Genomic DNA, 144,179 nt, shown 5'->3' on the forward strand with positions numbered 1-144,179 from the left:
CTTGTTACTGTAAAGATAACATAATTTTTTTTGCAAATTGTGGTAGCTATTTGGTGCAGGAACATCGGCGGTGACATTTGGTCATAAAGTCAGAGTTGAATTTTACACTGATTGCCAACACAGTGCAAATATCTTTTGGAAATTGTATTAATACTTCGAACGCTAGACAACAGTAACGGCTCTTCTTGCTGCTCCGTTCGCATTAACGACGAAAAATACCCAAGAATACAGTTGCCTAAGAAAAATGCTAGCTCGAGTTAGGAAAGAGGTATCGTAATGAAATTTGGATTGGACTAAATTAGACGTCTGAAACTAGTTACAACAATTTTTTCCCGTCATGTTTTGTGGAATAATTGGATTACCAAAAGTCTGCAATTTTTTATATTCCAAAAACCAAACGAAAAAATTTCTCAAATTCTTAGGAATGTAATCTGGCCGTTTTAACGTCTTGTTGCATTTGATGGTTTCTATAAAAAAAAAAATAATTTTATGTCAATAATCCTACTTCTTTTGACAGCAGGTTCTATTTTATGCCAAAATCATTAAATCCAGCTTTCTTCGGTAATGGTTATGAAATATTAAGAAAATAATTTTGTTGTTGTAGGGAAATAAAATGATTTTTTATACCCTCCACCATAGGATGGGGGTATACTAAATTCGTCATTCTGTTTGTAACTCCTCGAAATATTCGTCTAAGACCACATCTTATATATAACAAGTAAAAGCGTGCTAAGTTCGGCCGGGCCGAATCTTATATACCCTCCATCATGGATCGCATTTATCGAGTTCTTTTCCCGGCATCTCTTAGACAAAAAAGGATATAAGAAAAGATTTGGTGTGCTATTAGAGCGATATCAAGATATGGTCCAGTTTGGACCACAATTAAATTATATTTTGGAGACCTGTGTAAAATGTCAGCCAATTCGAATAAGAATTGCACCCTTTAGGGGCTCAAGAAGTAAAATAGAGAGATCGATTTATATGAGAGCTGTATCGAGCTAAAGACCGATTCAAACGATAATAAACACGTATGTTGATGGTCATGAGAGGATCCGTCGTACATATTTTCAGGCAAATCGGATAATAATTGCGACCTCTAGAGGCTCAAGAAGTCAAGATCCCAGATCGGTTTATATGGCAGCTATATTAGGTTATGAACCGATTTGAACCTTATTTGACACAGTTGTTGGAAGTCAGAATAAAATACGTCATGCAAAATTTCATCCCAATCGGATAAGAATTGCGCCCTCTAGAAGCTCAAGAAGTCAAGTCCCCAGATATGTTTATATGACAGCTATATCAGGTTATGAACCGATTTGAGCCATACTTGGCACAGTTGTTGGATATCATAACAAAATACTTCGTGCAAAATTTCTTTCAAATCGGAAAAGAATTGCATCCTCTAGAGGCTCAAGAAGTCAAGACCCAAGGTCGGTTTATATGGCAGCTATATCGGGTTATGGACCGATTTGAACGCTACTTGGCACAGTTTTTGGATATCATAACAAAACACGTTGTGCAAAATTTCATTCTAATCGGATAAGAATTGCGCACTCTAGAGACTCAAGAAGATCGGTTTATTTGGCAGCTATATCAAAACATGGACCGATATGGCCCATTTTCAATACCAACCGACCTACACTAATAAGAAGTATTTGTGCAAAATTTCAAGCGGCTAGCTTTACTCCTTCGGAAGTTAGCTTGCTTTCGACAGACAGACGGACGGACAGACGGACGGCCATGGCTAGATCGACGAATATTTCGAGTAGTTACAAACAGAATGACGAAATTAGTATACCCCCCATCCTTCTCTGGGTTAACATATGCAAGACCCTTTCGGCCCTTCTGCATAGCTCGTGTGGAACCTTACCCCTTAGAAGTATTATAACATCGTCTGCGTATCAGACGGATTCAGTTCCCTCCTCAGTCAGCATCCGTAAAAGGTCATTTATGGTGGTCATCCATAGGAGTAGCGATAAAATGACCCCCTGTGGCTTGCCCTGTGCCGCTTGCTCCCTTATATTTATGCCATGAGACACACAATTTATCCACCCGTTCCTTATCATATGGTTTATCCAGTCTCTAAGCAACGGGTCCACCCGGTACTGGTCCAAGGATTGGATCAGAGTGTCGCCCCGCACATTGTTTAAAGCCCCCTCGATGTCAGTGCATACCACCAGTGTGTACGTTTTGGCATCGAAGGATTCTTCTATTTTATGCACAATCTCGTGCAGGGCAGTCTCCACCGACCTTCCCTTGTCATAGGCATGCTGTTTTATTTGAGCTATTCGCTGGATGTCCTATTCTTTATCATGATGTCCACAATACGTTTCATGGTTTTGAGTAGAAAGGTTTTGAGTAAGGGTCTGTAGGCCTTTGGTGTCGCATAACTTGCCTTGCCGGGCTTGGGTATAAACACCACCCTTGCCTTCTGCCAGGCTTTCGGAGTATATGCAAGTCCCAGGCACGCTCTGAAAATTTTGGTCAGACGAGGCGCCAGATAGCCTGCCTCTTTCGGTAATAACGCCGGAAATATTCCATCGGCTCCGGGTTACTTAAATGGTTTGAAGCTCCGCAAGGATTCCTTCACCATAAATTCCATAATTACAAACCTTTGATCAATGTCTTTATTCCAAGATTCCGGTGTCCCCGTGAGTCCCTTCGTATCCCGTGGAAAATGGGGTTTCATTAAAATCCTCAACATGTCCTTCGTTGTTTCTGCTCTAATTCCCATGTCGTTTACTAAAGTTTCAGTTTGGACATGGGTTTTGAGAGAAACTTTTTTATCTTGGCGGCGTCATTAACGCTATCGATCTGTTCGCAGAAAAGCTTCCAGGAGGCACGTTTTGCCGCTCTGGTAATCTTATTGTAGTCCTTGAGCCATGTGTAATACACATCCCAATAAACTTTCGCTTTTTTACGACGTGCACTGTTAAAAAGTCTACGGACCTCTTTCCGAATATTGTGAATCTCCCCGGTCATCCGAAGGACCCCACCACTGCAGTCGTAATCCTGTTGACATTTTCGTCAATGTCTTCTATGCTTGGACAATCGAAACTTTCTTGCCCACGTCTTCTTCTGAGTAGCCTTCCGAATTTTGTCCAGTTGGATTTCAACTTATTCCGGAAGCTTATCGGATTCGGCGCTGGCCGTGCTATTCTAAACCTAATGTAGCGATGGTCAGAGAAAGAGTGTTCCATGGAAACCCTCCAACCCTGAACCTCATCGATTAGATTTTCCGAACATATCGTCACATCTAATACCTCCTGCTTAATCCTATTAACAAAAGAAGCGTTGTTACCAATACTAAGTGTTATTAGATCGTTAGTATTCAAGAACTCTGCCACGGCTTGACCCCGCTTATTAGTGTTGGTACTACCCCACGAAATGTGGTGAGAGTTCGCATCGCACCCTATTAGTACCTCGTTTCCTGTCTGTTATGCTTTCCTCACCAGCCGTTGCAGCTCCGACGTGGGTGGCGGTATATATAGAGATAAAATTTCATCAAAATCGGACAACAGAATCGAGGGTCAGGCGTAATAGGTAAAAATTTAAAAATACTTATCGAAATTTGCTACAGAAAATTTTTTAGAAAAATGTTATTTGGGACAGATAAAAATCGCGTTCCGTTAATTCTTGCACGACAGCCAATTTATAGCATTTATAGATACATTTACAGGTAGTGCCAAGTTTCCAACAACAAAATATTGAGTGCACTATCTGTCAAAATCAATGATTAGTGCAACTCTGATTTTGAGTATGTTACTATTGTAGTTCCCGCCAATTTTCGTTGTTTGTGTAATGGTTCTTAACTATACTACACACGCACACACACAACCAAAACTTGTTGACAGATAGTGCACTTCGCGAGAAAAAATGTTACTCAGCTGTTAACGGTATACTACCTGGTAATTATTTCATGATTTATAGAGATGAAATTTAAGGTCTTGATGATGTGACGTTTTCGCCCATTGTGATACCACAGGATCAGAAGAAGGAAGATGCCTTCTAGTTCCTCCCGTTGAACCATCCAGATTGCTTTAAAAAGCCTAATAACTTGCGAATGTTCACATCCGCTAAATCAGACAGGTTCTCAAAAAAATTAGAACCTAAAGTGGAACTCCTTTTGACTGCCAGTGCGGGACACACATAAAGAAGGTGTTCTATAGTCTCTTCTTCCTCAATGTCCCTATAGCTTTTGCAAAAGTCGTTGCTGGCAACCTTCAGTCTGTCAGCATGTTTTCCGATTAGACAGTGACCTGTCATGACGGACACAATGACTGAGACGACGCACAACTCCTTCTAAAATGGAAGGCCGACGAACAATTGGCAATGAGACCGATTTGATATGGGACTTTCTGGAATGCTTGGGAGGAAACGAAGGCTAAGGAAGGTCTCGGAATACTTGACAACGAGATCGATTCATTATAGGATCTTCGAAATTATATTTCCGAGATGGAAGATTGTGCGACCAATACTGTGTTTGCGACCAGTATTACCTCGGTCTACATTAATGGCTCCACGATGGAGACAGGGACAGAACCGCGAATCAACTTGAAAATTTTCGAGAACTTCCCACAATTTGGATTCGGGCATTCCAATATACCACCCCCAAAACTCAAGGCTCAAATTTGTTAATGTATGAAGGAATTCCAGGACGTTTAGACCTACCATTGACCAAAAAATGATGAACGACCTGCTGAAGGAATCAGATTGAGCGACAGATACTGTGTTCGAGGACGTTGAAACTTCGACATTTTGCCATTGTAACTAGCGAAACTGAAATCATGAAGTGACATACCGCCCTCGAAACTTAAGGTTACAAATTGTTAATACTTAAGCAATTAGGCAAGATTGTGCGAAGGATGCTGTGCTCGGTTTTCACTGGATGAAGATAGGAATGATATTGCAGATCTTCTCCAAACTATTCGATAACAGCAAGTGGTGGAGTGTCCCAAACGTGGGTACTTTTTTCAGGCAAATAGCAGTGCCATTATAATTGCTGGAATCGAAATTCTGGGAACGGATATACCATCCCCGAAACTCAACGTTGAAATTTGTTGATATTTGGTGGATTTATAGGACTCTCTGAGCTGCCATCGATCGATAATTATAAACGAACTTGGTCTATGAAAATTCTCTTGCCTTTACAGCCATATCGTCTGCCCTTCCGATTCATTTATTGCCCAGGAATAAACAATGTGGATTGTGCCATACCAAGCTTATCGTCTGCCTTTTCGACCATGCGTGTTGGATTTTGGATTGTCTCATTGCTTGTCAAGTTCCGTCAATCCAAGACTGTGCCGCTGCTCACTTTGTCTCCCATTTGACCATCTTAGGTATTCGCTCTGAAACCTCTTTCAATCCAGCCAGGTTTTCTATCATTGCTTTTATAATCCCGCGATAGTATGATCCTATTTTCTATCCATCCTCTCATCACCTCCGTTTCGTCGCCTGCCCGATGACAACACCAGAAACACCTTCAAACCGACACTCGACTTCTAATATCAGCTACCCGATCCGAAACCTCTTGCAATCCGACCAGGCTCCCTATCGCCATCTCAATTATCCCGCGATGATATGTCTTAAGATTTATAGCGGCAGTGGCTGCCTCATATTTCACCTGTCTATAGATCTGACATTACAACTTTTTCCTACCTACCCATTCACAGAGGGGTAGGAATACCATAATCGAATTTAGACTCCATTTGAACCCAACGACCTTTTCGTTAGTTGTTGTTGTAGCAATGTGTTGTACACTAAGGCTGCAACCCTTGCTGATGAAGGAATACATCAGGTCAATCCGTTACGTTCAACCGGCTGCCATGGGATTAACCTTCTTACATAGTTCCCAGCACATGTGAGAATTCGTTTTTGAGTGTAGAACTGACAGTTCAGTATACAATCCGAGGTCACACGGAAGTATTATTGTAAATGGTATTTAATGAAATCAGTTTGCTATGGAATCGTTGCGCCAGAAATCGGCCAATCGTCGAATTACCCATTCCCACAGGACTCACCGATCTCCGAATTCTAAAGGCCTGGTTATTCTCTCGTAAATGTACCTTAAATGTAGAAAAAACGTTTCGTAATTGTAAAGAGGCAATTATTCTTGTTTTAAAACGTAAAACTGAAGCGAAGGGAAGAACTGACGCCAAAGAACTGAATGCACATCTCATGGGCACAACAGGCAGGCTGTAGGAGACGGCCCTCCACGAAGTGGTGCGACAAGTCGAGACATCTCTCCTACTAATGGCGGCCGTCCTGAATATTGAAGGGACATTTAACAATGTGGATATGGGTTGGGATAGTTATCGCCCTGAATCACAACCCACCCAGGATTTCAACGCATACTTCGGAGATAGTTTGGTCAGAAGGAGGGTGACAAAAGGAACGGCTCTGGGAACGATATCGGCAAATTTTTTTTACTTTTTGTTTTATATTCGTATTCTGCAAAAAAAAAATCATATTCGTGTTCCTGGGGTCAATTAAGGGGGTGTGCAAACAATTGAATTTTTATTTTTTTGCGAATTTCCCCGTAAACTGCACTTTTGCCCGGTATTGCAGTTTTCTGAATATACATTAACTTCAAATTTTATCAGCTGACATGGGAAGCGTTTTTATTGTGATTAGCATTTTTATTGTGTTCAGCATATACATTGCCGTCAGCTATTAATTTTGTGAAACTATTTTTTAAATTACTTTTATTTATTTATTAAATTACTACCAAATTTTATTTTTTTTTTTTTGGACTTTAATCGAAATGGCAGAGTACGACTCTATATGCCAGGTTGTACTTCCGAAGTTGGTGTCCCCACCAACTGTAAATTAAAACACGTGTATTAACAATACAGAATTAAAACCAATGTACAGTTATAACTGTACTGTGTATAACGATGACTAAGCATCGAATCCCGAAGCGTCCGCTTCAGACGAATTCTAAATGCAAAGTGACCAAATTTTATAATTTCAATAAGAAATTGTCAGATGTTAAGTAAAAGTGCTGCCAAAAAATCCCAATAATAACCGGTATTCTATGCAAACGCAGTGTTGCATTTGAATTTGGAAGGAGTTTTGCTCACATTGAAAATATATGGAAAACCTCGTTGCAAAACACGAGATTTCCGAAATCTCGTAAATCTTGCTCCAAGTGGAAATATTGTTTAAATATCAAATGCTTGTTAACATAGATGTGATTTTTTTAAGATTTTTTAAACGATCTTTTTTTTGATCCGATATTCCACACATAAGCAACAAAACAGTGTTATAATGATGAATATATAACTTCATAAAACATTTCAATATAAAATGTAAAACAGCGTTTATTTCTGAAACCAAAGAAGAGAGAAGATGCGAGAAAGAAGATAACAACAAAGAGAATTCAAACCATAATCTGTCATCTTAATAACGTCGAAACTGGCCGGCTGCTAACAGCTGTTCGCGTGAGATCACCTTTTTTAATCCGCCTTGGTTGTGTGTTTGTGTTCTGACAAAGAAAGAGTCGGTCGGATTTCGTAATAATTTAATTGGCATTTTCACTATTAATGAAATCAGTACTTGGCTTTCGTTTCGTTTGTGTCACACGACATGTACAACTCAACAAGTTCTAAATTTGACATGTGATGAGACAACTATATGCCGTCTAATAGAGCCTTAACCAATGCTGCAATTCTGTCAAAGACCTAGAATACAATTAGATTCGATTAGTGATAATTTAGAACGAATAGATGGCATTGTATTTAATGAGATTGGACTACTATTACATATTCTATAACAAGTGCATATATACTAGCACAGTGCATGTGCTATCACACAAATATGTAGCCATAAAAAATCAGCTTTTGCTCACATTTTTAGGTTATGTCATACAAGACAAAAACATGTAGTATGATAGAGCCTTTAGCGAAAAAAGCTAATTTTTAAGATTATCATTGAGAGTGGCTAGTAATTACCAAATTCCTTAACTTTTCTGGTAAAGCTTTTAAACTAATCGAATTATGTTAAAAAAAAAAACTTTACAGGATTCCACCACAGGCTCTGAACCCCGTCTACACTACTCATTAAATCCGGATTAAGATTCTCGTCAGCTGATTTTATAAAGTGAAAAAATATGATTGGGCCATTAAATCGGATTTAAAGAGCAGTGTAAACGGGGTTTTAATTATTGGATTCGTGCCAACTCCAATCTTTGTGCTAAGGTCCCTTAAAGATAATGCCGCTATTTATACCACCCTACGATACGTTAAACCTTACGTGCGTTAGTCTTTTGTCTTATTTGCAAGCATAATAAGAAGAAGACCTAGTTTACGCTAGGGATCTTTAAATGGATGAAATAGTGAAACAACCGATTATTCAACTTCTTCTGAATGTAGGAAAGTCGACTTTTTGGACTTTACGACTTCTTGGCTCGTCTAAAAATCGACTTTTCCTGTTTTTAAGCCCAAGATTGCGATTTTTACCTTGCTTGCATATGTGTGAGTCACACACATATGCCTTGCTTTGGATGGGTAAGTTGCGCTCTGATTGGTCGATTTAGAGTTTGTTTTTGTGACGGGAAGACTGATGGTTGACAAGGGTTTACATGTTTTTCCCGCAGAATAAGAAGAAGAAAACCACCAAAACTATAGAAGGCAGAAAGTCGAAATCTGTGATTAATAACCAAAAATAGAAAAAAAGAAACTGAAAGTGGTGGACCTTTACCGAGCAGTGTCATTCACATAGTGCTGTGCCATCGTCGGTCAAGCGCAGCCCACTTTTAACCAAATTTGACGAAGTAGTGGTTTCAACTGCGATCTACCAAAATTTTCCATGTGCAAAAATTCTACATATTTCGATAGATTTTAATTAGAAGTAAGTTTGTAGGGCACTGATTAAAGTTTTGGCAATTGCAGTAGTAAAATAATGTTAAATAAAACCCGTAAACCACTATTGAAAGAAGTAATACTCAGCAAGAAATTGTCTTGGCTGTTAAGACATGGCGCCGCAAAAGAGGGCATAAACATACAAGCCGATGGGTTTATAAAAGTATCCGATATATTACAACATCCCAACTACAGAAGAGATTTTAATATGAACATCTTGAGGCAGATTGTTGATAATGATGCCAAACAACGCTACACATTGAGAAAACATCCGGTAGAAGGGCACTTTGAAATACGGGCCAATCAGGGGCATTCGTTGCTAGAAGTCAAAGCAGATGAATGCCTGCAACCAATTACTAAAGCCAGTGAAGTTCCTTTGGCTGTACATGGAACTTATTATCGCCATTGGCCTGGTATTAAGGCAGAGGGTTTGAAGCGTTTTACTCGCAATCATATACACTTTGCCACCAGCGATGACGCCTCGGACAACATAAGTGGTTTTCGCTCCAATTGCCAAATACTGATTTACTTAGATACAAAAAAGCTGCTAGATGAAGGCTGTTTGAAACTCTTTCGATCTGACAATAGTGTCATATTGTGTTCTGGTCTACCGCACGATGGTTCCATACCCAGTAAATATTTTCTCAAAGTTGTGGATCGCAAAACTGGTCAACTTTTGGAACTCTAAACCATTTCCTCTGTAAACTGTATTACTAGTCATTTTTTCATCCTATTTGTTTTATCAATAAAGTTGTATTTTTGTTTTTAATCAACACTATTTTTGTTTGTTTTCCTTTGCAGAATATGGCAAATGATGTGGAGAATCCCACAGCTCCTGCTGTTGCTGCAGCCACGCCTGTAGAAGAGAAAATGCCCGAAAGTTTAAACACAAAGTGCAGTGTATGTCGTCTCAATTTTAAAAGCGTACAAGAATGTCTGAAACATGAATTGTTGGCCCATAGTCTACAAAAGAAAATCGCTGCCAAGTCAGGGGGTGGTGTGGAAAGTCGCATAAAAGCCACCAACAAATTTCTCAACTCCAAGGATAAACAGGAGGAACGCACCAAACTTCACAATGCTATGGCCAAATGTCACAAAGGTCAAGAACTATCGGGCATTTTAAATTTACTATGTATGAATGACGACAGTTTAGGCTTGATATTTACCCGCATTCAAACATGTCTCGAAAAGGAACTCAGTGTGCTGGGTGTAGTGAAAATATTTCCCTTTGGTTCAATAGCAAGCCGATTGGCATTGAGAGGTAAGTAAAAGTTAATTTTCATAACAAATTGGTTTTGGTTTTTTATTTGAATTAGTAAACAAGAGTATTTGTTTAGCTCCTAAAAGTATGCTTCAAAAATTTAAATATGTTACGGTTCAAATGGGAATACAAAGGTTAATCTGATCACTATTTAATGCAATCCTATGGCAGCCGGTTGTATGTACCGGATTGGCCCGATGAAGTCTTTCATCCGCAAGGGCTGCTGCCTCAGTATACAACACACTGCTACAACAACAATCCCATGGCAGCCGGTACTGCCGAGATAGAGCTATACAACGTGTACATACCGCCGGCTGAAAGCTGTGTTCCGATTAATGGCCAAGCTTACAACCCCGACATTAGTGGGTTACTATATGGCCATAATCGTCTGGTTCTAGGGGACTTTAATGCGCATCAGACTTCATGGCATTCTCCCCTAGTTAACGCCCAGCGTGGCAGAGCAGATTGAAAGCTCCACGTTTTGTACGGTGAATGAGGATGCCCCCACTAGGATTACGAGGTGGTGCTGCAGCTTGCCAGTCATTTCCATTGCATCCCCTGATCTCCTGAGTGACGTATCCTGGCAAGCCGTCATCTCTTTGGGGTCAGACGACCTCCCCATAACCTTCCTACCCGACCCAATTTCCCGGCGCAGGCAGTGGTACTCGGAAACGAGCGTGATGGGATTCTTGGTATGGACCCCACTAACCCCAGAATCAGCGAACTGAATCTGCAAATAAACAGGGTAGTCAACGAACATAAGCGGAATTTGTGGCTGGAACACTTGGAGCAATATAACTTAGGCACCGGTGTAGGAAAACTGTGGGCCACTGTTAAGTCACTGTCGAACCCCGGTAGACGGGATGACAGGACCTCAGTTACTTTTGGCGAAAAAACCGTGACTAATCCGAAGAGATGCGCCAGGCTGTTCAGCCGTCTATTTATTGTGCATCCCGAGAGTGGCAGGGCACGGAGTAGAAGAGCCATTCGCCGTATTCGTGGTCTCCGAGCCGATGAACAGCCGTGGGCGAAGTTACGAATGTCATCCGTGGCGCCAAATCATCTAAGGCTTTGGGCCCCGACGGAATCTCTACATTGACGTTGAAGAATCTGGATTCACCTGGAGTTGAGTACCGTACTACTGTCCTCAACCTGTCTTTGAACTCTCTTATAGTTCCCGATGTCTGGAAAATGGGCAGAGTGATCCCGCTACTGAAGCCTGGAAAGGACCCGAGTTTGGGGGAGTCGTACAGACCGATCTCCCTTCTCTCACCAGTGGCAAAGACGCTTGGGCCATTACTCCCCCGAGCCTCGTAGGAGAACTTCCATTCGCCGAGCATCAACATGGATTTCGCTTTGCTTTGCATGCCATCACCGCACACATTTGCCGTGGCTTCAATCAGCCCAGGCCATGTGATAGGACGGTCCTCGTGGCACTGGACCTATCGAAGGCATTCTACACCAACACGTCCCTCCAGCCAGGCTTGAAACGCTGGGTCGCGAATTATCTGTGTGGTCGCCAGTCATTTGTGGTATTTACGGATAGGAAGTCCAAGCACCGTAGAGTGAAACAGGGAGTTCCCCAAGGTGGGGTGATATCTGCGGCACTGTTCAACCTCTACCTATGCTCCATTTCACCCCCTTCAGACGGTATAGAGATCGTATCATATCGAGACGATTGCACGATCATGGCATCAGGTCCCCGCACTCATTTTTGACATCTGCGACAGGTTGAACGTCTACCTCAACGAACTTGTCTCATATTTCGCTGCAAGAAATCTGAAGATATCTGCCACATTCTTCACTACAGCCTTCAGCCACATTCTTCACTACAAATACGGGTGAGGTGAATACTGAGCTGTCTGTGATGGTAGACGGAGAAATGATTCCGACCATCAAGTGTCCCAAAATACTTGGCGTCACATTTGACAGCTCTTACACATGCCAAAGCAATTTGCGATAAAGTCAAAATTAGAGAAAAACTTGGGGTGCAGACAAAGAAACCTTGTTGACCACGTACAAAGCGATTGACCGGTCTGTGGTGAGTTATGTAGCGCCAGTGTGGTCTCGTCAACTTTGTGACACACAGTGGAATAATATTCAGATCCGTCAGAATGCCGCTATCCGAACTTCGACGGGCTGTCTCCTGTCTCAGATGCAGGTGCGGTATATAGCTACCGGGTGAATGTAGTCCTTAGAGAACGACCGCCTCTCTTAGCACCTGAAGAAATTAACCTCCCCCGGCAAACCAGAGTGGTTCTGGCTCAATTACGTTCCGGCAGATGCAGCCTATTGCTTCTCTTGAACATCGTCGGTATGTGGGTTGCGTTGTAGTGCTCTATCGTTATTTTCATGTCGACTTGCCAGGAACCAACACCCGTTTGTAATTGATTGGTAAGTCGACCAGACCATGCATTATCGAGAAATCGATCGATCGATTACCAATCGATCTGTCCCAATCGTGATTTAAAATGTTCACCGAACTCGCCTCAATAAGTCCATTGCTACGCGTGCTGTGTGGCATGTGGCACCGTCTTGTTGAAACCACTTGTCATGCAAGTCAAGCTCTTGCATTTTGGGCCAAAGAAAGTTGGATATTATCTCACGATAGCGCTCACCATACACAGTTACATTACGATTTGCATCATCTTTGAAGAAGTACGTACCAATGATGCCACCAGCCCATAAACCGCACCAAACTGTGACTTTTCCTTAATGCATTTGTAGCTCTGGCAATGCTTTTGGCTGATCTTCACTCCAAAACTGTAAATTGTGTTTATTTACGTACCCATTGAGCCGACAATGAGCTTCGTCGCTGAACGCATGACAGAACAAATCGGCGCTCGATGAACTTTCTTAACAGAGCACGCATTTTGATAAAAATATTCAATAATTCGCAAGCGTTCTTCGTTTGTAAGACGATTCATGGTTTAATTATAGACCAAACCGAAGATGTTTGACAGTGAAACAAAACACGAAACGTGCGTGAGGTGTTCAAACCAGTGCTGCCAAAAAGATAATAGCTCAAAAATCACCCTTTAGATGCAGCGCGCCTTCATAGCCCTGAAGATGATGTCGATAACGAAGCGACTGCCCGATCGGACTGTCGCAACACGTGTACAGCCAGGCGTCGCTAAAGGCTCTAGCTTCGTACATTGAGTTTTTTAGAATTTGGGAACCATAAAGGCTTCTGGCAGGGTCGTAGGCTAGGCCTAATCCGCGCCTCTCGACTTCAATTTTTATTTCCTGTTCTTTCGAAACTGAACCGATTTTGATAAAATTCTGCACACATATTGGAACTTTGGTAAAGATCGGACCAAAATATGGCTACTAGAGCCTACAAATTTCATATCGGATGAAAGATATATATGGAAGCTATATCTAAAACCGAACCGATTTTGATAGAATTACGCACAAATGCTAGAACATTAAATAGAACGCCATGTGCAAAGTTTTGTAAAGATCGAAACAAAATTATGGCCACTAAGGCCTAAAAATGTCATATCGGATGAAAGATATATATGGGGGCTATATCTAAAACTGAACCGATTTTGATAAAATTATACACACATATTGGGACATTAAACACAACGTCTTGTGCAGAATTTGGTAAAGATCGGACTAAAATTATGGCTACTAGAGCCTAAAAATGTCATATCGGATGAAATGTATATATGGGAGCTATATCTAAAACTGAACCGATTTTTATAAAATTATACACACATATTGGAACATTAAATAGAACGTCTTGTGCAAAATTTGGTAAAGATCGGACTAAAACTATGGCTACTAGAGCCTAAAAATGCCATATCGGATGAAAGATGTATATGGGAGCTATATCTAAATCTGAACCGATTTTGCCTAAAATCAATAGCGTTCATCCTTGGACCAAGAAAATGACTTGTGCAAAATTTTACGATAATCGAACAACAAATAAGACCTGTACCTTGATCCCAAAAATATCATATATCGAACATCGAAAAAAAAGGGGAAAACAATGTTGAAGTCGAGAGGCGCGGATTAGGGTTTTATTTTAGATACATGGTTTCGTCGGGGAAACTTCTTAGAATTGTATGTAGTTCATGTTTTTGCTATACGCTTAAAACAAAACAAAATCGACCCGGGTCTTTCAGGTCTTGGCTTTAGCGATTCTAAAGGCACTGGTGAAGAGGTCGATACGGAAGCGGCTGTTCAAGCGAAGATTCACGATAAACGTGGACAGTCAGGCGGCGGGTCATATGAAGTAAATACAGTTTAGGAGCTTGAACCAATGGGCTTTCTTGTTGGCGGACTGATGCCATTTCCCCGATCTTTTGTCTTGAAAAAATCCCTGTTTCCAGGAACTTTTGTATAGACGAATTGGTCACAATTGAAGGGCACACCGTTGGAGGAGCCTAATTTGAGCCTTTTATAATTAGGTATCCGTTAAGGCTTCTGGCCGAGTGTATCGTCTTTAATGGGGCGCCCTACAAGATCCTGAGACTATGTGGATGCGGAACCGCCTGCTCTATCGGGCTGTAAGAATATATGTTACATTTCCAGACGGAATATATGTTACACTTTCACTGGCGCTGGCCCATCTGAGGTCGAGTGCTTAGAACCATGGGAAGGCTATTAGGTTCTTGTGGCTGCCGGGTCATCAAGGAATAGGAGGAGATGAGGCGGTCCACTTGTTAAACAGATATGAATCGCTGGTTGTGCTACCGAATAAGCTCAGGGTGTCCCATGCCGTGTTTTAATGGAACAGGACGACCTTGATCCTAGAGACCCCAATGGTTATTGCAACGTCAGGTTTTTGGCGGCGTCTCGTGGACTTCTGCAAAGTCTGCGGTGATGAGGAGGAGGACTTTAAGTCCTCTCATCTTCGTAGATTATCCTTAAATAGACGACCGAAGTAGCTGACCAGACATAGTTCTCATCTATGAGAGCTCCTTTTGGCTCACCTTGCCTTGCCGTACTGTGTAGAATCTCTATCTGTATTCTTCGTTTTTTTTTTCTTTTCTTCTCCCTTTTAGGACGAACACAATGGTCCAACCTTTTAAATAATTTCGACAATTTTCTATGAATATCAAATTTTGAAAAAATTTTATAGCTAAAGCAAATTTGAGGAAAATTTCCCTTGTCGAAGTTCGCAACAAAAAATCAAATTAAAATGAGTCCATCTCGGATAAATTTTCACGAAAATCAAATGCTAAAAAATCAAATTTCAGATGAAATTAGTTTGAAAAATAATTTTTTGCCAATATTTTGTATAAAAACCAAATTTCGACACAATTCAAATTAAATTCCCCGATGTTTGGCTACTCCTTTACAGATAGTGACATTGACATTTTCTTGGATGCTTCACAAATACCAGCTAGAGATCTAGGCCAATCACCCAAGCATCGTCGTCTAAATCCAGAGGCCATGGCAACATCGCAACAGCGTGGTGCCTTCAATCGCATCAATGCAGTTCTACATCGTAGCCCTCTGTTTGTTGATGTTTTCGCCATACGTGCTGCCCGTGTGCCCATTATCAAGTGTAAACATCGCGACACTGGTTTCAGTATTGACATCAATATCTCGTGTCCCAGCAGCCGTGAGAATACCCAGTTCATAAGTGAATTGGTAAAATCAGATCGACGCATACATGAGCTGCTGGTCTTTCTAAAGTTGTGGGCCAAAAATATGCAAATAATCGGAAGGGCCAATATGACGAGTTATTGCTTGATAACCATGGTTATTTTCTATCTGCAACAGGAGAATATACTCAAATCCCTGCAGGCTCTGCAACAAAGATGCCCAATACGTATGGTTCAAGGCGTAAACTATACCTTTAATTTACAATCTAAGGTAAATAGACCGAAAATACCCCAGGGCCGCTCCACGGTGGATCTTATCAAAAGATTTTTCCAATTCTATAGAGGCTATAACTTTGAGGACAATATGATTTCTCCGTTCTATGGCAAAACCATACCCAAGAAAGACTTTACCGTGCAAAAGTACAAGGACTATTACATCCAAATGCTGACAATCACTCAATATGAGGAAGGCAAACCTGCGGAGCCCATACAACTGGATCGTTGTATGTGTGTACAGGACTCGTTTGTTTTGAATCATAATGTTGCCCGTACCATGCTGCCACCTAATAAGAAATATTTTGTTATATGCCTGGAGAGTGCTGCCAATATATGCGGCAACATGACAAAGAAAACAGGTATTGGAGAAACTCTAGAGAGGCTATTGTATGAGACCATTGGCATGCCAAATCCCACATTGGAGAAAGAAGTCGCTTTGGTGCTAAAACCTATAGGTTCGAATCCAGAAAGCAATTCGGCGAATGGCAATTACGACAGCAGCCAGAGTCTAAGCCACTATTTGTCACCGTCAAAGGCAGATTTAAATTCTATTGCCACTGCCCATCCCACAGTTACCGATCCTACTGCCATTTTGCGCCTTTGGTGTGAACATTACGAGAGCGCAATTCAAAAGATGCTTTGTGAGTTCTATCACATGGATCTACAGACCAAAGATACTCCGCAAAAGCAAAAGCGTTTGGATAACGAAGAATTGGGTCACAGTTGGCAAATTTCTGCCAGTGTCGATCTCTGGTCCAATCGTTTCTTTCAAAGGACACTGCAACAGACTTATTGGGAATATCAATTGGGACAAACCGAACGTTTGCTGGCATTGCGTAGACAGGATTCTAATTTTGCTGTTCAGCTTAATGCCGTCCTAAGTGTAAAAATTAAATCGGATTATACCAGTATTTCGATCAACGTTAGCCTGCCAGATGGTGCGCCCATATCAAGCTTAACCAAAAAGGATCCGTTGAGAAAATTCTTCAATGTTTTCCGCAATACCATACAAAACTATTGTCTGAAAGAGGAAATTTTGCCAGCAGAGAACACAGATAAATCGTTTAAAACGCAAACTTAGCTGAGCAAAATAGGAATTGATGTGGAGGAAGAAATTTGGAAGTTACACCAAATGGAGCTAGTATTGGATTCGTATTTGCTAAGTGAGTCTGATACGTAGAAATTAAGATATTTTCGTTTTATTTCGGATTTACTTTTCTCATATAACTACAATATTATATGTAAGATCATTTGACATTTATACTTAATTTTTTTTTATTTCTTTAGAATTTTTATTTTAAAACAGAATAACAAAAGAAATATGCATTTAGGTTAAACTGGAGCCTATACTGGGGTCTGGGTCCAAAATACGAACGGTGGGAAGCATACATAAGTAAATCGGAAAAACAAGAAAAGAATCAATTTCTGTTCTCAATAAATTTTTGTTTGTTTTGGTGGGCCGAAGCCGAACTCAGAAATGATTTTAAGCGTCTCGGTCTTCTATGTCCAGTATCGAGATGCCCACATAACTACACAGACAGTTGTTGTTGTGTTCTATCTTTCGTCTGCTCTGCGACTAAGATGAGGTGCGTCAACAGGGATCTGGGTCTGAGTCGAGTGGGTCTGGCTGGGCAGTTAAACAGGTGACGTGTATCGTGCAGTCCCTGGTTACAATCGGGACATACATCTTGCACGTCGCCATCAATTTTTGCTCTGTAGGAGTTGAGGTTCGTTATATTGTTAGAACGGTGCCGAGGTGGATAAAGTTGCTGACTATCTTAAAGGTGTAGTTAACAACATTTTCCATTTTTTTACAGGGCTTTGTGGAAGTTGATATCATCCACTTCGTCTTATCTCCGTTTACAGCCAAACCCACTTTCGTCGATTCTTATTCGATACTTTCAAAAGCTGCAATTGCTTCTTTCGGTGACCGACCTATAATATCGATGTCGTCGGCATAGGCGAGTAGCTATGTTCTTTTGTGATTAGTGTGCCATTCCTATTCACACCTGCATTTTGTATAATCAGCAGGATATAAAAGAGATCACACGATAGGCTCACTCCTTGTCTGAAACCTCGCATTCTATACCATCATCAGGGATTCATTGCGTAGAAAACTCATGGTCACCATCATGGATACCAGTAGCTGGGAAAAGTGTTCTTTCCATATCCTCATCACACCATCTGTATCAGTTGACAGATTTTCTTCTCTGTCTCTGCGGGAGGATGTGCCTGTACCAAAGCCATCGGTTTGATGTTTAAGTCTTTGGTAGAATTTTCGGACTTCATTGTGGCTCCAGAAATTTTCGATTCGCTTACACTCACGTCTTTCCATTTCCTTCTTCTTTTTGTGGAAGAGACGTGTCTTCTCTCTCTTTTCCCCACAATACCTATCCTGCATCTGGCGCATTGCTGCTGTAACTGTAACGTTACGCTGTATGCCGCATTCTTGGCTTCTGTAGCTTTTTGGCACTCCTGGTCGTAACATGATTGGGCCGCACTTGTGGTATTCGACCGGCTGGTATAAAGCGAGCGGCTGCTGTCTCGGAATTTCCTCTTGGCAATAAGCACATTCGAGGGAGGGTGTCAGTTCCCTGAAGCGGCGATTTGTGTACTCTCTGAAGCCAGCCCAATCGGCCTTCTTCTGATTGATAAACGTCCGGCGCTCGGAGGTTATTAAGTCGGGTGGTCGGTCGATGGTGAGAATTATGGGGAGATGGTCTGAACCCAAAGAAATGGTGGCTTGCCTGCATACGTCATTCAGGGGATACAATGGAAATGTCTGGCGCGTCTGCAGAGGCGAAGTCTGTCAACGTGCAAAACGTGGAACCTTCAATCTGCTCTGCCAAAGCAATGTCCCGCCTGGTTCTTACCTAGGGGAGAATGTCATGAAATGTGATGCGCATTAAAGTTGCACAGCACCTTGCAACATATTCAGTGTGACTATACCCCACTTCATGCACCGGTTACACCTCACCAACACCGACCGATGATGAAGGCGATTCTGGCAAACCGAAGAAAACTAGTAAAAAATGTGCCGCGTGAGAACGGATTGGAATATCTCTTTGAAAATTGAATTGATAAGAGCTGAGGTGTTAACGAGATTGCGTGCAAAATTTCAAAGTCCTTGTTTGTCCGGGCGCCTTTTGGTAGGCCCCTAAATTTGGTAACCAAGTTATTTCGAAAAATTGTTCACACTGCCAAATCTTCATTTATGGTCTGATTTTCAAATTTTTTTTACTGTATAGTGAAAATCCCTTCAAAAAAGTCCGCTAGAGGTCTACAATATCTCCACTGGTTTCGGAGATATTCGACTTTATTTTTCTTTTGTACAATTTTCACTAAGATCTGCATCGCATTTTGCAATTTGCGAAGGCATTTGCGGTTCGATTTTCATTTTTAGGCACGACTTGGATTCGCAACAAAATTTACAATGACTTTGCCACATATAGTGCTCGAAAATCCACCTAACAATATTTGTGGCCACTACAGTAAATTTAGTGAAAAATGCCGATTTTGAAACCATCTTTGTAACACCTCGAAATATGCGTCAAACAGCCCATAAGGTACATATATTCTTCATGTATCGTCTTGTGATTTTAAGTCGATATAGCCCTGTCCGTTCGTCTGTCCGTCCGTCCGTCTCTCTGTCGAAAGCACGCAAACTTTCGAAGGAGTAAAGCTAGCCGCTTGAAATTTTGCAGGAATACTTCATATTAGTGTAGGTCGGTTGGGATTGTAAGTGGGCCATATCGGTCCATGTTTTGATATAGCTGTCCTATAAACCGATCTTGGGTCTTAACTTCTTGAGACGCTGGAGGGCGCAATTCTCAACCGATTTGGCTGAAATTTTGCACGAGGTGTTTTGTCATGACTTCCAACAACTAATTTAAGTATGGCGCAAATCGGTTCATAACCTGGTATAGCTGCCATATAAACCGATCTGGGATATTGATTTCTTGAGCCATTAAAGGGCGCAATTCTCATCCGATTTGGCACAAATGTTGTACAACGGCTTCTCTCATGACCTTCAACATACGTGTCTAATATGGTCTGAATTCATCAATAACTTGATACAGCTCCCATATAAACCGATCTCCCAATTTCGCTTCTTGGGCCCCTACAAGGAGCAATTCTTATCCAAGTGGACTGAAATATTACACAATGACATCTGCAATGTTCAGCATTCAATTCATTTATGGTCCGAATCGGACTGTAACTTGATATAGCCCCAATAACATAACAGTTCTTATTCATTATTTTTTTATTTGCCTAAAAAGAGAGAGATACCGATACAGAGATACATGGTGGAGGGTATATAAGATTCGGCCCGGCCGAACTTAGGCCGAACTTAGCTCGCTCTTACTTGTTTTTTACTATTTAGTTTTTTTCGATTTTCTCCCATTGTGCGGCGTGCCACAGAGCGACACCTCTTTGGGGAGAAGTTTTTACGTGGCAAAGTACCTCACAAATATCGCCAGCATTAGCAGGGGATAGATAACCACAACTGAAAAATGTTGTTTCTGATGTTCTCGCCAAAATTCGAACTCAGGCTTTCAACGTCATAGTTGGACATGCTAACCTCTGCTCTACAGCGGCCTCCAGTGGTCAAGTGGACGGTGCTCAAAATATGCATATACTGTTCAGTACTCAGCCGTATCCAAAGACATCATAGCCGCATTGAGGACGACACCGTCGATGCGATGAATTTGAAGATACGTAGATTTTTATACGCATGGTTTCAGACTGTATGACCATGTGGGTTTCGGGGTGTAGTCTGAAGAACTGGTACTGGGTATAATGAAATTGTAGAGTTTACACGACTATGAACTACCTTATCAATTCCAGAGGACCTGAAGTTTGTGGGTATCGCCATGTAAGCTAATTCTTCAAGGCAAGGACCAAATGTCATCGGATGACAGATGGCCACGAACTGGAGGCTGTAAACGTGGGCACGATTATCTAAACTTGACGAGGTTTACTGCTTTGCTGTCTTTGGATGGGATAGGAAGTTTTATTCAAAGCATCTTACCTTTTCTGTTTTGGTAGCATAATAGTGGACTAAAATGTCTAAGGGAATCGCAGAATATACCCGATTATGAATATGCCTTCTCCTTTTTTGACCACCCCTTGAAATTAGAAATTAGAATTTAGTATAAAAAATATTTTTATTTTATGGTGAATATCTTGTTCGCTTAGGTATAGGAAAATAAAGCTCTTACATAATATATTTATACAATTTCAATTGGCTAAAGTTCTAACGTTTTAATCTAATATCATTTCAATAAAGGGTAAAGTCTATGCAAGAAGGAACTAATTGAGTTGTATATCATACATAGCATACATTTTTCCAAGAAAATATTTATTATAATGCTTAAATTTGTTGAATTCATAAACGCTTATTCTCACATTATCTGTATTCCAAACTTATGTGGACTTTAAAAAGAAAACAACTATACATTAGTTCGAAAAAGTAGCTGCAATTTAATAAGATGGTCAAAGACCTTAAGAAAATGGTGTTGGATATGGTATCAGATATGGGGTCCAATGCTTAAAAATGGCCGTTGGTTTAAAACCAAATTATTGGGTTGCCCAAAAAGTAATTGCGGATTTTTTATAAGAAATAAAGCTTGGAATGAACTATAAGCAAATATATAATTGTCATTTTGTTCGATAACCTTTTACCATCTTCGTGTCAAATTTAGTATTCCACGCTCATAGAACTTCTGGCCTTTATCTGCAAAAAACTGAACCAAGTGCGATTTTATAGCCTCATCATTGCCGAAAGTTTTACCATTTAAGGAGTTCTGCAAAGATCGAAATAAATGGTAGTCTGATGGTGCAAGGTCAGGGCTATATGGTGGATGCATCAAAAGTTCCCAGCCAAGCTCACTCAGTTTTTGGCGAGTGACCAAAGATGTGTGCGGTCTAGCGTTGTCCTGGTGGAATATGACACCTTTACGATTGACCAATTCTGGTCGCTTCTCCTTGATGGCTGTATTCAATTTGTCCAATTGTTGACAGTAAACATCCGAATTAATCGTTTGGTTCCTTGGAAGCAGCTCAAAATATACCACACCCTTTCAATCCCACCAACCAGACAGTGGATATCAGCCTTTGAAGTGGTTTGAGCTGGTTCACCATGCTTGGACCATGATCGTTTTCGACTAACGTTGTTGTAAACAATCCATTTTTCATCTCCAGTTATGATTCGTTTTAAAAACGGATCGAATTCATTGCGTTTAAGGTGCATATCACAAGCGTTGATTCTTCGGTTTGTTAAATGAATTTCTTTCAATACATGTGGTACCCAGGATTCACTGAATAAGGTTAAGCCAAGCGATCAGCCGATATACTTTTTTTTAATATTTGGCAGTACTTGGCATTGAGGATGTCAACTTGTTCTCTTTTTACATTCATTCTTTGTTTACGTTTTCTCCTATATGATGACATTTTCAATCGTCAGATTTGACATCCTTAATGATGTTTATGGGGCCTATCCACTTTGTGTTTTTGCATATGACCTAACCTTCTATTAAGTGAATCCTGTGTGGTACCCAAATATCAAGCTTTTCCACCAGTCCAAGACTTTTTATGTGATAATGAACGGTTGATTTTGGTATATTTAATTTCTCTCCTATCTCACGCTCAGTTACATGACGATCCAATTCGATTATTGCTTAAAATTTGTCAACGCCGACTATATGAAAAATCCGCAATTACTTTTTGGGCAACCCAATAATTAATGCTGACTTCAAAGAAGGACTGGACCTAGGTATTATTTGTTCGGCATAATTTAAATGTTCTTTTTAAGCGTAAAATAATAAAATTTTATATGTACAGAGCTTGAGGAAGCAGATATATTGGTCATTGATACAATTTTCGAAAAGAAACTGATTGTCTTCATTTATAAAAAAGGCAAGCTGTAAATAACATAACATTACTCCAAAATGTTATAACATTTACTTAAAATTGTTCCAATTTTTAAGAACTTATATTTTAGCTATATTTGACTTCAGACCAGTATTTTTCTCATGAAAAGTTTATGCTGAGATCCCATCGCTAATTATTGAATTGCAAATTTCTTTCTAAAAAGACAAAACTGCAAATTTTGCCCATGAACATTCCACTAAGGAACAGGGGCAAACTTCTGACATATCAATGAGTGCAGTCCGATTCAAGTTTAAGCTTGCCCCAATGCGACACCTCTTTGGAGAGAAGTTTTACATGGCATAGTACCTAACAAATGTTCCCAGCATTAGAAGGGGGAAACCACCGCTGAAAATGTTCATGATGTTTTTGCCAGGATTCGAACCCAAGCGTTTAGCTTCATGGGCGGACATGCTAACCTCTGCGCTACGGTGGTTATGAACTCAGGTTATGAACTCATTTAGACCATACTTTGCATAACTGTTGGAAGTTATAACAAAACGCTTCATAAAAAATTTCAATCGAATCGGATAAGAATTGTGTCCTCTAGAAGCGCAAGTAGTCAAGATCCAAGATCCGTTTATATGGCAGCTATATCAAAAAACCGATTTGGCCCATTTACAATATACAAGTCAATGTTCAATTTTGTAGAGCTAAATACTGGTTTTTTGGCAGCTATATTAAAATATAGATTGATATAGGACAAGGATGTCGAAAAGCCTAACTCAAGTCGCTGTCCCAAATTTCGGCGACATCGGACAATAAATATGCGCCTTTTATTGGCTTAAGACCTTAAATCAAGAGAGATCGGTGTATATGGCAGCTATATTCAAATCTGGACCGATCTGTGTCATAATGCAGAATAATGTCGATAGGCTTAATTTAACTCACTGTCCCAAATTTCGGCGACATGGGACAATAAATGCGCCTTTTATGGGCCCAAGACCTTAAATCGCGAGATCGGTGTATATGATACCTATAATCAAAACTGGACCGATCTGTGCCATATTGCAGAAGAATGTCGAGGGGCCTAATTTATCTCACTGTCCCAAATTTCGGCGACATCGGACAATAAATGCACCTTTTATTGGCTTAAGACTTAAAATCGAGAGATCGGAGTGTATGACAGCTATATGCAAATCTGGACCGATCTGTGCTATATTGCAGAAGAATGTCGTGGGGCTTAATTTAACTCTCGGACACTAAATGCGCCTTTTATTGCCCCAAATCCTTAAATCGAGAGATCGGTCTATATGACAGCTATATGCAAATCTGGACCGATCTGTGCAATATTGCAGAAGAATGTCGTGGGGCTTAATTTAACTCTGGGACAATAAATGCGCCTTTTATTGACCCAAATCCTTAAATCTAGAGATCGGTCTATATGGCAGCTTTATCCAAATCTGGGCCAATCTGTGCCATATTGCAGAAGAATGTCGATAGGCTTAATTTAACTCACTGTCCCAAATTTCGGCGACATTGGACAATAAATGCGCCTTCTTATGGGCCCATAACCTTTAATCCAGAAATCGGTCTATATGGCAGCTATATTCAAATCTGGACCGATCAGGGCCAAATTGAAGAAGGATTTCGAAGGGCCTATCACAAGTCACTATCCCAAATTTCAGCAAAATGTGGTTTTTGTAGGCCAAAGACCTTAAATCGGCAGATCGGTCTATATGGGGGTTATATCAAGATAGCCCGATATAGCCCATCTTCGAACTTAACCTGCCTATGGATAAAAAAATAATCAATTTCTCTATTTTTATACCCATAGGATGGGGGTATACTAATCTAGTCATTCCATATGTAACACCTCGTAACAAAAGCGGTTGAACGCGTAAAGCTAGCCGCTTGAAATTTTGCACATATACTTAATATTGATGTAGGTCGTTGAAGGTTGCAAATGGGCCATATCGGTTCATATTTAGATATGGCTCCCATACATACCTATATCCCGATTTCACTTCTTGAGCTCTTTGGAAGTCGCAATTTTTGTCGGATTTGGCTTAAATTTTGCATGTAGTGTTCTGTTACGACTATCAACAACTCTGTCAAGTACCGTCCGAATCGGTCTTAAACCTGAAATAGGTCACATAAACTGATCGACCGATTTGACTTTTTGTGTCCTTACAAGTCGCAATTTTTGTAATATATGGCATTAATTTTGCATGTACGACTTTCAAGAACTTTGCAAAGAACCATCCGAATCGGTCTATAACCTAAAATAGCTCACATATAAACCGATCTACCGATTTAAGTTTTTGTGTTCTTACAAGCCGCAATTTTTTCCGATTTGGCAGAAATTTTGCATGTAGTGTTCTGTTAAGACATCCAACAACTGTGCCAATTATGGCCTAAAACTGTTTACAACCTGATATAACACCCATATAAACCGGTCTCTCGATCATCCTTGTCGGGTTCCTAGAAGCTTTAAATTTTGCTGGTTTGACAAAAGTTTGTTATGTAGATTAAATTATGCCCTTCAACTCAAATTTATTTTGTATAAAGATTCGGCCCGGCCAAACTTAACGCGCTTTTACTTGTTAAAGACTGTAGCGTGATTTCAACTGACAGACGGACGGACATGGCTAGATCGTCTTGATTGTTACGACGATCAGGAATATGTATATATATATACTATATAGGATCGGAAATGGATATATCGGTGTGTTGTGCCCATCCTTCGGTGGTGGGTATAAAAAAGTGGAGTATGGTCCAAATCGGTCTATAACCTGATATAGCTCCCATATAGGCCGATCTCCCGATTTCATTTCTTGACCCTTCAGAGGTCGCAATTATTACTTGATTTGTATGCAATTTAGCATTTTGACATCTGTAAAAGAGTCACAACAATTGACACAAGTTTGGTTCAAATCGGTCTATAAGCTTATATAGCTCCTATATAAACCGATCTCCCGATTTAACATCTCGAGCCTCCAGAGGATGCAATTATTTATTTACCGATTTGGCTGAAAAACTGCGCCAAGTATGGTGCAAAGTGGTGTATAACCATATCCCATATAAATCAGTTTCTTGGTTTGAGTTCTTAAGTCCATAGAAGGAAGAATTTTGTCCCTGTTCCTTAATGAAATGTTCATGGGCAAATAGAAGTCGTTTTCTTTAACTTACGACTCTATCCTGAATTGTGTTTTCCGTTGTTTATGTTAAGTTTTGGGTTTTGGTGTATTCAGGGCACTGTAGAAAACTTTGCCGGCGAACATTTTTGAAGAATATTTTGATATGCCACAATCCCAATTTAAAGGAGTTTTCAACCCTGTTTCCAAAAAGGGGCCGAAAAATATTTTTTTTACAAAATAATCGAAAATATTGAAATTTTATTTTACTGGAATTTTGCCTTTTTGATACCAGACTTTGTACCAGACTACCACTGAAGAACAAGGAAAAAGAATGAGGGCGGTCCATGTTGGTCTATTTTAGATCCACTAAAATAGACCAATAATGGGCTTTCACTATCAGTTTCACTCTGGGAACTTAGGTCTAATGTGTCGCCTGACATTGCAACGGCTTTTCAGGACATTCAGTAGTGAGAGCGGCAGCTTCATCACATCTAGGAGAGGTCCCCTGAACATACCAACTATATGCACTCTGGACGGCCATACACCATGATGACAACGTCATCCTCGTAGCCAACAAACTTTAACTGTCCTTTTCAAATGACCTGAAAATCCCACAGATATCCAAGAGCCAAAACGGGGTACACAGCCCCTCCTGTGGTGATTGAGCTCTAATCACAATCTTCTTTTTGAGCCATTTGTTGGAATTCACTTGGTAGCTATCTACGGATTATGGAAACTATTTAAACCTGTCATCTTGGAGGTTTTGTGGATTGTTGGTGTTGTTGTTGTAGCCGCATTTTCATGTGGAGGTGGCGCTCCTCGTCAGGCTCGGAAAGCTCCTTCGCCGATGGGGCCACCTTATTAAATACGCCTTGGGTACCCCAATTAAAAAAAATCCATTTTGCTTACATAAACAAAAATATAAATTTTTGGGAAAAAACTTGAATTAGTTGAATCGGGTACCTGAAATATAATTTTTTTTTTTTCAAAATTTATTTTTTGAAGGGATTTTTTAAAGGATTAGTAAACAATTTCATAACAATTTGCATTTTCGATTTTTGCATTTTTGTCCTCCGGGACAACACTGTGCGGCGATAACCACCTTTTAAAAAGTGTTGGCGTTCGGCGCCACCGGCGGGCCTGACAACAAGTGCGCTATGACTACAATTGATAAAATCATCAATGTCGATATAGTCCACCATATCCGATATAATTGACAAAATCGTGAATTGATCGATATAATTCACCATAAGCGACTATATATCATACAATCTACAACAGACGATATAATTATAAGTAATCGTCCACAATCGATGAAATCGAAGACAGTATGTAATATCGACATAAAGTCAAAGTAGTCGACACAAAGTCACCAACTTTGCACTGAATGTCGATATATTCGAATTAAATTCGATATAATCGACATAATGTCGATATATATCGACATAATGTCGATGTAATATGATCGGCCAAAAGCGATATAATCGCCATAAAGTCGGCTATAGAAAATAATCAACTTTGGTCGATAAGATCGAGTTTAGTCGTAAAGATCGTATTTGGTCTATATACCAACCTGTGTCGATTATATCGACTATAGTCAATTATTTCGACTTGTCGATTAAAACAATTTAAAATGTCGACATTAGGTCGATTTTGTCGGATCTTCCATTATATCAGCTTTCTGACGATTATTTCGACTTTGGTCGATTTTATCGACACTATGGGATTATATCATTCTGACAATTGTTTCGACGTCGAATGTAGTCGACCAAAGTCGATATTATGTTTATATCGACTTTATGACGATTACATATACTTTTGTTGATAATATCGACAATCGCCTTGGTCGCTTAAATCAGTTATATCGACTTTATATCGATTATAATAATTTTATGTCTATTATTTCGACTTTGTCTATTATATCGACTTACTAGCTGGACAGGGCCCGCTCCGCTTTGCCTTCTTTCACTCTCTTATTTTATCAGAGTCCTATACGGTCACGTCAGGAAATAAGTCCTGTTTGGGGGTGCTGGTACGGCCTTTCAGATATTTCGTACCAATGTGGATATTATATTGGTGCTCTTCTCCCAAATACCTTTCATTGTAAATAGCCTAGTATTGCTATGGTCGGTAAATATGTCCGGTATGGCGGTGTTTGTGGGGTTGAGGTGGATCCCCATATATCAGATTCATGCTGTGGTCTCAAATACCTTTCATTTGAGTCCCATATTGTCATTATTGGTTTATATTCCATTAGGCTTGCTTTGGAGGTGGGGCGATCCCCTGGATATCCCATCTTAAATAAGGGTACAAATTTCTGCTTTCAAATTTCGCTTAAATCGCCCCACCCAACTCCAAGAACTGTCGTTTTTGAAAATAGGGTAAGGGGAGGATCCGCCCATTAAAGTTTGGATGTTAAATGTACTTGATTCTCTTGGTTATGGTGGTGGATTAGAGTAGTCAAAGTCTTTGCCCCGAAAATGGATATCAGATGTATACTCCAATGCCAAAAACCACATTGGAACTACATATTCCTATAGTCGGTATATGTGTGTGGTTTAGGGGGAGGTTATGAGGTGAGGCGCTGAGGTGACACTTGGCCATGAAACAGATACAGATTTGAGCCCCTTTTTTGCCATAATCCACAAATATGTCCACTTCAAGGGGTAAGCAGGCCTGAAAAAATATCAGCATCGTGCTTTACTCTCGATTTTTTTTATTTGAGCCCCAATTGCCATTGGTTTAGGGGGAGTTTATGAGGTGGCACGATCCCCAAACATTTGGTCTAAAAAATTGGATATCAAATTCGTTTTCTAATATCAAATAACTATTATTTATCACCATAGGCAATCATGACCGGTTTGAAGGGAGTTTAGAGACGGACCCTGAAGTAATTCAGCATTGTGCTAGATCATGATTTTGTTTGAGCCCCACAATATCAAGCATTTCGTAGGTGTCTAACAAGATATTTAGGGCTACGGGTCCTCCTTTGTCCAACCCAATTTGAGGGTAAACATTGTACTCTACTACCAAAAACCTTTTATTTCTGTTCAATTCTATCCTGATCGGCCTTCATATTTTATTTTTAATTCCTTTTTTTTTGGGTAGGATAGGGGGAGGTGGATTGCCCTCTGACACGTCCTTTCATTTGAGTACAATATATTCTTGGTTATCCTACATGACAGTTTGGCGTTGTATTTATTGGGAGGAAAGGGTCGGTGCCACCGACGCCAAGAGACAAACGACAAGTTATTTGAGTCTTTTATTCTCGCGATCTACTTGGGTAGGACGTGACCCAGATACTTGAGTCCTTATACCAACATTAGATTCGAAACCTTATTATTAAACCATATTATCCCGATCGAACTTCACGTCCTATTGAAGGGTATTTGGTGGGTGGGCCGGTTCCAGTCTCTGTCCTAAATGTGTATTCCAGATTCGTAGTCAACTCCCAAAGACCTTTCATTCGATACCCGTTTTGTGACGTTGGACATTTTCTCCGGTTTTGGAGGTTCTTGGGTTTGGGGAGGCCCCTTGGACACTTGGACCAACTTCTTATAACAGATTTGTACTCAGCTACCAAATATCTTTCGTTTGATATCCATATTGTTCCAATCGGTAAATATGTCCACAAATGGACTCTACCTTTAAATAGCTTTCATTTGATATCCATATTATCCCAATCAGAAAAATTTGTCTTGCTGGGGGGTTTTTGGCGGTTAGAAAGACCCTCAGACACCGAAAAATAAATTTTTGTGTCAGATATGTATTCTACTTTTGAATACCCTTCATTTGATACCCATATTGTCCAAAGGGGTTAAAGTGTTCTGTTGGGTGGTGCCAAGTTCGTACTCTACTCTTAAATACCTTTCATTTGATACCCATATTGCCCAAAGCGGTGAAAATGTCCTCTTGTGGCTTTTTTAAGGTAGGGGAGCCCCCCCCCCCCCCACAAAATTAAGAGTGAAATTTGTATTCCAAATTCGTACTCTACTCTTAAATACCTTTCATTTGATACCCATATTTTCCCATTCGGTACACATGTCCGTTCGGGTTGGTTTTGGGATGGGGCGTCCCCCCTGGTTATTTGACCCCCAAATTTTATACCAATTTTGTGTTTTGGGGTACCATAAGGTGGTATATAAAATTTTGCTTAAATCGGTTCACCCGTCTCCGAGATCTGGTGTTTTTGAATATTGGGGTAAGGGGGAGGATGCGCCCCCGAAAGTCGATATTATCGACCGTAGTCGCGTAGATCGACAGTAGAGACAAAATCAATAATAAACGATATATTCGATAAAATGTGAATATAGTCGGCATAAAGTCAGTATACTCGTAATCGATATTAATTGGACATAATCGATATTAAGTCGATTTTATCGACCAAAGTTGAAATAATAGGCCTTAGTCGAGATGATCGACCAAAATCGATGTAATCGATCAATGTTTGGTGTGTTTTATTTTATTCCTATCCAATGTAAGTCAGATATTGAGATAAAAATCAGATGTGGATAAGATATCAGATAAGATATCATTGAGCCCCACAATATCAAGCATTTCGTAGGTGTCTAACAAGATATTTAGGGCTACGGGTCCTCCTTTGTCCAACCCAATTTGAGGGTAAACATTGTACTCTACTACCAAAAACCTTTTATTTCTGTTCAATTCTATCCTGATCGGCCTTCATATTTTATTTTTAATTCCTTTTTTTTTTGGGTAGGATAGGGGGAGGTGGATTGCCCTCTGACACGTCCTTTCATTTGAGTACAATATATTCTCGGTTATCCTACATGACAGTTTGGCGTTGTATTTATTGGGAGGAAAGGGTCGGTGCCATCGACGCCAAGAGACAAACGACAAGTTATTTGAGTCTTTTATTCTCGCGATCTACTTGGGTAGGACGTGACCCAGATACTTGAGTCCTTATACCAACATTAGATTCGAAACCTTATTATTAAACCATATTATCCCGATCGAACTTCACGTCCTATTGAAGGGTATTTGGTGGGTGGGCCGATTCCAGTCTCTGTCCTAAATGTGTATTCCAGATTCGTAGTCAACTCCCAAAGACCTTTCATTCGATACCCATTTTGTGACGTTGGACATTTTCTCCGGTTTTGGGGGTTCTTGGGGTTAGGGAGGCCCCTTGGACTCTTGGACCAACTTCTTATAACAGATTTGTACTCAGCTAAAAAATATCTTTCGTTTGATATCCATATTGTCCCAATCGGTAAATATGTCCACAAATGGACTCTACCTTTAAATAGCTTTCATTTGATATCCATATTATCCCAATCAGAAAAATTTGTCTTGCTGGGGGGTTTTTGGCGGTTAGAAAGACCCTCAGACACCGAAAAATAAATTTTTGTGTCAGATATGTATTCTACTTTTGAATACCCTTCATTTGATACCCATATTGTCCAAAGGGGTTAAAGTGTTCTGTTGGGTGGTGCCAAGTTCGTACTCTACTCTTAAATACCTTTCATTTTATACCCATATTGCCCAAAGCGGTGAAAATGTCCTCTTGTGGCTTTTTTAAGGTAGGGGAGCCCCCCCCCCCCCACAAAATTAAGAGTGAAATTTGTATTCCAAATTCGTACTCTACTCTTAAATACCTTTCATTTGATACCCATATTTTCCCATTCGGTACACATGTCCGTTCGGGTTGGTTTTGGGATGGGGCGTCCCCCCTGGTTATTTGACCCCCAAATTTTATACCAATTTTGTGTTTTGGGGTACCATAAGGTGGTATATAAAATTTTGCTTAAATCGGTTCACCCGTCTCCGAGATCTGGTGTTTTTGAATATTGGGGTAAGGGGGAGGATGCGCCCCCGAAAGTCGATATTATCGACCGTAGTCGCGTAGATCGACAGTAGAGACAAAATCAATAATAAACGATATATTCGATAAAATGTGAATATAGTCGGCATAAAGTCAGTATACTCGTAATCGATATTAATTGGACATAATCGATATTAAGTCGATTTTATCGACCAAAGTTGAAATAATAGGCCTTAGTCGAGATGATCGACCAAAATCGATGTAATCGATCAATGTTTGGTGTGTTTTATTTTATTCCTATCCAATGTAAGTCAGATATTGAGATAAAAATCAGATGTGGATAAGATATCAGTGCAAAGTTGTACTAGTAAATTATCGATTACATTTAATCGATTTAAATCGATGTACTAGACCAAGGTAGATATAATTGACTTCAATTCGATATAATCGATATTAAGTTGAATAAAGTCGATAAAATGGAACCTGGTTAATATAATTGACCTTAGTCAGTATAATCGAACTCGGTCGCCTTATCGACTTTTTATCGACTACTTTTTGACATGGATTTGTTAGGGTTTTCCTTTTTTCATTAGTCATCCGGTTTTGCAGTTACCAATGCTTATTTGCTGGCCTGAAGTCTCGAATCCATTATTTTTCCATCTGCTTCTCTTAAATTGAAGAATTTTCCTACACTACTCTCTTCCTCATTTTTATACCCTCCACCATAAGATGGGGGGTATACTAATTTCGTCATTCTGTTTGTAACTACTCGAAATATTCGTCTGAGACCCCATAAAGTATATATATTCTTGATCGTCGTGAAATTTTATGTCGATCTAGCCATGTCCGTCCGTCTGTCCGTCCGTCCGTCCGTCTGTCTGTCGAAAGCACGCTAACTTCCGAAGGAGTAAAGCTAGCCGCTTGAAATTTTGCACAAATACTTCTTATTAGTGTAGGTCGGTTGGTATTGTAAATGGGCCATATCGGTCCATGTTTTGATATAGCTGCCATATAAACCGATCTTGGGTCTTGATTTCTTGAGCCTCTAGAGTGCGCAATTCTTATCCGATTGGAATGAAATTTTGCACGACGTATTCTGTTATAATATCCAACAACTGTGCCAAGTATGGTTCAAATCGGTCCATAACCTGATATAGCTGCCATATAAACCGATCTTGGGTCTTGATTTCTTGAGCCTCTAGAGGGTGCAATTCTTATCCGATCAGAATGAAATTTTGCACGACGTGTTTTGTTATGATATCCAACAACTGTGCCAAGTATGGTTTAAATCGGTCCATAATCTGATATAGCTGCCATATAAATCGATCTTGGGTCTTGACTTCTTGAGCCTCTAGAGGGCGCAATTCCTATCCGATTTGGCTGAAATTTTGCATGACGTATTTTATTTTTACTTTCAACAACTGTGTCAAATAAGGTTCAAATCGGTTCATAACCTGATATAGCTGCCATATAAACCGATCTGGGATCTTGACTTCTTGACCCGTAGAAGTCGCAATTATTATCCGATATGCCTGAAATTTTGTACGACGGATCCTCTCATGACCATCAACAAACGTGTTTATTATGGTCTGAATCGGTCTATAGCCCGATACAGATCCCATATAAATCGTTCTCTCTATTTTATTTCGTGAGCCCCAATGGGCGCAATTCTTATACGAATTGGCTGAAATTTTACACAGGTCTCCAACATATAATTTAATTGTGGTCCGAACCGGACCATATCTTGATATCGTTTTAATAGCAGAGTAACTCTTTTCTTATATCCTTTTTTGCCTTAGAAGAGATGCCGGGAAAAGAACTCGACAAATGCGATCCATGGTGGAGGGTATATAAGATTCGGCCCGGCCGAAATTAGCACGCTTTTACTTGTTATAAAATAATTTATATATACAACATTAGATACAAACCTAGTTTTTTTTGTACAATTATTACAATTATTTTGTTAAGTTAGAAAAAGAAAAAATAAGATCTAGTGTGAAAAAAAATAATCTAAACTTGTTGTCTATATCTTACGTTTTGGTGTTTTTAGCAGTTTTTCTTTGTTTGCCCAGTCGCACTAGGACTTTGTGCAATTGCGTTTTGTGCTAGAAAATCTTTTTGCGACAGGAGCAGTACTTTTTCGCCCCACCATCGGTAACACAGTCAGAATCTCCACTGTAGGTATTAAGGCGACTTATTTCGCCCGTAACCTCCATGCGAGATGTTTCTGGATCATAGATTGCTGTAGCTTCAAACAGACCCTTATTGGGCTTGGTATAGAAGGTCACGCGATAGATATCAACGGTTTTCACCCTGCCCTCGCTATCAGTCTCCAGTTGTGTTGTTCGATAGGCACTATCCACACTATCGAATTTAAGCGGCACACACAATTTGGCAAAGGTCCTATTGCGAAAGGTGGCCACAAAATCATTGATATAGTCGATGAGCAAGTGTGTGAGATTCAAAACAGTTTTGGAATTTTTATAGATATTCTCATAGGGCAGGCAGGTGCACCAATGCGCTTCAATGGCAGCATCCTGGCAGGAGCGATTTTGAGGCATTGGCTTAAGCAGAGATTGACACTTGGGACAAGCATCCGAGTTGGCCAATTTATTATCATCTTTGACGCGTCTGGTCAACTCCAAGATGTGCTTCAGTGTCATGTGCGTATCATAGGGATTGGTTAGACGATTCTTGTTGACATTCAGAGCATTAACGAAATTTGGATATTTTTGCCTTAACCTAGTTGGCAGCCAGAGAAATACAAATGGCAGTCTTTCTTCCAAATGGCCGGAATATGTTTTACGTATGGGCCCAAAGCGCATGCCATGATCACTGAAGAATATCACTATGGTATTCTCCATAGTGCCCATATCTTTGAACTTCTTTAGATATTGCATTATATGCTCATCCATGCCGGTGCAATCGCTGATGTCATTATGGCTAAAAGTATTGGCCCAGAAGAGGCCAAAAAAGGTATCGTTTTTATAGCGTCTGGCCAATTCCACCGCATAATCATAAATGAAATCGGCGGCATGTTTATAGCCGAGACAACTTATTAATCCCGACTTCAAACGTGTCTCCAAATGCTTTTCAGCTCCCAAGAGGAAAGGCCTTAGATAATAATCAACTGGTGGCTCTACAAACCCCACTTTCATGTAATTGAAGGTGTTTATGAAGGCCTCATCTTCGGCATAAGCTGTCACATAGCCATGTTCGCGATATGTGCGCCATATAAAATCACAATTGTCCAATGCATGTAGCTTATAGGGAGAGCACTTGTCCATAACTCGGGAGCGATTCATTCCTGTGAGAACGGCCATTAGATTGGGGAAGGTGTTGTCATCGATCTGGAAAGGGAGAGAGTGAGTGAGATAAATTTTGTTTTTTTTTTTATTGAAAATTGGTCTTTGCAGAAAATGTTACTAAAATGTTGTCTTAAATTTAGTACATAAGAAAAAATTAACTTAAATCTAGTTCTTAGAGAAAAAGTAACTAAAAACATTAATTTAACGTTGGAGGAAAGTTTGTTTATGGAAAAAATTGTGTTTGAAGAAAATTTTATTAAAAATTTACACTTTGGAGAGAATTTTGCTTAAATTAAGTTTTAGAGAAAATTTCTCTCGAATTTTACGTTTGAGAACATTTTAACTGTGATTTTGTCCTTATAGAAATTTCATTGAAATTAGGTCTTTCGCTGAAATTAGGTATAAACAGAAAATTTTACTTAAATTATGTTTATAATGAAAATTCACTGAAATTTTGTTTTTGGGAAAGTTTTAATGAAATTTGTTTTTTTTTTTTAGAGAATTTGGTTTTTACTTGAATCTTTGACTTTAGTTAAATTTTTATTTATATTTAGTCTTTAGAGAAAATTTTACAGAATTTTGTTTTTAGAGAAAATTTTACAGAAACTTTGTCTTTAGAGAACAATTTATTGGTGAAAAAATTCACTGAAATTTTGTAATTGGAGAAAATTTGACTGAAATTTAGTCTTCTAAGATAATTTTACTAAAATTTGTTTTTAGAGAAAAGTTCACTGACATATTTGTCTTTAAATAAATTTTGTTTTTGGAAAAGATTTTATTGTCTTTATTGAAATTTGTCTTTGAAGATAAATTTATTTAAATTTAGTCTTTGGAGAAAAATTTACTTAAATTTTCATGGAAATTTTATCTCAAAATTCTATTTTACTTACTCTTTGGAGAAAATTTTACTTAAAGTTGCTCGTCAGAGAAAATCATCACTAAAATTTAGTTTCAAGAGAAAAATTTACTACAATTTAGCTAAAATTTAACTGAAATTATCTATTTTGAGAAGAAAACTTTACTACAATTTAGTTCTTAGAGAAAACTTAACTGAAATTTTGTATTTTGAGAAGAAAAATGTACTTAAAATTAGAGCTTGGAGAAAATTTTTTCTTAATTTAGTTTTTGGACATTTTTTATTGAAATTTTATCTTTGAAGAAAATTTTATTATAAATTAAGTTTTTGAAGAGAATTTTGCTTAAATTAAGTTTAAGAGAAAATTAACTGCAATTTAGTCTTAAGAGCAAATTCTACTTAAATTATGTTTTTGGGAAAAATTTCCCTAACATTTTTTTTGGTGAGTGCAAATTTCACTGAAATGTGGATTTTAAAGAAAAATTACTTAAATTTAGTTTTAAAAAAATTTTTAGAGAAAATTTTTATTGAAATTTAGTTTAAAAGAAATTTAACTACAAAAATTTACTAGAATTTTGTCTTTTGAGAATAGTTTTATTGATATTTTATGATAAGAGTAAATTGCACTAATATTTTGACTTAGGAGAAAATTTTACTTAAATTTAGTCTTTAGAGAAAATTCCACTGAGATTTTGTGTTGGGAGAATATTTAACCGGAATTTTGCCTGTCTTTTGAAATATTTGCAAATATTTGAAAAATTTCCTCACATTTTTAATTAAAAAAAAAAAAATTACTTAAACTTAGTTTAAAAAGAAAATTTTACTAAAATTTGGTCTTTCGATTTTAATTTTTGATTTTAGAGAAAATTGTACTGAAATTTGGTTTTAAAGAAATAAAATTGAACTGGCAAAAATTTTGTCTCAGAGAGATTTTGGGATTTTGTCTTAAAAAATTTCACTGCCATTTTTACTTAAATTTAGTCTTCAAGAAAAATTTTACTAAAATTAGTTTTTGGAGAATATTTCACTTTAATATTGTCTTTAGAGAAATATTCAATAAAATTTTTGTTTTAAGAAAATTTTTTTCTTTCCAAAAGATTTTATTGATTGCCTTTAAAGAAAATTTTATTTATATATAGTTTGGAGAAAAATTTACTTGAATTACGTCTTAAATGAGGGGGGGGGGGGGGGGGGGGGGGTGCAGCCCATCAGACATTCCGCCCCGAATGTGGATATAAAATTCGTGCTTTGTTCCCAAATACTTTTCATTTGAGCTCCATATTGCCATGGTGCCGTGGTTAAATACGCGCTGTTTGGGTGTTGTTTTGGGGGTGATGCGGCCACCCGGATAATGAAATATGAAAATAGATATCACATTCATGCTCTACTCTGATATTGCTATGATCAGTAAATAAGTGCAATTTGAGGGTGTTGTGGGGGCGGGGCGGCCTTGGTCCCGAATGTCGTTTTCCACTCATTAATATCTTTCATTTGAGCCCCATAATCCCATAGTTGTTTTTTCCCCACAAATATCAGGCCGGTTTTGTCGGCAAGGCGACCCCCAGCTCCCCCATCTAAATTTTGGAATCAAATTTTTGTTTTTAGGTAGCCATAAGGTACCACAAAAAAAACGCTTAAATCACCCTACCTTTCTCCGAGACCTCCTCACCTACCTGCCTCACATCGAAATATAAATTTCCGTCGTTGCAAAGTATATATATTTCGGATGGTCGTAAAATTCTAAAACGATTAAACGATGTCCGTATGTCTGTCCGTCCGTCTGTTGTAATCACTCTACAGCCTTCAAAAATTAAGATATTGAGCTGAAATTTGGTACAGATACGTTTTTTTTGATACACGCAAATTAAGTTCTTGAACGGTGACTTATATTTATTAGATCACTAAATGTCCGTGCCGAATTTGGGTGCTTAAGTTATCCAATTTTTACCCGATTGTGACGAAAGGGGGTTTACGTATATAGCCGAGTAGGTGGGTGTCCTTGTTTATTTAATAGTACAATAATTTTTCGAAGTTTTTTAAAAGTTTGCCCTAGTCCAACTTAACACTCGTTTAGTTGGTTTTTATTGGTTTTGTTTCTTCTCTTACCTTATTGAATCCGCTCATTTCGTACCACTCATTCTCATACAAATAGCGCGCTGTCTTAGGCATAGCTCGTATTAGATTCACCCTTGATATGCTGTCAATGCCAATCATAAGGACACTGGGCGTTTTATCGGTTGCTCCCAAATCATCGTCGTATTTCTTCCACATATTTAAGCGTTCACGTATTTCCTTACGTTCTGGCATTAAAGGATAACCATTGGCATAAACCTGTTTATTGCCAGCTCGACATTTTACCAGAATATTATCTATGGAAGGATCAAGGGAGGTTTGACCAACAAAGCTCATGCACTTGGAAAAACTGCAAGAGACAAAATCTTAGTGAAGATGTGGCAACAAAACCGAAAACTTAACTAAGCTTAGGGAAAATTTACAAATAAAATATAACAGAAAAACTAAACCCCTTACCTTACCTCACATGATCATCGGGTTTATCGCCGGTTCCATTTCTAGTTATGGTCTGATAACAACAATCGACTTTTCCCGTCTTACTGAAGCCAGGCAGAACATCTTCAACTATGCTTAGCGTATAACGTTGAGTGATGGCGTTGAAGTCAACCCGGGTCAAGGGATCCAAAAGCTTGCATGGCTTGTATTTTTCCCTATGAAAGTTTTTCATAACTTCCGGCAGATACGGATCCAAATTTGGCATTTTACAGAACTCACTCCACACCAGATAGCCTTTGGGCGGTAGGATGATATTGTCATCCAATAAGGTTCCATTCAGGGAAGAGTCCAAGTCGAGGTCAGCAGCAGCCATGGCATTTAAGGGGTTGGAAGATAAAGATACAGATGCATTTATTATGGGCTTAGTTTCACTAGTAAAAACTTTGTCTTTCTTGCTCTTTGCATTTGCTTTAAAAATTTTGTATTTTGCCTTATTTTTTAACGATTTTTGCTTCAGCAGCAGCGGCATCTTGGAAGTTTTCCATTCTTTTAGAGATAATTTGGTGGTTTTAGGTGTGGTTGCTTTAGCTGGCAGTGGTGACTTGTTGAACAGTGACGTTTTTAAAAGTGATGTTAAATTCGAAATAACTTTTGCAACAGGACGCAAACAAAATGAGAACGTAAACACGGCAGTGGCCAATGATGGGAACACAAACACAAACACAAAGGCAAATCAACAAAAATTAAACGAAAATTCATAACATATCAAATTTTGAATTGTGGCAGGCATATTTATACACGAGATAGACATATGGACGGACAACGATGAAATTGCAGGTGTAAATAAAAGAAGAAAATAAGATACATAAAAATCGTAAGTCAAAATAAAAACTATATTAACCTTAACTATAATTCAGTGTTTAGTGATTTAGAGCTTAAATGGAAATGTTACAAATAAGTGCTTTGTAGTGGGTGGTTTTCGGTGGAATCATAGACATAAAACACAAAATTGATTTGCGTTATGAATTCATTATGGTGCTGAGGTATGAAAATTTCAAAATTTCAGCCAAATTGGATAAGAATTGCGCCCTCAAGAAGCTCAAGAAGTCAAGACCCAAGGTCGGTTTATATGGCAGCTATATCACGTTGTTAACCGATTTCGACCATACTTGGCATAGTTGTTGAAAACACCCCGTGCAAAGTTTTAGCCAAGTCAAGAAATCAAGACCCAAGATCTGTTTATATGGCAGCTGTACCAAAACATGGACCGATTTGGCCCATTTCCAATCCCAACCGACCTACACTAATAAGAAGTATTTGTGCAAAAATTCAAGCGCCCAGCTTTACTCCATCGAAAGTTAGCATGCTTTCGACAGACGGACGGACATGGTTAGTTCGAGTTGAAATGTCATGACGATCAAGAATATATATACTTTATGGGGTCTTAGACGCATATTTCGAGGTGTTCTAAACGGAATGACGAAATTGGTATCCTATTGTGGGAGGTATAATAATTTTGAAAAACAACAAATTTTGTTGAAAAAAGACGACGAAATTTGTTAATTTTCCTACAACAATTTATTTTTAATTTCTGCAACCGAAAGCACAAATTTGTTGTTTAAAGACACTCTTGGCAAGCCAACATATAACACCAACAGCAATATATCCATGAGCAAGACAAAAAACCATTTAACTAGTCATAAGAGAACACAAGTCATAACAGAATACAATGTGCAAATGCAGCATTTAAACTAAATCGGACAAAAATTGCGGCTTCCAGGGACTAAAGATGTCAAATCGGGAGATCGATTTATATCGCAGCTATATTAGGTTTTAGACCCATTTGAACCGAACTTGACAAAGTTGATGGAAGTCATAACAGAATACTATCTGAAAAATTTTAGCCAAATCGGCTCAAGAAGCTCAATCGAGAGATCGGTTTATATGGGAGCTATATCAGGTTATAGACCGATTCGGACCGTACTTGGCACCGTTGTTGGAAGTCGTAACAGAACACCGCATGTGAAATTTCAGCCAAAATCGAACAAAATAAAAATTTGAGCTTGTAAAGGCTCAAGAAGTCAAACCGAGAGATCGGTTTATATGGGAGCTATATCAGGTTAGAGACCGATTGGGATAGTGCTTGGAATAGTTGTTGGAAGTCATAACATAACACTACATGCCAAATTTCAGCCAAATCGGACAAAAATTACGGCTTGTAAGGGCTCAAGAAGACAAATCGGGAGATCGGTTTATTTCCAATCCCAACGACCTACATCAAAATTAAGTATCTGTACAAAATTTCAAGCGTGATTTTGACAGACGGACGGACGGACATGGCTAAATCGACTCAGAACGTCGAGACGCTTAAGAATATATATACATTAGACGAATATTTCTTTTCGCTATGGCTTCCAACATTTGTGTTGAGTATGATCTAAATCAGTTCATATCCTGGTATAGCTGTCATATGAACCGATCTCCCGACTAGGCTTCTTGAGCCTCTAGAGGGCGCATTTGTTATCCAATTTGGTTGAAGTTTTGCACATGTCGTTTAGCTAAGTAAACTAAGATTAATAATCTGAAATAGCTGCCATATAAACCGAGCACCCAATTTGGCTTTCTGAGGGCGCTATTATTATCATCCAATTAGCCTGAATTTGGTGATATTTTTCTATGACTTGTATGGTTATATCGGTTAATAACGTGATGTAGCTCATATATATTTGAAAAAGTAATTCAAAGAACTTGACAAATGCGATCAATGGTGGAGGGTATATAAGATTCGGTCCGGTCGATCTTAGTACGCTTTTACTTGTTTTAAGTTTTCGCTAGGTTTCGAGTATGACGCGTTCAGCGTCATACTCCTGCGCTACGGTGGCCTCCATTTAGAGTGAAATTTCCAATTTTACTCTTTATACCCCGCATCATGCATACTCATCTTGTTATTCCGTGTGTAACACCTCGAAATATTGATCTGGGACCCCATAAAGTATATATATTCTGGATCGGCTTGACATTCTGATTCCATCTAGCCATGTCCGTCTGTCGAAATCACGATAGTGGTCGAATGCGTTAAGCTAGCCATTTGCAATTTTGAACATATACTTAGTAATGATATAGGTCGTTAGGGATTGCAAATGGGCCATATCGATTCAGATTTAGATATAGCTCCCATATAAACCCATCTCCCGATTTGACTGCTTGAGCCCTTACAAGCTGCAATTTGTGTTCGATTGAGCTGAAATTGTGCATGTGGTGTTCTATTATGACGTCCAACAACTGTGCCAAGTACGGTCCAAATCGATCTATAACCGGATATAGCTCCCATATAAACCGATCTCCCGATTTTGCTGCTTGAGCCCTTACAAGCCGCAATTTTTGTCCGATTTGGCTGAAATTTTGCTTGTGGTGTTCTGTTACGACTTCCAAAATCTGTGTCAACTACGGTCCAAATCGGTCTATAACCGGATATAGCTCCCATAAAAACGCATTTCTAGATTTGACTGCTTGAGCCTCACAAGCCGCAATTTATGTCCGATTGAGCGGAAATTCTGCTTGTGGTATCCTATTGCGATTTCCAACAACTGTGCCAATTACGGTCCAAATTGGTCAATAACCGAATATAGCTCCCATATAAACCGATCTCCTGATTTTACTGCTTGAGCCCTTACAAGCCGAAATTTTTGTCCGATTTGGCTGAAATTTTGCATGTGGTGTTCTGTTACCACTTTCAACATCTGTGTCAAGTACGGTCCAAATCGGTCTATAACCGGATATAGCTCCCATATAAACCGATTTCCTGATTTGACTGCTTAAGCCCTTACAGGCCGCAATTTTTGTCCGATTTGGCTGAAATTTTGCATGTGGTGTTCTGTTACGACTTCCAATATCTGTGTCAAGTACGGTCCAAATCGGTCAATAACCGGATATAGCTCCCATATAAACCGATCTCCCGATTTTGCTGCTTGAGCCCTTACAAGCTGCAATTTTTGTCCCAATGAGCTGAAATTTTGCGTGTAGTGTTCTGTTATGACATCCAACAAGTGTGCCAAGTACGGTCCAAATCGGTCTATAACCGGATATAGCTCCCATATAAACCGATCTCCCGATTTTGCTGCTTGAGCCCTTACAAGCCGCAATTTTTGTCCGATTGAGCTGAAATTGTGCTTGTGATGTTCTATTATGACTTCCAACAAGTGTGCCAAGTACGGTCCAAATTGGTCTATAACCGGATATAGCTCCCATATAAACCGTTCTCCCGATTTTACTGCTTGAGCCCTTACAAGCCGAAATTTTTGTCCGATTTGACTGACATTTTGCATGTGGTGTTCTGTTACCACTTTCAACATCTGTATCAAGTACGGTCCAAATCGGTCTATAAGCTGATACAGCTCCCATATAAACCGGTTTTCCGATTTGATTTTTTTTAGCCCTTACAAGCCGCAATTTTTGTCCGATTTGACTGAAATTGTGCATATGGTGTTCTGTTATGACATAGCTTCCATGTAAACCGGTCTCTCATTCATCCTTGTTCGGTTCCCTGAAGTATATATGGAATAAAATAAAATTATGCCCTTCAACTTAAATTTATAGCAGAATCCATGGTGGTGGGTTCCCAAGATTCGGTCCGGCACGCTTTTACATGTTCAGTTTATGAACCATAGAGAGACCGGACGGACCTGACTAAATCGAATTACATACATACTCTTTAGGGGCACCGATCAATATTACAAGGTGATACATACGAAATGGCGACAATGATATACTCGTACTCTCATTCTATGGAGGTTGTTATTAAAAACGTTTCCAATCCATTGAAGGCCCTAGGGGTTTCCATAGGTGCCAAAACAACCTTTGTTGCAGAGATTGCCAAGTGATGATATGACATGCATTTAATGAAATGAATTTATACTTGACATGCAAACTGCAATTAGTAAATATATATACACATATATACACAGACACAGACACACACATACATGCATAAACAATCATTCCAACTCTCCGCTCGCTTCCTAATTTGTATATATATTTACCACATTTATACTCAATGGATGGTTGTTCTCAATGTTCTGTCTAATAACAAAACCATAAGCGATGGTAGCAGTAGTGTTGGTGTTTTGCTTCTTACCTCTCATTCCGGGCACATGCGAATGCACATGGCTGAGAAAATTGACATCATCCTCGCTGGGCAGGAGATTGTCATCGCCCATATTCCGATTAAAGGTTGCATTAATTACCAGCATTAGTATGCCAATTGCTAAGAGATAAAGCAATGGTTTCCGTTTCCATATATAACGGAATTTATGAGATTTCCTTGTAAAGGATAATTTACGCTGTTGTTGTGCCACCTCATTGCGATTGATGTCCTTGCGGGTTTTGTTTTTGTTGATTGTATTGTTGTTATTATTGTGATTGGTGTCGCCATTTCCGTTTGTCTCATCATCCACATTGTCTGCTAAAAGCGGTTGTAGATCAGATTCGGATGCGTCTGTCATGTTGGCAGCATTATCATCATTTACAGGAGTTTTACTGAGCAAATTCGATATGGAGTTTTAAGGATCTGTTAATAAGAGATGAAAAATTAAGAGACATTATATTTTTGTGTACTTGAAAGTAATGCACATCTCATAAAGGGCGAATTCAGCAAAACAACTACCACTCTGAGCACTTTGAGAGCGACTTGAAGAGATGGGTCTGATTACTTTAGGTGTTAAATCAAGATCTTGGTATTAATACGAGAGGCTACATCTAAAAATCCCTTTAAGGTTTAAGTAGTAAAGTTCAAAGTTTGGTCTAAATGAGTAACAGCGTGCAAAGTTTGGTCGGACCGAATCTTATATACCTTCCACCATGGATCGCATTTGTCGAGTTCTTTCCCGGTATCTCTTTTAAGACAAACAAAGGCTAAGGGAAAAGAATTGCTATGCTAATTGAATTGAATGTTGGAGATCACAGTAGAAGTCTATGTGTAAAAATTCATCCAAATCGAATAATAATTGGGCCTTTTAGGGGCTCAAGAAGTAAAATAGGGGGTTCGGTTTATAGGGGAACTGCATCAGACTCAAGATCGGTCCAGACCATATTCAGACACGTATGTTGGAGGTCATGGGAGAAGACGTTGTACAAAATGTCCACCAAATCGGAAAATAATAACGCCCTCTTGAGGCTCAAGATGTCAAGATCCCTGATCGGTTTGTATGGCAGCTTTATCGGGTTATGCACCGATTTAAATCATATTTGGCACAGTTGTTGGAAGTCATAACAAAAGACCTCACGCAAAACTTCAGCCAAGTCGGATAGGAATGAAGTCAAGATTCAAGATCGATTTCTATGGCGGCTATATCAGGTTATTGACCGATTTAAACCATACTTAACACAGTTCTTGGAAGTCATATGGAAACACGTCCAAAATTTCAACCAAATCGCATAGGAACTGCGCCCTCTAGAGGCTCAAGAATTCAAGACCCCAGATCGGTTTATATGACACTTATATTAGGTTATGGACCAATTCGAACCATTATTGGCAGAGTTGTTGGAAATCATAACACAACACTTTGTGCCAAATTTCAGCCAAATTGGAAAAGAATTGCGCCCTCTAGTGGCTCAAGAAGTCAAGATCCCAGATCAGTTTATATGGCAGCTATATCAAAACATGAACCGATTTAGCCCATTTACATCCATTTACAAGTCATATGGAAACACGTCATGCAAAATTTCAACCAAATCGCATAGGAACTGCGTCCTCTAGAGGCTCAAGAAGTCATGACCTCAGTTCGGTTTATATGACAGCTATATAAGGTTATGGACCAATTTGAAAAATTGCGTCCTCTAGGGGCTCAAGAAGTCAAGGTCCCAGATCGGTTTATATGGCAGCTATATCAAAACATGAACCGATATAGCCCATTTACAATCCCAACCGACCTGCATTAACAGGAAGTACTTGTGCAAAATTTCAAGCGAATAGCTCTACTCCTTCGAAGCAAGCGTGTTTTCGACAGACAGACGGACGGACAAGGGTAGATTGACTTTAAATTGTCATGACGATCAAGAATATATATACTTTATGGGGTCTTAGACGAATATTTCGAGGAGTTACAAACTGAATGACGAAATTAGTATACCCCCATCCTATGGTGGGGGTATACTTTATCAAAATTTTGAAACGCGATAATATTGGGTTGCCCAAAAAGTAATTGCGGATTTTTCATATAGTCGGCGTTGACAAATTATTTCAAGCTTGTGACTGTGTAATTGCATTCTTTCTTCTGTCAGTTATCAGCTTTTACTTTTAGCTTGCTTTAGAAAAAATGTGTAAAAAAGTATATTTGATTAAAGTTCATTCTAAGTTTTATTAAAAATGCATTTACTTTCTTTTAAAAAATCCGCAATTACTTTTTGGGCAACCCAATATTATACTCACCACCATAGGATGGGGGGTATACTAGTCTAGTCATTCCGTTTGTAACACCTCGAAATATTCATCTAAGACCCCATAATGTGTTTATATTCTTGAATCGATCTAGCCATCTAGTCGAAATCACGACAGAGGTCGAACGCGTAAGGCTAGCCGCTTGCAATTTTACACAGATACTTAATATCGATATATATCGTTGGGGATTGCAAATGGGCCATATCGATTCAAATTTAGATATAGCTCCCATGTAAACCGATCTCCAAATTAGACTTTTTGAGCCCCTGGAAGCTGCAATTTTTATCCAAATCGGTCTGATATAAGCTCCCATATAACCTGATCTCCCGATTTGACTTCTTGGGCACCTGGAAACAGCCATTTTTGTCCTGAAACTTTGCATGTGGTGTTTCGTTATGACTTCCAACAATTGTTTTAGGTACGGTCCAAATCGGTCTATAACTTGATATAGCTCCCATATAAACCGATCTCCCGATTTGATTTTGTGAGCCCCCGAAAGCCGCAATTTTCATCCGATTTGGCTAAAATTTTGCATGTGGTGTTTTGCTATGACTTCCAATAACTGTGCTAAGTACGGTCCAAATCGGTCTATAACCTGATATAGCTTCCATATAAACCGATCTCCCGATATGACTTCTTGAGCCCCTTGAAGCCGCAATTTTCATCTGATTTGGCTAAAATTTTGCATGTGGTGTTTTGCTATGATTTCCAATAACTGCGCTAAGTACATTTCAAATCGGTCTATAACCTGATATAGCTTCCATATAAACCGATTTGCAGATTTGACTTCTTGAGTCTCTGGAAGCCGCAATTTTCATCCGATTTGGCTAAAATTTAGCATGTGGTGTTTTGTTATGACTTCCAACAATTGTTTTAGGTACGGTCCAAATCGGTCTATAACTTGATATAGCTCCCATATAAACCGATCTACCGATTTGATTTCGTGAGCCCCCGGAAGCCGAAATTTTCATCCGATTTGGCTGAAATTTTGCATGTGGTGTTTTGCTATGACTTCCAAAAACTGTGCTAAGTACGGTCTAAATCGGTCTATAACCTCTATATAAACCGATCTCCCGATATGACTTCTTGAGCCCCCGGGAGTCGCAATTTTTGCCCGTTTTGGCTGAATATTTCCGAGTGGTGTTTCCTCATGACTTTCAACAACTGTGCTAAGTACGGTCTAAATTGGTCTATAACCTGATATAGCTCCCATGTAAATCGGTCTCTCGATCATCCTTGTTCGGTTCCTAGAAGCTTTTCTTTTGCTGGTTTGACAGAAGTTTGGTATGTTGAATAAAAAAATTTGCAGAATCCATTGTGGTGGGTTCCCAAGATTCGGCCCGGCCGAACTTAGCACGCGATTACTGGTTTTGCAAATACCGTTCGATTCTAGTCTGCCCACTTTCTGATTATAAACTCAGTTAACTGTTTTTGAGGGAATTGAAATCTTGCGGTTTCCGTAACATGGGATAGAGATTCTTATGAAAAATGATTCTATTCACTGAAAAGTTGAATTAGAGGGAACCACATTCATTGTGGTTAGCAAACGGAATGTCCAATGGAATGTTGAATATCATCGATTGTTCGATCTTAATTGAAATGAAGGCCATTATTGACAGTCGTTGCTGTATAACCACCAACATCGAAAAGGAGGGGGTATATTTATTCAGTCATTCCGTTTGCCATACATTTCGATGTATCCATTTCCGACCCTACAAAATATATATATTTCGGATCGTCGCATCCTAATACCCACCCGAACGGACATGTTTACCGAATGAGACAATATGGCTATCAAATGAAAGATATTTAAGAAATGAGTACAAACTTGGTATTAAAATGACACCATAAGTGTCGAGGAGTCCCCCACCCCCAGAAACACCACCCAACAGGAGGCTTTTACCGCTCTGGGCGATATGGGTATCCAATGAGAGGTATTTAAGAGTAGAGTACGAACTTGGCATGAAAATGTCACATTTTCACCACCCAATAGGACTCGTTTAGGAGTGTATAGTGTAGGAGTGCGTTCAAAAATTAAATTCAAAATTTTCTAGTCGCTATCGGAAAACCCTTTCTATACCCACCACCGAAGGATGGGGTATATTCATTTTGTCATTCCATTTGCAACACATCGAAATATCCATTTCCGACCCTATAAAGTATATATATTCTTGATCAGCCTAAAAATCTAAGACGATCTAGCCATGTCCGTCCGTCTGTCCGTCTGTCTGTTGAAATGACCCTACAGCCTTTAAAAATAGAGATATTGAGTTGAAACTTTGCACAGATTCTTTTTTTTTTTGTCCATAGACAGGTTAAGTTCAAAGATGGGCTCTATCGGACTATATCTTCATATAGCCCCCAATAGACCGATCCGCCGATTTAGGTTCTTAGGACCATAAATGCCACATTTATAATCCGATTTTGCTGAAATTGGGGATAGTGATTTGCCTTAGGAACTTTGACATCTTTCTCCAATTTGCCCTTGATCGGTCCAGATTTGAATATAGATGCCATATAGACCGATCCGCCGATTTAGGGCCTTAGGCCCATTAAAGGCGCATTTATTATCCGATTTTGATGAAATTTAGGACAGTGAGTTGTGCTAGGCTCTTCGACATTCTTCTTCAATTTGGTCCAGATCGGTCCAGATTTGAATATAGATGCCATATAGACCGATCCTCCGATTTAGGCCTTAGGCCCATAAAAGGCGCATTTATCGTCCGATTTTGCCAAAATTGGGGACATTGAGTTGCGTTAAGGCTTTTAACATCCTTCTGCAATTTGCCCCAGATCGGTCCAGATTTGGATATAGCTGTCATATAGACCGATCTCCCGATTTAAGGCTTTGGGCCCATAAAAGGCGCATTTATTGTCCGATGTCGCCGAAATTTTGGGACAGTGAGTTAAGTAAGGCCTTCGACATCCTTCTTCAATTTGCCCCAGATCGGTCCATATTTGTATATAGCTGCCATATTGACCGATCTCCCGATTTAAGGTTATGGGCCCATAAAAGGCGCGTTTATTATCCGATGTCGCCGAAATTTTGGGACAGTGTGTTAAGTAAAGCCCCTCGATATCTTTCTGCAACTTGGCCCAGATCGGTTCAGATTTGGATATAGCTGCCATATAGGCCGATATCTCGATTTAATGTTTTGGCCCCGTAAAAGGCGCATTTATTATCCGATTTTTCTGAAATTTAGGACAGTGGGTTGTGCTAGGCTCTTCGACATTTTTCTTTAATTTGGCTCAGGTTTAGATATAGCTGCCATATTGCCGATCTCTCGATTTAAGGTTTTTGACCCATAAAAGGCGCATTTATTGTCCGATTTCGCCTAAATTTGGGGCAGTGAGTTGTATTAGGCTCTTCGACATCCATCTGCAATTTGGCTCAGATCGGTCCAGATTTAGATATAGCTGCCAATAGACCGATCTCTCGATTTAAGGTTTTTGACCCATAAAAGGCGCATTTATTGTCCGATGGCGCCGAAATTTTGGGACAGAGAGTTGTGTTAGGCTCTTCGACATTTTTCTGAAATTTGGCCCAAATCGGTTCAGATTTAGATATAGCTGCCGTATAGACCGATCTCTCGAATTAAAATATTTGGGCCCATAATAGGCGCATTTATTGTCCGATTTTACCGGAATTTGGAACAGTAAGTTTTGTTGGGTTCCTCGACATTTTTCTGTTACTTGGCGGTAGCTGCCCTACCAATCTCTCGATTAAAAGTCTTGGCCCCATAAAAGGCTCATTCATAATCTGATTTCGCTCTGGGATACAGAGACTTATGTTAGGCTTTTCGACATCGGTGTCGTATGTGGTTCAGATCGGTCTATATTTGGATATGGCTATCAAAAAGGCCAATATTTTGCTGTACAAAATTGAACAATGTGACTTGTACTTATTAGACCTGTCGATATCCGTGTCAAATTTGGCCCAAATTGGACCATATTTCGATAAAGCTGCTATGTGGGCATAAATTATGAATTTTTCACCGTATTATGAAGAAAGGTGGTTTAAATATATACTCGAGATGTTGGGTATCCAAAGTTAGGCCCGGCCGAACTTAACGCCTTTTTACTTGTTTTAAGTTTTTATTGTAAAATTGCTATTTATGCGCCATCACAGAACTACGGAGCTTGGTGCAATTGTTTGTTGTATCCAATAGGAGAAGAGTTGGATCCATTGATATGTTTATCAATCGACTCAGTTTCATTTTCTGATTTAGCAGCTTTGTCCGACTGTTCATGTTAATTTGTGAACAAAGTGTAGATTGCAGTTTTCGATCGGATTGACATCCAAATTGGCACAGGTGACTTTTTCGACCTAGATATATGTTTGTGCAATGTACTTCCGTCGATAATTCTTATAAGACCGCATTCACTAAAACTTTGCAACTAGTTTAGATGTTTGTTTGGGTTCATGTAATAATACCGCCCAATTAATACTTATGATGTGGGTGTAGGGTATTATACGAGTATAGTTGCCACCGCCCACCTTATGCCTTCCCTTACTTGTATAAATTCCTTATAACTTGGTCTGATTTGAAGATTTTAAATAAATCTAGATATATTTATTGTACAATTCATCGTAATTCAGTGACTAAGGTTTCCTCAATTTTCAGGAAACTATAACTCAGTGGGTTCTCGAACATGTGAACCATTATGAACAATGCATACGTAGATACTTGCCGACGTGGTTTGTTTTCATTGAAATAATTGCTTGGTCTTTCTTTTGAATAGCTACAGTGTAGAATTGAGGGCGAACCAATGATTATTGTTTAAAACAAAAGAAAAACAATTTTAATGATAAGGAAAATATGATTTTTGTATACATTTTGTTTACACTTTGGATATATGATTATCAATTCTATTTATCGTTTTACAATTGCCTTAATATTGGGTTGCCCAAAAAGTAATTGCGGATTTTTTAAAAGAAAGTAAATTCATTTTTAATAAAACTTAGAATGAACTTTAATCAAATATACTTTTTTTACACTTTTTTTCTAAAGCAAGCTAAAAGTAACAGCTGATAACTGACAGAAGAAAGAATGCAATTACAGAGTCACAAGCTGTGAAAAAATTTGTCAACGCCGACTATATGAAAAATCCGCAATTACTTTTTGGGCAACCCAATAGTTCGTACATATATGGTATGCTTTTGTATGTGCGCTATTACGATATCTTAGTTGTGTGCCAAAGTCCGCAATGTTTGCCCTTGGCAGTTGTTAAAATTTTTTTTTTTTAGAGATTTTGAATGAACCAGTAAGGAAAGGCAAAGGTTGGGCGGACTATATAATACCCTACACCACTATATAATACCCTACACATTTTAATACAAAGAACCTATGTCGAAATATATTCAGACATAATTTCGCCTACCTATTGACAGATCGAATAGAAGTTTGCAAGATTTTCTCTTTGTAAGCTATATCTAAAGCTGAACTGATTTGGTTGAAATTGCGTTGAAAGTCGTCAAAAGAAACACCTCACGCCAAAACATGTTAAGATACGACCAAAATTGTGGCTTCAGCCATATAGGATAAAAAATATATATGGGAGCTATATCTTAATCTGAACCGATTTTGTATGAAATTTCGTACACAAATAGGGAAGTTAAATAAAACACTTCGTGCTAAATTTTGTCAGGATTGGAAGAACATTGTAGCTACTACAGCCTAAAAGCGCTATATCGGATGAAAGATATATTGGGTTGCCCAAAAAGTAATTGCGGATTTTTCATATAGTCGGCGTTGACAAATTTTTTCACAGCTTGTGACTCTGTAATTGCATTCTTTCTTCTGTCAGTTATCAGCTGTTACTTTTAGCTTGCTTTAGAAAAAAAGTGTAAAAAATGTATATTTGATTAAAGTTCATTTAAGCTTTATTAAAAATGCATTTACTTTCTTTAAAAAATCCGCAATTACTTTTTGGGCAACCCAATATATAGGAGTTATATCTAAATCTGAAACGATTTCGATAAAATTTTGAACACAAATTGGAACGTTGAATAAAATGTCCCCTGTAAGATTTTGTAAATATCGGACCCAAATTGTGGCCAATACGGTCTTAGAAGGCCATATCAGATGAAAGTGTATATGGGAGCTATATCTAAATCTGATCTGATTTTGATGAAATTTCGCACACGTATTGGAACGATAAATAGAACATCTTGTGCTAAATTTAGTGAAGATTGAACCAAAATAGTGGCTTCTACAGCCTAAAATCTGATGAAGGATATATATGGGAGCCAGGGACGTAGCAGGCCCCCCCCAAAAAAAAATAGTTTTTTCATAGGCAACATTTCAATAAATACCCTGTAAAGGGAAAATTTCAATGAAATAATCTGTATAGACATAATTTGGCTCTACATATTATTTTATTTCTAAAGATAAAACTTCAAAGAAATTATTCAGGAACCTATCAACTAACTGGGGGGGCCGCCTCAACCCCAAAACACCCTAAAATAGATTTATTGAACGATCATGACAATATGGTACTCAAATGAAAGGTATTCGGGAGTAGATTATGAATATAGTCAGGAAGAAGGAATAGGCTTTATAATTTGTTGACATTGGAAGGGGGGCGGAACCTCCCCCGTTACACCATAACACACCACTCAAAATCAAAAGCGGACCGATCGGTACAATATGGATATCAAATGAAAGGTATTGAATAGTAGAATACGAATATGGTATTAAAAATTAGGTCTAAGTACCCTGGAAATCGCCCTAACTCCAAAACTGCTAAAATCAGACAAATTGATCGTCCATATAAATGTGGGGCCTTAAATGAAAGGTATTCGGGAGTAGATTACGAATCTGGCATAACAATCAGATCGAAGTGTAGGGAGTCACCCCACACCCTAAAAACGCCTCAAATGGCCATATGACCCATCATGACTATATGAGACTCGGTTTATTTATTTTAGGCTGAACCGATTTTCTTCAAATTTTCACAGATTGTGTAGGTTTTTATGGAAGGTTTCGGACCCTCCCCTTTACCCCAAAAATGCCAACAATAACCAAAAGTAGACTTATAGGCATAATGTGGGTATCAAATGGAAGGTATTGGACACTAGAAAAGTTATATCGCATTAAATTTTGGATCCAAGTACTCAGCGGGCAGCCGCAATCCACAAACTCTTCTAAACAGATATATTTGACGTTACTATCAACATGGGACACAAATGAAAAGTATTCGACAGTAGATTACAAATATGCCATACAAAAATAGGTCAAAGTAATGGAAGGTCGCCCCACCCCCAAATGGACCTATCAAAATGAAATTTTCTCCAAAGAAGAACAATTTTAATGAAATTTTCGCTTAAGAGATGGTACTATGATCGTTTTTACATCCTTGACACCCCACGTTTTTCGGGACTCCTTTTTTGATACACTACACAAATTTCAATGATAAGCTTAAAATTTTATTCAAATTTTACCATAGGTATTGAGATAACGTTCTACTGAACGAAATCACAGAGTTTATTTTGTTTTTAAATTTATTGAGTTGCCCAAAAAGTAATTGCGGATTTTTTAAAAGAAAGTAAATGCATTTTTAATAAATCTTAGAATGAACTTTAATCAAATATACTCTTTTTACACTTTTTTTCTAAAGCAAGCTAAAAGTCACAGCTGATAACTGACAGAAGAAAGAATGCAATTACAGAGTCACAAGCTGTGAAAAATTTTCTCAACGCCGACTATATGAAAAATCCGCAATTACTTTTTGGGCAACCCAATATTATCTAAAAAATATCGCTAAAAGCGAACGTAATAACTTCAAAATGACTTAAAATCAGTGAAAAATTTTCTAACTTGGAATAAAAATTTAATTAACACAATATTTCAATAAAATTTTTTAAGATCAACTTTCAATTTTCAATGAATTTTTTTAAAGCCAACATTGTTATAAAACATTTCTAAAACAACATTTTTTTCTAAACTCACTAAAAATTAAATTTCAATAATTTTTCTCATGACAAAAAATTATAAGGAAAAAATTTCAGACACAATTTCAACAAAATTTTCTGCAAACACAAAATTTGGCCCAGGTGGTCCCTCGAAATTATTTTTTTTTTAGACAAAGTTATAATAAACATTTTTTATACTAAACCAAATTTGTTATTCAAAACGAAAAATGTTTTCTAAAACAGCAGTTTTTGTCTGCTGAAAATGGGAAAGCAGACATTACTGCTGATTTAGCAAACATAGGGCTGCTGTATTAGCAAACATTTCGGTCAGGGAAATCAGCAAACAAAAGCTGCTCTTTAAAGTACAAAAATCTGCTGAAAAAAAACGTTTATGCTATTTTTTATATTTGCCTGTTAGTTGATTTGATTAATTTAGGCATTTTTATACCCACCACCGTAGGATAGGGGGTCTATTCATTTAGTCATTCCGTTTGCAACACATCGAAATATCAATTTCCGACCCTACAAAGTGTACATATTTCGGATCGTTGTAAAATTCTAAGACGATTTAACGATGTCCATGTGTCTGTTCGTCCGTCTGTTGTAATCACTGTAGCCTTCAAAAATTGAGATATTGTGCTAAAATTTGGCACAGACGCACGTTGGCTAAGTTCTTGAACGGGCCAAATCGGACCATATTTGGATATAGCAGCTATATGCCCATAAAAATTTTATTTTTCATCCGACTTTGCTGCAATTTTAAACAGTGAGTAGTTTAAGGCTTCCCGACAACTGACCCAAATATGGTCCAGATCGGACTATATTTAGACATAGGTACCATATAGACCGATCTCCCGATAAAGGATCTGAAGACCATAAATGCTTTATTTATTACCCAATTTCGCTTTATTTATTACCCAATTTGAAACAGTGAGTTATGTTAAGCTTTTAACATCTGACCCAAAAATATGGTTCAGATCGGATTACATTTAGATATAGCTGCCATATAGACCGATCTCCCGATAAGGGGTCTGCAGCCCATAAAAGCTTTATTTATTGCCCGATTTCGCTGAAATGAAGGTTAGTGCGCACTTTTAAGCCTCCCAATATCTGACTCAAATATGGTACAGATCGGACTATATTTAGATATAGCTCCCAGATAGACCGATCTGCCGATAAAGGGTCTGAAGCCAATAAAAGCTTTATTTATTCCCCTATTTCGCTGGCATTTGAAACACTGAGTAGGTTAAGACCTCCCAACATCCGACCGAAATATGGTTCTGATCGGACTATATTTAGATATAGCTGCCATATAGACTGATCTGCCGATAAAGGGTCTGAAGCCAATAAAAGCTTTATTTATTACCCAATTTCGTTGAAATTTAAAACAGTAGGTTATTTTAAGCCTCCCGATATCTGACCCAACTATGGTTCAGATCGGACTATATTTAGATATAGCTGCCATATAGATCGATCTGCCGATAAAGGGTCTGAAGCCCATAAAAGCTTTTTTTAATCCGATTTCGCTGAAATGAAGGTTAGTGCGCACTTTTAACCCTTCCAACATCTGACCCAAAAATATGGTTCAGATCGGATTACATTTAGATATAGCTGCCATATAGACCGATCTCCCGATAAGGGGTCTGCAGCCCATAAAAGCTTTATTTATTCCCCTATTTCGCTGGCATTTGAAACAGTGAGTAGGTTAAGACCTCCCAACATCCGACCGAAATATGGTTCTGATCGGACTATATTTAGATATAGCTGCCATATAGAACGATCTGCCGATAAAGGGTCTAAAGCCCATAAAAGCTTTATTTTTTAACCGATTTCGCTAAAATTTGCAACAGTGAGTTATTTTTAGCTTCCTGACACCCGACCTAAATATGGTTCAGATCGGATATAGCTTCTATATAGAGCAATCTGCCGATAAGGGGTCTGAAGCCCGTAACAGCTTTAGTTATTACCCGATTTCGCTGAAATTTGAAACAGTGAGTTTTTGTGAGTGAGTGAGTGAGTACGGTCCAAATCGGTCGATAACCTCATATGGCTCCCATATAGACCGATCTCCCGATTTGACTTTTTGGGCCCCTGGAGGCAGAAATATTTGTCCGAATTGGCTTAAATTTTGCAGATGGTGTTCGATTATGACTTCCAACAACTGTGCCAACTACGCTTCAAATCGGTCTATAAACTGATATTGCTCCTAGATAAACCGATATCCCGATTTGACTTTTTGGGCTTCTAAAAGCTACACCGATCTGCCAATTAGACTCTTGAGCCCCTGGAAGCCGAAATGTTTGTCCGAATTAGTTTACATTTTGTAGATGGTGTTCTTTTATGACTTTCAATAACTTTGCCAAGTACGGTCCAAGTCGGTCTATAACGGTTTATAGCTCCCATGTAAACCGATCTCCCGATTTGACGAATTGAGACCCTGGAAGCCGCAATGTTTGTTCGATTGGACTAAAATTTTGCAGATGGTGTTCTGTTATGACTTTCGATAACTATGTCAAGTACGGTCCAAACTGGTATATAACCTGATATTGCTCTCATATAAACTAATCTCCCGGTTTGACTTCTTCAGCACCTGGAATCCGTAATTTGTGTCCGACTTGGCTGAAATTTTGCATCTGTTACGACTTCCAACAACTGTGCCTACTACGGTCCGAATCGGTCGATAACCTGATATAGCTCGCATATAAATCCCTGGATTTGACTTGACTTGAGCCTCTGGAAGCCGCAATGTATGTCCGAATTGGCTCAAATTTTGCATGTAGTGTTCTGTTATGACTTTTAACAACTGTGCTAAGTACGATCCAAATCGGTCTCTGGCCTGATATAGCTCCCATGTGAACCGATCACCTGATGTGACTTCCTGAATCCCTAGAATCCTAAAATTTCACCTGATTAAGCTGAAACTTTGCACAATGACTTCTGTTCTGACTTCCAAAATCCGTGCAAACTGACTTAATATTGGTAAATTCTCATCGGTATTCTTGTTGGTGGGCATGCAAAACTCGTCCCGGCCGAACTTAGCACGTTTTTACTTGTTCTATGGGTTGCCCAAAAAGTAATTGCGGATTTTTCATATAGTCGGCGTTGACAAATTTTTTCACAGCTTGTGACTCTGTAATTGCATTCTTTCTTCTGTCAGTTATCAGCTGTTACTTTTAGCTTGCTTTAGAAAAAAAGTATAAAAAAAGTATATTTGATTAAAGTTCATTCTAAGCTTTATTAAAAATGTATTTACTTTCTTTTAAAAAATCCGCAATTACTTTTTGGGCAACCCAATATAACAATGTTTAACTTTTACTTTTAGTCTTACTTTTAAATTTGAATTGCTCAACTTCTTGGTCAACTGATGTGATACGAGTATTTGTTCTATAAAATGCTTTAATTATTGCTTTCAACTGAATGTGCTTTTATATACAATACTTGTTTTATTTTTCATCATCCATGTACAACAATTTTTGGTTTTTTGCATTTTTGGCATTCATCATACGCAACCCGTTCTCCTCCCAGTGTCATCACATTGTGTCTTAAGTCTTAAGAATTTGTGGCACTCTTGCAATGATTTGCTATTCACATCAAATCAAACGGACTGGTTGAAATAGATAATAGACATGGGCAAAGAGGGAGGATAGGGGGGTTAGGGAGAGGCAACTTATTGTGGCCACAATGAAATTCAACTGAGAATATGATCATGACGTTTTTCTTTATGTTTTCAAATTAAAATCACTTGCACTAATAACATGAAGAGACCAACAGACGGACAGACAGACAGACACATAGAGACTAACCTTCAGATTTAATTTGTATTTAATTGTTGAAAAAAATAAGACCAAACGAAAACACGCTCTTCTATCGTTAATTTTTCGGGGGCATGGAGACTCGGAACCAAGTTGGCGCGAATTTTAGTTTTGCGGAAATCAAACAAAATGTGTTACACCACCAAAAACCACCAGTATTCATGACTTCATCTAACACAGGCTGAGATAAACACAACATGTTTCACTTGAATTTGATAATGAGCAGCTGCAGCTTCAGTTTCAGCTTCAGCAGTACCTTTACCAAGTACGCTTGCTGCAAACTTGTTTTTGTAGAGCTGTGTGGTTTTGCTATGATTGTTGTTGTTTTTTCTTTTGATGTATCAAATGATAGTTTTTGGCTTTTTTTTAATATTTTTTCGCAATAAGAATCATAGTGGATTTTTTTTTTAATTTTTTTCCATATTTTATTCTTCACAGTTTAATTAAATATTTTATTTAATTTTTTATGTTTTGCTTTTTAACTCGCGCTCTCTGTTGTTTATCTTAAAGCATTGCAATTAAGACTAACTGCAGAGTTTGAAAAATCCCCCATCAAACTAGCCCTAGTGACAGAAACTTTTGTTTATTTATCTCCCCAAAAGTCTAGGCGTTTTATGCAAGCATGCTTTCAGTGGCTGTCCATCGTCTCATGGGTTTGTTTTGTCCCACTGCTTATGGCACTTATCGGAATTTCGTCTCTTTGGCCATAGTGCTCATAGTCTTTGACTTCTCACATACGTATTGAGTTTGTTGTTTCAATTTCATTTGAATTGATACAGTGGGGTGAAAATCAATAGAAATGTTCGAAAATCAACGGAATCTTCAGTCTCGATTTTTTTGAAAATTTTTATACCCACCGCCATAGGATGGGGATATATTGGGTTGCCCAAAAAGTAATTGCGGATTTTTCATATAGTCGGCGTTGACAAATTTTTTCACAGCTTGTGACTCTGTCATTGCATTCTTTCTTCTGTCAGTTATCAGCTGTTACTTTTAGCTTGCTTTAGAAAAAAATTTTGAAAAAAGTATATTTGATTAAAGTTCATTCTTAGTTTTATTAAAAATGCATTTACTTTCTTTTAAAAAATCCGCAATTACTTTTTGGGCAACCCAATACTAATCTAGTCATTCCGTTTGTAACACCTCGAAATATTGATCTGTCCGTCTGTCGAAATCGCACAGATACTAATATTGTTGTAGGTCTTTGGGGAATCGCAAATGGGCCATATCGGTTCAGATTTGGATATAGCTCCCATATAAACCGATCTCCTGATTTGACTTCTTGAGCATCCGGAAGCCACAGTTTGTATCCAATTTGGCTGAAATTTTGCTCATAGTGTTCTATTATGTCTTGCAAAAACTGCGCCTAGTGCGGTCCAAATCGGTATATACCCTGACATAGCACGATCTCCCGATTTGACTTCTTGAGCCCCTGGAAGCCGCAATTTTTGTCTAATTTGGCTGAAGGTTTCCAAATAGTGTTCTATTATGATTCCCAACAACTGTGCTAAGTAAAGTCCGAATCCGACAAGAACCTAATATAGCTTCCGTATAAACCGATCTCCCGATATGATTTCTGGAGCCCCTGGAAGCCTCAATTGTTTTCCGATTTGGCTGAAATTTTGCATCTCTCGATCATCCTTGTTCGATTCGTACAGGCTTTAATTTTTACTGGTTTGACAGAAGGTTGGTATGTAGAATAAAATTATGCCCTTCAAATAAATTTATTTTGTATAAATATTTGGCAGACTCCATGGTGGTGGTTTCCCAAGATTCGGCCTGGCCGAACTTAGCACGCTTTTTTTGTTAAGGCTCCCTGGGTGGCGGTTTGTGGGTTTAGAGGGTGGTGTGGACCCCCAGAAACGTGGTCTCGCAAGTGGGTATGAATTTCGTGATCTACTCCCAAATACTTTTCATTTGAGTCCCATATTGACCCATATCCCTTGACTCGTAATGGGTGTTTTCGGGGTGAGTTGCTCCCCAGACACTTGGCCCTGAAAAAATATCTCTAATACCATTTACCTTAACCCCACATTGCCATTGGTTAGAGGGAAGTTTATGGGATGAGGCGTTCCCCAATCACTTGAACCCAAAATTGGTTATCATATTTGTTTTCTAATCTCAAATACCTTTCATTTGGTGAGTAAATTTGTACTCTTGGGGAAGGGGCGGTGCCCCAAATACATTGTCCCACATTTGGATATCAGATTCGTATTCTACACCTAAATACCTTTACTTGGGCCCCATATTACGAAGGTCAATAAATAATTGCTGTTTGTGGGGTGATTTTGGGAAGTGGTAGACCGAAAATGGGTATCAATTTCGTGCTCTACTCCCCAATAATTTTCATTGGGGCCCCACATTGACCTGGTCGTTAAATATGCCCGATTTAGTTGTGTTTTGGGGAGTGGAGTTGTCCCCCACACACTTAGCCCTGAAAATAAATCAGCATTGTGCTCTACTCTCTCAATATCATTTATTTGAACCCCATATAGCCAATGGACTCAAAGTTGGATATCAAATTCGTTTTCTAATCTCAAATAACTTTCATTTAAACCCCTTATTGCAAAAGTCACCAAATATGTGCGCTTTGTGGAGAGCTCCACTCTCTTTAAGAGCCAAATTGCCATGGTGAGCAAATACGTCCTATTTGGGGGTCCCCCAGAGAGTTGGTCCCGAATGTTGACATCAGATTTGTGGTCTACTCCAAAATAACTTTCATTTGCGCCCAATATTTGCATAGTCGGCAAACATGTCCGGTTTGGGGGGTATTCTGGGTGATGGGGCGGCCATTCATATATATCAATTTCGTATTCTACTCTAAAGTACCTCTTATTGGAGCCCCATATTGCAATGTTCAGCAAAATAGAATTGGGTGGTAGGTAGGGTAGGTTGCGCCCATAGAAACTTTTTCCCGAATATTGATATTAGATTCGTAGCGTACTTCCAAAGACCTTTCATTTGAGCCTCATATTGCTATGCTCGTAAATTTGTGCTCTTTGGGGAGGGGCGGCCCCCAAAACACTTAGTTCCACATTTGGATATCATATCCGTATTCTACCCTAAAATACCTTCTATTTGAGCCTCATATTGCGATGGTCAGTAAATAAGTCCTGTTTGGGGTTGTTTTTAGGGAGGGGCGCCCCACCCCCCAACAATTGGTCCCACATTTCGATATCAGATTCGTATTCTACTCGTAAACACCTTTCATTAGAGTCTCATATTGCCATGGTCGGTAAATATGTCCGATTTAGGGGTGTTTTGGCGGTTGGGGTGGTCCCTCAAACACTTATCCGACAATTGGATATGAGATACGTTTTCTAATATTAAATACCTTTCATTTGAGTTCCATATTGTCGTGGTTGGTCTATATATATATATATTTGGTAAGTATTGGGAGTGGGGCGGCCCCCCTAGGTACCCAATTCGAAATTTGGATATTAAATTTTTGTGTTTAGGTTACTATAAGAGAACACACAAAATTTGGCTTAAATCGCACCAACCATTTTCGGGATCTGGGTATGGGGGGAGCGTCCGCCCCCCCCCCCTTCAAATATGAAATATGCACTATCTGTAAAAATTTCAAGAAAATCGATTAAGCCGTTTTTGAGTCTATAAGGAACACACAAACAAACAACCACAAATTGATTTTTATATATTAGAAGATCTGGCCCATTTATTATCCCAACCGACCTGCACTAATAAGAAGAATTTATGAAAAATTTCATAGCTTTACTCCTTCGAATGTTATCTTTCGAAAGACGGATGGATATGGCTAAATCGACTTAGAATGTCAGGCTGATCAAGAATATATATACTTCGTTGTATCTTAGATCAACATCTCGATATGCTACCAACGGAATGACGAAATTAGTATACCCCCATCGCATGGTGGAGGTTGTAAAAATTTCTTTATAATTATACACAAAAACCATTTACAAATATTGCAAACTTCCTTTTCATATCTATTATTCATTTGTTTTCATTATTTGTTTCGTTTGACCCACTGTGAGATTTTTGCATTTTACTCTCGCTAAACTATAACAATTTGCTATGCTATGATGCTATGTTTGTTGATGGTAATCGAATTAAATGAAAACAAAAGTTTGTTTTTATTAATTTGATTTTGTCTTTTCCCCTCTCTCTCTCTCTCTCTCTCTCTCTCTCTTTCTCTCTGTGAGAGGCTATACCGAATATCAACAACATTGTCTGCGTCAACACAAGCATCAGCTTGCTAGTTATAGCTACTATAAATCAAACGAAAACCTGAATCTAAAGCTTTTTTAGTTTATTTACTAGTGAGAGATGAAAGAGAGTGCGAGGGGTATTAAATAGCAGCAAGGCACCCCATCAGAGATGGCAATTTGTTTCTATGGCTAAGACAAGACGATCGAGACAAGAGTTTTATGTATTCGCTTGTGTCAACATTGAAATGGGGGTGTTAATTATGAAAGTGACCATTGAGAGTGACACATTTGTAGTGCGATTGATTTACTTTTCATTTCTTTCGGGATTTGTGATCTCTTCAAAGTAATATTCGTATGCATAGAGGCATGGTATTTAATCAAGGATTTCAAAACTTTTTGATGCCATAAAATAATTGGCACTACCAAAGTATAACCCAACCTTATTAGAGATGGTCATGTACCAAATAAATATCCACATATTGGGTATTTATAGGGAATTAACCCAATGTGTGGATGGTTATTGGGTAGTTGCCCATCTCCTAATACAATGTATATAAAAATTATAATTTGGCTGATTTCGTACGCAATCGTCCAAACCAATTAGGTAGGTCGCCCTCTCTAAATTTTACACAAATGAGTAGGGTTATCGTATTTCCTCTTTGAATTAATGACATTTGCTTCTAAGCCTAGTATGTTTTTTTAAATGCAACCGGCTTAAAAACAATCTCTCAAATGGATTTTTTATTAATTTTACCGCGAGACAACAACGTAATGCTTCTGTCTTGGCTATGCAATCGGAAAAAAAACCAAATAAAATTAGCATCAATTTAATTATGCATTTTAGAAATTTTATTTTGCCTGTGTTCCAAATAAATGGCACCATACAAACATAACAAAAAACCAGTAAGGAAAGACAAAAGTCGGGCGGAGCCGACTATGTAATACCCTACACCACCGAGTCTACGTAGTACTTTTATTATAAAGCACTTATGTCCCAATTTAGTCAGACTTTAATTTTGCATACCTAATTGAAATATCGAATAGAACCTTCTATGATTTTCTTACGATGGTTCGAAAATTGTGGCTTCAAAGTCGAAACGGGAGTTTTATCTAAATCTTATTCGATTTTGATGAAATTTTTTGGATTAAGTGCGACGTCAAATAAAACATTTCCTGCAAAATTTTGTAAGGATGGGACTAAAATCATATCGGATGAAAGATATTAAAGGAGCAATATATTAATCCGATCCGATTCTGATGAAATTTTGCACACATACTAGGACGTCAAAAAAGCACTTCATGGCAAATTTGGTAAAGATCGGGCCAAAATTGTGCCTTCTACAGTCTTAAAAGATAATATCGCATGAAAGATATATATGGGAGCTATATGAATTTGATCCGATTCTCGTGAAATTTTGCACACATATTGGGACGTCACAAAAAGCACTTCGTGCCAAATTTAGTAAAGATTGGACAAAAATTTTGCCTTCCACAGCCTTAAAAGATAATATCGCATGAAAGATATATATATGGGAGCTATATATAAATCTGATCTGATTCTGATGAAATTTGGCAAGCCACAAAAGGCACTTCGTGCCAAATTTGGTAAATATCGGACCAAAATTGTGCCTTCCACAGTCTTAATAGGTCAAATCGGATGAAAGTTATATATGGGAGCTATATGTAAATCCGAACCGATTTAGATGAAATTTTGCACACGTATTAAGACGTCACACGAAACAAATCATGCTAAATTTGGCAAAGATCGGAACAAAATTGTGGCTCCTACAGCTTTAAAAGGTCATATCGGATGAAAGATATATATGGGAGCTATATCTAAATCTGAACCGATTTCAATGAAATTTTACACAGATATTGGGACGTCAAAAAAAAAACACTTTGTGTCCGATTATGTAAGGATCGGACCAAAATTGTGGCTTCTACAGCTTTAAAAGGGCACATCGGATGAAAGATATATATATATATTATATGAGAGCTATATCTAAATCTGGACCGATCTATATCTAAAATCAACAGCGTTCGTCTTTGGACCAAAAAAGAGACTTATGCTAAATTTTGTGAAAATCGGACAACAAATGAGATCTGTACCTTGATTACAAGAATACATGGACAGACAGACAGACGGACAGCGACTAAATCGAATCAGGTAGTGATTCTAAGCCGATCCGTATACTTATCGATGGGTCTAGCTCTTCTCCTTGTTAGGGTTGCAAACAAATGCACAAATCTATAAATCCCTGTAACACAGTGTACAGTGTATGAAAACAAGTAAAAACGTGTTAAGTTCGGCACGGAATACCCACCACCTCGGATATGTATGTAAACCACCTTTCGTCATAGTCCGGTGAAAAATGCATTATTTATGCTCCCATAGCAGCTTTATCGAAATATGGTCCGATTTGGAACAAATTCGACTCGGATATTGAGAGGTCTACTAAGTACAAGTCATTGTTCGATTTTGTAGAACAAAATATTGGTCATTTTGGTAGCCAAATCCAAATAGAGATCCATCTGAACTTAAATCGAAAGATCGGTCTATATGGCAGCTATATTCAAATCTGAACCGATCTGGGCCAAATTGCAGAAAGTTGTTAAAGAGCCTAACGCAACACACTGTCCCCTATTTCGGCGACGTCGGACAATAAATGCGGCTCTTATGGGAGCAAGACCTTAAATCGAGAGATCCGTCTATATGGCAGCTATATTCAAATCTAAACCGATCTGGGTCAAATTGCAGAAAATTGTTAAAGAGTCTAACACAACTTCCTCTCCCAAATTTCGTAGAAATCGGACAATAAATGCGCCTTTTATGGGCGCAAGACCTTAAATCGAGAGATCGGTCTATATGACAGCTATATTCAAATCTGGACTGATCTGGGCCAAATTGCAGAAAGTTGTTAAAGAGCCTAACGCAACACACTGTCCCCAATTTCGGCGACATCGGACAATAAATGTGCCTTTTATGGGCGCAAGACCTTAAATCGAGAGATCGGTCTATATGGCAGCTATATCCAAATCTGGACTGATCTGTGCCATATTGTAGAAAGATGTCGAGAGGCCTTACTTAACTCACTTTCACTAATTTTGGTAAAATCGAACAAAAGATGCGCATTTTATGGGCCCAAGACTTTTAATCGCGAGATCGGTCTAAATGGCAGCTATATCTAAATCTGGACCGGTCTGGACCAAATTGAAGTGGAATGTCGGCTGGCCTAACACAACTCACTGTCCCAAATTTCAACAAAATCGGATAATAAATGTGGCTTTTATGGGCCTAAGACCCTAAATCGGCAGATCGGTCTATATGGGGGCTATATCAAGATACAGTCCGATATAACCCATCTTCGAACTAACCCTGCTTATGGACAAAAAACGAATCTGTGCAAAGTTTCAGCTCAATATCTCTATTTTCAAAGGCTGTAGCGTTTCAACCGGATGACGGGAGGCTTAATACAAGTCTCGGTGCCAAATTCCAGTGAAATCGGGTAACAAATGCGGCTTTTATGGGCTTAAGACCCTTAATCGGCAGATCCGCGTATATGGCAGCTATATCGAAATATAATCCGATCTGAACCATATTTGAGTGGGATGACAAGAGACTTTATTCAATTCACTGATTCAAATGTCAGCGAAATCGGGTAATAAATGCAGCTTTTATGGGCTTAAGAACCTCAGTCGGCGGATCGGTCTACGTGGCAGCTATATCAAAATATACTCTGATCTGGACCATATTTGGTTTGGATGTCGGGAGTCTTTAAACAACTCACTGTTTTAAATTTCAGCGAAATGGGATAATAATTGAGGCATTTAAGGGTATCAGACCTTTAATCGACAGATCGGTCTATATGGCAGCTGTATCTGAATATAGTCCGATCTGAACCATATTTGAGTCGGATGTCGAGAGGCTTGGAACAACTCATTTATAGGCTTAAGAGCCTAAATTGGTAGATCGGTCTATATGACAGCTATATACAAATATAGTCCGATTTGGCCCATTCAAGAATTTAACTTATGGAAGAAATACGAGTCTTTGCAAAATTTCAGCTCAATATCTCAATTTTTAAAGACTGTAGCGTGAATACAACTGACGTACATGGACATCGTTAAATTGTCTTAGAATTCTACAACGATCACAAATATATATACTTTGTAAGTCGGAAATGGATATTTCGATGTGTTGCAAACGGAATGACTAAATGAATATACCCCTCCCCCTATGATGGTGGGTATAAAAATATAACACCCAAAGTCATAATACCAGAGAGCTAGTGTTTATTGGGTTTGAAAGCTCTTCTGTTTATTTGTAGCAATGCAGTTTATAGTAGTGATTAAGAAATTATGCTTTTGTGTAAGCACGACTTTGGGAAAGAGTTACAGGGAGAAAGAGAGAGGCACACACACACACACAACATAAAGAAATTAAATTAGAAGCTACCCTGCAAACATTTTTCATTATTTTGGAAGAGTGTTCGTCCCCGCGATGAATAAAACAATCTTCTAAAACACAACATAAAGAAATTAAATTAGATGCTACCCTGCAAACATTTTTCATTATTTTGGAAGAGTGTTCGTCCCCGCGATGAATAAAACAATCTTCTGAAAGATATTTACGCAATTGTTCTTCCATATGAGTCGGGAAACACTCTTCTTGGTTATAATTAGACAATCCATTGCATGTGTTTGGAATTTTAGCAACTCTTCGTGGCGATTTTTTTTCAACCCATTGCGTTATAATCTTCCATTGGACTCGTGTAACACTCTATTAGGTTACCATTGAGCAGTCCATTGCGTGTGCGGAAGTTTTAGCAACTCTTCGCGATGATTCTTTGTCAACCCATTGCGTTATAATCTTCCGTAGGACTCGTGAAACACTCTTCTAGGTTACCATTGAGCATGCGGAAGTTTTAGCAACTCTTCCCGACGATTCTCCTACAACCCATTGCGTTGTAATTTTCCGTAAGACTCGTGAAACACTCTTCTAGATTAGCATTGACCAGAAGGAGTTCTTCATCGGCAAGGGCTGCCGCCACAGTGTATAGCACACTGCTACAACAACAACCATTGAGCAATATATTGCATGTGCGGAAGTTTAAGCAACTCTTCGCGACGATTATTACGCAACCCCATACGTTATAATCGTCCAGAAGATTTGTTTATTAATCACTTGCGTTAGGTTAGTTTGAAAAGAGGGTGGGTTAAGGGTTAACCCGTCCCATGCCACTATGGACATACACTTAAGCCAGTAATTGGCTTGTTGTGCGCTCTATAAACTAAAAAGTAACTTCGAAAAAGAAAATTTTAAGTTAGGAATTCTGTGTTAAGTTGGTTCATGTCTGGTATTGTGTCTCCATCTAAGTACCGGTGTCTTTTAGCCAAGAAAGCCGGGCAATGCCATAGGAATTGCTCCAACGCCTGATCACCTTCCCCACATGCTATCACTTGCCGCTCCGATTTTGCATAAGTGAGCACGTAGTCCTATGAGTAAACTTTTCGCGATTGTTGTTATTTTCAAACCTGGTGCGTATAGGACTTGTATTGAATTATGTTATTCGATGTTTGGTTTCGAGTGGGCAACTTCTACAACACGAAACAGATATCTCACTTGGCTTATATAATGATTGGTACTTATGTGACAAGTTATACAATTTTTTTTTGAGTTTTTTGTAGTTGTTGTTACGTTTTTGATGAACAACTAATCTTGATATGGGTTTTTGGATTAGCGAATAACGCTTAGAAAGTCTAAAAACGCGAATAACCCATAAAAAATTTTTTAGCCAAATCGGACAACCGCCCTTTTAGAGCAGTTGTCCGATTTGGCTGAAATTTTGCATGTAGTATTCTGTTATGACTTCCAACAACTGGCCAAGAACGGTCCAAATCGGTCAATAACCTGATATAGCTCCCATACAAACCGATCTCCCGATTTGACTTCTTGAGGCCTTACAAGCAGCAACTTTTGTCCGATTTGGCTAAAATTTTGCATGTGGTGTTCTGTTATGACTTCCAACAACTGTGCCAAGAACGGTCCAAATCGGTCAATAACCCGATATAGCCCCCATACAAACCGATCTCCCGATTTGACTTCTTGAGGCCTTACAAGCAGCAACTTTTGTCCGGTTTGGCTAAAATTTTGCATGTGGTGTTCTTTTATGACTTCCAACAACTGTGCCAAGAACGGTTCAAAACGGTCAATAACCTGATATAGCTCCCATATGAACCGGTCTCTTGATCATCCTTGTTCAAATCCTAGAAGCATTAATTTTAGCTGGTTTTGTCTGGAGTTTGGTATGTAGAATAAAATTACGCCCTTCAACTAAATTTATTTTTTACTAGCTGAGCCTGGCCCGATCCGCTGCGCTCGAAAATGCTATGTTGGAGAGGAGTACTCTAAATTTGGAAATTTCTGCCGATTTTCAGTTAAAAATGTATTCCAATTTTGCTGTGTATTTTTCTACTCTCAATACCTCTTGTTTAGACCCCACGGTGTAATGGTCAGTAGAAGTTCTGTTTAGGGGTGTGGTGGACACCCAGAGACTTGGTCCTAAAAGTGAAAGTCAATTTTGAGCTCTACTCCCAAAAACCTTTCATTAAAGATCCATATTGTCATAGTCGGTAAATATGTCCAATTTGAGGCGTTTTTGTTGGGGGTGGGGTGATCCACAAAACAGTCCCACAATAGGATATCAGATTCGTTTTCTACTCTCAAATACCTTTAATTTAATACCCATATTGTATTGATTAGTCTATAAATCCGATAGACGGGTTTTGTGGGTGAGCCGGTCTCTCTCAACCCAGAATTTGCTACCAAATTTTTGTTGTTAGGTTACAGTAGGTTAGGTTAGGTTAAAAAAAGGGTGCACATATTAATCCGCCCCATGCCACTATGGACATTCACCTAAGCCAGTAACCGGCTTGTTGTGCCTTCTATTTGAGCCCCATATTTTGATGGTCAGTAAATGATTTCTGTTTGTGGGGTGTTTTGGCGAAGGGGTAGACCCCAGAGAATTTGTTCCGAAAGTAGGCATCAATTGGTATGGGTATCGCTTCCCCAGTACCTTTCATTTGAGCCCCACACTGACATGGAAGGTAAATATGTACGATTAAGGGGTGTTTTGGGGGTCAGTCCCCAAGCACTTAGCTCTGAAAATATATCAGCATCGTGATCTACTCCCAAATATTATTTATTTGAACCCTATATTGCCAGTGGCCTTAAAATTGGATATCAAATCAGTTTTCTAATCTTAAATACCTTTTATTTAAAAGTTAGTACATATGTCCGATTGGGTTTGGGCCCTAAAACAATCAATATCGAGCTCCACTCTCTTTAAGAGAGTGGGACGTCCCCTAGACAGTTGATACCGAATGTTAATATCAGACTCCCAAATACCTTTCATTTGAACCCCATATTTCCATAGTCGGGAAACATGTTCGCTTTGGAGGGATGTTTTAAGCGGATATGGCCACTCAGTGACTTCGCCTTGAAAATATATATCAGATTCGTGTTGTACTATAAAATACCCCTTATTTGAGCCCCATATTGCAATGGTCAGCAATTACGTCCTATATGAGTAGTATTATTGGGGTGGGGTTGTCCCATAGACACTTTTTGCGGAATATTGATATCAGATTCGTGATTAACTTCCAAAGACCTTTCATTTGAGCCCCATATTGGTCGTAAATTTGTCTCCTTTGGGGGTTGTTTGGTTGGGGAGAGGCGGCCCCCAAAGACTTGGTCTCATTTTTGGATATCAGATTCGTATTCTACTCGCAAATATCTTTTATTTGAATCCCATATTTCCATGGTGGGTAAATATGTCCGATTTAGGGGTGTTTTGGAGGTTGGGGTGGTCCCCCTAACACTTGATCCGACAATTGGATATCAGATACGTTTTCTTATCCTAAATACCTTTCATTTGAGTCCCATATTGTCGTGATTGGTCTAAATATATGTTTGGTAGGTTTTAGGGTGGGGCGGCCCTCCTAAGTACCCCATCTGAAATTTGGATACCAAATTTTTATTTTTAGGGTACTTTATGAGAGCACACAAAATTTCGCTTAAATCGGACCACCCGTCTCTGAGATCTGGCGTTTCTGAAAATTTGGGTAAGGTCTGGTCCTCTTCATCTATCAAAAAATTTGATACCCTATTTTCACCACGGGATCATTATGCACCATCTGTGAAAATTTCAAGAAAGTCGGTTCAGTCGTTTCTGAGTCTATAAGGAAAGCACGCTAACTTCCGAAGGAGAAAATCTAGCCGCTTGGAATTTTACACAAATACTTCTTATTAGTGTAGGTCGGTTGGTATTGTAAATGGGCCATATCGGTCCATGTTTTGATATAGCTGCCATATAAGCCGATCTTGAGTCTTGACTTCTTGAGCCTCTATAGTGCGCAATTCCCATCCGATTGGAATGAAATTTTGCACGACGTGTTTTGTTATGATATCCAACAACTGTGCCTAGTATGGTTCAAATCGGTTCATAACCTGATATAGTTGTCATATAAACCGATCTTGGGTCTTGACTTCTTGAGCCTCTATAGTGCGCAATTCTTATCCGATTGGAATGAAGTTTTGCACGACGTGTTTTGTTATGATATCCACCAACTGTGCCAATTATGGTTCAAATCGGTTCATTACCTGATATAGCTGCCATATAAACCGATCTTGGGTCTTGACTTCTTGAGCCTCTATAGTGGGCAACTCCCATTCGATTGGAATGAAATTTAGCACGATGTGTTTTGTTACGATATCCAACAACTGTGCCTAGTATGGTTCAAATCGGTTCATAACCTGATATAGTTGTCATATAAACCGATCTTGGGTCTTGACTTCTTGAGCCTCTATAGTGCGCAATTCTTATCCGATTGGAATGAAGTTTTGCACGACGTGTTTTGTTATGATATCCACCAACTGTGCCAATTATGGTTCAAATCGGTTCATTACCTGATATAGCTGCCATATAAACCGATCTTGGGTCTTGACTTCTTGAGCCTCTATAGTGGGCAACTCCCATTCGATTGGAATGAAATTTAGCACGATGTGTTTTGTTATGATATCCAACAACTGTGCCAAGTATGGTGCAAATCGGTTCATAACCTGATATAGCTGCCATATAAACCGATCTTGGGTCCTGACTTCTTGAGCCTTTGGAGTGCGCAATTCTTATCCGATTGGGATTAAATTTTGCAGGACATGTTTTGTCATGATATTCTACAACTGTGCCAAGTATGGTTCAAATCGGTTCATAACCTGATATAGCTGTCATATAAACAGATCTGGGATCTTGACTTCTTGAACCTCTAGAGTGCGCAATTCTTATCCGATTGGGATGAAATTTTGCAGGACATGTTTTGTCATGATATTCTACAACTGTGCCAAGTATGGTTCATATCGGTTCATAACCTGATATAGCTGCCATATAAACCGATCTTGGGTCTTGACTTCTTGAGCCTCTATAGTGGGCAACTCCCATTCGATTGGAATGAAATTTAGCACGATGTGTTTTGTTATGATATCCAACAACTGTGCCAAGTATGGTTCAAATCGGTTCATAACCTGATATAGCTGCCATATAAACCGATCTTGGGTCCTGACTTCTTGAGCCTTTGGAGTGCGCAATTCTTATCCGATGGGAATGAACTTTTGCACGTAGTATTTTGTTATGATATCCAACAACTGTGCCAAGTATGGTTCAAATCGGTTCATAACCTGATATAGCTGTCATATAAACCGATCTTGGGTCTTGACTTCTTGAGCCTTTAGAGTGCGCAATTCTTATCCGATTGGAATGAAATTTTGCAAGTCGTATTTTATTCTTACTTTCAACAACTGTGTTAAATAAGGCTCAAATCGGCTCATAACCTTTTATAGCTGCCATATAAACCGATCGGGGATCTTGACTTCTTGAGCCTCTAGAGGTCGCAATTATTATACGATTTGCCTGAAATTTTGTACTACGGATTCTCTCATGACCATCAAGATACGTGTTTATTATGGTCCGAATCGGTCTCTCTATTTTACTTCTTGAGCCCCCAAAAGGGTGCAATTCTTATTCGAATTGGCTGACTTTTTACACAGGTCTCCAACATATAATTTAATTGTGGTCCAAACCGGACCATATCTTGATATCGCTCTAATAGCAGAGCAAATCTTTTCTTATATCCTGTTTTGCCTAAGAAGAGATGCCGGGAAAAGAACTGGACTAATGCGATCCATGGTGGAGGGTATATAAGATTCGGCCCGGCCGAACTTAGCACGCTTTTACTTGTTTCAGTTCATATTATTTTATTTTATTTTAGTTTTTATTATTATTTATTTTATCTTTGTATGAAATGGTAATGGTTTTTTTTTATTCTGTTCTGTTACAGTCAGTAGTGTTCTTTTGTATTAAAAAAAATACAAATGTAAAATAATTAAGGCATATGTTCGTTGCCCCATTAAAAAGATAAGAAAGCTATTTTGAATTGCATTTTGAATATTGAAAGTGCGCCAATTGACGTGTTTAAAAATCGTGATTGCCGCATGCATATGTTTGCAAATAATTTTACCATAATTGCATTCGCAAATTTATTTGTGCAATTTTCAAATTGCATGGCGAAAAATGGCTATGATATTGTCCGCGCCCATTTGGCTAACTGCCGTATACTGCCAATTTTGCTCGTGAAGGTCGTGTCCATTGTTTTTATGTTCGTCATATTTATTATCTTGGGCTATAAATATTTCGGACGTCACTGATAGAATGAACGCAGGCAGCAACATGGTTTCTATTTCTATGCCGGTCTAATGTGATGAGCAAAGATTTTTTAATTATTTTTTTTTTTTAAACTTAATGTATATGAATGGGTGAGGAAACACAATGACCTAAGCAGGCAGCGTTTTTGGCAAATGAGTATTTTTAAAATTTTAAGTTTTTACAAAATAAATTTTTGCAGAATTTTAAAAATATTTGCGTTCAGTAAGGGCTACAGAGGGCTGTTATGCAGAAATGTATAAGGTGAAGAAAAAAAAAAAAACATTGGGTTGCCCAAAAAGTAATTGCGGATTTTTCATATAGTCGGCGTTGACAAATTTTTTTACCCAGCTTGTGACTCTGTAATTGCATTCTGTCTTCTGTCAGTTATCAGCTGTTACTTTTAGCTTGCTTTAGACAATAAGATTGAAAAAAAAACAAGTAAAAGTGTGCTAAGTTCGGCCGGGCCGAATCTCCACCATGGATCGCATTTGTCGAATTCTTTTCCCGGCATCTCTTCTTAGGCAAAACAGGATATAAGAAAAGATTTGCTCTGCTATTAGAGCGATATCAAGATATGGTCCGGTTTGGACCACAATTAAATTATATGTTGGAGACCTGTGTAAAATGTCAGCCAATTCGAATAATGAAAGAATCCGTCGTACAAAATTTCAGGCAAATCGGATAATAATTGCGACCTCTAGAGGTTCAAGAAGTCAAGATCTCAGATCGGTTTATATGGCAGCTATATCAGGTTATGAACCGACTTGTACTTTATTTGACATAGTTGTTGAAAGTAACAATAAAAAACGTCTTGCGAAATTTCAGCCAAATCGGATAGGAACTGCGCCCTCAAGAAGCTCAAGAAGCCAAGTCCCCAGATCTGTTTATATGACAGCTTTATAAGGTTATGAACCGATTTCAAATTTGGCACAGTTGTTGGATATCATAACAAAATACTACGTGCAAAAATTCATTCAAATCGGATAGGAATTGCGCCCTCTAGAGACTCAAGAAGTCAAGACCCAAGATCGGTTTATATGACAGCTATATCAGGTTATGGACCGATTTCAACCATACTTGGCACAGTTGTTGGATATCGTAACAAAACACGTCGTGCAAAATTTCATTCCAATCGGATAAGAATTGCGCCTTCTAGAGGCTCAAGAAATCAAGACCCAAGATCGGTTTATATGGCAGCTATATCTGGTTATAAACCGATTTGAACCATACTTGGCACAGTTGTTGGATATCGTAACAAAACACGTCGGGCAAAATTTCATCCCAATCGGATAAGAATTGCGCACTCTAGAGGCTCAAGAAGTCAAGACCCCAGATCGGTTTATATGGCAGCTATATCAAAACATAGACCGATATGGCCCATTTACAATACCAACCGACCTACACTAATGAGAAGTATTTGTGTAAAATTTCAAGCGGCTAGCTTTACTCCTTCGGAAGTTAGCGTGCTTTCGACAGACAGACGGACGGACGGACAGACGGACGGACATGGCTAGATCGACATAATATGTCGCGACGATCAAGAATTTATATTCTTTATGGGGTCTCAGACGAATATTTCGAGTAGTTACAATCAGAATGACGAAATTAGTATACCCCCCATCTTATGGCGGAGGGTATAAAAATATATTTGATTAAAGTTCATTCTACGTTTTATTAAAAATGCATTTACTTTCTTTTAAAAAATTCGCAATTACTTTTTGGGCAACCCAATATTATTTGATGAATAAACATAAACATATTTTTAATGATGAAAAGCCCTACTGCATGGTTTTATTGGTATAGCTAAACTAATTGTCTTATTTGCTATTGTATTTATTGTATCCCTAGTATGAACTATCGAACCACAACAATGCTAATGCTAATGTTAGTTTATTTCCTTAATTTGTCATATCCTTACCGTATTTGTCGATACGTTAAGCAAATGTAATTGAATATCCTTTCATTGGTTTCAATTTCCCTCCCAATTAGATTTCTATCTATCGACATTTATCCCTTTTGGCCACATAGTTCATAGAGGATATCATTAAAGGATATTAAACAGCCATCACAACCTGCATGGGTAATAACTAATTTGTAATTCATTACAATGATGGCTAGTATCGCTTTCATAATCCCATGTTCACTTCTACAGGGGAGTGGTAATCACATTCGATTCCCTTCCAATTCAGTCAGTATGTCCATAAAATATTTACTAATTAAATTAATTAATACCATAGTTCGTGACTGTTATTTTAGGGAGTTGTATTAAAAGTGTAACTTCCCTGTAACACAAAAACATTCCTGCCACATGATGCATGATTGTTTTCGAAGGGGAATGGTAAACGTTTTGAAGAAGACGAAAGATGGGAGGGGGTAATTAGATAGTGATTAACTAATTGGTAGGACATTACACTACTGCTACTACGAACTACAGTGTGATTGTATGCATAGGCAAATGAATGTCATGCATATTCTCAAAGGAAATCACAAGAAACAAGTAAGAGCGAGTTCGGCCGAGCCGAATCTTATATACCCTCCACCATCGATCGCATTTGTCGAGTTCTATGCCCGGTATCTCTTTTTAGGCAAACAAAGAATATTGAATAAGAACTGTTATACTATTGGAGCTATATTAAGTTATAGTCCGATTCGGACCGTTAATGAATGCTGAACGTGGTAGAAGTCATGGTGTACTATTTCAGTTCATTCGGACAAGAATTGCGCCTTGTAGCGGCTCCAGAAGCAAAATCGGGAGATAACTTTATTGGGTTGCCCAATAAGTAATTGCGGATTTTCAGGTCGGCCAAATGAAGTTGATGGTGACCAAATCAAAGCATTAATCGAATTGGATCGTCATGTAACTGAGCGTGAGATAGGAGAGAAGTTAAATATATCAAAATCAACCGTTCATTATCACATAAGAAGTCTTGGACTGGTGAAAAAGCTTGATATTTGGGTACCACATGTATTGAAAGAAATTCATTTAACAAACCGAAGAATCAACGTGATGTGATATGCACCTTAAACGCAATGAATTCGATCCGTTTTTAAAACGAATCATAACTGGAGATGAAAAATGGATTGTTTACAACAACGTTAGTCGAAAACGATCATGGTCCAAGCATGGTGAACCAGCTCAAACCACTTCAAAGGCTGAGATATCCACCAAAAGAAGATTATGCTGTCTGTTTGGTGGGATTGGAAGGGTGTGGTATGTTTTGAGCTGCTTCCAAGGAACCAAACGATTAATTCGAATGTTTCCTGTCAACAATTGAACAAATTGAATACAGCCATCAAGGAGAAGCGACCAGAATTGGTCAATCGTAAAGGTGTCATATTCCACCAGGACAACGCTAGACCGCACACATCTTTGGTCACTCGCCAAAAACTGAGTGAGCTTGGCTGGGAACTTTTGATGCATCCACCATATAGCCCTGACCTTGCACCATCCGACTACCATTTATTTCGATTTTTGCAGAACTCCTTAAATGGTAAAACTTTCGGCAATGATGAGGCTATAAAATCGCCCTTGGTTCAGTTTTTTGCAGATAAAGGCCAGAAGTACTATGAGCGTGGAATACTAAATTTGCCAGGAAGATGGCAAAAGGTTATCGAACAAAATGGCAATTATATATTTATTAAAAATGCATTTACTTTCTTTTAAAAAAATCCGCAATTACTTTTTAGGCAACCCAATATATGGGAGCTGTATTAAGCTACTGATCGATTCAGACCATATTGAACACGCATGTTGAAGATCATAAGAGAAGCCGTTGTACAAAATTTCTGCCAAATAGGATGAGAATTGCGCCCTCTAGAGGCTCAAGAAGTCAAGATCCCAGTTCGGTTTGTATGGCAGCTACTATATCAGGTTATGTACTGATTTGCGCCATACCTAGCACAGTCATTACAGAACACCTCATGCAAAAATTCAGCGAAATCGGATGAGAATTGAGCACTCTATTGGCTCAAGAAGTCAAGATACAAGATGGGTTTATATGATAGTTATACCAGATTATGAACTGATTTGAATCATACTTAGCGCAGTTGTTGGAAGTGATACCAAACCACCACGTGCAAAATTTCAGTCAAATCGGACGAGAATTGCGCCCTCTAGAGGCTCAAGAAGTCAAGACCCATGATCGGTTTATATGGCAGCCATATCAAAACATGGACCGATTTGGCGCATTTACTATACCAACCGACCTACACTAATAAAAGGTATTTGTGCAAAATTTCAAGCGTCTAGCTTTACTGCTTCAAAAGTTAGCGTGCTTTCGACAGACAGACGGACGGACGGACAGAGGGACGACTTAAAATGACGATCAAGAATATATATACTTTATGGGGTCTCAGATGGATATTTCGAGGTGTTACGGACAAAATGACGAAATCAGTATACCCCCCATCCTATGGTGGAGGGTATATAGTTGTTGGAAGTCATTACGGAACACTGCCAAATCGGAAGAACATTGAGGCTTCCAGGGGCTCAAGAAATCAAATCGGGAGATCGGTTTATGTGGGAGCTATATCTAAATCTGAACGGATATGGCCCATTTGTAATCCCCAACGACGTACGTTCGATGTTAAGTATCTATGTCAAATTTAAAGCGGATAGCTTTACGCGATCGACCTCGTGATTCCGACAGACGGACGGACGGACATGGCTAGTTCGAATCAGAATGTGGAGATTAAAAGTGAAATTTTAAGAGCTAATTGTGACGTTTTAGATGAGCTTTTAGTCATTCTATGAAGAAATGGCCAAGGATTATTTTTAAATTTAAAGCAGTTATTTTTTTGCCAGACATGGAGTACGGTGGCGCCCGAGCAGGGGCCGTGAGTAGAGCAATGCAAATTGCAAATTTTGCCCATTAACATTCCACTAAGGAACAGGGGCAAACTTCTCACATATCAATGAGGGCAGTCCGATTCAAATTCAAGCTCAATGATAAGGGACCTCCTTTTTATAGCCGAGTCCGAACGGCAAACCGCAGTGTGACACCTCTTTGGAGAGAAGTTTTACATGGCATAGTACCTCACAAATGTTGCCAGCATTAGGAGGGGAAAACCACCGCTGATAGTGTTTTCTGATGGTCTCGCCAGGATTCGAACCCAGGCGTTCAGCGTCATAGGCGGACATGCTAACCTCTGCGCTAAGGTGGCCTTCACCGTAAGTAGAGCAATTGTATGAAACGTTATCACCCCTTTCCAATCCATGGCAAATTTTGTTGTTACACAGCCTATCGTGCCATATGGCATGCTGTGAGATATGGCGGCTAGATTACGCGCGGCATGGATATACAGCCTAAAGAAGGAGAAGATTGGAAACTACCTAAACGAATTTGGACTCGAAATCAAGCTCAATGATAAGGGACCTCCTTTTTATAGCCGAGTCCGAACGGCAAACCGCAGTGTGACACCTCTTTGGAGAGAAGTTTTACATGGCATAGTACCTCACAAATGTTGCCAGCGTTAGGAGGGGAAAACCACCGCTGATAGTGTTTTCTGATGGTCTCGCCAGGATTCGAACCCAGGCGTTCAGCGTCATAGGCGGACATGCTAACCTCTGCGCTAAGGTGGCCTTCACCGTGAGTACAGCAATTGTATGAAACGTTATCACCCCTTTCCAATCCATGGCAAATTGCTATCGTGCCATATGGCATGCTGTGAGATATGGCGGCTAGATTACGCGCGGCATGGATATACAGCCTAAAGAAGGAGAAGATTGGAAACTACCTAAACGAATTTGGACTCGAAATCATTGACACGGTGGAAGATCTCCGAAAGCCGAAAGGAGTTTGACCAATTCCCTGAAGCAGATGATATCACTGAACAGTTAATGAGATAATTGGAATTACAGGAGCTTTATGACCCGCCAATCATGGCACATAACAGAAAGTCTAAGCTCACCTCAAGCAAAGAGACGGGTGACACAACTGTCACAAATGCCAGTTTCGACGTTCAGCCAGACTTCCATCGGTTCTTCTTACCAGTTTGTTACTTCGAGTAGTTGAAAGACGAAGTGCGCAAGAGATGTCAGTAGCCTCGAGAGTCATTCTCTGGAGCAGAAAAGCCCCCGGTCCCGACGGAGTACCGGTAAAGGTTATGAAGCAGATAGCTGAAAACAGACGGTAATTTCTTCGAATGGTTTTTAAACGGTGCCTACTGGAAGCGGGGCGTAAACTATTCGAGATACTCTTTGTAATAAAAGATACTACGATACTTCAAGACTACGAAGGTAATAGCCGTGCATTGTACATTTGAGGATAACCTACAGATGCTGAATGGGAAGTAGACCGATTCCTCCTATATGCCTATTTTTTTTCTAAATTGCAAGTCTAGTTTCTTATGACAATTTGCGAGGCAAGGTCGACCAAATTTGTTTGCAATACCCAGAAGCAAGAGAGATGGACCCATTGATAAAAATTTGGAACGACTCAGAATCACATTAAATTTGTTTACGCAGTTTTTATTCAATCATCTTCAATTTTGGCACAGACATGTCATTACATTGGCGCCCGATCAGGGACCGTGACCAGAGAAATTGTATCAAACCGTCATTAGTGCTACCGTAGGTTAGGTTATTATGTCGAACCCTGGCGAGAACATCAGACAAAATGTTTCAGCGGTGGTTATCTTCTCCTAATGCTGGAGTCATTAGTGAGATACTATGCCCTGTAAAACCTTATTTCCAAAGCTATATAGCTATAAAAATGAGATCCCTTATCATTGAGCTTATACTTGAATCTGATTTGGGTGTTGAAAGTCGTAACTTTTGTTACTGATTTGGTTGTTGAAAGTCGTAACAAAATACTTCAAGCTAAATTTTAGCCCAATCGGACGAAAAATGTCGGATTGTAAAGGCTCCAGAAGTCAAATCGGCAGACCGGTTTATGTGGGAGCTATATCCAAATCTGAACCGATGTGACCCATCTCCAATCCCCAGTGACCTACATAAATAAGAAGTCTCTGTGCAAAATTTCATGCGAATATCTTTATGCGTACGAATACTATTGTGATTTCCACAGAGGGACTAGATCCCTATATCCGGTCTGAATACAGTCCATATACGATGACAAAAACGGATGCATTCATTGTCCGATTTCGCTGAAACACGCAAAAGTAGGACTAGGCCCATAGATTTTCAAACCAAATATGGTCAATATCGGACTCCCGATCTACCGATTTGAGGTCTCAAGCCTATACAATCCGCATTTGCTGTCCAAATTCGAAAAGTGAGTTGCCCCCTGATATGCGAACAAAATAAGATCCATATAGATCATATTTAAGTATAGCTGACATATGGACTGAACTGCCGATGTAGGGTCTACAACCCATAACAGCTGCATTTATTTTCCAAATTCGCTGATACTTGGAAAACTGGGTTGTACTGGGGCCACCAATGTACGAACCGAATATGGTCAAAATCTTGGTACGGTTTGTTGTGTTTACACCCTCGATACCAGTATGACCGAGATTAGATCAGATCCGAATATAGTTGTCATGTATACCGATGTCCCGATTTAAGGTTTTGAGCCCATGAAAGGTCGCATTTTTACCATATTTCACATGAATTTGGAACAGTGAGTTCTATCGAGATTGGATCTTCTTAGGATAATGAAAACATATATACCGATCTCTCGATTTAGGGGCTCGGTTCATAAAAGGCGCATTTATTGTCCGATTTAGCCAAAATGTGAGATGTGTAGGGCCTTCGACATCCTTCCCCAATTTGGCCTAGATCGGCCCAGATTTGGTTATAGCTGCCATATAGACCGAGCTCTCGATTTAAGGTTTTGGGCCCATAAAAGCCGCATTTTTTGTCCGATTTCGCCGAAATTTGGGAAAGTGAGTTGTTTTAGGCTCTTCGACATCTTTTTGCAATTTGGCCCAGATCGGTCCAGATTTGGATACAGCTGCCATATAGACCGATCTCTCGATTTAAGGGTTTGGGCCCATTAAAGGCGCATTTATTGTCCGATGGTGCCGAAATTTGGGACAGTGAGTTGTCTTAGGGCCTTCGAGATCCTTGGCTATAACTGCCATATAGATCAATCTCTCGATTTAAGTTTTTGGCCCATAAAAGGCGCATTTTTAATCCAATTACGCTGAAATTTAAAAGACTTTGTTGGGCCCATCCATTGTTGGAACCGGGTATGGGTTTCATCAGATTATAATTAGATATAGCAGCCATATAAACATATCTGCCGATTCAGATTTTCAAAGCCTCAAAGCCTTATATATATTCCGTTTTCGCTGAAATTTAGAAGAGTTAGTTGGAGAAGGCCGGGTTCGAGGTTCGAATCGGGTATGAGTTTCATCAGATCATAATTAGATATAGCTGTCATTAAGACACATCTGCCCATTTAGGGTTTTAAACCCTAAAAACCTAATATTCATATAACTTGATTTCGTTGAAATTTAGAACAGTTAGTTGGAGTAGACTTCCCAAAGCTCGAACCGGGTATGGCCCTCATCAGATTATAATTAGATATAGCAGCCATATAAACATTTTTGCCGATTTAGAGTTTTAAGTCCTCGAAGCTTTATATATAACCCGATTTCGCTGAAATGTAGTATTGACCGATCTGCATGGTGTTGGGTATCCAAAATTCGACGCGGCCGAACTTAATGCGTTTTTACTTGTTAGGTTAGGTTGAAAAGAGGATGCGGATATTAATCCGCCCCATGCCAGTAATCGGCTTGTTGTGCGCTCTAAATACTAAACAAGTAAATGAGTGCTAAGTTCGACTGGGCCGAATCTTGGGAACCCACCACCATGGATTCTGCTAAAACATGGGAGCTATAACTAGTTATAGAACCATTTGGACCGTACTTAGCGCAGTTGTTGAGAGTCAAAATTGCAAAATCTCCCCCAAAAAGGATAAAAATCTCGGCTTGTAATGGCTCAAGAACTCAAATCGGGTGATCGGTGTATATGGGAGCTATATCATGTATTTGACCGATTTCAGCCGTACATGGCACAGTTGTTAGGAGTCATAACAGAACACCATTTCAGCCAAATCAGATGAAAATTTCGGCTTCCAGGGGCTCAAGAAGCCAAATCGGGAGATGGGTTTATATGGGAGCTATATCAGGTTAATGGAAGTCATAACAAAACACTATGTGCAAAATTTACACTAAAACGGACAAAAATTGCTGCTTTCTGGCGCTCAAGAAGTCAAATCGGGAGATCGGTTTATATGGGAGCTATATCAGGTTATAGACCGATTTGGACCGTACATAGCACAGTTGTTGGAAGTCATAACAGAACACCACATGCCAAATTGAATGAAAATTACGGCTTCCAGGGGCTCAAGAAGTCAAATCTGGAGATCGGTTAATATGGGAGCTATATCTAAATCTAAACCGATATGGCCCATTTGCAATCCCCAACGTTCTACATCGATATGAAGTATATGTGCAAAATTTCAAGCGGCTAGCTTTACGCATTCGACCTCTTTCGTGATTTCGACAGACGGACGGACGGACGGACATGGCTAGTTCGAATCAGAATTTCGAGACGATCAGTTATATATATACTTAATGGGGTCCTAGATCAATATTTCGAGGTGTTATAAACGGAATGACTGGATTAGTATACCCCCATCCTATGGTGGTGTGTAAAAGGTAACCTCGCAAAAGCATAGTAATTCCGTCTACTTACAAAATCCTTAAATATTTTCCACTTAGGGGCATGGCCTAAGTTGGTTGAAGTCTGGTATTGTGTCCTAAGTACCGGTGTCTGTTGGCCGCAAATTCCGCGAAATGACAGGAAATGCTCCAACGTTTCATCATCATTTTTACTTGTTACTATTTATATAGTTTGTTTATTTCTCTTTAAAGCATATGAGTTTCCAAGAGATAAACAAATGAAACAAATTTATTCATATGACCTTCAACTAAGTTCATTGGTGCAATTTTTTAGCAAAATTCTTGGAGATGAGTTCACATGATGCAGCCTGGCCAAACATTGCGAACATACATATATTCAAATTCAGACAGAGTTTATGAGGCCTTCCACCTTCTAAACTGACCGATCACGACCAAATAGCACTCCACTAAGAGAAAACAAGTATTGGGTTGCCCAAAAAGTAATTGCGGATTTTTTAAAAGAAAGTAAATGCATTTTTAATAAAACTTAGAATGAACTTTAATCAAATATACTTTTTTTGCACTTTTTTCTAAAGCAAGCTAAAAGTAACAGCTGATAACTGACAGAAGAAAGAATGCAATTACAGAGTCACAAACTGTGAAAAAATTTATCAACGCCGACTATATGAAAAATCCGCAATTACTTTTTTGGGCAACTCAATAAAAGCGTGTTAAGTTCGGACGGACCGAATCCTACATACCCTCCACCATGGACCGCATTTATCAAGATCCTTGCCTGATATCTCTTCAAAGGCAAACAAAGAATAATGTGAATGTGAAATGAATATCTGGTTATGTATCGATTCGGACCGTACTTGGTTTGGATGTTGGAAAAATCAGATAAGAATTGTGCCCTATAGAGGCTCCAGATATAAAATCAGAAGATCGGTTTATATGGCAGCTATATGAGGTTATAAACCGATTCAGATCATGTCTGGCACGTATGTTAAAGGTCATAGTAGAATTTGTTGTACAAAATGTCAGCCAAATCGGATAATAAATGCGCCCTTTAGCGGCTCAAGAAGTCAAGATCCGAGATCGGTTTATATGGAAGCTATATCAGGTTATGAACCGATTTTGACCATACTCATAACGATTGTTGGAAGTCATAACAAAACACCTAATTCAAATTTTCAGACAAATCGAATGAGAACTGCGCCCTCTAGAGGGTGATCAGAGTATTGGTATTATGATCACATGTTTGATAGTCTTACATGCATTCTCTAGTTCTATGGGAGCTATATGAGGTTTAAGATCAATTCAATTTATACATGGTACATCCATTTAATGTCATAGAAGACGTCGTAGTACAACCTTTCGGCTAAATCTGATAATAATTGCACTCTGTAGAGGCTCAAGAAGTCAAACCGGGAGGTTGGTTTATATGGGAGTTATATCAGATTTTTGACCGATTTCAACAGAATCAGATAAGCATTGTTCCTTCTAGAGGATGAAGGAGTAAGATCTGGAGATCGGTTTTTATGGGAGCTATATCTTAATATTGGCCGATATGGCCCTTTACAATCCCAACCGATCCTGACTAATCGAAAGTATTTGTACAAAATTTCAAGCGCTCAGTTAACTCGTTCGAAATAGGCGTGCTTTCCACAAACATGGATGGATGGACATGGCTAGATTGACTTAAAATTTCAAGACGATCAAGAATATATTGGGTTGCCCAAAAAGTAATTGCGGATTTTTCATATAGTCGGCGTTGACAAATTTTTTCACAGCTTGTGACTCTGTAATTGCATTCTTTCTTCTGTCAGTTATCAGCTGTTACTTTTAGCTTGCCTTAGGAAAAAAGTATAAAACAGTACATTTGATTAAAGTTCATTCTAAGTTTTATTAAAAATGCATTTACTTTCTTTTAAAAAAATCCGCAATTACTTTTTGGGCAACCCAATATCTACTTTATGGAGTCTAAGATCAATATTTCGAGGTGTTACAAACGGAATAACGAAGTTGGCATACCCCCATCCTGTGGTGGAGGGTATGAAAATTTAACAATTGACTTTATTTATACCTCAAGTAATGTCATTATTACAAACTATTACTGTTGCAAACACGAAGAATTTCCATTTGAAAGCAAGAGTGCATTGTCATCACTTAACTGCTAATGAAAAAAATGACACCTTCCCAATTAGCACACTTAAAATGTAAGTGTTAGCTTATTCAGAGCAACCGAATTGTGAAAATTATTAACTAATGTAAAATAAGTACTAAACTTGAATCAGCAGCATTCATTGGTATGAGCGAAGTAACCCGGCTGGTCATGACATTTTCCTAAGCAAATTCGCAATGCCTTTCAACAGCACCATCGTATGTGATCCAGATAGGTTAAACAAAGGATATATCCCCCATTTAAACCAATCTCTGGTTTGATTTTTTCAGACTCTAGAAGTACAGTACAGACCCTAAAGTTCTAACATAAAAAAAGTTTTGTTTCTTCAGCACAAATGAACCTCAATTTTTGTATTATTTTCGAAAACCAGGAGAAATATAGGGCGGATAGTTCTCTTAATTGAAAAAAAACGCCCATTTAACCTTTTCCATTGACTTGTCTGATGCCCCAAAAAAATTCAATTATTCTTCGACTTGCTTTTTCAAACTCAATAATCTTATATATAACAAGTAAAAGCGTGCTAAGTTCGGCCGGGCCGAACCGTATATACCCTTCACCATGGATCGCATTTGTCGAGTTCTTTTCCCGGCATCTCTTCTTAGGAAAAAAAAGGGGTAAAAGAAAAGATTTGCTCTGTTATTAGAGCGATATCGAGATATGGTCCGGTTTGGACCATTATATGTTGAAGACCTGTGTAAAACGTCAGGCAATTCGAATAAAAATTGCGTCCTTTGGGGGCTCAAGAAGTAACATAGAGAGATCGATTTTTATGGGAGCTGCATCGGACTAAAGACCGATTCAGACCATAATAAACACGTATGTTGATGGTCATGAGAGAATCCGTCGTACAAAATTTCAGGCAAATCGGATAATAATTGCGACCTCTAGAGGCTCAAGAAGTCAAGATCCCAGATCGGTATATATGGCAGCTATATCAGGTTATGAGCCTATGTGAGCCTTATTTAACACAGTTGTTGAAAGTAAGAATGAAATACGTCTTGCAAAATTTCAGCCAAATCGGATAGGAATTGCGCCCTCTAGAAGCTTAAGAAGTCAAGTCCCCAGATCTGTTTATATGACAACTATATCAGGTTATGAACCGATTTGTACCATACTTGGCACAGTTGTTGGATATCATAACAAAATACTTCGTGTTAAATTTGATTCCAATCGGATAAGAATTGCGCACTCTAGAGGCTCAAGAAGTCAAGACCCAAGATCGGTTTATATGACAGCTGTATCAGGTTATGAACCGATTTGAACCATACTTGGCACAGTTATTGGATATCATAACAAAACATGTCGTGCAAAATTTCATCCCAATCGGATAAGAATTGCGCCCTCTAGAGGCTCAAGAAGTCAAGACTCAAGATCGGTTCGTATGGTAGCCATATCAAAACATGGACCGATATGGCCCATTTACAATACCAACCGACCTACACTAATAAGAAGTATTTGCGCAAAATTTCAAGCGGCTAGCTTTGCTCCTTCGGAAGTTGGCGTGCTTTCGACAGACAGACGGAAGGACGGACGGACGGACATTGCTAGATCGACATAAAATGTCGCGACGATCAAGAATATATATACTTTGTGGGGTCTCAGACGAATAATTCGAGTAGTTACAAACAGGATGACGAAATTAGTATACCCCTCATCCTATGGTGGAGGGTATAAAAACCAATTTGTGTTTGTTTGTAGGTTTGTTTGTTTCTATGTTTGTGTGTTCCTTTATGATTCCGTGGTGAAAATAGGGTACTAAATTTTTTGATATTTGAAGGGGGAGCGGACCCTCCCCCTTACCCTAATTTTTAGAAACGCCAGATCTCGGAGATGTGTGGTGCGATTTAAGCGAAATTTTGTGTGCTCTAATATAGTACCCTAAAAATAAAAATTTTGTGTCCAAATTTCGGATGGGGTACCTAGGGGTGACGTCCCACCCTAAAACCTACCAAACATATATTTAGACCAATCACGAAAATATGGGACTCAAATTGAAAGGTATTTAGGATAGGAAAACGTATCTGATATCCAATTGTCGGACCAAGTGTTAGGGGGACCACCCCAGCCTCCAAAACACCCCTAAATCGGACATATTTACCAACCCTGGTAATATGGGACTCAAATGAAAGGTATTTGCGAGTAGAATACGAATCTGATTCGGGGGTCCACCCCTTCCCCAAAACACCCCCCAAACAGGACTTATTTACTGACCATGGGATTATGGGGCTTAAATAAAAGATATTTGAGTGGCTAATTCGAATCTGATATCCAAATATTAGACCAAGTGTTTGGGGGGCCGCTTCTCCCCAAAAACATCAGCTAAAGGGGACAAATTTAGGACCATAGCAATATGGGGCTCAAATGAAAGGTCTTTGGGAGTAAAGCACGAATCTGATATTAATATTCGGGAAAAGTGTATATGGGGCCACCCCTCCCCCACAACACCACCCAAATAGGAAATATTTGCTGACCATTGCAATATGACGCTCAAATAATAGAGTTTTTAGAGTAGAACACGAATCCGATATATATTTTCAAGGCCAACTCACTGAGTGGCCGCCCATCTCCCAAAACAGCCCCCAAGCCGGTCATGTTTGCCGACTATGGTAATATGGGGCTCAAATTAAAGGTATTTGGGAGTAGATCATGAACTTGATATCAACATTAGGCACCAACTGTCTAGGGGACGTCCCATCACCATAATAACCCCCAAATAGGACGTATTTGCTAACCAAGACAATTAGGGTCTTAAAGAGACTGGAACTAAATATTTATAGTTTTTAGGGCCCATACCCCAAATGGAACATATTTGCTGACTTTTGCAATAAGGTGTTAAAAAGGGGATAGGAAAACGAATTTGATATCCAATTTTGAGGGCAATGGCAATATGGGGTTCAAATAAATGATATATGAGAATAGAGCACGTTGCTGATATATTTTCCTTGCTTAGTGTTTGGGGGACCACTCCAATCCCCACAAAACACCCCTAAATCGGGCATTTATACCGACCATGTCAATGTGGAGCTTAAATGAATGGTATTGGGGGGTGGAGCAAGAATTGTTACCCATTTTCGGGACCAATTTTCTGTGGGTCTACTCTTTTTCCAAAATACTCCACAAACAGCAATTTTTTAGTGGCCATCGCAATATGGGTCTCAAATAAAGGTATTTGGCAGTAGAATACGAATTTGATATCCAAATGTAGGACCATGTATTTAGGGCATTACCCCTTCCCCAAAACACCCCCCCAAAGGGTGAAAATTTTTCGACCATGTCAATATGTGGCTCAAATGAAAGGTATTTGCGATTAGAAAACGAATCTGATAACCTACTTTGGGGCCATATGTTTGCGGACGCCTCATCATGAGAATATCGAGCTGAAATAAAGTATTTTAAGAATGGAGTACACCTTGCATCCAAACTTAAATTCATAGTCCAATAAAGATCATATGGGATTAAGATAAAGGCACTTATATTGTTAAACTGTTAGTCAAGCGGATTTTTCATATAGTCGGTGTTGACAAATTTTTTTCACAGCTTGTGACTCTGTAATTGCATTCTTTCTTCTGTCCGTTATCAGCTGTTACTTTTAGCTTGCTTTAGAAAAAAAGCGTAAAAAAAGTATATTTGATTAAAGTTCATTCTAAGTTTTATTAAAAATGCATTTCCTTTCTTTTAAAAAATCCGCAATTACTTTTTGGGCAACTCATACTATTTTCGTAGCATGGTATTTCACTCAAAAGCTTTTTAATTGTCGAAAATAAATATTCCAAAGAAACTTTTGTTCCATATAAAGTAAAAGAAAGCGCAACGGAGCGGGCCCTGGTCAGCTTGTCTTTTATAAAGATCTAAAAATTTTTTTCAGTGTGGTTTCTTTTGAGTTTTATACATATTGTGAAAATAAGGCTTCAATAAATGGCTAGTATTATAAGTGAACACCATAACCATAATTTGTTTTAGTTCCTTTACTATAATTGGTTAGAGATAAAAAATAATCGCATGGGTATTGCGATTGTGAACTCTTATTGAGTAAATTTCAATTCAAACATAGATAAAGTGCTGGCAAAATAGAATTAAATAAGCGCATAATCAAAATATTGGGTTGCCCAAAAAGTAATTGAGGATTTTTCATATAGTCGACAAATTTTTCACAGCTTGTATTCTTTCTTCTGTCAGTTAACAGCTGTTACTTTTAGCTTGCTTTAGAAAAAAGTGTAAAAAAAGTATATTTGGTTAAAGTTCAATCTAAGTTTTATTAAAAATGCATTTACTTTCTTTTAAAAAATCCGCAATTACTTTTTGGGCAACCCAATAGCTCAAATTTGATTTACAACAAGCTTTTTATATTCGTTTTCGTAGTTTTCCCCGCGTTATCATCAATTAAGAGGTATTAGAACCTTTACCAATGATGACCACAATGACCAAATTATTGGTTATCACGTATAATATATATATGTTATTTGGGAATAAATGAAGTAATCGACGAAATACTTTTATGATAGCGGTTATCAAGAATAGGAACCCAAGTGTAATCGCTTCGAACGGCTAAATGACGAGATAAACTTGTCATCGAATGAATTGAATATTGCTATCTTATCTGTACCAAATTACTTGCTAAGCAAAGGGAGACAAGATAATCGATACATCAATAATGAAGTACGTGTTAATTTTGCAGGACGATATCGTTCTGTAGACAGAAATTGTGGATTTTTATACACTCCATTATAGGATGGGGGGTATTATTTTTTCGTCATTGCATTTGTAACATCTTGTTATATTGGTCTAAGACCCTAATATAGTGTATATATTCTTGATCGCAATGACATTTTAAATCCAGAGCCATTTTCGTCCCTCTCCGGAAAGCACGCTACTCCAACGAGTAAAGTATTTCTTTGTGTTGATGTAGATCAGTTGGGATTTTAAGTGGTCTATTTTAAGATATAGCTCCAATCAAAGCCGATCCTCCTACTTAACTTATTCAGCCTCTAGAGAGCGTAATTCTCACACGCTTTGGCTGAAACCTTGAACGATGACTTATGCTCTGAGCTCTACTATCTATGTCAATTATGGTCCTAATCGGTTTATAACCTGATATATCCGCTTAAAGTTTTGCCCAATAAATTCTAATTGATGTATGACAGTTTGGATTGTAAATGGGCCAAATAGGTCCCTATTTACATATAGGTCAAACATAAACAAGTAAAAAGGCTTTAAGTTCGGCCGGGCCAAACTTTGGATACCCACCACCTCGGGATAGCCACCACCAACTTTCGTCAAAATCCGATGAAAAATGCATACCTTATACCCCATAGCAGCTATATCGAAATATGTTCCGATTTGTACCATAAACTAATAAGTACAAGTCCAATGTTCAATTGTGTATAATAAAAAAAAAACAAAATGTTCAATTGTGTATAATTAAATACTAGTCTTTTTAGTAGCGATCTGAACCATATACGACACGGATGTCGAAAAGCCTAACATAAGTCACTGCGTCAAATTTCAGTGAAATCGGATTATAAATGCGCCTTTAATGGGGCCAAGACTTAAAATCGCGATGTCGGTCTATATAGCAGCTATATCCAAATCTAGACCGATCTGGGCCAAATTGAAGAAGGATGTCGAAGGGCATAACACAACTCACTGTCCCAAATTTTGGCGACATCTGACAATAAATACGCCTTTTATAGGCCCAAAACCTTAAATCTAGAGATCGGTCTATATGGCAGCTATATTCAAATCTGAACCAATCTAGGCCAAACTGAAGGGGAGTGTCGAGGGTCCTAACATAACTCACTGTTCCAAATTTCGGCGAAATCGGACAATAAATGCGCCTTTTATGGGCCCAAAACCTTAAATCGAGAGATCTGTCTATATGGCAGCTATATCCAAATTTCGACCGATCTGTGCCATATTACAGAAATATGTCGAGGGGCTTATTTTACTTCACTGTCCCAAAATTCGGCGAAATCGGACAATAAATGCGCCCCCCAGAAGCTCTAAACCTTAAATCGAGAGATCGGTATATATGGCAGCTATATTCAAATCTGGACCACTCTGTGCCATATTACAGAAATATGTCGAGGGGCTTATTTTACCACCTTACTGTCCCGAATTTCAGCAAAATTCGATAAGAAATGGGTCTTTTATGGGCCCAAAGCCCTAAATCTAGAGATCGATCTATATGGCAGCTATATCCAAATCTGGACCGATCAAGGCCAAATTGGAGAAAGATGTCAAAGTTCCTAAGGCAACTCTCTATACTAAATTTCAACAAAATCGGATAATAAATGTGGCTTTTATGAGTCTAAGACCCTAAATCGGAGGATCGGTCTATATGGCAGCTATATCCAAATCTGAACCGATCAAGGCCAAATTGACGAAAGATGTCGGAGAGCCTTACACAACTCACTGTCCCAAATTTCAGCAAAATCGGATAATAAATGTGGCTTTTATGAGCCTAAGACCCTAAATCAGAGGATCGGTCTATATGGCAGCTATATCCAAATTTGAACCGATCTGAGCTAAATTGACGAAGGATGTCGGAGGGCCTAACACAACTCACTGTCCCAAATTTCGGATAATAAATGTGGCTTTTATTAGGCTATGACGGCAAATCGGAGGATCGGTCTATATGGGGGCTATATCAAGATATGGTCCGATATAGCCCATCTTCGAACTTAACCTGCTTATGGACAAAAAAAGAATCTGTGTAAAGTTTCATCTCAATATCTCCATTTTTAAAGACTGTAGCGTGATTTCAACAGACAGACGGACGGACATGTCTAGATCGTCTTGGATTTTTACGCTGATCAAGAATGTGTACACTTTATAGGGTCGGAAATGGATATTTCGATGTGTTGCAAACGGAATGACAAAATGAATATAGCCCCATCCTCCAGTGGTGGGTATAAAAACAGATCATTCGGTTAAACTTATTCGGTCCATAACCGGAAATAGCTCCCATATACACCGATCTCCCCATTTGACTTTTTGAGCCCTTACAAGCCGCAATTTTTGTCCGATTTGGCTGAAATTTTGCATGTACTGTTCTGTTAAGACTTCCAACAACTGTGCCAAGTGCGGTCCGAATCAGTCCATAACCTGATATAGCTCCCATGTCGTCCCGACCAAAGGTTAGCATGTCCGCATATGACGCTGGACGCCTGGGATCGAATCCTGGCGAGACCATCAGAAAAAAAAAATGTTCAACGATGGTTTTCCCCTCCTAATGCTGGCAACACTTGTGAGGTACTATGCCATGTAAAACTTCTCTCCAAAGAGATGTCGGACTGCGGCACGGCGTTCGGACTCGGCTATAAAAAGGAGGCCCCTTATCATTGAGCTTGAAACTTGAATCGGACTGCACTCATTGATAGGTGAGAAGTTTGCCTCTATTCCTTAGGGGAATGTTCATGGGCAAAATTTGCAATTTTTACCCTCCACCATAGGACGGCGGTATACTAATTTCGTCATTCCGTTTGTAACACCTCGAATAATTCGTCTAAGACCCTATAAAGTATACATGTTCTGGATCGTCATGAAATTTTAAATCGATTTAGCCATGTCCTTCTCTCCGCCTGTTGAAAGCACGCTAACTTTCATATGAGTAAAGCCAGGCGCATGAAATTTTGCACAAATAATTCTTCGTAGTGTAGTTCGATTAGGATTGTAAATGGGCAATATCGGTCCATGTTTTGATATAGCTGCCATATAAACCGATTTGGGATCTTGACTTCTTGAGCCGCTAGAGGGCACAATTTTTATCCGATTTGGCTGAAATTTTGCATGAGGTGTTTTATTATGACTTCCAACAACTGTGCTGAGTATGGTTGAAATCGGTGCATAACCTGATACAGCTGTCATATAAACCGATCTGGGGTCTTGACTTCTTGAGGCACTAGAGGACAATTATTATTACAATTATTATCCGATTTGGCTGAAATTTTGCATAAGGTGTTTTGTTATAACTTTCAACAACTGTGCAAAGAATAGTTAAAATCGGTCCATAACCTGATATAGCTGCCATATAAACCGATTTTGGATCTTGACTTCTTGAGCCACTTGGGTGCGCAATTCTCATCCGATTAGGCTGAAATTTTGCATGAAGTGTTTTGTTATGACTGCCAATAACTATGCTAAGTATGGTCTAAATCAATCTATAACCTGATATAGCTGCCATATAACCGATCTCTCGATTAGTCTACGTGAGTCACTAAAGGGCTCAAGGGGTTGCAATCAGTCCATAACCTAATATAGCTGCCATATGAACCGATCTTGGATCTTGACTTCTTGAGCCACTTGGGGGCGCAATTCTCATCCGATTTGGCTGAAATTTTGCATGAAGTGTTTTGTTATGACTTCTAATAACTGTGCTAAATATGGTTGAAATCGGTACATAACCTGATATTGCTGCCATGTAAACCGATCTTTGGTCTTGACTTCTTAAGACTCTCTTAAGACTCTAGAGGGCACAAATTTTATCCGATTTGACTGAAATTTTGTACAAAGTCTTCTGCTTCAATATATTGGGTTGCCCAAAAAGTAATTGCGGATTTTTTAAAAGAAAGTAAATGAATTTTTAATAAAACTTAGAATGAACTTTAATCAAATATACTTTTTTTACAGTTTATTTCTAAAGCAAGCTAAAAGCAACAGCTGATAACTGACAGAAGAAAGAATGCAATTACAGAGTCACAAGCTGTGAAAAAATTTGTCAACGCCGACTATATGAAAAATCCGCAATTACTTTTTGCGCAACCCAATATATGTCGAATATGGTCTGAATCGATCTATAGCCTGATACAGCTCCTATACAAAGTGATCACCCGATTTTGCTTCTTGAGCATTCAACATTCAATTCCTTTATGGTTCGAATCGGACTCGAATATGATTTAGCTCCAATAGCATAACAATTCATATCCATTATTCTTTGTTTGCCTAAAAAGAGATACCGCACAAAGAGCTCGACATATACGATCCATGGTGGAGGGCCGAATTTAGCACGCTCTTATATATTTTATTTTTTTTATTTATTTTATTTTATTTTTTTATTTTATTTTTTTTTATATTATTTTATTTTATTTTATTTTATCTAATTTTTTTTATGTTATATATTTTTTAATTTATTTTATTTCATTTTATTTTATTTTATTTTATTTTATTTTATTTTATTTTATTTTATTTTATTTTATTTTATTTTATTTTATTTTATTTTATTTTATTTTATTTTATTTTATTTTATTTTATTTTATTTTATTTTATTTTATTTTATTTTATTTTATTTTATTTTATTTTATTTTATTTTATTTTATTTTATTTTATTTTATTTTATTTTATTTTATTTTATTTTATTTTATTTTATTTTATTTTATTTTATTTTATTTTATTTTATTTTATTTTATTTTATTTTATTTTATTTTATTTTATTTTATTTTATTTTATTTTATTTTATTTTATTTTATTTTATATTATTTTATTTTATTTTATTTTATTTTATTTTATTTTATTTTATATTATTTTATTTTATTTTATTTTATTTTATTTCATTTTATTTTATTTTATTTTATTTTATTTTATTTTATTTTATTTTATTTTATTTTATTTTATTTTATTTTATTTTATTTTATTTTATTTTATTTTATTTTATTTTATTTAATTTTATTTTATTTTATTTTATTTTGTTTTATTTTATCTTATTTTATTTTATTTAATTTTATTTTATTGTTTTTTATTGTTTTTTATTTTTTTTTATTTTTTTTATTTTTTATTTTATTTTTTTTTTATTTTATTTTATTTTATTTTATTTATTTTTTTATTTTATCTTATTTTATTTTATTTTATTTAATTTTTTTTTGTTTTATTTTATTTTTTTTTTTTTATTTTATTTTATTTTATTTTATTTTATTTTATTTTATTTTATTTTATTTTATTTTATTTTATTTTATTTTATTTTATTTTTGTGGTTAAGTTTTTGTGGTTTTAACAAACTTTAATGCTTCTAAAGCTTAACATTACAAATTTAAAAGATCTTAGTTATCACGGTACAATTGATGATTTCACAGAAAATTTACATAAATTTGCCTTTAATTGCCCCTTTGACATCATTTTGCTCATTTCTTTATGACAATACTACATATATGCATATTTAAATACAAGGGTGTGTGATGTGAACAAATGATTATTATTCGTGAGAAAAAAAAACCTTTTTTCAAAGTCCTTTTTATTCTACGCACTCACATGAATGCACACACACACACATACTTTTACATCCTCTCTATCATCACTTGCCAGATGATTTAACTCATTGACACCATCCACACACACACTCACCCAGAGGGCCAAAGCCACAACTACAACAATTGAGCATCCATCCTTGTTGTATATCTCAGACGATGATGACGACGATTGAGGCGAGTGTATCCTTGAAATGTATTCCCATTTGCCATGGGATATTTTTCATTCATACGTACATATGTATGTGTATATGCAGTTTTTTATATATATTTACTTGGAAATACTATATGTGTAGATTTGAGCACACATTGCCTTGTATTTACATATATGTACTATAGCCTTTGTATATACTATTTTTAAATATTGCAAATGCAAAATAATTTGCCTTGCAAAGCACACAATATGAGTGACATTTCAATATACAATCCTTCAATTGCATACATTGTCGTCGTTTTTGCGACCACCCATCACACAAGCACTCATACACACAAACACACACACACTTTTATAGCCGGAGGACTAGGGCAAGCCAGCCAGCAAGTCGAAAGGCCCAGCACAAAATCAATAAGGGTTGTAGTAGCTCAAAGTGAAAAAATTTAGCCAGAATGCGAATAGGAACTATTTTCAAGCATTTATTTTTCTTCTTTTAACACTTTATTTAGAACTGCCTACAATTACCACTGTAATAAACAACACTTAAATTATTTACTTTTATTGTATTGCAAATTTTTTATGCATTTATTTATTGTAAAAATGCTTCTTTTTCTCTTGCTTGTTTATGGGACCCGTCCTAGACCCACCTTAAAGAACGCAAAATTATTCCGTCTTTACCCGGCGAGAGCTGTTCAAAGATTGCCAACAACACTGTGAGAAGCAGCAAAATAGCAGAGAGCCAGCAACACGAAATCCCAGCAACGAACAAACGAGTCTGAAGTGTCTTAGGGATGACAGAAATACGATTTTGTAGATAACCGGATAATCGGTTAAAGGCTGTGTAGATTTTTACCTAGTATTTGATTTTATATTCAGTTAAATTTAATTAAAAGACAAATTTGTATCATAACATAAACTAGGACGCTAGGATACTGCAAGTAGGGTAACCCAACCGCATGTTAATTTTGTTTATACCCACCACTAAACTAGTCATTCCATTTGTAACACCTCGAAATATTCGTCAAAGACCCCTTATCTTATATAAAAAAATCAATTTGTGTTTTTTTTTTGTTTTTGTGTTCCTTAGAGACTCAAGAACGGCTGAACCGATTTTCTTGAAAATTTCAGAGATGGCGCACCATGATCCCGTGAAAATAGGGTACCACATTTTCTGATATCTGAAGGGGAGCGGACCCTCCCCCTTACCCTTATTTTCTGAAACGTTAGATCTCGGTGATGGGTGATGCGATTTAAGCGAAATTTTGTGCTCTCTCTTATAGTAGCCTAAAAATAAAAATGTTGGTATCCAAAATTCGGATGGGGTACCTAGGGGGGCTGCCCCACCCCAAAACCTACCAAATATATATTTTGACCAATCACGACAATGTGGGACTCAAATGAAAGGTATTTAGGATAAGAAAACGTATCTGATATCCAATTGTCGGACCAAGTGTTAGGGGGACCAACCCAACCCTCAAAACACCCCTAAATCGGACATATTCACCGACCCTGGCAATATGGGACTCAATCGAAAGTTATTTGCGAGTAGAATACGAATCTGATATCCAAATGTGGGACCAAGTTTCTGGGGGTCAACCCCTCCCCAAACAGGACTTATTTGCTGACCATGGCAATATGGGGCTTAAAAAAAGGGTTTTAAGTGCAGACTACGAATCTTTTATCTAAATATGGGACCAAGTTTCTCGGGGGTCCACCCCTCCCCAAACAGGATTTATTTGCCAACCATGGCAATATGGGACTCAAATGAAAGGTATTTGAGAGTAGAATACCAATCTGATATCCAAATGTGGGACCAAGTTTCTGGGGGTCCACCCCTCCCCAAACAGGACTTATTTGCTGACCATGCTAATATGGAGCTTAAATAAAGGTATTTGCGAGTAGAATACGAATCTTTTATCCAAATGTGGGGTTAAGTGTTTAAGGGGCCGCTCCTCCTAAAAATACCCCCAAAAGGGAGGACAAATTTACAACCATAACAATATGGGCCTCAAATGAAAGGTCTTTGGGAATAAAGCAGGTCTGGTATCAATATTCAGTAAAAGTGTCTATGGGGCCACCCACCCCCATAACATCACCCATATAGGACGTATTTGCTGACCATTCCAATGTGGGGCTGTAATAAGAGGTATTTTAGAGTAGAACACTAATCTGATATATATTTCCAGGGTCAAGTCACTGAACGGCCGCCCTATCCCCCAAAACACCCTCCAAACCGGTCATGTTTGCCGACTATGGAAATATGAGGCTCAAATGGAAGGTATTTGGGAGTAGACCCCGAATCTGATATCAAAATTTGGAACTAACTGCCTAGGGGATGTCTCACCTCCATAACAACCTCCGTTTGTTATGGAGGTATTATTATGACAATTTGGGTATTAAAGGGGGTGGAGCACGATATTGATATTTGTAGGGCCCATATCCCAAACCGGACATATTTGCTGACTTCTGCCATAAGGGACTCATATGAAAAGTATTTGAGATTAGAAATCGAATTTGATGTTCAATTTTGAGGCCAATGGCAATATGTGGTTGAAATAAATTATATTTGAGATTACAGCTCGATGCTGATATATTTTTAGGGCTAAGTGTTCGGGGGACCACCCCACTCTCCAAAACACCCCTAAATCGGGCATATTTACCGACCACGTATATGTGGGGCTCAAATGAAAGCTATAGGGAAGAAGAGTACGAAATTGATACCCACTTTCCACAATTTTCTGGGGGTCTAACCCTTTCCCAAAACACCGCACAATCAACAATTATTTACTGACCATCGCAATATGGGGCTGGGCTCAAATAAAGGTATTTGGGAGTAGAATACGAATCTGATATCCAAATGTGGGTCCATGTATTTGGGGCACCGCCCCCTTCCCAAAACACCCCCCAAAAAAGTAAAAATGTTGGGGTCAAGTGTTTGAGGACGCCTCATCGTGTAAACTCCCCTCAAAACCAATGGCAATATGGGGTTTATATAAATGGTATTTGAGAGAAGAGCACGATGCTGATATTTTTTCAGGGCCAAGTGTCTAGGGCACCACCTCACCCCCGAAAACACATCTGAATCGGACATCATGACAATATTGGGCTGAAATAAAGTCTTTTAGGAGTGGAGTATATCTAACACCCAAACGTAAATGGAGCTAAACCCTCCGAGCGAATTTATGGACCAATAAAGGTCATACTTTATACATTTCATACTCATACAATTTTGCAGCATGTTATTTCACTAAAAGCTCTTGAATTGTCGAAAAAAAATACTCAAGCGATAATTTTGTTCCATATAAAGTAAAAGAGGGTGCATCGGAGCGGGCCCGGTTCAGCTAGTAAAGAATATATATTCTCGATGCTCTGAGTCGATCTAGCCATGTCGAACGCGTAAAGCTAGCCACTTGAAATTTTGCACAGATACTTGAATATTGATGCAGGTGATGTGGGAATTGCAAATGAGCCATATCGGTTCAGATTGACATATAGCTCCTATATAAACCGATCTCCCGTTTGACTTCTTGAAAATTTGCATGCGGTGTTCTGTTATGACTTCCAACAACTATGCCTTGTACGGTCCAAATCGGTCTATAACCTGACATAGCTCCCATATCTCCCGGTCTCCTGATTTGACTTCTCGAATCCTTACATTTTTTGTCCGATTTGGCTGAAATTTTGTATGCAGTGTTCTACGGTCCAAATCGGTCTATAACCCATAAAAACCGATTTCCCGATTTGATTTCTTAAGCCCCTGGAAGCCGCAACTTGTGTCCGATTTGGTTGAAATTTGGCAAGTAGTGTTCTGCTATGACTTCTAACAACTGTGACAAGTACAGTCCATATCGGCTTATAACCTGATATAGATCCCATATAAACCGATCTCCCGATTTGATTTCTTGAGCCCTTGGAAGCCTCAATTTTTGTTCGATTTTGTTGAAATTTTGCATGTGGTGTTTTGTTATGACATTCAACTACTGTACGATTTAAATCGGTCTATAACCTGATATAGCTCCCATGTACCCCGATCTCCCGATTTGACTTCTTGAGCCCTTACAAGCTGCAATTTTTGTCCGATTTGGCTAAAAATTTGCACAACGTGTTTTGTTGTGACTTCCAACCACTGTGCCAAGTACGGCCTAAATAGGTCTATAACCTGTTAAAGCTCCTAATATATAAACCGATTTCCCGATTTGATTTCTTGAGCCCTTGGAAGCCGCAATTTTTGTTCGATTTTGCTGAAATTTTGCATGTGGTGTTCTGTTATGACTTTCAACAACTGTGCTAAGTACGGTCTAAATCGGTCTATAACCTGATATCGCTCCCATATTACCCGATTTCCCGATTTCACTCCTTCAGTCGTTTCAAGTCGCAATTTTTGTCCGAGTTGGCTGAAATTTTTCAGGCGGTGTTCTGTTACGACTTCCAATAACAGTGTCAAATACGGCCCAAACCAGTCCAAGAATGTAAACCTGTCTCTCGATCATCCTCTTTCGGTTCCTAGAAGCTTTTATTGTTGTTGGCTTATGCCCTTCAACTAATTTTATTTTGTATAAATTTTTAACAGAATCCATGGCGGTGGGTTGCTTAACTTAGCTGTTGCTTGTTTCATCCTTTCACTTCTTCTATCCATATGTATTTTTGCGTATACTTTGTTGTACATCACTAAATTCATTACAAGAATTCGCCACCCGGCATGCTCGGCATCTCTGCTGAGAGCCAGCATGAAGCCCTCCCGTTTACTTTGTGCGTGTACGCCAAAACACTCTCCCTTAGCGCGGTTTTGTGGGCTTTGTGTAACCCTAGTGCAAAACATCTCAAACAAACTTTAAAGGGAGCAACAAAGTTTTTGTGTGGTGCTCATTTCCATGAATTTGTTAATCGTATTCCTGCCAGTGTGTTTGTTGCTGTGGTTGTAGTCGATTTTGTTTGGGGTGGCGTAGTTAAGCACTGGGTCTTCGACCCTACAAACATTTTCGATCGCCAAATAGACTACTGTAAATCTTTCAGATGAAAAGTACGATCGAGAACGAGCTTATTTTAGAGTGTTAGACAATACCTTAACTATTTTTCGAGATATAACATTTGACATCGGACTAAAATACATAAAAATTGTGTTTTTTTTTAAATCGGAAAAGGTCAGCTTTGCACGGGCTTATCTCCTAAAACAAAAATCTGAAATTTTTGTGGGTATCATATTTCACAATTGCGTAGGCTTACATGAAAATTTTGATTTTTGCCACCTGTTTCCTCTGTCCACGCCAAAGTGCGTCGTGAGGAGTTGTATCCGAATCTTCTGGAAGAGTATTCCAACATGGTTCCATATAAGCTGCTGAGGAGTCAGTCAGAAGAGTTTTGGAAGATCTTTGAGAATCCTGTGGTTGAGTAAAAAATAAGTGTTTGGCGTCTTATTCGCTTAAAATATCTAAAAATGCACCTTGGTGCTTAGGCCGCCCACCGGAGACCCTTCTACGCTTATGGCTGCCATATCAACCGATCGCCCGATTTGACTTCTTGAGTCTCTAGCGGGCGCAATTTATTACCGATTTGGCTGAAATTTTGAAAGCCCAATTTTTATACACTCCACCATTTTTATACCCTGGGGGTATACTAATTTTGTCATTCTGTTTGTAACTCTACGAAATATTCATCTCAGACCCCATAAAGTATATATATTCTTGATCGTCATGATATTTTGTGTCGATCTTGCCATGTCCGTCCGTCTGTCTGTCGAAAGCACGCTAACTTTCGAAGGAGTAAAGTTAGCCGCTTGAAATTTTGCAAACATACTTCTTATAAATGTAGGTCGGTTGGGATTGCAAACGGACCATATCGGTCCATGTTTGGATATAGCTGCCATATAAACCGATCTTGGATCTTGACTTCTTAAGCCTCTAGAGGGCGCAATTCCTATCCGATTTGGCTGAAATTTTGCATGAGGTGTTTTTTTATGATTTTCAACAATTGTACCACGAATATTTGAAATCGTCCCATAACCTGATATAGCTATCATATAAACCGATCTGGGGTCTTGACTTCTTAAGCATCTAGAGGGCGCAATTCCTATCCGATTTGGTTGAAATTTTGCCCGACGTGTTTCGCTTTGACTTTCAATAACTGTGCAAAGTATGGTTCAAATCGGTCCATAACCTGATATAGCTGCCATATAAACCGATCTGGGGTCTTGACTTCTTGAGCCTCTAGAGGTCGCAATTCTTATCCGATTGGAATGAAATTTTGCACGACGAGTTTTGTTTTGATATCCAACAACTGTGCCAAGTATGGTTCAAATCGGTCCATAACCTGATATAGCTGTCATATAAACCGATCTAGTGTCTTGACTTCTTAAGCCTCTTTAGGTGAAATTTTGTACAATTGCTTCTCCCATGACCTTCAACATGCGTGTCTAATATGGTTTGAATCGGTCTATAACCTAATACAGCTCCCCTATAAAAACATCTCCCTATTTTACATTTTGACCCTCGAAAGGGCGAAATCCTTATTCGATGTGGCTGAAATTTTCACAATGACTTCTACTGTGGTCTCCAACATTCATTTCATTATGGTGCGAATCGGACCATAACTTGATATAGCTCCAATATACAATTGGATTCTTCTCAATTCTTTTCTTTTATCCTTCCCTTCCCTTTGTTTGTCTAAAAAGAGACACCGGGAAAATAACTCAACAAATGCAATCCATGGTGGAGGGAGAATCGTGCAAAGTTCGGCCAGGCCGAATCTTATAGCCTGGCCGAACTTTGCACGATTTTACTTGTTTATGACTTCTAACAATCATGACAAGTACGATCCATATCTTCATAGTGCTCTTATAAACTTTTTTATACCCTCTCTCATATAAACCGATCTCCCAATTTGAATACTGGAGGGCCTGGAAGCCTCAGTTTTCATGCGATTTGCCTGAAATTTTGCAAATAATGCTCTGTTATGACTTCAAACAATTGTGTCGAGTAGGGTAAAAATCGGTCTATAATCTGATATAGCTCCTTTATAAACCGATCTTCCGATTTGACTTCTTGAGCCCCTGGAACCCGAAATTTTTGTCCGATTTGGTTGAAATTTTGCACATAGTATTCTGATATAACTTCCAACAACTGTGCCAAGTACAGTTCAAATCGAACCTTATTTAGCTCCCATATAAACCGATCTCCCAATTTGACGTCTTGAGCCCCCGGAAGCCGCAATTTTTGCCTGATTTGATTGAAATTTTGCACATAGTGTTCTGTTATGACTTCAAACCACTGTGTTAAATGCGGTCCAAATCGGTCTATAACCTGATATAGCTCTATATAAACCGATCTTCCGATTTGACTTCTTGAGCCCTTAGAAGCCGCAATTTTTGTCCGATTTGGTTAAAATCCGATTTGGCTGCAATTTTGCACATAGTGTTCTGTTATGACTTCCAATTATTGTGCTAAGTACGATCCAAATCGGTGAAGAACCTGATATAGTCCCATTGTAAACCGGTCTCTCGATCACCCTCGTTCGAAGAATAAAAAAATCAAAAGTGGCAACTAGCGAAATACCGGGAGATTCAAAATATCACCTTTTGTTGGAAACCTCTATAGTATACAACATGTAAGGAAAGGCAATAGCCGGGCGGTGCCGACTTTGTAATACCCTATATGCACAAAGTTGGATCTATATCTGATTCTGAACCAATTTTGATGGACCTATCATATTTCGAGCAAACCAAATATGTTCAATCTGTTATAACTACTGTTGGCAAATGACAACATTATTGCATATTACCCATAATCTGACAAACATATATATACCGATTTCGACTAAATTTCTTAAATATTGTGGTAGACATCAAGGAAAGCGTTGCGCACAATTTTGGCAAGATTGGTCATCAAATGCGCTTGCAGTGGCTCTAGAAGTGAAAATCGGGCAATATACATAAATGGCAGCTATATATATATATATATATATATATATATATCTGAACCGTTTTCTTTGAAATTCACCAGATACATTAAGAGTCATAGGAAAATCATTCCTGCCAAATTTCGAGAGAATCGGTTAACAAATGAGCACTTTATTGCAATATTTCTCAAAATCGGACGAACATATATATGGGAGCTATATCTATATCTGAACCGATTTCAACCAAACTCTATCGATATTGTGGTAGTCGTCGAGGAAAGCGTTGTACACTATATTGGGAAGATTGGTCAAAAAATGCGCTTGCAGTGACTCCAGGAGAGAAAATCGGGCGATATATATATAAGGGCGCTATATCTAAATCTGAACCGATTTCTTCGAAATTGACCAGTAACGTTGAGAGTTATTAAAAACTTCTTCCTGCCAAATTTCGTGAGGATCGGTTAATAAATGAGCACTTAATTGCAATATTTCTCAAAATCGGACGAACATATATATGGGAGCTATATCTAGATTTGAACCGACTTAAACCAAACTCTGTAGATATTGTGGGAAGCGTCTAGAAAAGCGTTGTACAAATTTTTGGCAAGATTGGTCGAAAAATGCGCTTGCAGTGGCTCTAGAAGTGAAAATCGGGCGATATTTATATATGAGAGCTATATCTAAATCTGAACCGATTTCCATGAAATTCACCGGTAATGTCGAGAGTCACAAAAAAAATCCTTCCTGCAGAATTTCCAGAGAATTGGTTAACAAATGACCATTTTATTGCATTATTAATGCAAATCGGACGAACATATATATGGGAGCTATATCCAAATCTGAACCGATTTTTCTCCAATTTCAATACACCTTGTCTCTACAACAAAAAAATTTATGTACCAAATTTGAAGACGATCGGATGAAAATTACGATCTTTAGTTTGTACACAAATTAACATGGCCCGACGGGTAGACAGACAAATCGAATCACAAAGTGATTCTGAGTCGATTGGTATACCTATCAATGGGTCTATCTCTCTTTCTTCTGGGTGTTAAAAACAAATTCCCTAACTTATAATACCCTGTACTACAGTAGTGGTGTAGGGTATACATATTGGGAATGAACGCACTTCCAATATTATGAAAAATGTTTGCAGGGCTAACACGCAGCTCACACCTAGACATGTGGGGAAATTCTCATTGTCTGATATGAGTCTTAAGTTTGTTGCATGTCGTCAAGTACTACCCCAATCTAGGAAGTGCTATGCCTAACTACGATTACAACAATGTTTGTGTATGTGTGTGTTTGTGTTTGTGTGGTTCTGGCGCACAATACCCTGTTCTTGTTGTTCGGAGTTGGGTGTTGTATATTTTACAGTGGCCCCATTGCTGTTCTTGCTTGTGCTTGTTTTCTTCTTGTGGTTCTCAGCTACGTGCTCTCTTCCGCTCTCATTTTACAACATAATGACAACTCTCTTCTATATGTGTGAAAATTTCATTCATAAAAATGTCTACTATGGTAACCTTAGGGAGCAAAGATTGGGAGTTAACGATGAAATAAAAGAGAAATATAGCATAAGTGTTAGGGGAAAGAGAGTTGTTGCATGAGTAATATACAATAATATGCTATAATAAATGACTATTCAAAATATCTTCATTTCAGAGATTCTGTTTTTGAGAAATTTTCATTTATAATGAAAATTTTTTTTAAAGTGTTAAACCAAAACTTAAATTTAATTTTAAACCATTAGCTTATTTTTGGTCCATTTTCAATGGTACCTTACTTGCTCGAGTGTACGATTCTTTAATGAAGTTCATAGGACTCGTATATTCTTTGATTTTCTAAAATGCCATATACGGGATATGGGTTAAGCGAATTTTCCCTAGCACACTTATAGTAACCACAAAACATGAATTTAATAACCGCAGTTGGGATTAAAAAACTGAGTTGGCTCAATTTGAAGGGGGCCAACAAATGCTCAGTAAATATAATTTAATGCGATAATTGTAATCTAATCTAATAAGAAGTAAAAACGTGCTAAGTTCGGTCGGGCCGAATCTTGGGAACCCACCAACATGGATTCTGCCATAAATTTATACAAAATAAATCTACATACCAAACTTTTGTCAAACCAGCAAAAATTAAAGCTTCTAGGATCCGAACAAGAAAGATCGAGAGACCAGTTTATATGGGAGCTATATCAGATTATGGACTGATTTGGCACAGTTGTTGGAAGTCGTAAGAGAATGCCTAATGCGAGCCAAATCGGACAAAAATTGCGGACAATAAGGGCTACAGAAGTCAAATCGAGGGATCGGTTTATATGGGAGGTATATCAGGTTATAGACCGATTCGGACCGTACTTGACACAGTTGTTGGAAGTCATAACGGAATATCACATGCAAAATTTCAGCCAAATCGGACAAAAATTGCGTCCTGTAATGGCTAATGAAATCATATCGGGAGATCGGTTTATATGGGAGCTATATCAGGTTATAAACCAATTAAAGCAGTACTTGATACAGCTGTTGAAAGTAGTAACAGAACACCACATGCCAAATTTCAGCCAAATCGGACAAAAATTGCGGCCTGTAAGGGCTCAAGAAGTCAACTCGGGAGATCGGTTTGTATGGGAGGTATATCAGCTTACAGACCGATTCGGACCGTACTTGACACAGTTATTAGAAGTCACAACGGAATACCACATGCAAAATTTCAGCCAAATCGGACAAAAAGTGCGTCTTGTATTGGCTTATGAAGTCATTTCGGGAGGTCGGTTTATATGGGAGCTATTGGGTTGCCCAAAAAGTAATTGCGTATTTTTCATATAGTCGGTCTGTAATCAGTAATTGCATTCTTTCTTCTGTCAGTTATCAGCTGTTACTTTTAGCTTGCTTTAGAAAAAAAGTGTAAAAAAAGTATATTTGATTAAAGTTCATTCTAAGTTTTATTAAAAAAGCATTTACTTTCTCTTAAAAAATCCGCAATTACTTTTTGGGCAACCCAATATATCAGGTTATAGACCGATTCGCACCGTACTTGACACAGTTGTTGCAATTCATGCCAAAAAACTTTTGTGCAAAATTTCAACCAAATCGGATAACTGTTGGGGCTCAAGAACTCAAATCGGAAGATAGACCGATTTGGATCGTACATGGCTCAGTTGTTGAAAGTTATGCCAAAACAATTGGGATAACAGTTGCGGCTACCAGGGGCTCAAGAACTCAAATCGGGAAATCGGTTCATTGTTCAACCAAATCGAACAAAAATTGCGGCTTTCAGTAGGCTCAAGAAGTCAAATCCGGAAATCGGTTTATATAGGGGCTATATCCCAATTTTAAGTAAAATGACCCATTTGCATTTTGCACTTTGTGCAAAATTTCAAGTGGATATCATTAATCGTTCGCCCGCCATGGGGATTTCGACAGGCGGAGGGAAGGACTAACGGACATGTCTAGATCGACTTAAAAAGTCAAGGCGTTATGGTGTTTTTAACAAGTAAACATGTTCCGTGCCGTGCCGAACTTTTGATACCCATCACCACCAAATGTTTACTATCCTATTTTATTATACCCCCTACCATAGGATTGGGGTATACTAATCTAGTCATTCCATTTGTAACACCTCGAAATATTGATGTAGGACCCAGTAAAGAGTATATATTCTTGATCGTCTCGAAATTCTGATTGGAATTAGCCGTGTCCATCCGTCCAACTGTCGAAATCACGATAGCAGTCGAACGTGAAATTTTGCACATATACTTTACATTGATGTAGGTCATTGGGGATTGCAAATGGGTCATATCAGATATAGCTCCCATATCTCCCGATTTAAATTCTTGAGCTCATGCAAGCCACAAGTTTTGTTCGATTTGACTTAAATTTTGCACATAGTATTTTATTATGACTCCCAACAACGGAGCCAAGTACGGTCCAAATCGGTCAAGAACCAGATATAGCTCTCATATAAACCGATCTACCGATTTGACTTCTTAAGCCCATAGAAGCCACAATTTTTGTCCGAATTGGTTGAAATTTTGCTCATTGTCTTCAGTTGTGACTTTCAACAACTGTGGCAAGTAGGGTACAAATCGGTCAGAAACCTAATATAGCTCCCATATAAACCGATTTTGGATCTTGACTTCGTGAGCCTCTAGAGGGCGCAATTCTTAACCTCATTCTTATTCTTATGGAGTGTTTTGGTTTGACCAAAAACAACTCTGCGAAGTATGGCTCAAATCGGTATATAACCTGTTATAGCTCCCATATAAGGCGATATCTGATCTGATTTTGCACATATACTTTACATTGATGTAGGTCATTGGGGATTGCAAATGGGTCATATCGGATATAGCTCCCATATCTCCCGATTTAAATTCTTGAACCCATGGAAGCCCCAATTTTTGTTCGATTTGACTAAAATTTTGCATATAGTATTCCATTATGACTCCCAACAACGGAGCCAAGTACGGTCCAAATCGGTCAAGAACCAGATTAGCTCTCATATAAACCGATCTCCCAATTTGACTTCTTAAGCCCATGGAAGCCACAATTTTTGTCCGAATTGGTTGAAATTTTGCTCATTGTGTTGTGACTTCCAGCAACTGTGCCAAGTACGGTATAAATCGGTCAGAAACCTGATATAGCTCCTATAAAAATCGATCTCGGCAAACCAATATAAAATTCAATTTGTGTTTGTTTGTAGGTTTGTATGTTTGTTTGTTTGTTTGTTGCGTATAGACTCAAAAACGGCTGAGCCGATTACGTTTTTACAGATTGTGTAGGTTGGTATCGAAGGAAACAAAGGCTATTTAATTTTTTGATATCGTGTAGGGGACGGACCCTCCCCTTTAGCCCAAAAGTACTACTCAAAAATAAAAGTGGCCCGATCGGGATAATATGGGATTCAAATGAAAGGTATTCAAGAGTAGAGTACGAATTTCATCCAAGTACCTGGGGGGCTGCCCCAGCCCCAAAACCCCTTAAAATAGATTTATTTGACGATCATGACAATATGGGACTCAAATGAAAGGTATTCGGGAGTAGATTACGAATATGGTCAGAATGTAGGAATAGGCTTTATAATTTATTGATAACGAAAGGGGGCGGACCCTCCACCGTTACCCCCAAAACAGCACCCAAAATCAAAAGTGGACCAATAAGTATCAAATGAAAAGTATGTGGGTGGAATGTAGGGTGTCATTCCACATCCACGAAAAGCCCAAAATGGGCATATTAGCCAATCGCGTATATATGGGAGTCGGTTTGTTTGTTCCGTATAGACTGAAAAACTGCAGAACCGATTTTCTCGAAATTTTCGCATATTGTGTTGGTTGGTCTGGAAGGAAACATAGGTTATATAGTTTTTCGTTATCAGAAGGGGGACGGACCCTCCCCCTTATGCCAAAAATCACAACCCAAAATCAAAAGTGGACCAATCAGGACAAAATAGGTATCAAATGAAAGGTATTTGAGCATTGAATACGAATATGATATTAAAATTTGAGTCTAAGTTCCTATCTGGCTGCCCCAACCCCAAAACTCCCCCAAACGTTAATTTTATTATGGTGTTCAAATGAAAGGTATTCGGGAGTAGATTTCGAATCTGGCATACAAAATCAGATCGAAGTACAGGGGGTCACGCCCCCTATATGAAAAGTATCAGGCAGTAGGATACAAATATGGCATAAAACATTAGGTCCAAGTAATGGGAGATCGCCCACCCCCAAATGGGCATATGAGCCGAACATGGCTATAAGAGACTCAAATGAAAGGTATTAGGGAGTAGATTACGAATATGACATAAAAACTTACGTTCAAGTCAAGGTGGCGCTTTTTCTCCTAAAGATACGTCAAATGGGTTATTTGACCCATTATGACAATAAAAGACTCAAATGAAAGGCATTTGAGATTAGAAAACGAATTTGATATCCAAGCCAAGTGTTTTGGGGTACGCCCTTAATCACCCCATAAACGGAACTTAATCACCCCCTAAACGGAACTTAATATCTATTTTCAGTGCAATGTGCCGGTGGCCGCTCCAACCCCAAAACACCCTCCAAACTGTTCATATTTACCGGCCATGGCAATATGGAGCTCAAATGAAAGGGATTTGGAAGTGCAGCACGAATTTGCCCAAAAAGTAATTGCGGATTTTTCATATAGTCGGCGTTGACAAATTTTTTCACAGCTTGTGACTCCGTAATTGCATTCTTTCTTCTGTCAGTTATCAGCTGTTACTTTTAGCTTGATTTAGAACAAAAAGTGTAAAAAAGTATATTTGATTAAAGTTCATTCTAAGTTTTATTAAAAATGCAATTACTTTCTTTTAAAAAATCCGCAATTACTTTTTGGGCAACCCAATATATTTGCGTCGAAATGTCTGAGGTGCCATCCCTTCCCCAATGAGAAGAACATTACCACCAGGAACCGAGAAGGAGCAAATTTTCACACATCAATGAGTGGGACCTTTTTTTTATAGCCGAGTTCTAACGGCATCCCGCAGTACGACAAATTGCGGAAAATTTTTTTTAAATGACCATGCATGGCATTGTACCTCGCAAATGTCATCAACATTAAAAGGGGATAAACACCGCTTTGTCCGATGTTCTCGCTAGGATTCGAACGTGTTCAGCATCATAGGCTTCACGAATTCGATATCCGCATTAAGAGCGAAGTGCCCCACCCTAAAAAGATATTCCAGAGTTAAAGAAGGCGCAGCGGAGCAGGCCCGGTTCGGCTAGTGGTTCAAGCGGTTAATAGCTAATCTAGATCTCATATAAACCGATCCCGAAGCTTGACTTCTTGAACCGCTAGAGGGCGCAATTATTATCAGTTTGTGCTAAAATTTTGCTCTATGAGCTTTGGTTTGACCATCAACAACTTTTTCAAGTATGGCTCCAATCGATTCATAACCTGGTATAGCTCCCATATAAACCGATCTCGGATCTTGACTTCTTGAGCCTCTAGAGGGCGCAATTCTTATCCGATTTGGCTGAAATTTTGCATGAAATGCTCTGGTTTGACAATCAATAACTGTGTTAAGTATGGTTCTAGCGGTTAATAGCTATTCTAGCTCCCATATAAACCGATCTCGGAGCTTGACTTCATGAACCGCTAGAGGGCGCAATTATTATCAGATTTGGCTGAAATTTTGCATGAAATGCGCTGGTTTGACAATCAACAACTTTTTCAACTATGGCTCCCATATAAACCGATTTCAGATCTTGACTTCTTGAGCCTCTAGAGGGCGCATTTATTATCCGATTTGGCTGAAATTTTGCATGAAGTGCTCTGGTTTGACAACAACTGTGCCAAGTATGGCTCAAATCGGTCTGTAACCTGGTGTAGCTCCCAAACAGATCTCCCAAATTTATCTCATAAGCCTCTAGAGGGCGCAATTCTTATCCGATTTGCCACATTTATTTTCCGATTTTGCTGAAATTTGGGACGGTGAGTTGTGTTAGGCTCTTCAACATCCTCATTCAATTTGGCCCAGATCGGTCCAGATTTGTATATAGCTGCCATATAGACCGATCCTCCGATTTAGGGTCTTAGGCCATAAAAGCCACATTTATTATCCAATTTTGCTGAAATTTGGGACAGTGAGTTGTCTTAGGTCCTTCGACATCCTCCGTCAATATGGCTTAGATCGGTCCAGATTTGGATATAGCTGCCATATAGACCGATCCTCCGATTTAGGGTCTTAGGCCCATAAAAGGCGCATTTATTATCCGATTTTTCTATAATTTGGGACAATGAGTCGTGTTAGGTCCTTCAACGTCCTTCGTCAATTTGGCCCAGATCGGTCCAGATTTGTATATAGCTGCCATATAGACCGATCCTCCGATTTAGGGTCTTAGGCCAATAAAAGCCACATTTATTATCCGATTTTGCTGAAATTTGGGACGGTGAGTTGTGTTAGGCTCTTCAACATCCTCCGTCAATTTGGCTCAGATCGGTCCAGATTTGGATGTAGCTGCCATATAGACCGATCCTCCGATTTAAGGTCTTATGCCCATAAAAGCCACATTTATTATCCAATTTTGCTGAAATTTGGGGCAGTGAGTTGTCTTAGGTCCTTCGACATCCTCCGTCAATATGGCTTAGATCGGTCCAGATTTGGATATAGCTGCCATATAGACCGATCCTCCGATTTGGGGTCTTAGGCCCATAAAAGGCGCATTTATTGTCCGATTTTTCTATAATTTGGGACAATGAGTCGTGTTAGGTCCTTCAACGTCCTTCGTCAATTTGGCTCAGATCGGTTCACATTTGGATATAGCTGTCATATAGACCGATCCTCCGATTTAGGGTGATAGGCCCATAAAAGCTGCATTTATTATCCAATTTTGCTGAAATTTGGGACAGTGAGTTGTCTTAGGTCCTTCGACATCCTCCGTCAATATGGCTCAGATCGGTCCAGATTTGGACGTAGCTGCCATATAGACCGATCCTCCGATTTAGGGTCTTAGGCCCATGAAAGGCGCATTTATTGTCCGATGTCGCTGCGCTGAAATTTAGGACAGTGAGTTAAGTTAAGCCCCTTGACATACTTCTGTATTATTGCACAGATCGGCCATATAGACCGATCTCTCGGTTTTAGGTTTTGGGGCCATAAAAATCGCATTTATTGTCCGATGTTGCCGAAATTGTGGACAAAAAGTTAAGTTAAGCCCCTCCACATATTTTTGCTATGGGACATAAGGTATGAGTTTTGCACCGGATTTTGACGAAAGGTGGTTTACATATATACCCGAGGTGGTGGGTATCCAAAGTTCGGCCCGGCCGAACTTAACGCCTTTTTACTTGTTAGTCTTGCCATCAGAACAGCCCTTGTAGTAGGCCTAGAAATCAAAACTTTTTGCTTATATTTTTTATTTAAATAAAATTATCTTTATTATCAGTTGCTTTCGCTTGCAGTTCCTTCTTATCTTTTTGTGGTAATAAAAATTCGTTATTGGCATTTGGAAAAAAAAAATTAAAATAAAATAAAATAAAAAATTATATTCAAATACAAATTAATAATTCGTACACCAATGCAGTACAAATATTTCAATTATTCAGTTATGCTTAAATAGTATTCAAATAACATAAAAATTCCATATAAATCTAACAAAATATTGAAATTATTTAAATATTGTCGGCGAATTTTTATGAGTTTAAGATTTATGCGAAATTCATTTTTTTTTTTCAATTTAAACCTATGTACATGAAGAGTTTTTGTTTTAAAGTTTTAAAAAATTAATAAAAAAAAAATTTTAAAATTGAAATAAAAAATAGAAAAAAAAGTGCATGAAAAACTTTTTTCATTTTTGTTTATTTTTTTCTCAGAAATTTCTTGCAGCCTTTTTTGAAAAGAATTAAAAAAAAATTAAATATATTCTAATAAGAGAAAATAAATAAATAATTGGTAGTAAAGATAGAAGGCAAATGTTTTTGTTTTTTTGTTATTTTTCATTTGTAACACTTACACGGATTTAGTTTTTTTTTTTTTTAATTTTTTTAATCAATTGTCCAACATCACTAGTTCAAAGGATTTGAATTTCTGAAGCTTAGCTGCTTTAAGGCTTAAGGGCCATAAGCTATTTGGGCTGCTTTCATCAAATGCCCCAAATTCCAACCTTTGCTAGCAAGGTAACAATTGTTTTTGTTTTATCCGTTTTTGGCAATTTCGTTTTTTATGTTTGCAGAAATAAATAAAAATGTGTAGTGTCTTACAAAAAATAAGGAAGATTTTTATAAAAAATAGAATAAATAAATCTTAAAACGCTAGGACACTTTTGTGTTGGTGTAGGGTTTGGCGGTTTGGATGCCTTCAAGATTATGTTCTCTTGGAAAACATAGAGAAAGTGGTTAAAGGCCATGGAAAGTAAAGGCCCACAGGAAACTTAGATTTACCACAAATAAAGGGGACGATGGCGGGCCAAGAATTCGGAGACATGTAAGGCAGGTTTATCGACAGCGGGACATCCTGTTGATTAAAAATAAATTAAAAGAAAATAGACAAAAACATGAAATCATCTGCTTAAAAAGTCCATAGACATATATATCCAACTTACTGCACACCGAGCATGTCTGTTCATCGGTACCATCTCCACAACCATCTCGCCCTGAACACACTATGGCCGTTGATCGACACCGGCCATTGCTACACCTATGCGGACAATAGGCTGTGCTATCCACACTCTGGTTCATCAAACCGCCTGCGGTCAAAAGTTGCAAAAAGAAGTTGGGCATTGAACGGGAACCGCACAAATGTGGTGGCTCATCACTGCCATCCCGGCAAGAGATGATGGCATTACAGTACTCATATTCGGGCAAACATTCACCACTCTTGCAGCGGAAGGTGTTGGGAGGACATGCCTGATCTGCCTTTAGATCGTTGCAACCATGTTCGTCTTCACCATGGGGACATTGTTTGCGTCCATCACATAAGGCCGCTCTGGAGATGCAGCGTCCACTGTGCCCACATTGGAAGGCTTGCGGAGGGCAGGCTTGATTGAGGCGGGCATTGAAGGTACATTCCTCGTCGGAGCCATCATTGCAGTCGGGACGTCCATCGCAGACAAAGAACCAGGATATGCAAACGCCACTGGAACGACACTAAAAAGGCGATTACTATTTTTGAAAATTCGTTTTTGTAAAAAAAAAATGTAAATGGTTTATAATAAAAACGTCCGTAAAATCATCAACGGGTATCATATTTAAAGTAATACTTATTTTTCCTATCTACAGGCTTGGGAAATGTTGACCCGTCATTTGACTTTATTCGGCCATTCGCTTCTTTAAAATGATTAATACATAGTAGAATGGGAAGCCTTGGAGGTCAGCCCTTTCCTTTAGGAAAGGGTCTAAAATTACTAGGTTGCCCAAAAAGTAATTGCGGATTTTTCATATAGTCGGTGTTGATAAATTTTTTCACAGCTTGTGACTCTGTAATTGCATTCTTTCCTCTGTCAGTTATCAGCTATTACTTTTAGCTTGCTTTAGAAAAAAAGTGTAAAAAAAGTATATTTGATTAAAGTTCATTCTAAGTTTTATTAGAAATGCATTTACTTTCTTTTAAAAAATCCGCAATTACTTTTTGGGCAATCCAATATTTCTTAAAGAAAACTATAAACTTTCCTTAAATAAACGGTAGTTTTAGTACCCTTTCCTTTAAGAAAATGTACTTTTAGTACTCTTTTCTTTAAGCAAGGGTGGTTTTAGTACACATTCCTTTAAGCAAGTCTGGTTTTAGTGCCACCTTCCCTTTCGAAAGTGTAGTTATAGTACCCTTTCCTTTAAGAAGTGATAGTTTTTTTACCCTTTGCTTGAGAAATGATAATTTAAGTACTCCCTCCTTTAAGAAAGGACAGTTTTAGTACCCTTTCCTTTGGGAAAGGATAGTTTTAGTTGCTCTTCCCATAGGATAAGGTTGGATTTAGAAAACTTTGCCTTGGGAAAAGGTAGTTTTAGTACAAATTTTCTTGAGAAAGGTAGTTTTATTACTATTTCCCTTGGGAATGAGTAGTTTTAGTACTATTTCCCTTAGGAAAGGTTTAGAACTATTCCCTTGGTAAAGGAAAGTTTTAGTACTATTTTCCTTGGAAGAGGTAGTTTTAGTTTAGTTTCTTTAGGAATGGATTGTTGTAGTACTATCTCCCTTAGAGGAGGTAGTTTTAGTACTATCTCCCTAGGGAAAGTTTAGTTTTAGTACTATCTCCCTTGGTAAAAGGTAGTTTTAGTATTATCTCCATTGGGAAAGGGTAGTTTTAGTACTATCTACCTTGGTAAAATATACTACTATTTTCATTGCCATTGAGAAAGGGAAGTTTTAGTATTATCTCCATTGAGAAAGGGTAGTTTTAGTACTATCTACCTTGGTAAAATATACTACTATTTCCATTGCCATTGAGAAAGGGAAGTTTTAGTTCTATTGTATTTCCCTTGGAAAAGTTTTAGAACTATTTCCCTCGGTAAAGGATAGTTTTAGTATTTCCCTTGAAAAATGCGTAGTTTTAGTACTTTTTCCTTTAGGAATGGGTAGTTTTAGTACTTTCTTCGTTGGAAGGGATAGTTTTAGTACTATCTTCCTTAGGATACGGTAGTTTTAGTATTATCTCCCTTGGTAAAGTATAGTTTTAGTATGAAAGGGTAGTTTTAGTACTGTTCCTCGGTGAAAGGTAGTTTTAGCACAGTTTCTTTCGGGAAATGGTAGTTTTAGTACTATTTCCCTTGAGAAAAGGACGTTTTAGTACTATTTTCCTTGAAAAGGGAAGTTTAGTACTATTTCCCTTAACAATGAGTAGTTTCAGTACTTTTTCTTTAGAAATGGGTTGTTTTAGTACTATCTCCCTAGGGAAATGGTAGTTTTAGTATTATCTCCCTTGGGAAAGGGTAGTTGTAGTATTATCTCCATTGGGAAAGGGTAGTTTTAGTACTATCTCCCTTGGTAAAATATAGTACTATTTCCCTTAAGAATGAGTAGTTTTAGTACTTTTTCTTTAGAAATGGGTTGTTTTAGTACTATCTTCCTTAGGATACGGTAGTTTTAGTATTATCTCCCTTGGTAAAGCATAGTTTTAGTATGAAAGGGTAGTTTTAGTACTGTTCCTTGGCGATAGGTAGTTTTAGTACAGTTTCTTTCGGGAAATGGTAGTTTTAGTACTATTTCCCTTGAGAAAGGGACGTTTAAGTACTATTTTCCTTGAAAAAGGGAAGTTTTAGTACTATTTCCCTTGAGAAAGGGAAGTTTTTCCTTACTTTTTCCCTTAACAATAAGTAATTTTAGTACTTTTTCTTTAGGAATGGGTAGTTTTAGTACAATCTCCCTTAGGATACGGTACTTTTAGTATTATCTCCCTTGGTAAAGTGTAGTTTTAGTATTATCTTAATTGGGAAAGGGTAGTTTTAGTACTATCTCCCTTGGTAAAGTATGTAGTGCCATTTTTCTGGCGAAAGGGTAGTTCTAGTTGCCATTTTCCTTGGGAAAGGATAGTTGTAGTACCATTTCCCTATGAAAAGAGTAGTCTTAGTATCATTTCCCTATGAAGTAGTCTTAGTACCATTTTTGTCTGTAAAGGGAAAGCGTAGTTTTAGGAACATTTTCTTTAGAATAGCGTAGCTTTAATACCATTTTCCTTGGAAAAGGCTAGTACGAATTCCTTTGGGAAAGGGTGGTTCTAGTACCATTTTCCATGGGAAAGGGTGGTTTTAGTGTCATTTCCATTCGGAAAGGGTAGTTTTAGTACATTTTCCCTATGAAAAGGGTAGTTTTAGTACCATATTCCTAAATAAAGGGAAGTTTTAATACTATTTCCGTGTGAGAAAGGTATTAAAACCATTTCCCTTAGGAAAGTGTAGTTTTGGTTCCATTTTCCTTGGGAAAGTGTAGTTTGAATACCATTTTCCTTGGAAAATGTTAGTTTTAGTACCATTTTCCTTGGAAAAAATTCATTTTAATACCATTTTCCTTGGGAAAGGGTAGTTTCAAGAACATTTCTGTATGAAAGGAGTAGTTTTAGTACGATTTCCCCATGAAAAGGGTAGCTTTAATACCATTTCCGTATGAATAAGGTAGTTTTAATGCCATTTCCCTTGGGAAGGAGTATCTTTAGTAACATTTCTTTTGGGAACGGGTTGTTGTAGTTCCCTTTCCTTTGTGAAAGAGTAGTTTTATGGCTCTTTCCTTGGGAAAGGGTAGTTTTAGTACTATTTCCTTTGGGAAAGCGTAGTTTTAGTACTATTTTCCTTAGAAAAGGGTAGTTTTATAACCATTTTACATGGGAAAGGGTAGTTTTGCTACCATTTTCCATGGGAAAAGTGGTATTAGTACCATTTCCCATGGAAAATGGTGGTTTTAGTATTATTTCCCTTGGAAAATTGTGGTTTTAGTACTATTATCCTTGGGAAGGGATAGTGTAAGGACCATTTCCCATGGGAGTGGGTTGTTTTAGTACTAGTTTCTTTGCGAAATGTAATAAAACTACCCTTCTCATACGGAAATGGTATTAAAAATAAATAAATAGGAATATGGTACTAAAACTACCCTTTTCATAGGGAAATTGTACTAAAACTAACCTTTCCGAATGGAAATGGTACTAAAGCTACCCTTTCCCATGTTTTTAGTACTATTTCCCTTGGGAAAGGGCAATATTAGTACAATTTTTCTTGGAAAAAGGTAGCTTTAGTAAATTTTTTCTTGGTAAAGCACAATTTCGCTTACGAAGATGTAATTTTAGTACTTCCCTCAGAAAATGGTCGTTTTAGTACTTCCCTCAGCAAAGGGTAGTTTTAGTACTATTTCCTTCGAAAATGGGAAGTTTTAGTACTATTTCCCTTGGGAAAGGGTAGCTTTAGTACTAGTTTTTTCGGGAAAGGGTAACTTTAGTACTGTTTCCCTTGGAAAAAGAAAGAATAGCTTTAGTATTATTTCCCTTGAAAAATGGTAGTTTAAGTACCATTTCCTTTGGCACTTCTCTTCAGTAATGGTAGTTATAGTACCATTTCCCTTGAGAAACGGTTGTTTTAGTACCAATAGCCCTGATAAAGGGAACTTTTATTACCGTTACTCTTGGCATTCACCTTGAGAAAGGGTTGATTTAGTAGTCTTGCCTTTGGGATATTGTGCCATTTCCTCCCGGAAAGTAGTACTCTTTGCTTTGGGGAAGTTATGCCTTTTCCTTTACGAAAGTAGTACCCTTTCCTTTGGGAAAGGTTAGTTTTGTACCATATCCGTTCACAAATAAATGGTTTTTGCACAAATACAATTGCAAATTCCCCAAAATGGAGAAAAACCGGACATAAAACTCCTCATCCTCATCATATAGCTTCTCTAGCAATCATTATGCAAGATTTTCATTGCCATTGACCTATCGCCCAGTGCTCGATTTGCAAAAGTGTTCTTTTACCAAAAGCAAGCTTCTTGCTTCCTGTGAGCGGTAGGCCAGCGAGATTTAGTACTGTAATATGGCATTCATTCAGTGGTTTCTGCCAAATGACACGTATGCAAGTCTGGTATCCAGTTCGCATACAGAGGGCAAACTTTTCCTGGCATAATTTTCGGTCTTTTTTTTCCTCCGAATACGCTGAAATTCAAGCGTAGTAATATTTCAATTGCGGCTGTCGTAAGGCACAAATCTTCGCCTGCTTGTGCGCACACTAGCTTGGGAGTCTCAATGACACATTGATATCAAGTGCATAGGAGTAAACCCCAATCCATATGCTGGCTTGGAGCTAGCATATAGTCCGAGATCTCATTGTACGCAAAGAAGTTGCAGCCAAATGCTCTTTGTGTGGAATATGAATCCTAAAAATCCCACAGTCTCGGTGCAAGGTAGTTCGAGACGTTTGTCAGTCTTTCCTCTGCACTGTTACGCTTGTAGAACTCAATAGCATACATATTACACATCGCTTAAAAACCCATATATGATGTGGACCTTAATGTTCTAGTCATTTTAGCGCAGGTCATTATTTAGAAGTATTACTATACACAGCGTTCTACAATGCCAATGCCCCATACACAGGTATTGGTCTTACGATGGAGTTGTATATCCATTGGGTTAACTACCCACTTTTTTCCGCCTGCAGTAGCAGCAAGTTCAAGGTTTCTTTGCTCCATATTCTCAAGGCCAGGTATTTCACTTAACGCAGAAACTGTCTCCCAGACAGTCCGTAGGTAGAATTGAATTCTGAACAATATTTACCCATTAACTATAATCATTGGGAATTAAGTCGCTTTTCTCCTCCTTTTACACCTATCACTCTTCAAAACATTACACCGCATATACAGAGAACAACCCTTGGTGTTGGTTCAAGCGTTAAATCAAAAATTGACATTTTCCTCTGAAATTTTTTGATTATCTTCAACTCACCTGGAATGTGCCCGGACTACAACCGGTTCTTTCTGCACCACACTGTTTAGCAGTAACGTCGGGAGCGGAATAAGCATTGACAGCACAATCACAAAGACCTCGGGCATTGCATACAGTATTGGGATCGGCGAGTTGACATTGTTTATCTGTGGAGCAACTCAAGCCCAAGGAAACAGCTTCCAAACTTAATTCAACGCGTTTTCGGATTTCTAAAAGACAATAAAAAATATTTTATATATGTAAAAAAGAAGAAAATTCATTTGTAGAAAAACCTGTTGCGCTTGGTTTCCTATTAATAGAGTTCTCTGCCGATGAAGCATCTAAACGTTGTGGCTCGGGAGTCACCTCATCTTCACTTGCCAAGGTGGACATCAGGGGCCTCAAAGTAGTGGCGACCGGAGCAGCAGGTTCCATCAGTGTTACACGACTAGCCAAATTCAACATGGTTTGTGTGGTGAGTTCTGCAATGCCAGCAGTGGTAGTGGCTTCAGCCTGTTCATGTTCAGATTCAGGGCTGAATAGCTCGTTATTGCTTATGGTTGTGGTCTCTACTATTAGACTATCCGATTCTAGTTCATGGGGTACGTAGACATCATCACCGGACATATCGAAAGGTATTTCTAAGGGGGCTAATTTTTCAGATGTTTCAGGGGCTTTGTTTTGGGAGATGGCGTTATCCCCCGAGGCTTCTTCCTTATCATCACCCGAAGCTTCATTGTGTTCATCTTGATGTAGGTGTTGACTTGCGGCAGGTTCAGCATCCTGTTTCGGAGGAATTTGGCTAGTTTCTGTTTCCTTTTTCATGGCTGTCATGTGATGTTCTGCAACTTCTTGTACATCTGGGTAGAAGGTTATTAACTTATCTTCAGGATCTATCATAACTTCAGTGGCTTCTTCCATAGGTGCCGCTTGTGAAATAATTTTCTCTTCTGAAATATTGGAATCCTCGGCAATTAAATCAGGAACTTCATCCTGCTTTTGACTACCCTGAATCTGAACTTCTGCGGAAACCTCAGGTTGTACTGTAACTTCTTCTTTTATTAGATCCATTAGAATGTCTTGAATGGAAGCGTTTTGTTCAAAGTCTTCATTACGGTTCAATAACTGTTCAAGTTCATTTTGATGATCGGAAGTTTCTTGAGCTTCTGGTAGGATCATGGTTTCAGGTTGTTCAACCAAATGAGTCATATCGTCATGATGTTGCAGCTGAGGATCTGAAGTCTCATTTTCATGTTGTACTAACTCCTCTTCAGTTTGTTGCTGGGTCTCTCCTTGTTGATCAGTGCTCATCTCTTCTTCATTTTGTTGTATATAATCAGATATCTTTTCACCTTCATTCATTTCTTGTTCTGTTTGGTGAAGTACATTGTCGGCTTCCAGATTTCCTTGCATTTTCAAAGGCATGTCATTTTCTAATTCCCCTATTTCTGTATCTGTGTGATGTAAAACTTCTATTTTATCCACCTTTTCATGAACCTCATTGCCTTGTATATCAACATTGGCATGTTCTTCATTGTTATTCATTTGATGTTCCACGAGCTTTTGATCTTCAGAGCTTTCCAAATGGTTAATTTGATTTTCTTCATCATGCACAATTGTGGCTTCATGGTGAGCAAATTCATGTTCCAAGAGTTGAGGTTGGTCTACGGTTTCACCAGTTTCTTGATCTTGCGTTTCTTGCTGCCCTTGAATATTCTCAGGTTTTTGGAATTGTTCGTCTTGACTTCCATTAAGTGAAACTTCATTGTCCTCTGTAGCTTCCATTTCGGGTAATTGGCCATCTTGTTCTTCATTTTGTTGTATGGCAAATGCTTCTGTGATGGCCTCAAAATCTTCTAGGGGCAACAAGACTTCATCAGCATTATGATGTGGGTTTATGGAAGAACTTTGAGATTCCTGGTGTTCTTCAGAGTTCTCGATATGATTTTCGATATCTGCTTTCAATTCATCTGTGTTTACATTTTGTTCGATTTTGTCATTTTCCAACAACTCCATTTCTTGTGGTGCTTCATTTTCGATGTGTTCTTTAATATTTTCCTGCTTCTCTTCTGTAGTTGTTAGTTTGGTGTCAGTTTCTTGTTGCTTCAAGGTTTCATCAACCTTCATTACTTCGTCCTTATCCTCTGAGATGGCCTCCTGTGTTACTTGGGATTGGGATGGATTTACTCCAGGTTCACTAACTTCATTCAGATGTTCATGGGAGTCTTGTTCCTTGTTATTGTCCGTTTCCAGTTCTTCCAAGTCTAATAAGTAGGGAGTAGATTCCTCTAGATCTTTAAAAATGGTATCCAAATCAATGGTGTCTTCCAGCGATTCATCTTGAGTAGCATGTTCCTCTAACAAATGTTGCTGATCTTCAATATGGTTGTTATTATCGGTTTCTTGTTCCAAAGGAGATACAGTTGATTCTTCTGCATGTTCGTTGGCATCAATTTCATTGTGGGAAAAATGTTCTTCTTGTTCTTCGTTGGCAGCTTCTGTAGCAGTTTCCATTGAATGTTGTTCTTCCTCTTCATTCTGTGTTGAAGGAATGGGTTCTACTTTTTCATCAGGTTGTTGCATTTCCATCGAATTGGCTTCTTGATGATCTTCCAAGGGTATCAATTCTTCAGGTTCCTTTTCTCTCATTTCTTGTGTTGGCTGACCAACAACAGTTACTTCTTGAGATTCTGCAGTGGGTTTCAATTTGTCCTCTAGTTGGTGGATAATTGTTGCTTCCTGGCTTGAGGAAATTTGAGGAACTATTTCTGACAATTCATCAACTGGTTCTTCATTTTTCTGGATATTATTTTCGCTGCTGAAACTGGGATCAGCTGGACTATCCTGCTCACTCAAAACTGTTGCAGATTCCATCTTATTTTCTTCTTCATTACTAATCTGATGGTTTTCATTGACAATGTCAGATGAAGGTACTTCTTTCTGTACTTCCATGACTTCGGATAGAGGTCCATCAAAATGTTGTGGCATCTCTTCACCTATAGGTTTATGCAAGTCTTGTTCCATTATTGCAGAATGTTCTTGATGATCTCCAGTGACTATTGGCTTTGGTTCTACTAAAAGTTGATCATCTTGAGATACATGATCTTCTACATGTTCAGCCTCATCCAAATCCTGATCTTCATTAACGGCAGGTTTTTGTTCTTCATTATTTTCTACTGCATTTTGTTCTTCTTTATGTACCATCTGATCCTGACTGTCTTCCTCGTTTGATGTCGTCTTGTTATCCTCCAAGGAATGATTGATTTCAGTTTCATCATCTTGATGGGCTACGGATAGTTCTTCATGTTCACTTGCTTGAGGTTCATTGTCTTCTTCAATCTGTTGATGATGGTCTTCTTCTTCGGTTGATTCATGGTACTCGAAGTTTTGATGATGTTCTTGATCTTCTTCAGATTTCTGGTTATCTTCCTGTTCATCTCCGGCTTTCTGGTGATCTTCTTGTTCTTCGTCAGATTTCTGGTGAACAACTTGTTCTTCTTCAGCTTTCTGATTATCTTCCAGTTCTTGTTCATCTTCAGCTTGCTGGTGATGTTCTTGTTCTTCACCTTTCTGATGATCTTCATGTTCCTCTTCAACTTGTTGGTGATCTTCTTCTTGAGCCTTCTGTTGATCTTCTACTTGTTCTTCAGCTTTTTGTTGATCTTCTGCCTGTTCTTCAGCTTTTTGTTGATCATCTTCTTGCTCTTCAGCATTTTGAATTTCTTCTTCCTTATGCTGATTCATTTCATTCTCAGAGTGTTCTTGATTCTCCATTATCTGATGTTCCTTTTCAATTTCATATTCCTCATGATAATCAGGACTTTGGGGTTCATACTCATTTTGTAGAAGGGTATCATAGTGAAATGTGGTATCCTCTTGTTGATGTTCCTCATGATCATTATTTTCCTCGGTGGCAGCAATATTTTCATTGGTTTGATGCAATACTTCTGATGGCTGATGTTGATCTTCATTAACACTTTGATCTGCATTATGTGTTGGTATTTTGTTTGTGGTCTCTGCAATTTGTTGTTGCTGATGTTGTTGTTCCTCCTTCTCCTCATTGAGTTGCTCAACTTGCAGTTGAAGCAGTGCATCACCATTACTGTCCGCTATTTGGCCCCCAGTGTTATTATCTTCAACAGTTTGTTGGTTTTCCAGTTTTTCATACTCGACGTGTTGGTCAACATCAACGGCATCGGCAAGTTGGGGCTGTTTTTCGTCGTCAATGTTGGCAGCCAGTTCTCCTGTTGCGTTGTGTGAAATTTCTTGTGTTTCCTCCTCTACTGCTTGTATGGGATTTTGTGGTGGCAATGATTCTTCAGTATTTTCGTTGACTGCTAGCACAGCAGCGTTTTCATCTTCTGGCTGTGTGGTAATAACTTCATCAATCTCATACGGAGCTAGGGGCTCTTGTTGTTGTTGCTGCAAAGTTGTTGCTTCAATTTCATTGTTCTCACTTTCATTTTCTGCAATATCATCATAGGCGCCTGGAACAAGTTCATCGTGTTGATGCTGTGGTGGAAGATGAATGTCGCCATTATGGGAATTGTCTTGCTCTAAGGCTATTTGTTGAGTTAAGGTGGTAGTGCTTGAGGTGGGCTCATTGAATTCCATGGCATCATTTGCGGTTTGTTCGATGTGCTCTGCAGAAATGTGATCCTCCATTAACAGGGGTTGAGCTGCATTTTGTTCTTGGTTATGTCCCTCATTTGTTTCATCATGTGCCTCCTCTACCGCTGCTGGGTTTTCCTCTTCCCTGTGTTGTTCCTCCATTTCTTGTTGAGCAGCTTCATAATCAAAATTCATGGTGTTATCCACTACATCGGAATATTCTTCTGTATGTTCCTCCTCTGGTAAGGCATCTTCTATGTGTTGCTCAGCACCAGCTGCAGGTGCCTCATCTTTGTGTTCTTCTTGCGCAGCATGTTCAAGATGCTCATCGTTGTATTCATAGTCAGGCTTATAGGGATAATCTTCTGTAACCATGGCTGTATCTTGGGTAATATCCTCCTCGTCATGATGTTCTTCAACTACAGCAGCTTCTACATGGGCAGGAGTCAGGGGAGCTTGTTGAGTGGTGGGCGCTTCTATTTTGACTTCCTCCTGAAATTGTGAGGGTTTAAGAGAATCTTCCAAATCTTGTTCTTCCACTGAAACATTATTTTCTTCAACTTCTTCGGCGGGGACTATGACATTTTCTTGTATCTGGGGATCGCTTAAAGGCTTATCTTGATCTTTGGGATGATTAAAAGGGGCCTCTGTCACTATTACAGGTGCTGGGGCTGTGGTAGTGGTTGTAGTGCTGCTAGTGGTGGTGCTGGTTGTGGTCGACGTTGTCGAAATTTGGGCCTGTGGTGTTGTTTCGCTTGGCAGCTGTTGCATTTGATTTTCTTGGATAGGAATTTGAATCTGCTCGGGTTCAATGCAATTGCCAGCCTTAAGTTTTGCAGGAGCTGTACATTGACAACGACCAAATAAGTTGGGTATCAGAAAATCGCAATGGGTCTTGGTACTGAACATCTGACAATGGGCATGGCTGTAGCAAACGGAACCAGGGGGTGCGGCTGCAAATAGGAAAAAGAAGAAAATTGTGATGAAACGGTTATGAAAAGGGACGAGGAAGGAATTTTATGGAGTAGTTTTGAAAGAGAAATCGAAAACCGGTATTAAAAAATAAGGTATCAGCACTAAGAAACCTTTTCTCCGACCAGTTTTTTGTTGTCTTTTAATTGTCTGTCTGTTAATTATCTATTTATATGTAAGAAAACCAGTATTTCTACGATCTTTTTGTAATGTTTAAAACCCAGTATTTCCAGAGTCTGCCCTTAATGCTCTACATATTTGTTGAAAACCAGTATTTTTAGAGTGTGTCAACAACAATCTACTTATACTTTAAAAACCAGTATTATTTCTTTATACTTTTGTAGTATTGCTTGCCTATTGTAATATCACTTTAACCCAGCGTTAGCCCAACAACATTGAATTTTGAGGCCATATTCACTATGGTTTGTTTTCCTATTAAAAGCTATTTATTATTTGGGAAATATTTATCCTAATAAATATTAGCATTCAAATGCAATCGAAAATACTGGGTTTTTAAAAACCCATTATTTTGAAAAGAATGTTATAAGTTATGTTAGAAATCTAATTTTTTGTTGCCATTATACATGTACTAGGCTTTTTTCTAACAAAAAGTAATTTTAAAGAAACCACTATTTAAAAAAAAAAATGTCGCTGTGGTATTGCTACTGCTATTTTAAATACATCTGTAAACGATTCAAATCATTTTTCACGTCTTTCCCTGATTCAACAAAATTCTAATAAAATTGCGATTTTTAAAAACCGGTATTATCACAAAAATTTGCCATTGGCTTTTAAAATATCTTTGAATAATTCCAAATACATTTGTTAACACTTTTTAGGTAAGGTTTTCCAAGCATTTTTCACATTCACAGAACGGTGATCCTTTAAAAACCAGTATTTTTTTTTTAATGTTGCTATTGACTCATACAGTGTTTTTTTTATACAATTTTAAATATATTTGACTTAATTATGCAAAGTATTTTTAACAAATTTTTCAATAAAATAATGGTTTTGAAAAATCCAGTATTCCTGCAAAAACTTGCTTTTGTAATTATTTACATATGTCAACCTTTTGGTTTTCGCTTTCATCGAATAGTGGCCCTAATTATGTGTGTTTCTTAATTTCATATTGATTAATAGTGATTTCGAAAAACCTAATGATAGTGTTTTTTAACCCGTTGCTAATGTATCATCAAATGGCGATTTTCATTAGTGGCCTTAATTATGTGTGTTTTCTTAATTTCATATAAAATAGTGATTTTTGAAATACACAGTTATCGTAGATTTTTAAAACTTTTGCTTATGTATCATCAAATAGCGATTTTCACATAATTTCATGTGAAAAAGGAGTTTCACAAAAACCAGTATTTTTCAAAACCATGCGAATTCATGAAGATATTTGCTTAAATAATTTCAATTGAAGGTGGAAATATTCCAATCTAAATTTTTAAGAATTTTAAACGTCCTTCCATAAATTTGCATTCCTTGCAACTTTAAACTGCTTAGCCTGCATAGTCTTGTCTTGATTCTATCTATCTATATTATTGTTTTTGTATAGTTTTATTGCATTTACAATATGTTTTATGGTCTTTTTCAGCTAATAGAGTTAAAAAAAAACCAGTATTTTTATTATATCTAGTTAGATGACTTATATAATGACTTTAAATAGTTTCTCATAGTTTTGTGATCATCTCAAGTCAATTTCTTCCATATTCCACCCTTTTCATTGCTATTTTTATTATTTAAAACAAAATAGTAGTTTTTTTTTTTTTAATTAGTAGTATTTTTGAAAAAACTTGGCTAATGCTTCATAAATTGGTGTTTGTTTTATCAAATATTAACATTAGAATGTTTCTAATCTTATTTCATATGATATAGTGGCTTTTCAATAAACCAGTATTTAATTAATACCATCCTATTGCAACATACAAATTATTTGTAAAATTTTAAATGCATCTGTAAACGTTTCAAGTCATTTTACAAATCATTTTTCAGGCTTTTCCTCAATTCAACAAATTAAAATAAAAAATAATGGTTTTTCAAAAACCGTTATTATTGAAAAAACTTGGCATAGCCTAATCAAATATACTTCCAAATACATTTGTAAGCCCTTCTAACCGATTTTCTAAACATTTTTCGCTTTCATAAACGGTGACCCTTTTAGAACCAGTATTTTTTTAAACGTTGCTATTGTTTCTTACTATTAGTTTATGTGATTATAACAATTCATATAGCTTTGCGAAGTTTGCGAATTCGATTGAACAAAATTTCCAACAAATGGTTTTGTCAAAAACAGTATTGCTGCAAAAACAAGTTATTGCCATGTCATAAGGCATCATCGAATAATTTGAAATACATTTTTCAACATTTTGAACCCGTTTCCAACATAATTTCATGTTAAAAAGGGAGTTTTCCAAAAAAACCAGTATTTTTCAAATCCATGCTAATTCATTAAGTTATTTGTTTAAATAATTTCAATTGCAATTGGGAATGTTCCAATCTAATTTTTTTTTGCATTTTTAATGTCCTTCCATTCAGTTTCATTGCTGACAACTTTTAACTGCTTACCCGGTATAGGTTTGCCTTGATTTTACCTATCTAGGCGATTTTTTTCTATAGTTTTATTGCATTTACAATATTTTATGGTCTTTTTCATCTTATAGCGTTGCTATAAGGGTTTTGGTAAAATGTTATGCAAACTAGTGGTTTTTCTAAAAACCAGTATTTTTTATAAATATCTAGCAAAAGCCTTATATAATGCCTTGGAATAGTTTGTAATACTTTTATGATAATCTAAAGCCTATTTCTTTCATATTCCATACCTTTTTTGATCATTTCTTTTAAATAGTGGTTTTTCAAAAAACCAGTATTTTGTATAAAAACCTTGCTAATGCCTTATTTAATATGTTTTAATAGATTTGTGATGTTTCTAGTACATTACAATGATCATTACAAATTACATACAAAATAATGGCTGACCAAAAAAACCAGTATTTTTCTAAAAACCTCTAAAAAAAATATATTTCGATAATTTCTAATGCATTTATAACCATTTAAAGCGCATTTTCTTTCGTCCTTTTCATTGCTTACAAAACACCATACCGACAACCCTATATAGTCTTGCTTTGCTATTTTTTTCTAACTCTGTGATTGCAGCATTTTTTTTTTATTGCATATACAACATTTTATGGCAAACGAAATTTTTATGGTGTGCGCATTGTCAGGCATCTTTTTAGCATGTTCCAAGCATTTCTCAATAATTCTCCTTGTTTTGCACATATCCACACCTGTTTTTCTATATATTTAGTAACAACTAGCAACTACTAGTTGGGGAATACAGGCATCTTGGGTTTTTCACCTATGAAACAATACAAACAAACGAAAAAAGAAAGAGAACAACTAAAATAAAAACAAACCTGAGGTGACACACTTTTTTCTGCCACAACTGACTGTGGTATTGGCAGCCAAGAACAATGGACCCAAACGAACGTAAGTAGAAGGAGTGATTAAAACACAAACCTGCAACACACATTGAGACGACAGTGATGCTGCGGCTGCTGCTGCTGCTACTGCCTATGGCTGCCTTTATCAATAACAACATGATGGTTCATGATACACCAGCAGCAGCGGCATAATCAACCAACACCACCACCGGTAGAACAACTTGCGGCCCCAACCTGTTTGCTATGGCTTTCCACCAAATTGTCAGGCCGCCAGACAGACAGCCAGCCAGCCAAAAAGTCAGTCTGCTCGGCCACAATTCCCCAACCCGTTTGTTGCTGCCTTTGTTGTCGTGTGTGTCAGTTCTTCGTGGCAATAGTTCCCGTTGCATTTCCATGCATTTGGTCTGGTGGCAGTTACTCAGCTTAGCTTTTCCCAAACGGCCCCAGACGCCAATATCTACCGTTTCGTAGTTGCTTTTCGCCATACCTTCTCACAAGCTTTCAGTAGCAGTGGCAGCCACAGCCTGGGCAGTCGACAGCATCCATTGTCTAATCATGTTGATGATGCTGAAGTTGGATGGCTGGCAGCCTGACTGAGGAAGTCATTGCCTTTCATTCTTCATCCGCTAAGTTTGTGGCAGCAGACATCGAAATGCCGTTTCTTGCCGCAACTTAACTCAACTTGGCTGGTCTATGGACGACGTATTGCATATTAGCGAATTCTTGCAACGTCTCTCAATTTCTTTATTAAACTTTGGCTGCAAACGACAATAGGCGCAGAAAAAGAAGAAAATCATTAAAGCCATCCCCAACCAACTAGACTTTGCTCCTCTTGGAGCCAGGCATTCCAAAGTCAAGTGATCACGTGAAGAAGAGATCCATTAAAAACCAGTTTCCCTGGCATTGTCACCTTTTTGTAACCCAGCAGCCAGCAGCCAGCATCCAGCAGCCAACAGCCAGTCTCGGGCAACATCAAGACAATGTCACATGTGTACAAAGCGATAAATGCCAAGAAAAAATGGAACAAATTTAACTAAACACATATCAACATCATCTTCCTTGGCAGTGGAATCAGCATCAGCATCAGCAACAGCATTACAATTGGCATCATCGTCCATCATCCACCATCATCGCCAGCGGCAGGCAACATTGACATTGGCATCCATTGGCATCAGGCCTTTGCTATTTGCCGTAACCATTGTACAAACTTGGCCATTAAACTATGCAGCCGAAGAAAAATGGAAAAATGCTACGCATTTTTCTCAGCTGTTAGCCAGGGCATCCATGTTGCGGGCTACTACTGCCGTTGGTTGTTTCTTTTCATGGAGTAGAGTTCTTCTTTTGGAGTTATGCTTCCAACTTCTGGTTTGTATGGCCGGCCTCAAGCAAAAGCAACAAGTTTCCTTTTTAAGCGCTAAATTGACTGACTTACTGATTGATTGATCTTGTTTGTCATTGTCATTGAAACCTTTTGCGAAATTTGTGATCAGCATTTTGCCGTATGGGACTCACGCATGCGTGCAGGCCATCATTGAACATGATGACATCATAGCGGGATTAACCTACATTTACGCATGCGTTAATGGGCTACTTTTGATGCATGACTGGTGCAGTTTCAAGGAGAATGGGCAGGCAAAAAGGTTTCCTTACCTTAGGGGAACAATTTAAATTCTGTTGTTAGAAAGGCAGTCTGAAGAAGGGCGAACTTTAAGAGGATACATGTCGATGAGGTAAAAAACATCCCGCAGCTCACAATGGCGACGGTCTTCAGCAAAGGGTTAGGGTGGCAAATTCGCGGTGTAACGCATCATGCAAGTCTTAAGCAAGCAAAACCAAGATTTGGTCGTGAAGAAATGAGTGGTGTTGCACAGGGAGGAGAAGACGGAAGGAACTCTCCTTGTGGTGAGCATTGATCAAGCCTTACTACGGGAGACTAGGATAGGCAAATATCCTTATATTGAGCCACCAGGACACTCAACACCACCTAACGAACAGGGGGCCGACGATAAGACAATAATTGAGTCTCTCAACACTGGGAAGACAAGCAGAGGCAATATAGCTGGGATGTATACCATATCTGCCGATTTAAGGTTTTGGACCCAAAAATGGCGTATTTATTTTCCGATTTCGCTGAAATTTGGGACAGTGAGTTGTGTTAAGCCCTTCGATGTCCTTTTTTAATTAGGCCCAGATCGGTCCGGATTTTGGATATAGCTGCCATATAGAGGGAAGTCATAGATGAAGTCACAGTGCCAAATTTCAGCTAAATTGGATAAGAATTACGCCCTCTAGAGGCTCAAGAAGTATAATCGGGAGACGGTTTTATATGGGAGCCATATCAGCTTATGGACCGATTCAGATCATATTTGGCACGTTTGTTAGGGGTCATAGGTACAGCAACTGTGCCAAATTTCAGCAAAATCGGATATGAGTAACGTCCTCTGGAGGTTCAAGATATAAAATCGGGAGATTGGTTTATATGGGAGCTATATCAGGTAATGGAACGATTCAGATCATATTTGGCACGTTTGTTAGAGGTCATAGGTACAGCCACTGTGCCAAATTTCAGCAAAATAGGATAGGAATAACGTCCTCTAGAGGTTCAAGAAATAAAATCGGGAGATTGGTTTATAGGGGAGCTATAACAGGTTTAAGACCGATTCAAACCACACTTGGTACATCCATTAAATGTCATAGAAAACGTCATAGTACAAAATGTCAACCAAATGCAATAACAATTGCGACCTTTGGATGCTCAAGAAGTCAAATCGGGAGGTCGGTTTAATTGGGAGCTATATCAGGTTTAAGACCGATTTGAACCATACTTGACACGTAATTTGCAGGTCATTGGAGAAGTCAAAATCAGGTAAGAATTGCGCCCTCTAGAGGCTCAAGAAGTAAAATCGGGAGTTCGGTTAATATGGGAGCTATATCTAAATATGGACCAATATGGTCCATTCACAATCGCATCTGACCTACACATATTGGAAGTATTTGTGCAAAATTCCAAGCGTCTAGCTTTACTCCTTCGAAAGTTAACGTGCTTTCCAAAGACAGTCAGAAAGACGGGCGGACTTTAAGGGGTCTTAGATCAATATTTCTTTTTAAACACACCACCGAAGGGCGGGGGAGTATTCATTTTGTTATTCCGTTTGCAACACATCGAAATATCCATTTCCGACCCTATAAAGTATATACATTCTTGATCAGCGTAAAATCTAAGACGATCTAGCCATGTCCGTCCGCCCGTCTGTCTGTTGAAATCACGCTACTGTTTTTAAAATATACAGGTATTGAGTTGAAACTTTGCACAGATTCTTGTTTTGTCCATAAGCAGGTTAAGAAGATGGACTACATCGGACTATGTCTTGATATAGCCCCCATATAGACCGATCCGCCGATTTAAGGTCTTAGGCTCATAAATGCCATATTTATTATCCGATTTAGCTGAAATTTGGGGCAGTGAGTTATTTTAGGCCTTTCAACATCCTTCGTCAATTTTGCCCAGATCGGTTCAGATTTGGAAATAGCTGTCATATACACCGATCCGCAGATTTAGGGTCTTAGGCCCATAGAAGGCGCATTTATTGTCCAATTTTTTCAAAAATTTGGGGCAGTTAGTTGTGTTAGGACCTTCGATATCCTTCTTCAAGTTGGGCCAAATCGGTTCAGACCGATCTCTCGATTTAAGGTCTTAATTGTCCAATTTTACCAAAATTTGGTACAGTGAGTTGTATTAGACCTTCGACATCCTTCTGCAATATGGCACAGATCGATCCAAATTTGGACATAGCTGGCATATAGACTGATCTCCCGATTTAAGGTCATGCGCCCATAAAAGGAGCATTTGTTGTCCGAAGTCGCCGAAATTCAAGACAGTGAGTTGTATTGGGACCTTCGACATCCTTCTGCAATATGGCACAGATCGGTCCAGATTTGGATATAGCTGCCATATAGACCGATCTTTCGATTTAAGGTCATGCGCCCATAAAAGGCGCATTTATTGTCCGATGTCGCCGAAATTTGGGACAGTGAGTAAAGTTATGCCCCTCGATATACTTCTGCAATATGGCACAGATCGGTCTAGATTTGGATATCGCTGCCATATAGACCGATCTCTCGATTTAAGGTCATTCGTCTATAAAAGGCGCATTTATTATCCAATTTTACCAAAATTTGTGACAGTGAATTGTGTTAGTCAATTTTTATTAAATAATTTAAAAAAAAACACCACGAGTTCAAAAATTCGAAATTCAGATTCCCAACTTGGGCACATGATTTGTGACTCCAAATGTCCTTTTAACCCATCCAAAAGATTTTTACAAATAATAATATTTGTAAATTTACACACAACAAATTTTCTAAAAAATACTGATTTTGAAACCGTCTTTGCCCGAATGGGGTATTTTGGGGATTTTTATAGAAAAATTCTGACAAAAATTAATATCGAACCACAAATGTCTTCGTAGATTGCAAAATACAAAAGCCAATTTCGGCAAAAATTTCAACAAAAACAATTTAAAATTCACATATCCCTACAACCAGGGGATATATTTGAGCTCTATCCAACAATGAGAAAAATGTTGAAAATCGAAAATAAAGATTTTGAAAAATTTTTCGAAATACCGAGACAAATTTTAGTTGCCTGTCAAAAGGCGCCCGGTTAATCTAGGGCCTTTGAAGCTTTGCACACGATCTCACTAACACCTCAGCTCTAACCATACCAAATTTTGAAGACATATTTGTTCTCACACGACATTTTTTATACCCACCACCGAAGGATGGGGGTATATTCATTTTGTCATTCCGTTTGCAACACATCGAAATATCCATTTCCGACCCTATAAAGTATATATATTCTTGATCAGCGTAAAAATCTAAGACGATCTAGACATGTCCGTCCGTCTGTCCGTCTGTCTGTTGAAATCACGCTAGAGTCTTCAAAAATAGAGATATTGAGCTGAAATTTTGCACAGATTCTTTTTTTGACCATAAGCAGGTTAAGTTCGAAGATGGGCTATATCGGACTATATCTTGATATAGCCCCCATATAGACCGATCCGCCGATTTAGGGTCTTAGACCAATAAAAGCCACATTTATTATCCGATTTTGCTGAAATTTTGGACAGTGAGTTGTGTTAGGCCCTTCGACATCCTTCGTCAGTTTTGCCCAGATCGGTTCAGATTTGGATATAGCTGCCATATAGACCGATCGTCCGATTTAGGGTCTTAGGCCTATAAAAGCCACATTTATTATCCAATTTTGCTGAAATTTGGGACAGTGAGTTGTGTTAGGCCCTTCAACATCTTTCGTCAATTTGGGCCAGATCGGTCCTGATTTGGATATAGCTGCCATATAGACCGATCCTCCGATTTAGGGTCTAAGGCCCATAAAAGCCACATTTATGATCCGATTTCTCTGAAATTTGGGACAGTGAGTTGTGTTCGGCCCCTCAAAATCCTCCGTCAGTTTGGCTCAGATTGGTCCAGATTTGGATATAGGTGCCATATAGACCGATCCGCCGATTTAGGGTCTTAGACCAATAAAAGCCACATTTATTATCCGATTTTACTGAAATTTGGGTCAGTGAGTTGCGTTAGGCCCTTCGACATCTTTCGTCAATATGGCTCAGATCGGTCCAGATTTGGATATAGCTGCCATATAGACCGATCCTCCGATTTAGGGTCTAAGGCCCATAAAAGCCACATTTACTATCCGATTTTGCAGAAATTTGGGACAGTGAGTTGTGTAAGGCCTTTCGACTTCCTTCGTTAATTTGACCCAGATCAGTTCAGATTTGGATATAGCTGCCATATAGACCGATCCTCCGATTTAGGGTCTTAGACCAATAAAAGCCACATTTATTATCCGATTTTACTGAAATTTGGGTCAGTGAGTTGCGTTAGGCCCTTCGACATCTTTCGTCAATATGGCTCAGATCGGTCCAGATTTGTATATTGCTGCCATATAGACCGATCCCCCGGTTTAGGGTCTTAGGCCCACAAAAGCCACATTTATTATCCGATTTTGATGAAATTCGGGACAGTGAGTTGTGTTAGGCTCTTCGACATCTTTCTTCAATTTGGCTCAGATCGGTTCAGATTTGGATATAGCTGCCATATAGACCGATTTCTTGATTTATGGTTTTGGACCCAGAAAATGGTCATTTATTGTCCGATGTCGCCGAAATTTGGGACAGCGAGTTAAGTTAAGCTCCTTGACATACTTCTGCCGAAATTTGGGACATTGCTTTGTTTTAGGCTCTTCGACATATTCGGCCCGGCCGAACTTAACGCCTTTTTACTTGTTTCTACTAGATTTTTTTTCGATTTTCTCGCACTGTGCGTCGTAACTTTCCCTACGACACCTATCCCGTCGTGGGGTGCCACTTCGTATGAGGTGGCCTGTAGATCTTTTATTTATACACGACACTGAGTAAAATTTGTTGCGATTTTTAAACAAAAAATTCTTTACGGAATATTTTTGCAAAAGCTTGCATGGACTTAGGACGATTTTTTGAGGTTTTATTAAGTGAAAATTTTTCGAAATGAGTTTCGTTACAATATTTGTAAATCGTTGTACATTTCGTACGTTTTAGTACGAATTTCTAAAAATTCGGCCCACACTCTCCAAGAGTGAACTGATTACAAATTTTAAGATCAAATGTTCAGCCAGTCGTCCTGACAGTAATGCCCTTGAAATATCGTCCTTGATATGCAAATCCTTCCAAATTTGCTTATGAAAATTCGCATGCTAAACGATTTTGGCCTTTTTGTAGACTTTCATCAGCCACATTACCACGAATTTGAGTTGCAAGCGCCCATGTTTAGCCTTTACTTCTCTTTCCCATGACCCATAACCTTGGCCAACGGGGAGCTAAGTTACATGGGCAGGCAGTCAGTGTGAGTGCAGTGGTTTGGATGGGTTTTCATATCCATTTTGTGGAAAACAACAAGACTTTGAAAAATATTATGGCCGATATTATAGCCAACACAATGACAAAAACAAAACTCAAAATTTCGTTCTGGTTTTTTCTATGCTAACAAATCACTATAACTTTCCAGTGGCAACCTGTTGCTGGCAAAAGCAACAGCAAAAGCAACAACATTTTTATGACATTTTAAATGCGATGAATTACGACGACAACAATAACACCATGCCACACCATATCGTAGCACTGCATGCCACACAGCGTCGGCCATAAAGGAAAAACGCGAATATTCATGGAATACAGGTTTTCATCAAACACCGGTATTTCCTTTTTTTTGTTGTCGGTCTTTGTGAAGGCATAAAAACTATTGTTGTGTGGAAGATATTAATGCGCTCGCTTAGCAAAACAAAAACACACACTTTTATACAAAGGAAATTAAGCATGTACCCATGTTTGTGTGCACGATGGCCAACGAAAGTGAAAAAGTGTGAAAATATGTATAAGCACAAAAAAAAAAAAAAATAATAAATAAATTAATGGAAACTATAATGAATGCCAAGGCAACAACAAATTGATGAATGAATAAAAAAATAAATAAGCTAGCGAGTGAGTGAACAAGCGATTATGAATGAAATACAAGTGCGAATACTTGGGTTATGGACCAAGTGAGTGTGGTGGGAAGATCAGAAAGATAGACATACCGACAGACGGACGGGGAGCTTTGCTAGAAAAAGTATGCCAGCTGACTAAGCGATGTCATATGGCCAAGCATGCCATGGAAAGTTCTCTGTCTGCGCTGTTTGTAACTTCCATGGAGCCAGTGAGCTGTGAGCAACTCCAATCCATCAGCAGCTTCATCTGGTGTTGCTGAAGTGCCCACACAGCAATCAGTGAAATGTGATACACATTTTCATTACGTTTCATTTGATTCGCACTGTGTGAGAGGTTTTTACTGAGCGCATTCTTTTTATACCCTCCACCATATGGATGGGGGGTATATTAATTTTGTCATTTCGTTTGTAACATCTCGAAATATGCGTCTAAGTCCCCATAAAGTTTAAATATTCTTGATCGTCATGGCATTTTAAGTTGATCTAGCCATGTCTGTCCGTCCGTCCGACTGTCTGTCCGTCCGTCCGTCTGTCCATCCATCTGTCCATCCATCTGTCCGTCCGTCCGACCATCTTTCCGTCCGTCCATTCGTCTGTCGAAAGCACACCAACTTTCGAAGGGATAAAGCTAGACGATTCAAATTTTGCACGTATATATATTTTATTTGGTCGGTTTGGATTGTAAAAGGGCCAAATCGGTCCATGTTTTGATATAGCTGCCATATAAACCGATCTGGGATCTTGACTTTTTGGTCCATTAGAGGGCGCAATTTTCATCCGATTTAGCTGAAATTTTGCACGAAGTATTTTGTTATGACTTCCAAAAACTGTGTCTAGTATGGTTCAAATCGGTTCATAACCTGATATAGCTACCATATAAACCGATCTGGGATCTTGACTTCTTGAGCATGTAGAGGGCGCAATTCTTATCCGATTTGGCTGAAATTTTGCATGAGGTGTTTTCCTATGACTTCCAACAACTGTGCTAATTATGGTTCAAATCGGTTCATAACCTGATATAGCTACCATATAAACCGATCTGGGATCTTGACTTCTTGAGCATCTAGAGGGCGCAATTTTCATCCGATTTAGCTGAAATTTAGGATAAGTTGTTTTGTTATGACTTTTAAAAACTGTGCTAAGTATGGTTCAAATCGGTTCATAGCCTGATATAGCTGCCATATTACCCGATCTGGGATCTTGACTTCTTGAGCCTATAGAGGGCGCAATACTCATCTGATTTGGCTTAAATTTTGCATAAAGTTGTTTGTTATTACTTTCAACATCTGTGCTAAGTATGGTTCAAATCGAACTATAACCTGATATAGCTACCATATAAACCGATCTGGGATCTTGACTTCTTGAGCATCTAGAGGGCGCAATTCTTATCCGATTTGGCTGAAATTTTGCATGAGGTGTTTTCCTATGACTTCCAACAACAGTGCTAAGTATGGTTCAAATCGATACATAACCTGATATAGCTTATATGGCAGCTATATCAGGTTATGTATCGATTTGACCGATCTTGGATCTTGACTTTTTGAGGCACTAGAGGTCGAAATTCTCATCCGATTTGGATGAAACTTTGTATAAAGTTGTTTGTTATGATATCCAACAACTGTGTCAAGTATGGTTTAAATCGGTCCATAGCCTGATATAGCTGGCATATAAACCGATCCGGGTTCTTGACTTCTTGATCCACTAGAGGGCGCATTTCTCATCCGATTTGGCTGAAATTTTGCATGAGGTGTTTTCCTATGACTCCCAACAATATTGCTTAGTATGGTTCAAATCGATGCATAACCTAATATAGCTGCCATATAAACCGATCTGGGTTCTTGATTTCTTAGCCCACTAGAGGACGCAATTCTCATCCGCTTTGACTGAAATTTTGCATTAAGTGTTTTGTGATGACTTCCAACAACTGTGCTAAGTATGCTTCAATTCAGTCTATAACCTGATATAGCTGCCACATAAACCGATCTGGGATCTTGACTTCTTGAGCATCTAGAGGGCGCAATACTCATCTGATTTGGCTAATATTTTGCGTGAACTTGTTTGTTATTACTTCAAACAACTGTGCTTAGTATGGTTCAAATCGGTTCATAGCCTGATATAGCTGCTATTTACACCGATCTGGGATCTTGACTTCTTGAGCCAATAGAGGGCGCAATTTTCATCCGATTTTGCTAAAATTTTGTATAATGGCTTCTCCCATGACCTTCAACATACATCTCTTATATGGTCTTAATCAATCTGTAGCCTGATACAACTTCCATATGAACCGATCTCCCAATGTTGCTTCTTGAGCCCCTACAAGGAGCAATTCTTATCCGAATGGATTGAAATATTACCCTTTGACTACTGCTATGTTCTTCAACATTCAATTCACTTATGGTCCGAATCGAGCTATTACTTGATATATTGGATTGCCCAAAAAGTTATTGCGGATTTTTTAAAAGAAAGTAAATGCATTTTTAATAAAACTTAGAATGAATTTTAATCAAATATACTTTTTTACGCTTTTACGCTTCTAAAGCAAGCTAAAAGTAACAGCTGATAACTGACAGAAGAAAGAATGCAATTACAGAGTCACAAGCTGTGAAAAAATTTGTCAACGCCGACTATATGAAAAATCCGCAATTACTTTTTGGGCAACGCAATATCTCCAATAGCATAACAATTTGTATCCTTTCTTCCCTGCTTGCCTAAAAAGAGATACCGCGCAAAAACAATTCGACAAATGCGATCCATGGTGGAGGGTATATAAGATTCGGTCCGGCCCAACATAGCAAACTCTTACTTGTTTTTTTTTTTTTGCTTCGCCTTTATGTCTGGCTCTTATCTGAGAAATGATGTGATGCTGCTGCCTAGTCACCATATATTTTATTTCACCGGTAATGACTCAATGTTGCTGTTTAGCGTTTCGAACACTTGCTCTCTGTGTGTGGGGCTTTCAAATGTCTTTCTTTTTTCCATGTCCACTTACGATTTTTTTTCTGCCTTAATGTATTATTTCTGCCATAATTAGATTTTCGCTTAGGCGTTGAGATGAAGAGGTGAAAAAAGCAAAAGTTTCTAATTATCATATGGAGCCAAATTATTTTTCTCTCTTCAATATGCTTTCCTGAGATTTTTATGTTTTTTTTTTTTTTTTTTTTTTTTTTTTTTTCATAACATCGGGCGACAATTTTGAAAAATTGTGACTAGTGCGCTAGGTATGGCTGCCAAGTGATCTAAGCTCGATTTCTGTTGATCGAAAGCTGTGATGTGTTTCAGAATCTTTGATGATGTGTAGCCAAGGTTCGACATGGATTGGCTCACAGTAATCCAGGTTCTAAAAAATTCGTCAAATTGTAAAATCGGGGCATGGGAGGTATATTTACTTATGGGTCTCTCTGGACTTCAGATTTCAGCCCCAAAATCTATTGGGGTAGATTCACTTAAACTGTGCAGTATATCTAGATGACTTACTTGAAAATGTCTACATGATATAGTTAATACCTCATCACTAAATATTGAAAATTTAAAAAAAGTTATCTTCATACGTTCCCAAACGAGTAGATTTTTATACCCTACACCACTACTGTGGTACAGGGTGTTATAACTTAGTGAATTAGTTTGTAACACCCAACAGGAAGAGAGATAGACCCATTGATTAGTATACCGGTCGACTCAGAATCACTTTCTGATTCGATTTAGCTGTCTGTTTGTGTGTCCGTCTGTTTGTGTGTCGGTCTGTCTGTCTCTCCGTCTGTCTGCCCATGTTAATTTGTGTACAAACTACAGGTCGAAATTTTCATTCGATCGTTTTCAAATTTGGTATGGGCATGTTTTTCGGCCTACAGACGAAGCTTATTGAAATTGAAAAAAAATCGGTTCAGATTTAGATATAGCTCCCATATATATGTTCGTTCGATTTGCAATAATACTGCCATAAAATGGTCTTTTGTTAACCAATTTTCTCGAAACTTGGCAGGAAGGACTTTCTTATGACTCCAGACATTACAGGTGAATTTCATAGAAATCGGTTCAGATTTGGATATAGCTGCCATATATAAGTTCGTCCAATTTGCAGAAATACTACAATAACATGAAGTGAAGATCAGACAGAAGCATTGCAAAAGCTACCAATGCATCCAGAAACACGCACAGTTTGGTGCGGTTTATGGGCTGGTGGCATCATTGGATCGTACTTCTTCAAAGATGATGCGAATGGTAACGTAACGGTGAATGGTAAGCGCTACCGTTGTATGATATCCAATATTTTTTTTTTGGCCAATATGCAAGAGCTTGACTTGATTGGCAAGTGGTTTCAACAAGACGGTGCCACATACCACACAGCACTCGTAATAATTAACTCATTGAGAGGCGAGTTCAGTGAACATATTTTTTCACGTTTGAGACCGATCAATTGGCCGCCTAGATCGTGCGATTTAACGCCTTTAGACTATGTTTTGTGGCGCTATGTTACAGCTTATGTCTATACAGACAAGCCCGCTTCAATTGACGCATTGAAAGGCAATATTGAAGAAGTTATTCGTGAGATACCGGCCGCAATATTGGAAAGAGTATGCCAAAATTGGACTAAGCGAATGGACCATTTGAGGCGCAGTCACGGTCAACATTTGCATGAAATAACCTTCAAACCTTAGATTATATGGACCGTAGTATCGAATATCCCCCCGTCCATATCGGTTCAGATTTGCAAACTGTGCAAAGTGTGGTTCAAATCGGTTCATAACTTGAAATAGCTGCCATATAAACTGACCTTTGTTCTTGACATCTATAGCTTCTAGAGGGCGCAATTCTTATCCGATTTTGCTGAAATTTTGAATGAAGTGATCTGGTATAACTCCCAATGTGCCAAGTAGAGTCTAAATCAGTCCATAACATGATATAGCCGCCATGTAAACCGATTAGACTTCTTGAGCCTCAAGAGGGCGCAATTCTTATCCCATTCGCCTGAAATTTTGCATGATGTTTTTCGTTATGACTTCTAACAACTGTGCCAAGTATGGTTCAAATCAGTCCTTAACCTGATATAGCTGCCATATATATCGATCTTGGGTCTTGACTTCTTGAGCTTCTAGAGGGCGCAATTCTGATCCGATTAGGATGAAATTTTGCATGACTTCCAACAACCTTGCCAACCTCGTCTCCAGAGCTTTCATAAGCCTATGTGCTGTTGTTGTTGTTGCCACATTTGCATATGAAGTTGACGATACTCGTCAAGTTCTTTTAGGCGAGCAAGCTCGTTCCGATCTATACGACTGATCGTCGCGGTTATTTAAAGGCGCCAATAACTCGCCTTGTCGTATCGAGCATCATAGAGCACTCAGTATTTATGCAAGAACCGGTGCCACCCACCCTCTCACTGAGATTCCCCACGTGATATCGCTGATTGCCCGCGACTGCAGTTGCAGCTACTCCGTATGGAGGATTCCACTATCCGCAACCTGTGAACGCGCTCGATATCTTCCAGCTAAGCTTCTCGGGATAACGAAGAACACAACACAGATTGGTGCTCAAAGTTCCAGCCTGTGTTCATAGTTAACCCGTGCCCGGGTTTTCACCCACAATTCTGTGGCTTCTTTTCGCAATTGCGTAGGTGCTCGACCGTCTCCAACTCCTTCTCGCCACCACAGGCATTGAAGAAGTCCGTATTCCCTGTGTTCAGTGCGACGTTAAAGATCTGTCATTGTAATGACCAGTCAAAACTCCAATCAACAGTATGAGATCATACTCCCTCGGCCCCAAGATAAGTGACCTCCTGTTCCCGGAAAAAACCCCATAGGACTTTGGACACTCTGCAAACCACAGCTTCAGCCTGCGCCTTTTTCGCGCGCTTGCCATGGGGAGACCTGTCAAACTCTGCTGGGTGTTCACTAAATGGTGGAGTGGTACGAGGCAACCGGCGATCTAGCCATCAATCTTGGAATCCTCCCCTGTGCACCCTGCTAGTGCGCTTCTGCACAGGGGAGGGTTCCTAGATTGATGGCTAGATCGCCGGTTGCCTCGTACCACTCCACCATTTAGTGAACACCCAACAGAGTTTGACAGATCTCCCCATGGCCGTATATTTTGACATTTCGATCGGGAAGCCGCTCCCGCTCTACATCGTCTTCAGAGCCTTCGGCTGCCATATATACCGATCTTGGGTCTTGACTTCTTCAGCTTCTAGAGGGCGCAATTCTTATCCGATTAGGATGAAATTTTGCATGACTCCCAGCAACCTTGCCAAGTATAGTCTAAATCAGCCCGTAACCTGATATAGCCGCAATATAAACCAATCTCCCGATTAGACTTCTTGGGCATCTAGAGGGCGCAATTGTTATACAATATGGTTGAAATTTTGCATATGTCGTTTTGGTATGACTTCGAACAATTGCCTGATATAACCTGATATAGCTGCCATGTAAACCGATCTCCCAGTTTGACTTTTTGAGGCTATGGAGGGCGCAATTATTACTCGATTTGCCTAAAATTTTGGAGGTGGTGTTTTTCTATTTGAAAAAGTCATTCAAAGAACTTGACAAATGCGATCCATGGTGGAGGGTACATAAGATTCGGCCCGGCCGAATGCTTTTATTTGTTTTAGCTACACTCTCTTCCAAATGGAAGAGACTCAAGATATAAACAAACCAAAAAATCAACTTTTTCGTATAACAAATCGTCTTTTGCTGTAAACAAAGCATTATTGGCTTAAAAAAAGTTTGGAATTTTTTGTGTAAAAGAGCCATCCTTTATCACCGGAGGATGGCAGGAGGCCAACACCGTTGACGTCGAATGCCTGGGTTCAAATGCAAGTGTGAACATCAGAAAACTTTTCAGCCATAGTTTTCTCCTTTATAGGGCGCCTCGGTAGCCGAGTTGGTAGCGTGCTTGGATTACCAGTGCAGGGGTCGTGGGTTCGATTCCCGCCAGAAGCCTTGGTCTGTCGCTACTGCGGTATCACAATGGACTTAAAATTGTCTAAGGGAGTCTGTAAAGGACTGCCACTCTTATCTAACCTAGCCTAGTTATATCCTCCACCATAAGATGGGGGGTATACTAATTTCGTCATTCTGTTTGTAACTACTCGAAATATTCGTCTGAGACCCCATAAAGTATATATATTCTTGATCGTCGTGACATTTTATGTCGATCTAGCCATGTCTGTCCGTCCGTCCGTCCGTCTGTCTGTCGAAAGCACGCTAACTTCCGAAGGAGTAAAGCTAGTCGCTTGAAATTTTGCACAAATACTTCTTATTAGTGTAGGTCGGTTGGTATTGTAAATGGGCCATATCGGTCCATGTTTTGATATAGCTGTCATATAAACCGATCTTGGGTCTTGACTTCTTGAGCCTCTAGAGTGCGCAATTCTTATCCGATTTGAATAAATTTTGGCACTACGTGTTTTGTTATGATATCCAACAACTGTGCCAAGTATGGTTCAAATCGGTCCATAACCTGATATAGCTGCCATATAAACCGATCTTGGGTCTTGACTTCTTGAGCCTCTAGAGTGCGCAATTCTTATCCGATTCGAATGAAATTTTGCACATAGTATTTTTTTATGATATCCAACAACTGTGCCAAGTATGGTTTAAATCGGTCCATAACCTGATATAGCTGCCATATAAACCGATCTTGGGTCTTGACTTCTTGAGCCTTTAGAGTGCGCAATTCTTATCCGATTTGAATGAATTTTGGCTCGACGTGTTTTCTTATGATATCCAACAACTGTGCCAAGTATGGTTCAAATCGGTTGATAACCTGATATAGCTGCCATATAAACCGATCTGGGATCTTGACTTCTTGAGCCTCTAGAGGTCGCAATTATTATCCGATTTGCCTGAAATTTTGTACGACGGATTCTCTCATGACCATCAACATACGTGTTTATTATGGTCTGAATCGGTCTATAGCCCGATACAGCTCCCATATAAATCGATCTCTCTATTCTACTCCTTGAGCCCCCAAAGGGCGCAATTCTTATTCGAATTGGCTGACATTTTACACAGGCATCCAACATATAATTTAATTGTGGTCCAAACCGGACCATGTCTTGATATCGCTCTAATAGCAGAGGAAATCTTTTCTTATATCCTTTTTTCCCAAAGAAGAGATGCCCAGAAAAGAACTCGACAAATGCGATCCATGGTGGAGGGTATATAAGATTCGGCCCGGCCGAACTTAGCACGCTTTTACTTGTTTTCTCCTTACTAAAGCTGGCTACAGTTTTGAGTTATCCTGCTTTGATAAAACTTCTCTACCAAGTGGTGTAGCTAGGCGGCAAGCCGTTTATCGCACTGCACTCATTGCCATGAGAGAAATATCCCCTGTTCCTTGATGGAATATTTATGGGAATTATAAATTTTAACAAAGCCATCCTTTATCATGTTAACATCAAAATGTTGGCAAATCCATGACTATAATTCGACGGTTGGAGGGAAATGTTGCCTAGTTACTATAAAAATAGTACTTCCCCAATAAAACAGATTTGTTTGTCGCAAAGATATTCCAAACATTTCATTCGAATCATTACTTCGATGAGTCATAAAGGGAAGGACGATGTTAGTATTACTTTGAAGGGGACAAGAAAGTTATTGAAAAAATTTTAAAATACCAGTTTTTTTTTTGATCCGACCTCGTATAATCGCCCACTGTGTGTTCAATGTCAGTTACAGCTGGCATGCTTGCCTTTTAGTGATAGCCTTCTTGAGGCAGTCAGTGAGTCTGAAGCTGAGGAATTTTCTTAATGTCAAGTTGCTATGGGTTTCTGTTGCTGTTGTTGTTGTTTAGTCGGTGTAGTTTTTCCTTTTTGGCGTTTTCTTTATGAGTTGACCTACATCCGTATTTGTTGGTCTCCCTGTCTGATGGTCTGTCTTGCTGATCGACCGTCTGTCTGTTGAGAAAAACACCGAACTGAACTTCCTACTTGTTTGGCTTCTTGGTTTAGGTTTGAGAAGACTGACGTACGACTCCATTGCCTGGCGAGGTGTAGTCACTCAGTCAGTCAGTCAGGCAGCTAGAGTCGTGTTGTATAAAGTTGCAACAAGTTTTTCTTCTCAGGTTTTCTATTTTCTGTATGTGTGTGTGTGTGTGTGTGTGTGTGTCTTTGAATGCATTTGAAGAAAATTCATTTGAAATTCCAAATTTGGACTGTGAGACGCTTTGAAATGCACAAAAATAAAAACGCCATT

General features: G+C 38.5%; 4 protein-coding genes across 11 annotated transcripts in view; 2 read left to right on the forward strand and 2 right to left on the reverse strand.

Moving 5' to 3' along the window:
* The first annotated feature begins 8,336 nt into the window (after positions 1–8,336).
* On the forward strand, positions 8,337–17,331 carry LOC106092736 (uncharacterized). Of its 3 annotated transcripts, XR_009396485.1 has the most exons (4): positions 8,337–8,507; positions 9,663–10,122; positions 15,437–17,122; positions 17,247–17,331. XR_009396485.1 is itself a non-coding variant. In XM_013259651.2 (3 exons), exons 1-3 carry the CDS (start codon positions 8,490–8,492, stop codon positions 17,038–17,040), a joined length of 2,082 nt encoding a protein of 693 aa, XP_013115105.2. In that variant the 5' UTR covers positions 8,337–8,489; the 3' UTR covers positions 17,041–17,220. The 3 variants fall into 3 exon arrangements, 2 of the variants coding, with proteins under 2 accessions (XP_013115105.2, XP_013115108.2); XM_013259651.2 differs by lacking the exon at positions 17,247–17,331 and having other exon boundaries at positions 15,437–17,220; XM_013259654.2 differs by lacking the exons at positions 8,337–8,507; positions 17,247–17,331 and adding an exon at positions 8,540–8,850 and having other exon boundaries at positions 15,437–17,220.
* LOC106092737 (tRNA 2'-phosphotransferase 1) lies at positions 8,844–9,639 on the forward strand. The gene has a single exon (XM_013259655.2). It carries the CDS (start codon positions 8,902–8,904, stop codon positions 9,547–9,549), a length of 648 nt encoding a protein of 215 aa, XP_013115109.2. The 5' UTR covers positions 8,844–8,901; the 3' UTR covers positions 9,550–9,639.
* Positions 17,332–33,601: 16,270 nt separating the features above from the next.
* LOC106092739 (uncharacterized) lies at positions 33,602–95,401 on the reverse strand. 6 transcript variants are annotated; one of them, XM_059371067.1, is made up of 5 exons: positions 95,345–95,401; positions 43,558–43,989; positions 38,450–39,071; positions 38,022–38,337; positions 33,602–35,101 (listed from the first exon to the last, which is right to left on the reverse strand). In XM_059371067.1, exons 2-5 carry the CDS (start codon positions 43,922–43,924, stop codon positions 33,857–33,859), a joined length of 2,550 nt encoding a protein of 849 aa, XP_059227050.1. In that variant the 5' UTR covers positions 43,925–43,989; positions 95,345–95,401; the 3' UTR covers positions 33,602–33,856. The 6 variants fall into 6 exon arrangements, with proteins under 6 accessions (XP_059227050.1, XP_059227052.1, XP_059227051.1 ...); XM_059371069.1 differs by lacking the exon at positions 95,345–95,401 and adding an exon at positions 57,848–58,087; XM_059371068.1 differs by lacking the exon at positions 95,345–95,401 and adding an exon at positions 57,842–58,087.
* A 16,705-nt stretch (positions 95,402–112,106) lies between these two features.
* LOC106092735 (trichohyalin) overlaps positions 112,107–144,179 on the reverse strand; it is a 93,417-nt gene continuing 61,344 nt past the window's right edge. Inside the window, exons 4-7 of the mRNA XM_059368893.1 lie at positions 118,716–123,986; positions 118,444–118,652; positions 112,648–113,191; positions 112,107–112,559 (exon numbers count right to left, since the gene is read on the reverse strand). Of these exons, the coding sequence (XP_059224876.1) occupies positions 112,483–112,559; positions 112,648–113,191; positions 118,444–118,652; positions 118,716–123,986 (6,101 nt within the window). The 3' untranslated portion in view covers positions 112,107–112,482. The remainder of the gene's footprint in view (positions 112,560–112,647; positions 113,192–118,443; positions 118,653–118,715; positions 123,987–144,179) is intronic.

This window comes from Stomoxys calcitrans, chromosome 1 (genome assembly GCF_963082655.1).
Source record: "Stomoxys calcitrans chromosome 1, idStoCalc2.1, whole genome shotgun sequence".
In the NCBI taxonomy this organism is placed as follows: Eukaryota; Metazoa; Arthropoda; class Insecta; order Diptera; family Muscidae; genus Stomoxys; species Stomoxys calcitrans.

Coding starts and splice junctions, on each gene's coding strand:
- LOC106092739 (XM_059371067.1), bottom strand. CDS start 43,924: ATGACAGACGCATCCGAATCTGATCTACAACCGCTTTTAGCAGACAAT. Junction 39,072..43,557: donor GCATGTGCCCGGAATGAGAG/GTAAGAAGCAAA, acceptor CTGTTGCAAAAG/TTATTTCGAATTTAACATCA. Junction 38,338..38,449: donor AAACCCGATGATCATGTGAG/GTAAGGTAAGGG, acceptor TGTCTCTTGCAG/TTTTTCCAAGTGCATGAGCT.
- LOC106092736 (XM_013259651.2), top strand. Junction 10,123..15,436: donor AAGCCGATTGGCATTGAGAG/GTAAGTAAAAGT, acceptor ACTCCTTTACAG/ATAGTGACATTGACATTTTC.
- LOC106092737 (XM_013259655.2), top strand. CDS start 8,902: ATGTTAAATAAAACCCGTAAACCACTATTGAAAGAAGTAATACTCAGC.